The following is a 141,077-nucleotide window of genomic DNA, read 5'->3' on the forward strand; positions in this document are numbered from 1 at the left end:
ATAACGCAACAAACCAGCCGACTGAATCAGCAGGAAACCAGCAACACCCATGTTGAGCGAGTTCTGTTTTTGCCAATGGAGTCCGGTGATGTGATATTTGTCTTTGTCTAGAATGGGGGTCTCCAGTCATAAAAGGCTGTCTGATGGCAAAATAAATCAGTGAAAATATTCTAAATATAGCATACATTTAAACTAAATGTGTTTTGCTGCTGACCCTGTCCACAGCAGTACAGCAGTTTCCATGTTTGTGCTGTGCTTCTCCAAACTGGACCCCTGTCAAACGCCATTTGTAGGTAATAGTGAGAGTGGATAAATACTTCATACAACCCCAAATCAAATAATCCAAACTATTCCTTTCACCTAAGGAGAGTGCACAACACAGAATGTTCAAACCAAGACAAAACCACACAAACAAATCCTTATTAGTTATAGTCAGTTTGCAAAAAATCTGTAAAAAAAAAAAAAAAAAGACAAAACATTTAGTTTGTTAAAAGATTTTGCAGCTTTTGGCTGCAGATTCACCCACTTGTATCAAAGCCAAGTCTGGTGCAATTCTATATTTTTTTGTAATGTCAACAAATCCTGTGAAATGCCAAAATCCATAAATTTTTCAATAGTCCCCGACTTCCCATCCAGCCTGTTACACTCAGCCCTGAGTACACTGAAGAAAACTAGTGCTAAAACTTCTACAACAGGGCAGTTTTATTTTGAAAAGTAATTTACTAAAACAGCTGCGCTCTGTGGGTTTTAGCAGAAGTCACTCAAACAGGAGTAAATTTGTAGTAGTGAATGTGTTAGGGACTATTTTCAACTGCGGATGAATACACATCTGGTGCTCTATTGAATATTTACAGCAAGACATGCATGTAGGGTTAATTCAAAATAAATAGTGTGTGTTTACGGTAATAAAGGAACTTGACAATCACTGCAACAGTGTGACTCGCTAATGTGTTTTCAGTAGCTTTGGACCACAGTGGAGCTCTATGGCACAGAGGAAGAAGACCCACACAATACTATTTAGTACAATCAATTACATGTTGGTTTTGTTGTTTTAATGGGATTTGTTGACAATAAGAAATAGACAGAATATCACCAGCCTTATCCTTTAACTAGAGCGCTCTCTTGCTATCTTAAAATAGTTTGAAGATATCCTGCTCTGTGGCTCCAGTGAGATCAGTAACATTTTCAGGTAAGCAAAACGATTACAACATTTTACAGGTTTATGATGCAAACAAGGCAATCTTACAGCTAAAAGAGTGTATGTACCTCAAGGTGGAAAAGTCGGTAATGTTAGCATTTTCAACAAAGCATACTCAAGCTATGTTTTGCATTTCTTGCCATATTTCCAAATGTCAAAATCCCTACATGCCTGAAGAAATGGGTGGCACTTAATGACCTCACATAATCCCAGTATAGCTCTGTCCAAACATCAACTTGAGATCTTTTCAGCCAGAGTGAAAACATGTGTGCAGGTGTGCAGGGCCTTTATAGCATTGATCAAACAGATGCAAAAGAGTCTCAGGTAGATTTGGCGGATGTCTGTGCTGCAGCATCCACATGCTGTGATCAGAGAGCAGTTTTTTGCAGAAATGCAAATGAGAAACTTTGGCTGTCCAAGATGAGTATCCACATTTCTTTCAGTTGACCTCCTGAGCTTCTGTGAGATGCACCAGTTTGAAATATTCATGAGTGGTCGTCTAGTGTCTAGTGGTCCTTAATACGGATCGCCGCATACTCTGACGTCTCCTCCACTGGCCTCCGCGGCCGAGCAGCAGGCCCCGCTGGAAGGTGATGGTTGAGGGCAGCATACACGATAGAACTCCCCTCTTCCTCCGCCGCGTTCCTCTGTGTCTCTCTGCCCTCTTTGATCTCGCCATAAAGGTGCTCATTGTCTCTCGGCAGCGGCAGCTCGTTGGGTTGTGGGGGCGGTGTCTTTTTACGAGTAGATCTCCGAGATGGCGGCGCAGAGGGGCTTCCTCTTGGCGCAGCCTGGGGCCTGGAGGGTTGCTCAGCCATGGGGATCGCCATGTACTGAAAACATCCAAAATATTGTATTAAAATGTTTGAACAATTTAAAATGGATTGAAGTGGCTGTAAGTCTGAAATGTATCCTTGTCGTACCTGGTTATCAGTTTGAGTCTCTTTCTTTGATTTCCCTGCATGACATTTGAGTGAAATTAGTTTTTGTTTTCAGAGCCATAATCATGTTCAGCATGTTACATTTATTCAAATATTTGGGGGCATCTCAGAAAGGAGGATTCCCCTTTAAGCAAAAAAAGTAAAAATCAAAAGATCATCTTACCTTTGCACCCGTGCATTGATGCAACAGAAATAATTATCACTATGATGACGAATGCCATGATCCCAGCAGCAGTGTACACGTACATCCACAGAGGTTCTACGGGTTGAAGATCCGAATCTGTGTTGTCTGTGAGAAAAGGACATTTGAGTCAGCATGAATGTGTTTGTGTATTTCAAGCTAAAGTTACGTTTCCACTGCAGGAACTTTCCCAAGGGACCAAGAAGTCAGAGGTTTCCTATGCAGGGACCAGTGTGTAGTTTCAGGGACATTATTTACTCCAAAAAAGGTCCCCCCTCTGGGGTAGTACTTCCCAAAAGTACAGCAATGTTAGGGGTGAGGCTAGCAATACTTAACATTTTTAAATGGTAGGGAAATCTGCAGCTGTAGACCTTTTTTTTTTTTTTGTTCATTGTGCTCTGACACTATGGAGTTACAGAGGAAGGACTCAACAGATGAACCCATGGTGAAGTCCTGGCCATTATTCCTGTATAGTCACACACACAAATTTTTTGCCAAATCTTTGCAGGTCTTTAAACTGAGCTGGAAGCATAGAAAAAACATTTAGTTCCTTGAAATGTAGTTCCAGAGACAAAAACGTGCTTAAGTAATAATGACTTCAGTATTTGAAAGGATTCAGATTCAAATTAAGACATGAAAGGTATGTGGACTAGCAGTATTGCTGCAAAACACTGTATTTAAAAGTTTCTTACTTCTTACGTCATTCCTCTGTGTAACATTGGTAGGCTCATGAGCATCTACAAAACAATACAGAACCTTTAGTTTTTATGATACAAAGCTTTTATACTTTCAAATGAAACCAAAAATGTGGCCATTTGTGAATTTATTCTTCAGATGCAGTTAGAAATGTGAGCTGTACAATGTGAACACAGGTTTGTTGTGTCAGTTCAGTGTAAAATTACTGAAAAAGTTACACTCACCATAAACAGAGACGTTGATGGTGTGGCTCACAGTGAGACCATCGTCGAGATGACACTGATATCCACCTGAGTCACTTCTGAGTATGTTTTTGAAGATCAAAAACGATATTCCTTCTAAATCTTTTAATTGTGTCCACTCTGTCCTGATGTGACTGCTGCCGCTGACATTGACGGGAACAGTAGTTTTCTCATTTTTAAGCCAGATGACTGCTGGTGTTGAGTTTTTGCAGTATTCAACTGTGCAGTTAATCCTGAGTTCTTCCCCAGCAGAAGCATTATAAGCTGTGTTTCGGCGCACTTTAATTTCTGCTTCACAACCTGAATCTTCACCTGCAAAAGGAAAAAGACAACAAACACATACAGAATAAGTTAAATTAAATCTTACTTAAAATAGCAATTTATCTGATACCAGCTAACAATATGACATTAGATCTTAAAAACAGAAAATAGAGTGTGATTTAATACTTATTGCAGAAGTTCCCAAATTAATTCCTATGAAGGGCCAAAAACTAATCTGCATAGAGGGCTGTAGGCCATAAATTAATGCTGATGTTGTGCAATTTACATTAAATTAAAATGTATTTTATTTTATGGACAAATTACATGATACATCTTAAACTAAAACACTACTCTTTAATTTGCTCAACAGTAATTTTATTAATTTGCAGAGATGATTTTCCAGAAAAAGCGGCAATATACTTTTGGACGTATACATTTCAAAAGAAAGCCAGAAAGTGGCAGAAAGTGCATGCAACATAAGGTGCTTTAAATTAAGGCAAACAGTTGTGTTGTCCACCTTTATTAACAAAAGTGGACATTTGACTTCAGCTTGAAAAATTCACATTGACAAAAATATAATTTTAAACATCATAGTGACAACTCTAAGTAACAACTCACAATTGAATACTAAGTTCACACTGAGCGACGTTAAAGTCACACATCATCACAAAATGCCTCCATATGACACTATGACTATCTCACTGGAATAACATGTAAAAATGTCGACATCAAAATACTGATTTAAGTTTACAAAGAATGAGGAACCCAGACGTCGGTCATTATCAGTCATCCCGACTCATCTCTGCTGCTTTGTCTCAGCCACGGTTCCCCGTAGATCCTGTAGGTCCTGATACGGACTGAAATAAGCGAATCATATTGAACTTGTTCAGTACTTTGAAGACGCAAACAACAATTCCAAATGATATTGGGCCTCGATGTAAGAGGACTCTCTGTAGATAGAAATGCCTTGTTCAAAGGTCACAACAACTCTTATTTTTAGGTGATTATACTCTAATGAAAACATACTTATGAATATTATTTTTAATTTCTGCCATATTCTGCCAATAAACGCCCCTAACTGAACCTGTGTGTGTCCGTGAAAGGACACAAAATTAGCAGCCTAATACTTTGTAAGACTGTGAAAGCTACATAGGAAGAAAATAATACAGTCACAAAAAAAAGATCAAAAGATCAGTGAAAGTGATGCTTGACTTAATTCAGTAAAATCGAAAATATAAAAACTAAACACACTGAGAAAAAAAATGACTGACATTTGATTTTGTGATGAGTGGAAACATAATTTGCATGAGAAGGAACTGAGAGTGAACTCCACCAAATGTACTGTGTCTCAAGGGGAACTTCACACCCACATATCTGAATTTCACCTGTTACAGACGGTGTTACAGACATTCAGAGCATTTTGCATAAATCATAGAAATCCACAACGTTTGTGTCGATTTAACATCGAGCAAGTGGTCTATTGTTCATGAATGTTGAGCTTCAAATTGCATCCCTGCAGTTAGAAGCAGCAGATTCTAACCCTCAAGAAATTATTATTATTATTATTTATTATTTTGAAGCTCCAGATCAGCTACAGAGTTGGGAGGCTGTTTTCTGAAGTTATGAATATTGATTTTTCTCAGTTTAAAAGTGTTAGTTTCAATGTTAGTTCACTTTTAGAGCTGATTGGGGTTTTACAGCATCAAGTTAATGCTACTGGTGTTGCGCAGTTACACATGTACCAGTGGTAATATGAACATGAACGATTCGGTTTGAGGTTTTATTTTTACATGTTGGTGTCTCTCTGCCACCAGTGTGAGTCATCAATAATAAAACCTGCTGTCAGACCACAAAGAAACATTTAAGGCACAGGGAAATCAGCCTAGATGTATAAATAGCTACGTAAGTGACACTGTGGTTGGGGTCATTTCACTTTCTTAGAATAAGAAATAACCCCGGTAGTCTTTTTAAAAGAGGGGTAATACGAAACGGAAGTAATTGAAACTATTATCTTCCTTGTTTAAATCAAAAACTTTAAACGCAAAAGGAAAATCGGGTGGGTGGACGATTGATAATCGATAAGGCTAATGAGTAAGTCCTTTTTTTATATATATATATTTCTGCCTCTTTTATGTTTGTATAAAATCTGTAATTGTTTCCATCAAGCTCCCACACATGCAAAAAACACCCTCCTGTTGTGGAAGAAATTAACCGAAAGGAGCATTTTAGCAGAAATTATGCAGGTTTCAGTGCCAGGGAAGTTTACCAAACCAAAAACAGCCACCTCACAGTGAAAAATAGTTATGGTGCTTCCCGGAACTAATTTCAAAAAAGTAGTTAATCTGAATTCAAACTGCATCACAGCAAATGATCACAATCTGAGTCTTGGATGTCACATCGTTACGCAACGGTGCAGTCGACTGAGTGCAGTCGAGGTTGTTTGATTTATGAACTGGGGCAGGCCAGTCCTCACTGCAGCAGCCTGAGGGTGTGTTTTTAGGAGAGAATAGTGAGCAAATGGTTGAGGTGGAAAAGCTAAACTTCTAGTGAGATTCATAGTATTTGATCGCAGATGTCTCAGTCCAAAACCATAAGTTATTTCAATATAATTAATAGTAAACATGCAGGTGATTGTCCTGAAAGTGTTGCTTCTGCATTTTTCAACTTAGATCCTATTTTCTCAAGCTTTTGTATCTAAGTGACTTTTGACATTGTGGCCGGGAGAAGTTAAAATGACCTGCAATAAGCAAATAAGCAAAGAAGAATAACAGGGAAAAAAAAGTGCACCGTCGATGTACATCCAGAACGTCCAAATAGTTATTTGTTATAGCGTCTTAAAACATTATGAAAAGGATCCCTACTGAGATATGGCATGTTTTAAAGAGTAAGATATGTTTTGTTTAATCAGAAAAAGTTGTTTTATAGGTCTCAGCAAACCCACCAAACTCCCTTTGAAAAAAAAAAAATTACAACATTGTCATTGTCACCTTCATTCACGCTCAGGAGAAACAAAAAAAAGCTCGCTAAAAACGCCCCGGCTCATCTTTCCACTGTTCCACCGATCACAAACCCTGGTTGTTCCGTCATAATAAACCCTTTATTGATCGAGGTAGATGATATCGGAGAGAAGAGCGAGAGGGAGGCCGGACATCAGAGAGGCGGCGGGGAGAAACGACGTGTACAGACAGAATATTTTTTTTTTTTTTTTTACATCTAACGCGGTTAAGAAAGGGTTCATTTCAAACAATCGATGATTGCTGAATTGATGGTTGCGTTCCAGCTCAGATTCACTTCTACAGGCTGCAGCGCTCTACCTCAAAACTAGAAAAACGTCATCATTGACACAAAAACACGGGAAAATAGGGTCCAGGCTGAAAAGTACTAATTGCACCCTCTAAATGACAGTGAGCTGTGGTATTGTGCAATATTCTATGAGATTTGAGTATAGTGAACCACACCCCAACACTGGGAGTATTTACGTCTGATAGTGACGGTTGAATTCATGAGATAAGCACGACAGTCAACATAATCACGTTCAACATATGATTACCAATAACTGTTAGGACTTTTACACCAAACTGAGACACTTGTTGGGTTTGGGAGATGACTGAACGCCAACTTCTTCCTTTTTAAATACATTACATTACATTTTAAATCCAAATCCTGTGTGGAAGTGTACACAACATTTTTAAGTTCATGGCCGTCAACGCTTACTAGAGAATTTGGGTCGTGTTTACTCATAAAATAAAAATAATAACCTGATTTAACACATTATAAACCTATAGAGGAAGGAAAGGCAACACGGCAAAAACACTCGCATAGCAAAATATGAAGAAAAAACATAACTTACTGTCAGCATTTAAAGTTAGAAGCAGCACTGCCACGACAGACACTTGCAGGATGGTCCAGCAGTGGCGAGGCCTCATGATGTGAACAGTCAGAGAACCAGCTGTCATCTTCCAGTCACAGCCAATCCAAGTGGGAAATGTTCCTCCGAGAACATTGTTATTTGGTTAAAAAAAAAAACAAAAAAAAAAACAGAAGTTATGTAAGTCTGAGGTCGTAGATATTCAGCTACATGCTGCTTCCTCTTTCTCTGTTTGCTACCTTCCTACCTCTGCCTCTTCCCCCTGTAAAATAGGGGTGGTGAGTGCAGTGGAGGGGAGCGAAGGTCGGTGGGTGGTCTTGCTTCTGCAAATGTTGCAGGTCCAATGCAGTGAAACATCTCAGATTGGGGGGTTCCCACGGTTTCAGGTGCCCCTGCTATAGCAAACACCTCCTGCTCTGCTGCTTTCACAAAACCTCTCTTTTCATTTCCGAGTCTTGTGTCAGTCTGTGCACCTTGACACCGGCTTCATCACTTCTTGGCAGCATCTGTGGTTCACCCTCCTCAGGCTGACTTCCTTTTTCGCCTCTCCTTGCCTTTCATCTTCACCCTCCACGTCTCCTGCAAACTTGTGCGGCCTTGTGCACAGCAGTGTGATGATGTGCGTGTGTGGTTGCGATCAGGCAACACCATCAGCCCGTGGACTGATTATCTATCAATGAGTCAGTCTCATTCAGGTTTGTGAGCACTGCTCCACCAACTGTGCACATCACGTTAGGTTTGTCTGTCACAGTTGTATAACACAGTTGTCACCTGTGCCTCTAGAGGATTATTTGTAAAGTCTGAAAATAACTCTGATGATGTCAGTGTTGAAGAAATATGATTAAGCCTTAATATTAGAAATGTAGGACCCACTTTTTCAGGGGCTTAACCTGGCCTTGCAACACCAGACTAATTTGAACATGTAAATAGTCTAGACCCTTTTACAGTTTGTCAACAATGAGCAAAAAAATATGATGCTCTTTGTCATGTTGACCACTAAAAGGGCACTTTGGCATGTTGTCTTGGACACTGGGCCAGTCTAGAGTGCATTTTATTATATGTTGTCCACACAAACGGCACTTTTTATGATTTTTTTACTGGAAGCGCACCCTAAAGGGCACTTTATCATGATTTCTCAATGGAAGAGCAAACTAGTTGGCATTTTACTCCATAGTCTTGGACATTGGGACATTTAGGAGGCATTTGTTCGTCTTCGTAGGTTGACAATTTGATTTGAATTTTGTCAATCTGAGGTGTTGTGCTGGACAAACCAGCTGCCTAGACGCAACAGCAGACCTACAACCAGTCAGAGCAGCAAAACATGTGACATGGGACTTATCAGATTTGGACTGGTGATTCTCTATCAGTCACTGTATAGAGAAATAGAAGAATGTTCTTTATCAAATAAAAAAACCCTGATGTGTTCAGCATTTTTTATTAAAGAAAAATAATAAAATGAAATAACCATGCAGTATCGCAGTAGATATTGTCAGTCTGGTAATTATACTTTTTTTTTTATTGCAATACTCGTTATTGTTACGTCCTTATCAGTAATATGTACTCTAAGTATCAAAGTAACAGGGTAATAATAATAATAATAATAATAATAATAATAATAATAATAATAATAATAATAAAAGAATAATTGTAGTTCTTCTTGTTGTTCTTGTCTGTGAGAAGAAAATCAGAAATAAATGTAATATTTCTGGAACAACAGCGCAGATATGTGGCGTTTATGGTCATTGCGAATTGTCGGGTGTCTTGTCAAGAAGGGAACCTTAGATTTGAGAGACTGTCGCGAGATTTCTGAGCGTTGTACCTTAATTTTGCACCTTGTACAGACCAATTATGTTTTGTAATGTGAAAAACCTGTAGTTTTGATCTTGGTAGATTTAGGGACAAAACGCTTGGTTCACGTGGTTAGAGTTAGAGAAAGCTCATTGTTAAGACAATACTCTCGCGAGATCTTTCGCAGCTCTGGGGTTCGCTGTCGGGTGGTAGCGACTGCGCAAGCGCCCACCCCTTACGTAATGACGTAATCATTACGTCAACGACGAGCCGAAAATGGCGGAGTATCTGGCATCCATTTTCGGCACAGAGAAAGACAAGTAAGTTTTATTTAATATATACTGTATTTTACGGCTAGATTATGTGTTTTATACAAAGTAAAGTAATCTTGCAGCGGTTCGTCTTCGTCGCCAGCGGGGCTGAGTTTGTAGCCGCAGCTGTGCTGAATGTCTCAGTCAAGCTTGCATTAGCATCAGCAAGCTAACGCTAAGTTAACGCTTTGAATGAAACTCAGGAAAGCACCTTAGCTAACCTGCAGATACTCTGTGCTCCTGCTTTGCGCCAAAATGTGTCTTCTTACCAAATGTTTGCCACTTTGTTGGTATGCACGTTAACACTGGAAGCATACTTTGCAGGTGTTTCAATAGCCAGCTAACGTGTAGCTTGGTTAATTACTGAGGTTGTTAGCAGAATAAATGCCCTGTTCAGGCGGGTTGTTTTGTCCCCTTTCGCCGGTGGAGTGCAGCAAAAGTCATCCTAGCAAATAAAGTGTTTGTAATTCACAAAAAATCAATATCGCGATATTTAGTTGTACATTTATTGCAATATTACAACGATTATTTGTACTGAGAAAATTAGTATCGTTGGCACATGGAGTCGTCTCTGAAATAGCAAAACAAATCGATGCATAACCAAACAGAGGCATCAACCTTAATGTCATTCATTTAAATAAGTGGAGAGAAAACGAAATATTTAATTTACCTGATACTTAAAACCAAGCAATTATATGATATAAGATTTGGTTACCTGAACTGACAAGCTTTTTTGAAATTGGTTCCCGGGAACAATAAGTATTCTGTGTCTGACACAAACATACTATTATGTAATGATAACAGCATATTAATAAATTGCCCTGTTCTTGAACTTAAACTTGTTTAACTTTTTATTTTGTTATATACAACAATGTGCAATATGCAATACTTCTGTCAGGTGTATTATTATCCATTGTGCAATATTAGTATTTCAATAAGGCCATTTTTAATTTCAGTGTGCAATAATCAGGTGTATTACCATCATTCTGTGTGAAATATGAATATTCCCTCTGTGCAATGGAGTAAATTCAATGGCTGAGTCTCCTTGTGTTGTATATACTGTTCCTGTTTTCATAGATCTTATCTTATCTCTTAAATCCAATGAAAAGACCAGAGCCAACAGTGAGTTGATCTGACAAACAAGTGTTGCCTGTGTATTAGCACAATAAATATTGTGGGCAAGAAATTACCAGCCAATAATGATGAGATAAAATAATCCTTTATTAGTGCCACAACTCAGAAATTTGAGTGTTACAGCAGCAAAGGGGATGAAAAGCAGTATATAACTTTTTAAAAAGGCAAGATATAAACAAATGGGAATAAAACAATTAGAACAATATGAACAATAAACAAGAAAATTGATGGGAAATTTGATCTATTCTCATAATGAATTACAGATGATAAATTTAGGCTTTTGACAGATTATATGTTTGATTAAATGTTAAATTTGATTGGTGAGGCAAAATGCTTGATAAAATCCAAAACGTGTGTGAATTTTTTTATTTTTCTTATTAACTGTACTAAAAATCGTTGATCATTATATATTATGAATATTTATTCATTCATATTTAGTCACATCTTAAGTGTTCATACCCTCAGGTGTACGATAAACTATGGGCTATAAGCACTTTTAAAATATGAACATGCAAACTTATGGGTTATCTTATCAGCCATGAGAAGAATCCATATTGTGTATGTCTATAAACAGTGAGTTGATCTGATGAACAAGTGTTGCCTTCATTATCTTGTGCTTCTGTGCCATAGAGCTCCACTGTTGTCAAAAAAACTATTAAATACACACCAGTGAGCCAAACTGTGACCCTGGGCGACATATCCCTTCATTGTGATGGACATGGGAACTTAATTCTTCTTTTATTTTTTGACTCAGTCCCACTTACATTGTCCTGGTGCCCTAAATACTCAGTAGTGCACAAAATCCATTACTGAAAATAGTCTGCAACAAATACACACAAACATGAACTAAAATTTCAAATATCTTCAGGCTCATCTTGAACCAAATCAATTGAAACAACACTCTTTCTTTCTTTTCCAGGGTCAATTGTTCTTTCTATTTCAAAATTGGAGCTTGCAGACATGGAGACCGCTGCTCGAGATTGCACAACAAACCAACCTTCAGCCAGGTGAGGATCCCACCAAAGTCTTTCTCTCTTAATGATAGTCTCATTGTGCAAGATTGACATGTCTGCGATCGATAAATCGATTTCATCAATTATGTAATTACGTCAATTTGCATGATGTGCATTGACAAGTCGCTCTGAACTGCTACGCCTGACAAATTTTGATATATGTTACTATTATCATTATTCTAACGTGCTTTATCTGTTTGATCTTCAGGATTATGATTGAATAAAATATTGAAATGTTAATGACGCAAGTTTTTAATTGTTATATTAATTAAATAATAAGAATAAATGTTCAATTAATTGATGAATTATTCAATATATTAATAAAAAAATAACTGTTAGATTATTTGTTAAAAAATAATTCATAGGTACAGCCCTAATCTGCACTTGAATAGTGCTTTTCTACTTAAATGGACAAAACACTCTACAGTTTGCCCCAAAATCACCCATTCACACGCATACTTGCACACTGATGGTGGCAGAGATGCCATGCAAGGCGCTGACGTGCTCTGCCGATCTTGGGCTTTGGTGTTTTGCTCAAGGACACACTGACATATTTACAGAAGCACGGGACTGAATCATCAAACCTGCGTTGAATGACTGAGCCTGCAACCTTGTCATTAAATCATGCCTTATCATCAAATATGAATGAACCAGCGATTTTTGTAGGAACACCTACATTACAGCAGATTAAGATGATCCACTCTCTGTTGGTTGCATCTGTCAGTAGGTGCATCACCATCTGTTTCCTAGCAGGGAATGAGCTTATGTGGAAAAGAGTAAAAAGTGTGGCACATAAATGAAGCCTTGCCAATTTAACTTTGGCTGCTGGAATTTGTGAAGGTGTGATGATTGGTCGTAACCCAACAATGAACTATTCCAGACATGTCCTACTCATCGTTATCTTTTTACTTTTAGGATCTTGTGCCTGCATGTCTGTGAAAAAAATGCAAACAAGCTAAAATAGAAACAGCACAAAGCTATAATCCTGTCTGACCTCACACTTTCCTTCTTTCCCCTGCAGACCATCTTGATCCAAAACATCTACCGTAATCCACAGAACAGTGCACAGACGGCAGACGCTTCACGCTGTAAGTTGAACATTTGTCTGTTTCCTAAAAGTGGTGCTCACATTTAACATCAGCTGTGAGGTGCTGCTTCAGCCCTGCTAGCCGTGGACACCCAGTTGCTATCCAGTTATCTCCTAAGTATCCCAAACCAAATATTGCGTCTCTCATCAGTTATCACCTAATCCCAACAGAAAGCACAAACACCTGCTTCTGATGTGGCCACTATCTGTTGTGCAACCTTGTATAGCCATTAGGTGACTCTTGGTGTAATCTGTAACAGTACAGCCAAAACAAGCTGTACTTTGCTGATTATGGCAGAACACTTTGACCTGTTTGTTGTGCGTGTGCAGTACATATGTTGTTCCTAGTCTAATAGAGCTGAAGCAGCACCTCTCATACAGGTAAGTGAGTTAACGAGCAGGGGGTCTTTGAATTGACTTGTCTGTTTTTGCTTTGGGCCCCATATCTGAATCATACATGGAGTGAAATCCAGTGCATCAACTCTGCAAGTGAAAAACAAGACAGTTCGAAAAGTAGCATCACATGTGACTGTTGATCGAGTCAGAAGTCCTTCATGAGAACCCTTATTTGGGCGAGAGAACCTTGCACCAAAATGGCCTCTTTGTTAGACTTGATTATGACATAAACAGCACCTGTGTACTGTTTAAACAGGTAGTTGATAGAGACAGTTTGTATATTTTGGAGTGATGTGGCACTTCTCCATAATCAGTTCACTACCTACAGTAGATAACGGCTGACACGTCCCCAGGTTGGAGTCCTGCTGTTGAAAGCTAGGCAATATACAGATATTGACAGGTTCAGCAGCAAAATGTATTTAGCTAAAAAAGCTCTCTTAAAAAAAAAAATAAACATAAGTTATACTTCACACTAGGGGTGTCAGAATTTCAATCAATCAAAAATCGATCAAAATGAGTTTCAGTCATTTCAGTTAATAACAATAATTGAAATCAAAGGCAGAATCTGTCATTCTCCGTTGTTTTTTACTCTTCACCCCTCCCTGCTTGTGGCGCCTGGTGTGTGTCTGAAGGGGAAAAAAACAACACTTCACAGATGATGCAGTGTAGCTTACTGGCCGTTATATCACACAAACTTTCTAAAGAAGAATTTAAAAATGTAAATGACAGTTGTCACGGCATAATGATAATGATATGACAAAGCCATCAGTGCCAAAAAAAAAAAGTATCAGCCTTTTTTAGGTATCTAAAAACCTTTTGTTGCTGACTGTTCACACCAGTATATTGCTTAGTTTCCTGCCTTCTCGGCTCCTACTGCCATCTGCTGTAGTTTAAACACAGTCTGTTGATGAGTACCTCATATAACCCCACAACTATCCATTTAATGTGTATGTTGTGTTTTTGTTTTGGTTGTTTTTTACACTCAATCTCCAGTGTTTTGTACAGATGCAGTTGCATGCGTGTACCATAATTCAGAACAGTTTAAAGTCTTTAAAGTTTTGGGAGACCACTTGAGGTCATTCAGGTCCGTTCAGTTCCAAATTACAGACAAAAACAACTCTGGAGACAGTTTTTTCATTGTGACTGAATAGCTTCCAGTTGTTTTTTTGCAAGGTTGCGTAAGAGCAGTAAAGTCAGCGTGCAAACAATTAGAGACGAGATTCAGCTTGTATGAAAACACAGGCTGTCTGGATCATTGTGTGTTTGAATTTTCTTGTTTTTCACTTTTAATAAATTCTGATCTACTATCTGTAGATCACAATCAAAACTAAATCAATATGTTCATGCCACACTCTCCAATATCAAATGGGAATTATGATAAAAACTTAGAAGTAGAGGAAAGGGAGCAAAGATCTCAAAACATACAACCTTTTGAAATGATCCACAAACATCTGAAGCGGCCATTTCTGAGCTCTTGAATGCAGCTTTATCCATCACATAATCAGCTGGAAGTCATAAGATGTAATAACTAAAGATTTACTGACAGAAAACATTTCTAATCACATTTTTTTCTTCTTCCCCAGCTCTTTATTTTGGTTGATTTATGTCACAGAAGTTTACGTTTTGTATTTCAGACCATTTCCCTCTTGAACATTTACCTTCATAACCTTCAAAACTGCCCAGTCTGCTGATGGTTTACACTGTAAGTTCTCCCTTCATCCGCAGGACCCTCCAGCACTGACTGCACTTAATTTACTGTTATCACACCTCCCCACATGAAATAAATTTGGCTGTAGTGTAGAAACATTTGTCCTCTAGAGAAAATGTCATTTCCTGGTGACAGAATAACAGGCCACATGCGGTTTTGCATTTTCATCCGGCCTAACTCAAGCTACCGGAGTCTTTGGTATCACATCCTTCATTTTGCTGATGTAAAACAGATGTGATAGACGTGAAGATATAATCAACATACTATTTCTCTGTTTTAGCAGTTTCACATTGAATACCTATTTTTTGCCTCTGGTTCATTGAAGCAGGTTTCTACTAGTGCTGTCCCCAACTTAGGAAAGGACAATTTAACCTTAAAATGTGTTCGTCATGGCTACCTGCACATCATGTACATGGAGTGACACAAACAGTTTTGCAAATCACTTTTAAGGAAAACGCCAATAACCAGGAGATGGCTAAGTGGGCTCAGCTCTAGTCTTGACCCCACTTCTGTGTATAATCTGAAAAGGCATGGGAGAGAAGACTGTTTCTAGAAACAAATAACATACAGAACCTTTTGATCCGCATTTACAGGGTGTAACTATTATAGCAAGAAGCATAATGTTGTATCGCTACAGTTAGATTTGTTTGCTAAAAGCTTGAGGTGTCACACAGTCCATTTTACTTTTACAGCTAGTTTCTGTCTGGCTCTGACTGTCTCCGTGTTGACATTTTGTAGGCGCCGTCAGCGATGTGGAAATGCAGGAGCACTATGACGAGTTCTTTGAGGTGAGTGACCTTCTGTGCCAGTGTCTCATCTTTATTCCACATATTGCAGGAGTGTGTGCAGTTTCTGCTGAACCAAGAATAATTTAGGAGCTAATATTTACTCAGCAGAAGTATGCAACAGTTCTAACGTAACTCCTTTAACGCCTCCAGTTTTGGGAACCAGGAGGAATACTGGTGTAGGAAGTTAAGCAATGTGCTACCGTAACAGGGTCAGCAGCAAAATGTATTTTAGCCAAAAAAAATCAATATCAGTTTAAATGTACACTATATTTAGAATATTTTCACTACTTTACTTTGCTGTCAGATGCCCTTTTACAACAGGAAATTGCTATTATATAAGCCAAATATTGCTTTCTCCAAATCAGCCCAAGTCCATAGGTGAAATCAGTATTTTTACCATGCAGAACATGGGGGTGGCTGTCTCAGTTTGTTAGTGTATTTGTGTTATTGTGTGACTTTGGTGTTTTTGAAGGGTTAGTTCAAATTCCTCAAAGTCACACAATGACACAAACTGAGTTAAAAAGTTAAAACACACAAACTTAGTTAAAAAACTCAGTTAAAAAGGCTGTGGGCCATTTAATTGGCAGCTAAGTTTCAGCACATTTTGAATCAAATACAACAACAAAAACAAAATCATACCCCTGAATGTAACATGTGCTGTCATGTTTACATTCTGAACTATGGCGGAGTGTGAGCAATTCCTGATGGACACAGTTTAACCAGCGCTCCCAGGGCTAAAAACTTAATAGTGTGATGCATCAGTAAATCATCAGTAAAAGTAAACTCTGTTCTAGATAATAATCTTTGGATAAAATGGAGCTGACAGTTGTTTGCTTTATAAAAGTATAAAAAAGAAGTTGATGAAACACCAGGCAGACTGTGAACACCCAACTCATGCCTTAACTTATCCACTAATATAAAGCAGCATATAATAAAACTCAATTCAATATAAAAGAATGTTTTAGCTAGGGGAGGTGGCTAAACTGTTAAAATTAACTACACATGCGGGAATACCACAAAATAATCATACACAACGTGTGTCTGAACATGACCTGCCTTCAGGAAACTGGTTTACCGAGGTGTTAGATTCTGCAAACCACTTTCCATTTAACAGCTGCCCATTTTAACCTCAAATGAACCCGTCGGACAGGTTGATTGTTGTTTTTGTCTCTTGTTTCCCACTCAGGAGGTGTTCACAGAGATGGAGGAGAAGTACGGGGAGGTGGAGGAGATGAATGTGTGTGACAACTTGGGCGACCACCTTGTTGGCAATGTCTACGTTAAGGTTGGTGATGCATCTAAATGCATGAGGTGGAGCTAATTTAAACGAGATCAACCAAGGACTTTTTTTCTTTTTGCTGTGGTATCGAAAAACACATAAGAGTATTGCTTCAAAGTTTAAAGTCTGGGTATTGTGGTGACTCTAATGTGTATTTTCTGTGTGCAGTTTCGTCGTGAGGAGGACGCAGAAAAAGCAGTCATGGACCTGAATAATCGTTGGTTCAACGGCCAACCAATCCACGCAGAGCTCTCACCCGTCACTGACTTCAGGGAAGCCTGCTGCCGCCAGTATGAAATGGGGTGAGTAACATCTGCAGAACTGAGGAATACCTATTAATATTTTCCGAATTTGATACAGGTTATTTAAACATGATATTCTGATTGGATATTCTGAAGCAACAAACAAACAAAAGCAAATACCATGATTAATATAGTAATGCTGAACGGTTGACTATTGGTGCTTTCAGAAAATATTAGCACACAATATTTTGTGAAATAATCATCAGTGATGTGGGTATAATGACTGAGACGATACGTCTCATGTCACAGTATCAATATAATATTGATATACTGCCCGGCCCTATTAAACATTGAGTAGTAATACAATTCTTAGTAGTGACATCCATACTATTTGTAGCTGTAAATATTAACAGCTGTGTCCATAAATTGTCTGCTATCATATATAAACTCAAAACATTCCTGCTGCTCCATTTTTTAAAAATTGTATTATATCTACAGCCTGTGTGTGTGTACGTGTGTGTTAGAGGATCAGGTAGAAGCTGAAAAAGGAATGTGATGTTGGCAGCAGGCTGGTGAGGTGAGAAGAAAGTCAGTCCTGCAGCTACACGATCCAACAGAAAGCTTCAGTGTTCACACTGCAGCTCAGGCTGGATTACCAGCTGGGTAAAGAGGGCAGCTGCCTTGAGGCTCCAGCACCCGAGAGGCCTTGAAAGCTCCAGGCTTACTGTGTGTAGTCTGGTCTGTGCTAATTTAACTGAGAAGTTGTTTGGGAATTTGCACTACTGATGCACAACATGAGCTCAGACTTTCCGGTATAAAAGCACCCAAAAAATGAACCTAAACGTGCGGGGTCCCTAACCTGCAGTTCATCTTTAAGCTTCTTTTGTTCAACCAATAATCAAAAGCCTAAAGACTCTGAATTTATTTTCATAAATGATGTAGAAAAGCAGCAACTCCTCACATTCAAGAAACTGGCATCACCAAATATTTAACTTTTAAAAATTACTCAAACGATTAATTGATTATCAAGATATTTGGCAACTCATTATTGCGGCTATATACATATTTCACACAAAGTTGGATGAACATGTGGAAAGTGTTTCCTGAAAGCACCCCAAGCAGGTAAATAATGCCATGTCAGCTTGATAAAGCTTCACTGTGTCCTTGAGAAAAGCCCTGACATTTTACCAGCTGCATGGGTACTGTGAGAATTATCACATTTCCTAAACTTTGTCCTTGCAGTGTGGGAGGAAGCGTCTGATCCTCTCTTTTATGGGTCCTTCAGTGTTTTTCCATTGGATCTGGGCTTGTTTGTCTTCCAGTGATAGGATGAACTTGGCGTGGGGAGGAGGGGGGAGATCAGATGTTCTGCTTGGTGGGCTGGCATGCTCCTCAGCATGTGTACTAAGAGCCAACTTTTCCTCGTGGCACTGCTCCATTAAACGCAGGCAGGTTTTAACCCTTCATCTGCTGTGTTTTTTGTTTTTTTTTGTCCTAGAGAGTGCACCAGAGGCGGCTTCTGCAACTTCATGCACCTGAAACCCATATCGCGGGAACTTCGTAGGGAGTTGTACGGCCGCCGCAGGAAAAGGTAAACAAGTCTTCAAAGTGAGGGATTTATATTTGAGGATCAGTTAGAATTTGTGGATTAATCTTCTTTTCGCCCCCTCCACCAGGCACCGCTCTCGCTCACGCTCCCGGGAACGACGGTCCCGCTCCAGGGACCGACGGCGGGACCGCGAGAGGCGAAGGTCGAGGGACCGAGAGCGCTCGGGAAGATTCTGAAGGAAGCCAAGACTGCCCCAATGTCCCACCACATCCCTCCCACCTTAATCCCAGCAGTGATGACAAAGTTATTTTTTTCTTTTTTGGTGAATTGTTGGAAGTGTTTTTCTTTTATTCCCTTTTTTTAAGACGAGCTTGTGTCGCTTTCTCAATAAAACAGATTTGTAATTCTGCACTGGCACCACTTGATTATATGAACATCCACTTTTTTCTTACATAGGGACCTTTTTATATAATCGGTGTGGCCTCATGGCAAGTCAGTCGCACATTTATTATTGAAAGGTAATGGATTGGAAAGCATCTTTAAACATATGTGAAGCAGGTTCATATCTAATGTTGTCTGCTAACTTTGAGTAACTAATTGTCCAGTCCTGTTCTGGAAGGATTTCATTGTTGAACTTTATGACTTACCAGCTACTCTAAGCAGCTGACGTTCTGTTGATAAAATCGGGGTAAATTATTGTTCAGAGGGTCAATAATCAGTCCTGAAAGATGTCATCACTCATACGTTTAAGATCATCTTTTAACTTTTAGTAAAATGCAAATGAATCATAATTCATGCTTAAACACTGCTTACTCATTGTTTCCTTTCTGTTACACGCTGAATAATGCAACGTTAACTAAAGGCAGATCAGGGCATTGCCAGGCCTTTTCCCTACTCTCACTTCTGTTTTCCTTGGTAGCACTGATGAAATTTTATGCCAGTTAGTTTTGTTTTTTCATCTTAGTTTTTATTGTTTAAAAATGTTTAGTATTTTTTTGTTAATTATAATGTGGACAGTATTTGTCAGGAGCAAGATTTAAGAAGTTCAGAACAGCTGAAGGTAACTGACTCTCAGTCATACGGACGTCCCAGTCTGAAACATATGGACCAACGCCTCCTCATGTTGACACATTTTTTTCACCAAGTTTGAGTTCATTTTAAGTTAATTAGGGAACGTTCCCTTAAGATTATATTTTACAAAAAATCTAGAAAACCTTTCGGAAATGTTACAGAAAGGAAATGATATTAAAACCTACCTGGTTGCTTAAATTATACGCTGGACATATTTTATTTATTTGATCACTTGATCACATTTTGTAAATTAATTTTAGTGTAATCATTTGGCAAGCCTTCTGCCCCTGGGGCTCACCAGATGGCGCTCTGAGGCCCAGCAGTGAGCCCCAGCCCAGTGGTTGAGAATGGCTGGTTTAAAGAACCTATAGGGAAGGTTCCCTGCTGATTATTTTTCTGAACCCTTTAAAGAAGGAATGTTCCCTTGCAGTTCTCTTAAGAAACTTTAGGGAGGGTTTTCTGAGGGTTATATTTGTTAAACTTTTAAAGAACCATGAAGGTTCTCCTTTAATGAACATTTAAGGAAGGTTTTTGATGGTTATGTATTTGGTGAAACCTTTAAAGAACCTTTAGGGAAGGTTTTCTCACAGTTATATTTGAGAAACCTTTAAAGAACCTTTCAGGAAGGTTCTCTGGTGGTCATTCTTATGAAACCTTTAAAGATTCTTAAGGGAAGCTTCTCTGGTGGTTATTTACTTTGCAAAACCTTTAAAGAACCTTTAGGGAAGGTTTTCCAGAAGGTTGTGTTGACAGACATTTACAGAGCATTACAAAAAAATGTCCCTTAAAGGTGACAAATGCTGTTAGAACTGCCCAGAGCCCAAAGTCACGTCTTCACAATGTTTGTTTTATCCAACCAACAGCCCAGCCTTAAACATTATTATTAGTACATTAAAATGAATAAAACAATTCACATGAAAGGAATGAAATCTTCACATTTGTGAAGCAGCAACCATGAAATCTTTTTATATGTCTGTCAATAAATAATCGGATAAACTTGGTAATATTACAAAAACAAACAAAGTAAGCAGTAGCAATCATCACAACCAGGTAAGTTTAGTATATATATCCTGTTTTATTTGTTACCCCCCACATTTAATACTTTCATTTATTCCTCTTTCAGATGTATATGTTTCTCTCGACCCTGCCTGGTAATATGAATATTTTAGGGGTAACAAACTTCTCGTGGAAGGATCTCAAGACGTCACATGTCGCCGCAGGCCGAGCTGTGGGTGTTTGGTCAATAAAAGGTAAACAGATGGTGCGGACAACTTGTGCGCAGCCTTTTCCCAAAACCTTATTGAGAAATCTCCGCTCTGATTGGTGCAGCGCACTAAATAAACGCCCTCGCCGCAGCCAATCGGAAGATCTTGAAACTTAGCCTACGTCCTCCCACCGTTCCGTCCACGTGCGTCGTCACGAATACCGTTGTCTTTGTGGGGAAGTTGTTCACTCCGAGGTGCTGGTCCTGGTGCGGCTGAACAGCGGGGTCCTCCGTGATTTTTAAACACGTTTTTTGGGGCGCATTTATCTAAAAGGTGAGTGAGAATTGACGAGTAGGGAGGACATAAACAGGAATAGATGTAAAATGAAAACATTAAGACACGTGGGGCTGACATTTAATATCGGGAAGCTGCTCAGAGGATGCTGTTTCTGATGCAATGTTGCGACTGCGTAGTTAACATTTTCTCTATTCACTATTTTCTATCTAATTTGGTTAATGTGTTCAATAATGTAACGCTTATGTGTCATTGTTATGTAATAATTCCCTTAATTCTTACATCTACGGTTATATTTTTTATTTTTTATCACGCTGTACCTCGTACAGTGCTGAATCATCTTTATTTTGGCTTTTACCACCTGCCAGTTATTATCTTCATAAATGTAGCTGTCTTATGATCATCCTAATACATTTCTGTTGGGTTTTATGTGAACTATTCAGCCTTAAGGCTGCAACTCACGATTAGTCCATCCCTTGCTTTATCGAAAAAGCGAATTGATCGCATGGGTTAATGACAAAATGAAAGTGAATTCAAACGCAGTATTTTTTGTCACCACTAGCCCAAATTTCCGATCTATATATTTAGTTTATTATTGTAGAAAAAGATTAAAAAATAAATATTTACATTTCATAAGCAGAGAACCATCAGAAGCGGATTAAACAAAGTAATCGCTTTGTTTAATGTTGGTCAACATTGCTTAATTCAAATTCATTGTTTTGTCAGACCAACAACCCAAAATCCCTAAACATATATATGTATCTATTTTATCATATAGACATTAAACACAAAAAACAAATACTTATATTTGAGAAGCTGGGAGCAGTGCATTTTTGGCATTTTGGATTTAAAAACATTGCTTATTTTGTTTATGTAGTTATTTTCTGTCGATAAAGGGATATCACAAGCAATTATTTTCACTGGAGATGAATCTGCCAACTATTTCCTCCATTGACCATTTAGTGTGTGAAGCTGTTTGGCTCTAGAACAGCTGTTTGAAGTTAAAACCCTAAGTATCAAGAAAGGCAGCAAACTTTTACATTTGAGAACGTGGAACCATCAAATATTTGGCTTTTTTTGCCAGCTGAATTAAAACAGTTCAAAATCCAAATATATATTTCACTTATAAACAAAGAAAAGCAGCAAGTATTACATTTGAGAAGCTGGGATAGGTGATTTCTTTTTCTTTTTTTTCTTTTTTTTTTTTTAGCATTTTGCCTTAAAAACGCAATTATTTTCTGTCAATTAGGGCAACTATTTTCTCAAATCATCTTTTAGTCTATAAAACTTTTTTTGAACAGCTGTTTGGAGTTCCAAAAATAGACCAATAAAAGCAGCAAAAGGAAACCCAGAACCATCCATTTTTTTTCTGCAGTTTTGCTTGAAAAATGATGCATCAATTGCAAAAATAGCTGACAGTTTTCTTTTGATCAGCTAATTGAGTATCTCTTACCTGTATCATTATTCTCTCTTTTCCAGCCATACAACATTTAATCACAGCGTACTTCTATATAAGGATAAAGGGGGTCATCATAATTTGACCTCTGTGACCATGTGGTCGTGGGTTTTCAGGTACACAAGCCTGCAGTTTTTATATTGTGTTTCCACTCGCAGCATTCCTGCTTTTCACATTTGGCCCACCATTTGTTATGGCTGAGTGATTAACTATGGTCTGCTCTTCTTGCGCTGTTGACCAGCCGATACTTTGCTTGTTTTAGTTGCTGGCAGAACAATGAACTAACCAACACTTAAGCAACTAAATTACAAAGCTCTGCTGCGCTGGAGTTGCTACACTGTGAGCCCACTGGACATACCAAAGGAGATTAGAAACGCCACAAGTTAAGTAGATAATCGAGTCTGATAAGGTAAGAATATTACAGGGATTTTTCATGAGATTGGGTTTGATGTTGCCAGGCTCAGATCAGGTGATTTTTTTGTAGTGTTTTCTCAGCCTGGTAGGCATTTGCGGATTTGATTCTTGGCAATAGTGTTGGCGTATTAAACAAAAATTGAAGTTTCTTCTTGTTAAATCCTCTTGCAAGTCTTTTCTGCCGTGCACCCTGGGCTCGGTGCCAAATGTGCTCTCACGGAGGGTCATATATCCCTGTTGAACCCTGCAAGGCCACCACATACCACCCACTGTTTCCCACTTTTACCACAGCCAGTGTGAACCGTAATTAGCAGGGTGACTAGCAGTGAGTGCACAGATCTCATATCAGGAATTAAAGCTGTGCGCAGCCAGGAAAGGAGAGTTAACACCTAAGTATAATTTTCATTTTGAGAATAGATATCAAGTAGGTGAGTTCCCACTAAAGGTTAAGCGTGGAAAAGAGACAAAAAAGTAAATGTATTCTCGTTTTCTCTTTGCATAGATCACTGTTTCCTCAGGTGCAGTCATATTTTCCCAGAACTTTTTTATTTACCAAAGCGCCACTAACTTTGAAGCAGCACATCTCGGGGCAGATTTCTCTCCCAGGCAGGGCTGTTTGCTTAAGAGGATGTAGTTGGTTCAGTTTGTGGACATCATCTGAACTCTTGGTGGAGTCAAAGAGGGGCCCCGGTTTTAACAGCTGGCCTCGTTGTGTGCACTGTGTATTAGTGACGGTTCATCTGCTGCTGTTTCCAGCGCACAGTGGACAAACCTAATGGATGTATTAATAAGTATAGGGGCTGATGGATTGGGTTTAGTACTTACTTGGTGCAAATGCAAGTGATAAATGCAGATCACAGTTTACTAAAGCTCAAGGCATCATCACACTGCTTGTTTTGTCAGACCAACAGTCCAATTTACAATCACATAAATTAAGAAAAACAGCGAGAGATCATGCGAGAAGCTTGAACTGGGACTTTATGTCCTTATATTTGCTTGATAATTTTTTAAAACTGTTAATAAATTACTGAAATAGTTGCTGATTAATTTTCTGTCCACCTACTAGCTCAGTTTTTTTTTCCACCATTGTTGTCTGACAGCTTTTTTATTTTTTTCTGTATTAGTATTCAGGTATCAGAATCAGTGTCAGGAAGAGAAAAATGATATCGCAACGTCTTTAGTCAGAACCTGAATTAACAGCTCCTCCTTGGCCCACTCATACTGGTCATATATATATCACCCTGTAGTAAAGAACTTTAGGATAATGTTTAACATTTAGTTAAACATTTGTTACTTTTACAACTTTTTATAGCTGGTAATGACCAATCAGTGAGTCAATTTAGATTCACAAAAACAAAGATAACCTGAAGCAGACAAATTTATCTGAAGCAGATGGATATATCTTGTGCATAGAGCTTGAATCATGACTCAGCATATTTCTATCTTTTCTGTTATTCCACTTAAATGTTAGTGACACCGATTTCCTCGTACGTGTCACTGTTATTTTTGCAACAGTGAGTGACTGATGCAATACTCGCAAAAGCTTGATCAGCCAGTCGTCTGGCCCTTTGTCACACTTCAATTTCTGAGTTGCAGGTAGTGCCGCTGAGAGCAGAGTGTATTTACTCATAATGACTATGTTAAAATGTTGAATAATGAGTGTGTGCAGGACTGAAACTTGGAGGAGTGTACTAAAGGAGGAGCTGCAGCAGCAGCAACAACAGCAGCTGTGTGCTGCCGAACCTCTTCGCTAAGCATGATGAAGCTTGATTTGGCGGTGATAACATGACTCAGCATTAATGGGGTGAAAGGAGTGGTGCAGTGTTTCTTTTGCACTGCTTATATGTGGTAATACCAGTGTAGCTACAAATAAAGTTACTGTAAGCTTTGATTGTTTGTGTCTTTCAGATCATACAGTGGCACATTTTTCATTAATTTATCAGTTAAACAGATCATTTTCTTTGATTTGAGTGCTCTCCTATGGTGGCTATCATTGCCGCAAACTTTTCAGTTCCTCATCAGTTCATCAAAAACAGAAACGGGTATTTTCTAGGGCTGGGTATCAAACCTTAATACTTCTAGGGTCCTGACAGAAATATCACAAGTAGTGAAAGCTGTTGGACAAATTACCGTGAAGTTTTGTGCAGACATTCTATTGGACGGCTTCTGGATAACTCAGGGTTCAATGTTAATGCGATTTTTTTTTTCCCACTTCCAAAAGATACTCAGTTGAATATGATACCAACTGGAGAAAAACTGGAAATCTCCATATTTGAGAGACAGAAAACAGCATTTTCTGCCTTTTTTGTATGAGAAATTACTTTACTCAGTAATCACAGTAGTTTAATTCTTTTTCACAAGTTGCTGGCTTTACTAGTCTAACATGGCATGTCACTTGCCCCTGACATGCAGGCATACTTGTTATCATCTGTGCCTAAGTATAGCTTTTTAGAGCAGCTAGCACGACTATTACATCACATACTATGCAAGACATACCCAAAGCATACACTATCATTCAGCTTACGTCTGTGTAAATAAACAGTTGAATACTTCTCACAAAGTGAAACTTTACTTATATTTGAATTGAAGCATTATTGATATTGCACGCCTTGGCTTTGCCTTGGCCTTGCAGCTGCCTTGGTTGCTACATTGATGTTTTTGTCATCATTACTGCATTGCATTATGGGATATTTATGTCAGCATAGTGCCCAGTGCTTGCAAACTGTAATATTTACCAGGAAATTAAAAATGATGCACCTGCTGTTGGTTTCATATTAATGTTTTAGACCTACCAGAACATCTTAGTATGGATGCAGCTTTAGTCTTGATATATTCCTACATGAGGTGTTGACAAACATGTCGGTACAGGAACTTGGTTATTGCATTGGCGCTTGTGCAAACGTTCCAATCAAAGCACCCACAAGATACCAACTGTTACAAACAACAAATGTAAAAGCAGCTAAAGATGTCATCAGAATATTTGTTGACAAAGTGGCAAAACAGAATATGATATTCTTATTGTATTGTTTTTCAAGGTAAGCCATGCCGTCAGTTCCCTCAACCAAAGAGCCCGCCGTCAAGGGCCCCGTGTGTCCTCACGCTGCCAAGCTGTTGAGCCACTCCAACGGAGAAAGCAAACTCCCACTGAACGGTGTTGACAAGCTGCCGGCGATGGAGAACACTGAGGAGGGAAACAGAACTATCCAGATCAACACAAAGAACACCAGTCCTGAGAGGAAATGGATCCGACCTGACCTTCCCAGCCGCTGCAAATGGAGCCTGGGAGCCTCGAAAGCCGACTCCCCTCACACACAAATTCCAAGGTTAGTCTGATAATCAAATTTCACTCGAACAAAGAACACTTAACCGAAATTTATTATGCTACGGATGGCTTACTTAGTTTGTCAGTGAAAACCAGTTTCAGCAAACTCTCAGGGAGTGGCTGAGAGGTAGCTGGAAAAACAAGTAGGATGTTTGTGATGCATTTATTTTATATGTATCCTAGACACAATGTCTCTGAATGTAATCATCTTTGCTGTAACATGTTTTGTCACACCTTCTCCTCCCAGAACCATTTCCCCCACCATTCTCCCAAACATCCTGCACAGGATCGGTGACACGCCCTTGGTGCGCATCAACAAGATCCCCAAAGTGTATGGACTCAAATGTGAAATACGTGAGTCACCACGCGGTCAAGTTGAGACGCGTTTGCATATCAGACAGAAGGTGTGACTGTTGATTATGTGTGAGTCATTGACTCCATGTAAACACGCAAGTTATGGTATGTGGTGTTGTTTTATGTTGCAAGATCTACATTATGAACGGAACAAAGAAAGGTCGTTCAGGGACGATTGCATCATTTTACCTTCCTGAATCAACTATGAAACCCTAAAACAAACCTTCCTGTTGTGTTTTCGTAGTGGCCAAGTGTGAGTTCTTCAACGCTGGCGGCAGCGTGAAGGACAGGATCAGCCTGCGGATGGTGGAGGACGCCGAAAGAGCCGGGATCCTCAAGCCAGGAGACACCATCATAGAGCCCACCTCTGGAAACACTGGTAATTAACTGCATGTGTTTGCTCTCAGGGATGTGTGTGTTGCTATGGGGGGAAAGGTAGTTAAAGGTTTGAGTGGTATGCGTATTAACTGAAAGCAGTTGTGTTGTAAAACCTGTGTGTTTTCTCCTGTTTTTAGGTATTGGATTGGCCCTGGCTGCAGCTGTGAAAGGCTACCGCTGCATCATAGTCATGCCTGAAAAAATGAGCATGGAGAAGGTGAGAGTTTGGATCGATCCTATTCAATATCAGTATCTGAGCCCAGTACTGACGTGATTCACTGATCCACGCTTATTGAACACAAGTAAAGTTTTTTCACTCAACAGAAACGCTCTCATTTTAATCCATGCAGCTGTCTGCCACAGCTCCGAATGTCTCTCATCCCAGCTGCATCCAACTTGAGAAAATGCAAACTTAAATGTTTATTTAGGTTTTGAGTCAAATTTTGGACAGTCATGATCCCACAGACTCTCCCTTTATTTTACCCAGCAGCTGGGAAGCATGGTGCAAGAACTTCTTTAACTTTCATTTCATTTACTGCCTCTAGAAAACGTCACTGCTCAATCTTAGTCCCTCTCCTCTCATCGCCAACACTCTGTGCTCTGAGTGCAGCAACCGCCACTCTTTTTTCTTTCCTGTCTGCATCCAAAATGTTTAATTACGGCCTACTATTGGAGTGAAAAAGACCAACCTAAATTACATTTGAAAGCAAAAGAAAACCCCACCCCTCATAAAATTCTCCGCTAAACTACTTTTACTTAATCTAGGCTCTGAGAAGGCCTGTTCTGATCTCCCTTATGTCTTGAATCTTTTCTTCAGATTTCCTACCACTGATGCACTGCCCTTGTCCCAAACTTGTTGTGGGCAAATAAACAAATTACTATTTCAGTTTGGTTTGTGGAGGAAGAACACGCAGCTGAAATTCAATGCAGGAGAAGCACACCTGTTTCCTCTTGTTTTCCCCCTGTAATCTGATACTTGGCTTCTTTTATTTCAGATATGCCAATGGGCAAAAACAACCCATTGCTCTCGATTAAAACAAACGTCAAGCCTCCTGTTAATTTGAATCTTCATTTGAATATGAGCCTGTTGTTCTTGATGGAAATGGAGAGTCCTTTCCAAATCCTATGCAAATATACACACTTACACTTCTCTATACAGAGATATTTTACAAAGCATGATAGCAAACCGTTGAAAAAGCTGTGATGCAGGTGATATTTTTTTAATGCAAAACCTAGCCAGGAAATTAGCTTTACTTTTTTAAAATATAGAGCTACTGTACATGTGCATCAAGCTACTATAGTTTTAATAAAAATGTTACAACAGAACAGGTAGGAATGAAAGGTTTGAAGCAAGATGTACAAATAAGGTTATGTATTTTTTTAGGATTGCTTAATAATAATAATAATAATAATAATAATAATAATAATAATAATAATAATAATAATAATATAATGTGTTCATTCATTAATTTGCTCCATTTATCTGTTTTTTTTCACAGGTGGATGTGTTGAGAGCTCTCGGAGCCGAGATCGTCCGTACACCCACCAGCGCTCGCTTTGATTCGCCAGAGTCTCACGTGGGCGTGGCTTGGCGCCTTAAAAACGAGATCCCCAACTCTCACATCCTGGACCAGTACCGCAACCCGAGCAATCCTCTGGCTCACTACGACACCACAGCCGAGGAGATCCTGGAGCAGTGCGACGGTACGAAGACCTCTGACATTTTGATTTGCATAAAACTGAAATGTAAACTCAGAAATATAAAGTTAGTGGTTGGATTTCCAAGTTTATAATGCTATATACCATATAATACCATCCTAACAGGTAAAGTGGACATGCTGGTGGCAGGAGCAGGCACAGGGGGCACAATCACAGGCATCGCCCGCAAACTGAAGGAAAGATGCCCCAACATCAAAGTAAGTTGTCACGTGGAACAAATTGCTGTTTTCTAAGATCGTATTTCTCATTTATATGTTTCCAGCTTGTGACTTTCCCACTTATTCCAGCCCTGGATAAAAGGATGTGGACGAACAGTCTGCTGAATGTCTCCGTTGTTTATGAATGGTGTGTGTTGTGTGCAGATTGTTGGCGTTGACCCAGAGGGCTCCATCCTGGCTGAGCCCGAGGAGCTTAACAAGACCGATAAGACCCAGTATGAGGTGGAGGGCATCGGGTACGACTTCATCCCCACCGTGCTCGACAGATCAGTGAGTTCCAGGAGCCTTTTTCCCCTTACTTCCTTTTGTCTTAAGTTTACCTGACTCACAGTCACTTCATACGGTATGTCTTTATTTTTTCAGGTAATTGACACCTGGTACAAGTCAGACGATGAGGAGTCCTTCAACATGTCTCGCATGCTGATCAGAGACGAGGGTCTGCTGTGCGGTAAGTTCCCACTGATATAAGAGGACGTCAGAGTGAAGTCATAAAGTCAGAAGTGGGTTTGATTGAGGTACTTAACGGTGATCAGTGTTTTACCTCCACTAGATGTTAGTCGACATCCCCCCACTTTGGAGAAGCAGCGGATGTTTTAGCCACCTAAAAAAATATCGGTTTCAGTGTACACTATATTTAGAACAGTTTTGCCTTGCCATCAGACAGCCTCAGCACTGCATTGCTTAGCTTCTTTGCTAGTACTCCTCCCTGCTTCTCCAAACTGGGTGTGTGCTGACACCCATCCTCTGTATGTAATACACTAACTATGGATAAGTACGTCATACAACCCCACTTCATATAATCTGAACTATCCCTTTAATCCGCATCTTGAAGCCAATTCACCTCTTGCTCTTTCCTTTTACAGGAGGCAGCTCTGGAACGGCCATGGCAGCTGCGGTAAATGTTGCCAAAGAGCTCAAGGAGGGCCAGCGCTGTGTGGTCATCCTGCCAGACTCCATCCGCAACTACATGTAAGAATCCCCACATGTCCAACAAACAGACAGTCTATTTCTGTAATGTCAGAAATGTTCAGGAAGGAACTTCAAGTTCAAGTTAGCTTCTACAGGAATATTATACAATTTTTCATGGTTAAACCAGCAACAACTAGTTCAGAGTCCAAACCAAACTGAAGATTCGTCTATTAGATTTTCTGGCTAACGTATTAGAAGCTTTTTGTAGAGAACAGATGGTTCTATATGGGGGCAAAGTGTGTTTAGAGTCTGTTTTAGCTGCTTCTAGTTCCCCCGTGTGGCCGATAAAAGAAATTTCATCAACAAATCTTCATTAATTTTATTTTATTTTTATTTTTATTATTAACGGCAACATGATAACACAGAAACTAAGCTAATGGTACTGGAAGTGATTAAAAAAAAATGTAAAAGAAGAAATTATAAATATAGACATATAGAGGGAAAAGCATTCATAATATTCCACAAACTCATTGCTCTTTTTGTTCTGTACTAATACTTTAATAGGTAATTTAGTTCTCGGTGAAAAGGTGTGATCTTAGGAAGTGATTTGGAAAAGTTCTGCTTATGAATGTTTGTCAAATAATCAAGAGCCCAGTCATCTGGATTAATATCGAAACAAATAATATGTTTATAAAAATCAGAGTAGTCAAAGTTAACAGATTAAAAAAAGTGAGAATCAAGATCTCTCCAAAATTTATGACATCTTTCACAATCAAAAAATACATGAGAGATTGTTTCTGCATTGAGTGTACAAAAGACAAAGTAATCCATTTGGAATTTTCTGAGTTAAAGAATTTAAAAAGGATTGTTTTATTTTTTCTCCTCGAGGTCCAAGTTCCTGAGTGACAAGTGGATGGTCCAGAAGGGCTTCCTGAGTGAGGAGGACCTCATGGTGAAGAAACCATGGTATGTGCAACTATATTCTCCTCCAGTTCTCCTCTTGTGCAAATCTACCTGCATGTGTGGTCGTGTGAGACCCTCTCATTCATCTCTGTCCATCAGGTGGTGGAACCTGAAGCTGCAGGGTCTGAACCTGTCGGCCCCCCTCACCGTCCTGCCCACCGTCACCTGCCAGAAGACCATCAAGATCCTGAAAGAGAAGGGCTTCGACCAGGCGCCCGTGGTGGACGAAGCTGGGTAAGTGTCCTGAGAGAGAGGGAAAAGACTGTCTGTTTTACCTTGTAGTGCTCTGAAAAGGCTTTAACTCAACCCTGTGTGTGTTCTACAGGTTAATCCTCGGCATGGTGACATTAGGAAACATGTTGGCCTCTATTCTGGCGGGGAAGATCAGGCTGTCTGACCCTGTCAGCAAAGTGCTCTACAAACAGTTCAAACAGGTCAGAGACAAACTCAGACATCTGTGTTTGTGGCTCTTGTAATCAAGGGAATGTGAAAATGTGTGAAAGTGGGATGAATATGAAGACTAAATACTTAATCCTGATTGGCTGTCGGGAGTAGCCAGTGAGGCAAAGCAGTCCAGGGGAGGATCTTCTGTTGTGATGTTTTGACTGGAGTTGGTCCAAAATCGATAGTAAAAGCAGAAAGCCATAATTTCCTTCAGCCAAGCAACCCTAAAACTAAATTCAGTCCTTAAAGGACTTTGGACAATGCAGATGAATTTCTGTCTTTTTCTTTTTTTTAGTGAAGTGTGGAGGTAGTGTCAAGGCAGAGCAAACATTTCTGTAGTTAGTCTACCTCTCTCTGGATGGACAAACAGAGTATTGGCTCACTTAAAAGGATGGTTCTGATTATTTGAACCGGGGTTGTATGAGGTACTCATCGATAGCGTAGCGCCTACAGTCGATGGAGATCAGCACACCCCCAGTTTGGAGGAGCAGAGAGGAGTATCAGCAGAAAGCTAATCAATGCACTGCTGTGGACAGGGTTAGCAGTAAAACATCTATCAAACTACCATTATGTAAGGCAGATATTGTTCTCTCTAAACCAACTAAACTCCTTAAGGAGGAGCAGTAATTTTTAAGTTAGAAAACACAGGTATTGCTTGTCCACCTCTGCCTCAGTGGGTTAGTTTGTTTGTGTTGTGTGACTTTAGGGAATCTGATCTAACCCTTTAAAAACACTGAAGTCACACAATAACTAAGTAATGAACCGTTCATTTATTAATTGATTGGCGATTGTTTTCTTTATTGAGCTCTTTGTCTCGCTGTCATTTTTAGATCCGTCTGACTGATAATTTGGGAAAGCTGTCCCGCATCCTTGAGACTGACCACTTTGCCCTGGTGGTACATGAACAGATCCAATGTAAGTACAACATTCTTACAAACGTGCACAAAATTCACAGTCGTCAGTGGTGGAAAGAGTGATGAAACTATGTACTCAAGTGGAAGTTACTGAAATCGGACAGCCTTACTACTACTATACTTCAGTAAGAGTAAAATTATTCATGAAAATACTCATAAAAGTGCCAAAAAAAGACTTAATTACAGTAATGTGGCTAGGTGTACATCGTAAATGTCAGATTAAAATGAATTTGATTTCTTTTATTTATGGCACATTCATATAATCAGTTGGTGTCTTTATCCAAACACAAGGATTTGCACATGCAGGGTCGACGTCTTTGTCAAGGACACACTTGTTGACGGCCACAGTTCAGATGTGAACCTGAGACCCTGACACACATGCATTATTATGATAACAGCGGTCTTGTTCGATGGGTCGATCATTGCCACTGATAATTCTTCTCTTATACATTAGAGTCAAAGTTCAGCTGTAGGGTGAGCATCCCAGAAATGAAAACTACAATGCACTGTTGACTCCACCGCCGTCATTTAAGTTTTTACTGATTTTCTTTTAGTAATTTTACATACAATCATAAGACTCAGAAATGTCTTATCAGTATTATATGCTAGCTTTTCCTGTCATAAAGCAAAAACAGAACCAAGCAACACAAAAACATGAGATCAAGCCAAACCACACAAAAACAGACACACAGTTACAACACCCAAAATATTTTACAAATGCACCCACCTGTACTTTCATATATTGAGCCCTTACTGAACAAGAAGAATTAAGGCAGGCTTTGTTGACTTTACCTGTGTTTTTCCAGAGTCTTGATGCAGTCATGAAACCAGTCAACATTAAACCAGATGGTGCATTAGTGACATCTAGTGGTTAAAAAAAGTTTATCCCCTGGAAAACATAACTGAGGGGCCTGTTTTATACTGCTGCATATTTGTGTTTTATCTGGGCGATCCAATATCGTGTGGGAAAAAATGAAAATCATAGTTTAAATGATTTCATGACAGTTACATAATAAAGATATAGATCATAAAAACAGCATCCAAGCAGACTTTGATAATAAGGTGCTTGCTCTTTGTTGTTTGTTTTTCATTAATAGAAAATAAGCAAATATATACCCAGGATCTGAACAAGACTTTGCAGGATTGTATCAGATATATTTGCTCCTCTCTTCAGAAGCTGTATTACAGTAACCCTTGTTAAGTGCCAGAGGAGGAGTGCAAAATCAATGTTGGACACACACTGACCTTTAAATATTATGTAATTGTTTTTATTAAGCCACCGACCAAGTTTGATTTGTCCACGCTGCACAAAGAGTCAACATCAACCACAAGACAGATGTAGGCAGGAGAAGACAACCTCGATATGTCGACAGTTAAAAGTATTTGTTACTGATGCATATTGGCCCTGACTGAAGTGACTGATTTCTAATTTCACTGTCTTTGCCTGGGCTGTTACAGCGACAGAATATCCCCTGCAGTTATTTAAGTTGGCTTGCACTGTATGCAGTATTGGTGCCAATTATTTTTGCAAATACCATAATTTATGATGAATAAATTCATGACGAATGGCTCCTTAGGGGCTGCGTGTCACCAAAATAGAGCGAAAGTAGTGAATAATGATGAATGTGTAAAGAAGAAACTGTGTGCTGAACAATTCCTTACAACAAATATATATTTTATTAAAGGATTTTTTAAGATAAGTACCTCAACCACTTTTCTCATACTTCATCTTCTTCCTCATGTCAATCATCAATCAATCATTTTTCTACCAGACTTGACGGACGGCTCTCCGAGTCTGAAGCAGATGGTGTTCGGGGTGGTGACGGCCGTCGACCTGCTCAACTTTGTCACGGGCCGGGAAAGGAGAGAGCGATCCCTGTCAGAGTCCACCGACGAGCTGAACTGAAACACACTTGTACATTTCATTACGCTACCACAACAAACACAGTGACAAGTTAACTAGACGTGTCTTAAAAATGGCAAAAAATCATCTTACGAAGTTTTTGATTGAGTTTAGCTCCTTTTTTTTTCCAAATATTGATTCATTTTTTATGTTTGAACTTAAGTCTTAAGGTACAATAAGCAAAATATGTTGGTGCAACTATGTCAACTTGTGAGAGGGTTACTTATTATTTGACTTATTACAACTTGTGAGAGGGTTACTTATTATTTTAAACAGTTGATTAGCCACTATATTTGCTTGTAGTGCTTAAGGCAAAACCTTTGTAAGTTTATAAGTTGTAGAAAGCTTTTTGTTTTGTATCAAAGTCTTAAAAAAAAAAGTCCATGATTACTTCACTGTGGCCTTGTGTATGAATCAAACATCATAAATAAGACTATAAGAATGATATAAAAGCCACGCTCATCTCATTTATCATGATAAGATGTGTAGAGTTACTGTATATAAGCATATTGTTCTTTCCAGTGCTGCTCATTCTGTCCTGCTTTTTCATTTGTGCGTTTACACAAAAAAGAGAAACATGCAGAGTGTAATCATATTTCTTTGAAAAATTATGTGCTGTTCTTTTCTTCTCTTTCAACACAGTGCCTGTGATGTAACTGTAAAGTCTTGACTATTTAATCTTAGCTGTGTTTGAGAGAAACATTTTGTATTGCATCATTTTTTCTTTAATGAATGTGTATGATTTAAATAAAGTTTAAAGGAAACCTCTGATTGTCTGATTTGTTCGATATCACAGGTCCAATTAGATTCAGATTGCTTTTATATCTGTAAGTTTTTGCACTTAAATTGTCTGGATTACTTTTTTATTAGGCAGTTTATTGCTGCGACCCTGGAAAAAGAATAAAAAGATCAGTATCATGTCATAACATGAAATGATTTTCGTTATTATGAACAATTAATCACTGTATAATGGCACTTTAATTTTATAATGTGCTAACTTTACTTGTAAGTTGTAATAACATGAAAATATCTTGTTATAACAAACTGTTCAGCTTCTAAAATGACAGCTTACTGATCCATTTATCTATATATATAGAAATTTAAAATACAGAAAAATAGAAATGGACATATTTAGCTTTAAAGAGAATTTACATGTTACAGTTACATTTAAAAACATCTCAACATAACATTTATTGAATTTTAGCTTTGTTTATAATGTTTTAAATCAGGTCCCTTAAAGTTAAGGGGTCACAGGATTAATAAATTTGAAAACAAAAACATATTTCTTGTAGGGTAGGGAAGCCGATATGTTATTAAGTATTATTTCAATAATTTAATTATATATTTTATCAAATCAGCTATAAAAAGCAGGTAAATGCTGGTTACTTATTGGCTGAAAAAAAATCCCTATTGTGCATCATGATTTTCTGCTACAACTACTACTAATCAAAAAATCTGTTTATTTTTTTCAGTTTCCCAATACTTCCCAATAATCCATTTCTCTTCTCTTCATGCCTCTAATTATCCTTCTAATTAAATTACCTGGGAAGGAAATTACTGTTTGGTTGAACTGATCATAACTGACATCCACACAAGAAGACATTACTTTATTTATTCACAAGCCAAGAAAAGTTGGTTCTGAATCACTGCCTTAATCCATTTAACCCTCATCAACATATTTAACATACAAGGATGAGGGTTAAATGGATTAAGGCAGCAACAAGAATAAACAACTGTAAGAAACAAGCATCATGACACAGTAATTAACTTCTGTCTTTCTTATAACATTATTTGATGTCTGAAGAAAAAACAGATTTGTATTATCATAGGAAAGTTACAGTTAATTTGCATGTTGTGTAAAATGAAATAGACAGAGAACATGAGGAAATCTGTCTGCGGCATCTTGTGTTTGTCCCATAGAATGACCCCCACCCCTGAGTTATTTTTTCCACACGTGTCCTTAGTTATGTGAAAGAACAGCAAAAAACAGAAATGTATTAAAAGGACATTAGACATGTATTGAAAAATACTTGCACCATGACATCACAGAGTACCAATAGCATACATACATATCAAGAGATGTATGTGTCACTCTTGGTGCATATATAAAATAAGTAAATCCTGATTAACAGAGTAAAAGATTGTTAGAACTATTTAAAAAATATTATTCATTGAACTGTGAGGCTTTTTGTAATAACTTATTAATAATAATCAATTAAGTATATAAATAAAACATAAAATACCATTTTATAATATAATTGTATGATAAAACGTGAATAAAAGTGGTGGCAGTCGTGATAATTAATTCATATATATGTTGCGCACCGTTTTTAACAGCAGGTTGACTCTGTAGTGGCTTCATTTATTGTATTGCCAAGTTCATGAAACGGGACGTGAACGCAGATATTAACAGTCATTAACGCGCTGTGTTTGTGTCTGCCATGTGGTTTATTGCGTATGTAATCATCTCCTCTTAACGCCGTCTCGGCGGGGCTTCATTAGGGCCAATCTTCTTTAATTGCGGAGTTTAGACTCCGCCCCCTCCGGCGTACGCTGGAAGAGAAAAGGAGCGAGCCCCTTTACGTTGGCAGTATCCAATCAGCGCTGTCAATGTAGTCGTTGACCGTGGCGATGTATGTGTTGTGTGGTAGATGCTACGAGGAAGGCTAGACAGGCAGTATGGCGGAGGAGGGCAGTGTGTACGAGTTGGAGGGGCTTGAACAACAATTGCAGAGTTTGTTGAGCCGATACACAAGTGATGAACTGCAGGTCGATAGTAAACCGTTCTGCACGGACTTTCGTAAGGTAAGGAGCCGGAGCTAAACTTGGTGACAGGCTTGTTTTCGAAGATAAGAGCATATATGTTAGCCGACTCCCCTCCCCCAGAACTGGCCGTTACACTGCTAGCATTAGCCGTTAGCCTGTTTAGCAGCTAGCTAACGAGTCGCAGTCGCCTTAAAAACAAACCCTTTACCGTAACATCTGTTAAATATTACGTCTGATAACCGAGGCTCAGATTCAAGAGACGTTACCGAACCACCGGAGCCTGTAAATCAGCCATATTTAGATAATGATTGTTCACTGTACAGCTAGTAAGCTAACTCGGCTAATCGCTTCAGCCAGCTGCCCAGCTAGCCAACGTTCTGCCTGCAAGTTAGCTTAGTTAGGACGCTGAATGTTTACCTACCGGACTGGACAACTTTTTGCACGTTTGCAACACGTTTGGAAATCATTTAACTTGAAATTAATTTAGCAGATGTTAGTTTATCTCTAATGTGAGGTTGCCATGCTATTAGCAGCCTGCATAATAAAACATTTGCCTTAAAGTTCAACTTCTAAATGTGGCTTAATGACCTGTCTCAACCCCCAAGCAACAGGACATGCTAGATGTACTGATACAGTAATAGATAAGGTGCTACATGTCCTCACACCCTGAATACCTTAATGTATACATTAGTAATAGCAATATTTATTTTACTTTCCAAATCCATGTTATAAAGTGCCTCACACAAGGCAGTAGGGCTGCAGTTAATGCTCATTTCGTTGTTGATTAATCCGTTGATTATTGTCCCAACTAATCAATTAATTGTTTGAGCTATAAAATGAAAGAAAATGGTGATAAATGTCAGTCAGTATCTCCCAAAGCCCAAGGTGATGTCCTCATATAATTTGCTTGGCCCAAAACCCAAAGTTGTTCATTTTCCTGAAATGGAGGAGGAAAGAAACCATAAAATATTCATATTTAAGAATCTTGAATCAGAGAATTTGGACATTTATTCTTAAGATATTGTTCAGACCCACTAATCATTACCAAACAGTCTTAATTTAATAATTGATTCATCATCAATTACACAAGGGAACCACCTCATAACAAGCAAATCATGAAAACAGTTTCTAAGCAAATGAATTAAACTTGAAAAAGAACAGTCAATAAAATCCAAGCAGATAAAACCAGCAAAAAGGGACTGTCATTAAAAATCAAAACAATTACAACAAATGAAACCTATGTTAGATGAATAACACCAGCAAGTATATTTAATGAAAATTACATTTATTGTCTTTATTGATACGATTTTGTTTGACAATAAGCCCGTCAGTAGCAGCAACTTGTTTTCAGGGGGGTTACTGTTAACAAAAAACATAAATACGTAACTAATGGTAATAATAGTGAATTAAACACTCTAACAACACCACACAATCAATGTAATAACACTAACAAGGACATACACATAAGTACTCTGTGTACATCACAAATCGCACCTGTTTCGTCTGTTACAAATACATGTGTGCCAAAAATACTGAGTCTATGTATAAGCTAAAAATAAAGGTACATGCAACCAGAAACAAGAGCAGGTGGATTTAAGATAAAGAAGCAAAGAGGTCTTGAAATCGTGAAAGGAAAAAATAAATCAGATTGAAAAATTATTTAAGTTTTAGTTTTCAGGGATTGCTAGTAAATTTTAGAATGTAACATAAGGGAGTAATAAACAAGGTACTAACTTCAGTACTGACAGTGGAAAATAGTCTAGTCTGCTGTTTCCTGGTGACAAATCCAAGATATTAATTCTTATTTTGCCATTGGTCTACTGGCATGCTGTTCAAACTATAAATTCAAGCTTTAGCTCAGTATGAAAACAGTTTGGTCACTCATGAAGGTTAATTGATAAAGCACATGAAGGTTTTGAATCAAATAGACCCCCAGACTGAATTTGCAATGCTTCATAACTTGATCCAGTTTAATTTTGTTGAGAACCTGTTCTACTGATTGGACAAAGACCTGACAACATGATTGCTGATAGCTGACATTCACAGGATTCCAGTGGTGCACAAGAGTGATGTCTTGGATCGCCACCATTAGAGGGCACTACTGTATAACAACATTTTATTTCAGGGATCTGACAGGACAACTAAGTATTGTGTAAAGCTGCACCAAGTGTCACATTTTGGTTGCCGGCAGGCCCCTGACTTACATCATTTATTATAGTGCACTGCAGGAAAAGGGGAAAGCTGCAGACAACTATTCCAGTCACAGTGCTGGCTGTGCCAGGGCTCGCTTCATTGTAAAATGAAGTATGGTTTGAGCAATAAAATAAAAGGTGTGGCTCAGCTATGCTGATTATTCACATGTATGAGTTGTTGTAGGTGTCATCATTTAACTCGTTAGCAATCTGTTTTGTCTTGGTTTTAAAGTCATATAAGATTTTAAAGGATTTGCATCTTTTCTTTATCATTTATGATAGTAAGTCTTTGTGTTTTGGACTGTTGGTTGGACATAAGAGGACTCATTTTATAGACTGAAGAGTAAATTGATGGATCCTGAAAATGATCTGCGGATTAATCAGTAAAGAAAGTAATTGTTAGTTACAGCCCTATTTTCATTACCAGTTAATCTCCTTATTATTTTCTCAATTAATAGTTTAGTCTATAATATACCAGAAAAATGTGAAAAGGTTTCAGAATGTCAGCAATCAAAACGCCAAAGATAATACATTTACAATATTGTAAGGCAGAGAAAGGCAGAGAAAGGATGATGGTTTTTGATGTAGTTGTTATTTTTTACTTAAATAATTAATCAGTTATCAAAATAGTTCATTTTTCATTGACTATTTTATTCTGGCAATTGACTAACTGCTGCAGCTCTGATTGTTTGATATTATTGTGACCAGGCTGAGCCTCTTACCCAGGGCACACAATTCACACCAGCCACATGTAGGACAAGTTGCTGTTTTTCAAGATAATGATGATAATCCATAATTTAAACATTCACTAACCATTTGGCTGGTGGACATAAAAGTTAATTTTGCACCCTACTTGCACCTGTTGCATCATCTCTTTTAATTGCAGCTGAAACATCCAGCATTGCCACAGATTTAAACATGATACAAACGGTTATTTGTCCTTGTAATTTTGTCTCTGACTCAACTTTGTTTTGTCTTTTCTCCATGCAGCTGGTGGAAGAGTATGCCTCTCGCTGGCAGGTGCCGCTGCCTCAGCTCAGGATCCTTGAGAAAGCTCTGTGCTACTTTGCTCAAGCCTCCACCTTCTTCACATCAAACTGTGATCATGTGCTCCACACACTCAGCAGTCTGGCCTTGTAAGTACACAGAACTCCCTTAAGAGGTTGCTTTCAGTCTTTGAAGACTTCACAGATTTTACTTGCAGCTTGAAGGTGACAAACAAATCAACTGACAAGTGCTATGATTTAGAATTGTTTCCAAAGAAGTTATCACTACTTGTGTTTGCTTAAAAGATATCCCAAAATCTATGGTAGCATATGTAAATGCTGTTGTAGTCACTCTCACTCAGGGTTGAAGTCAGGTGAAAGCAACATGTGGTTTTCAGTCACATAAGACATCACATAGGCTTGCAGCACCTGACATGGTCATGTAACACAGTTAGCTGAATTTGCCATAGGTGATAGCAGCACAATGTGCTCCTGACAGAGCCACAAACACACTTTGATATCTCAATTCCTCCTTTTACCATCTCCAAATCTCTTCACTTTTAATGTCCGGGGCGAAGCCAGCAGCACCAGTTTTTGAAGCGTTTGTGCAACTGTGACCGGCAGAGGCGTCATCTTAATGCTAGTCGTGTGGTGTTTTGTAAAGCATATATTGTCCCCATAAATGTGATACACACCTGCATATTTTACTGGAACCTGTTGTCTTATCTGTTTTACTTATAACAATTACTTGCCAAAATTAGTTAATAAGAACATCAGTTATAACCACAAGCTCGCAGTTGATCCGTGGAGATGTTGTTAATAATTTTTTGTTGAATTGTTCCAAGAATGACAAAACATCCCAATTTGAATAATCATTAACTGTTTTTGTTTCATTTGGCTCCTGGTTTGTTCAGTTTTGCGTCACTGTCTACGTTAAACGTTGGTTTAATTGTGAATGAATGCCTTTATTTCCCCTCAGGTATCTGGCCTTGCACAATGGTCACTGAAAAAGCACACATAAAAAATCAGCTCTCTTTTTCTTGTATATTTGGAGAGAAGTGGTGGCAATGTTTATGAAATCAGAAGTTTATTGTGTCCGTTGGCTCCTACAACTAAATTTGTGAGCCAGGAAAAACCCTGGCGTGCTGCCAGCTGTGAACTTGACCCTGCTCCATCACTTCCCCAGGGCCTCCCCCCTCCTGCCTACCACTTAAGTGCTTGCCTGCTTCTTTATCACAGTATCTTTACATCCAGACAAATAATTGCATTTTGTACATATTGAGATAACAGTTGGTGTATACTGTTTAAAATGTGGATTTGTAGGAGAAAGCCAAACAATTTTGATCTGTTCACAGGAGTGTTTTTGAGTTGCTGCTGTTCTTTGACCAGAAGGACTTAAATCAGGAGCCACTGAAACACTTCACTGTTACATTCCAGGTGAGAGTGAAGTGCTGATCATCTTCCCAGTGCAACAGAACAGAAGTCTTAAAACTTCAGTACAGTGTTATGGTGCTCTTATTACATTCATTGTTATATTAGCACTTAAAGAAATCATTTTTGTCCTCATTCTCTTTCAGGAATGTTATTTGGCCCTTGCGAGGCATCAGAATGTTCATTTACTTCAGGTTGAGCGGATGGTTCGGGGCGGTGGGCCTTGGGCCTGCCCAGCCTTACAGGCAATCCTCAGTGAGTCCAATTTACCTCAGAATGAAGGTAGGTAAAGTGGTTAACATTTGTAGCTTGCCCAACACTGCTGCCATCATTGACCACACTATAGCCCAGAGTTGGCTCTCGTTGTGTAGATTGATATCTCATCTGAGCTCATTTGTTTCAAACCTTTCCTGAAAGCTGCCTGCAAAAGCGAGCCAATTGTGTCAGTTTGGTGTGTTGCTTTGCATTTTATCGTGCTTTTAGTACTGCATATTATTTAGGTAATTGTTCAAAATTGTGCCCAGTACTTATCCAGAAAAGATCATTTTCTTGTGATTTGTTATAATCACTGAAACTAAAACCACTTCTCTCTCTCCCTCTCTCCTCTGGCTCGACTTTTCCTCAGTGGATGGGTGCATCAGCTCTGAGCTGCCGGTGTTCTTTGAGCTTCGGGTGCGCTACCTCTTATCCTGTGAGCGGGTCAGTGAGGCTATGGCCCTGGCTAAGTGTTGTGCTTGGCATCCCACAGCAGGACAACACTTATTCTTCCTCCAGGTCTACCTCACGTGGCTTTTAAAAACTTCACAGCATGACAGCCTACACAGAGAGGTGGGTGGACTGTTCTATGCCTCAGACTAGCCTGTCTTTCAGTCAAATGGCAAGAATATTCGCTTTAGTCTGTTGTACCTGTTGCTTAGCTACCACACAGTTATGCCAAAATTATATGTATGAGAATCTGTGAGGGTAAAGAACTGATGCTTCCGTTGTCCTGTTTCTCAGGTGGCTGACTTCAATGGTAAAGATGCAATACACATCATCTGTAGTTTGGAGTGTGAAGAAAAGGATGAGCTGCTACTCGCCCTCAGCAGAGCCTTCCTCTCACAGCAGCTCCGCAGGGGGGACATGTACTTTTTGTGGTAAGTAAATTTAAATTTGATGCAAGTGTAATAGGAGGTCTGTTTATCACACCTAGAGGCCTAGTGAAGGCTACCTAATTTCTACCCAAGCTATACATTGATTTACTCACTGTTAAATTAATCATTTTTAAATGTGTTCTTTCCAGTGATCTTGTCTTCGTGTGGAGTAAACTTCATAGCCGGTTGAAAACACCCAAGGAAACTGTACTTGAGGAGAGTCATCAGCTGATGCTGTCTGCCACAAATGTCAGCTCAATCTTCCCATTCATCAGAGCCATACTGCAAGAAGTAAGACATACATTTTAACTGCAGTGTATTTTTATAACACTACTTATTTGTATTTGACTACATTTGTTTTGGGGTTTATGTATTGAATTGATACTTAAAAAGTCCTTTGTGTCTCACTAGCTGGGTGAAGATGGTATCCAGTTCTGTGTGGAGCTTTGCGCTAATGCCCTGGAGTCTTGCCCTCCCTGTGATGTCATCACCAAGTCCCTAATCTACAAAACCATTGCTGGCCTGTTACCCAATGACCTGGAGGTTTGCCGGGCATGTGCTCTTCTTGTCTTCTTCCTGGAACGCACTGTTGAAGCCTACAAGATGGTGTACCTTCTTTACATGCATCCTGATCAGGAGTACCATGTGGAGTACAGCCCCATCAGAAATCATGTTCGATTTGAAACCCTGCAGGTAGAGCGCCTTTCTAACAAATCATGACAGAGAAAAAAACATAGTTTGGCAGTACAGAATTGGTACATGACATTGTTGCCTGCTGTTTTCCATATTGTAGTACCAAAACATTTTCTTTTCTGTCTCTTCTCAGGTCTTAAAGAAGGACCTGTATTTTGACCCAGAGTTTTGGAACCTCATTGCTTTGCGGACCAACTGTTTGAAACTGATGAGTGAGAAGGTGGTTAGTGCCGCTCTTGAGGAAATCATGGAGGACAAATGGATCCTTAACTATTGCACCAAAGAATCTGCTTTCCGGTCAAGCACATCAGTATGTCAAAAAGGAAGCAAAGGGGCACCTCAGGCCACAGCTAAAAAGCGCCACCTTAAAGAGGATACTGACGCTGCATCCAAGAGATTAAAGGTGGGCCCAGGCAAAACTCGTCTAAATGTTGACCACACTGTAAGGAAGAAGGGCAACCAAGGGACATCATCTGAGCCTTTGAGGCGTTCGTTTTGGCAGCTAGACAGACTACAGGACAATGGAGAACTAAGACGCACTACACGACTCTCTGAGAAGAACCCACAAAAGCGGAGGATTCGAACACCCAAGTGGCTTCTGGAAGACTCAGGAACTCTTGAAGAGAATAATGTTCCTCCGAGGATGAGAAAGCATGGGTTGAAACATCAAAAGCACCATCGATCATCTGTTGAAAAGAGGTCTGAAACTGGTCAGATCAAGAACAATGCAAAACACAAACCTTCTGTCAACTCTCATTTAATGGCAAGGGAAAACAACAGTAAATACCAGAAAGAATTGTCTTTGGACTGTCTTAAATCAGCCGCCCCTCCACAAGTAATTCTTGAGCTCTCTCTACCAGATAATGAACTGTTGGGTACATTTAATGAGGAAACTTGCAACAGACAGAGAGGGTTCCCTCAAGTGCTTCTTTACAAACCAACAGTGAAGCTTCCTGCCACAGCACCACCTGTGAAGACTCTACATCGCAAAGAGGTCATTCTTAGGGCGCGAGATGCAACTATGCTTGTACAACAGCTGCACTGTTATGCTCGACGACAGAGAGGAAAGGGCAATGGGTTGAATATTCAAGGCTCAGTATCAACAATCACACGCTCCTCAGTGCAGGGAAGCCCTCCAAAAGATGCTCAGAAAGAGATCTGTGAAAAGCCTGCCGCCGAGATTAAAGGTGCTCCTGCCTTTCAGACACCAGCAGCAGCTGAAGTCACAGAATGCAGAGTTTTAGAAAAAGTCCTTTCACTCCAAACTACAAAAGGAATAACACGAAAGACATCTTCAGCCAGAGAGCTTTCTGATAAGTCCTCTGTTGAGATGAAAGTTACTGTTGGTTCACAGACACGAGCAGCAGCAAAAGTGATAGAATCACCAGTTTTAGATAAGCTCCCTCAAGCTCAAATCACAGGAAAGGTCTCTCAAACCAAGACAAGAGAGGTCCATGAAAAGTCTGCTGCTGAGATTAAAGTTGCCAGTGGATCACAGACCTCAGCTGAAACTGAAGTGACAGAAGCCCCAGTGTTAGATAAAGTCCTGCAAGCTCAAACAAGAGAGCTCTCTGAAGAGTCTGCTGTAGAAATGAAAGTCACTATTGCCTCACAAACCCCAACAGCAGGTAAAGTGACTCCATCCCCAGGTTTAGATAACGTCTGTAAAGCTCAAACTGTGAAAGATGCTTTGAAAACTACAACTTCATCTGAGATTTCAGAGACCCCAACTGTGGACAACAGTCAGATGGCAGTTACTGAAGAAGTCTCCAATATGGCCAGCATTTCAGACATTGGAACTGCTGATCTTGTGCCCTCACAGTCTCAAGATATTCTCAGAGACAGGAAGCAACTTGAAACGGACTCTAAAGAGGTGCTCACCACTGTCAGCAACAGCATTTCCAAGGTGGATATTTCAACCAAACTCTCAGAAGGACATGCACCTCGTGAAAATGACACAAGTCCTGGAGGAACAATGGTCACTACTAGAACACCGGCAGATCAGGACAGTATAAATGACATATCTGCTCTGACTTTAGTGACTGAAATGGTTACTGAGCTTGCACCTGAGACACTTGCTCACAAACGGGCAATTTCAGAGGACAGTGTCTCCAAAAAGTCAGGAGCTGGAAGAAAACCTAAAGGTCCTCACAAATTACAAACTACCTCCAGCTGCTCTGTACCAGGACTCGGAGCCTCTGCAGTTGTTGATGTACAAGGGATGAAAGAGGAAACTCAGGATATTGATCCAGAAGCATCTGAGGACAGTGAACCTGAAACAGAGGAATCCAAGTTGGAGTACTGTTGTACCTTCTGCAGCAAGGTCTTTAAGGGAACTCGTGTTGTAGCTCATGCTATGTTCCATTATCGGAGAGATGAGTGCATGTTCTGTGGGACGAGGTTCAAAGATGACCTCCTGGCCATGATGCACCTGTCTGACCATATTGAGAAGCTCAAGAGGCAAAGCAAAGCAGAGCAGAACAAAGCCCACGAAAGCAGGGTCTCTGAGACCAAAGACATCTCCACACCCAAGAACTCTGCCAAAGCTAATACCACAAACATGTCCTCTGGTCACCGTGGTCGTGGGAGACCAAGAAAATCTGATGTCTGCCCTAAATCAGTAAGCCTTCCAGATTTAACCCCACCTGGATCCAGAAAGTTGAGATCCAATGACAAACCAGTGGACGGGCCACCTGTACAAGAAAAGAAACAACCTGCATCCAAGCACCTTAATAGTAAAACTCCCATAAACAAAGTAAATGGGCATATTGATAAAAAGAAAAAGCTTGGCAGACCGAAAAAGTTGAAAGCTAAGCAGACACATACCCGGCAGATGGTCTCTAAAGGAAGAACCAGTGATCCCAGGTTACAAGAAAACCAAGATAAAAAGATGGATTCTGCAACATCAGTTCAGGCAGAGAAAGAGCTGAGCTGTTCCACTAAAATGAAGGTGACAAAACAAGATGGGAAAGTTGTTGAGAAAGGTGTGGAGCCACAAGAGAAAATTTGCTGTCCTGTGGATGGTTGTGCTTGGTTCACAGATGTGTCAAAAAACCGTGTTGCACTCCTATACCATGCTCTCGAAGATCACTATGGTGAGGTCACACCTTTAAGGCTGGCGTTCCGTATTGGAAATGGCAAATGTAGTATTTGCATGAGGGTTTTGTGGAGTTTCAAGCATTTTCAACACCACGTTGAAAGACACAGAGTCACTCCTCGGCATCCTTGCCTTCATCAGGGTTGTCCTGCCAGGTTCAAAACCGGAATGGAAATGAGACGCCACGCCAGGAAGCACAGTCCACTGCAGGCAGTGTGCTGCCTCCCTGGTTGTTCTCAACTATTTATTTGTCTCTGGGCACTGAACCTTCATGAAAGAGAGCACTATGCTTCCAAACCAACTAACCCAGACAAGAAAACAAATGAGCAAACAGGTGTCAAACACAATAACTCTCCGGCTGGGAAGATGCATCCTGATCGTAAGCCAAAAGATGAAACTGCAGCCACTACTGTGAATAAGACTGTGAGCATAAAGGCTACTCATCGGTCGAGAGGACAAACTTCACATAACATATCAACAACAAAACACGTGAAGGCTTCTTCGACCACTGTCAGAGCATCTCTGTTGAAAGAGAGCGGTGAGGAGGATTCTCATGTCTTGAAGAATCTTGCTAACAAGGACACCTCGACACAGTCCTCTGGCCCTACTCTGAGATTAAGGCAAACTTTAAGAAAAGTAACAAAGACAAACCTGTTACCTGTCAAGAGTCACAAAGTCGTTTCATCATCATTATTAAAACACAATATCAAATTGAAGTATAAGTTCAAGAAAAAACAGGTCAAAGTAAACATTGAAGGTGCTAAAAGAAGAGGGAGACCTCCGAAAAGAAGAGGGCGTCCTCCTAAAGAAAAGAAAGCTGTGCATGATGAAAACACTACTGGTCAAAACAGTGAAACTGTTAAAGAAAAAATGCATCAGAGGAGCCCCACTCAGCTTGCAAGCCCCTCTAAAGCAGCAGCGATATCAACTGTGAGTAAGGAATTAAAAGGAGAGAAGAGTCAGCAGGTCAATGATGTCAAAACAAGAGAAACATCAGCTGATGAATCAAAGTCGATGAAGTCAATGAACAAGCATGTGAAACAAAAGAGGGTCTTGTCTAAGAACTCAACACCTATTGCAACAGCTAATGGTTTAAATCAGTCAACCACTTCCACCAGAGCAGACAAAACACAGAAATCAACTGCTGTCAAAATTAAACAGCATAAAATGAGAAAACACTCCTCTGCTAAAGAAAATGGCAGTCAAATTGCTTTTTCAGACTCCAGAGAGTCAAAGAGGCACAAGGTTACAAATGACAAAGCCAACACAGAGATTAAGAAAAAATGTCCTGTCAAAGAACCAGAGTCTGCCTCAAAAAAGCCTGCCAAGTCAAATTCTGTTGTCCCGCAGGTTGAGACCAAAACACCAGCAGCAACAGTTGAAAATTCTGCTGATGAGGAGGGAAAAGCGCAAGCAGGAAACACAGACTCAACACAAAACTGCCCTGGTAAATCTGTTTCTGCTGTCCCAACTGACTGTTTAAATGAGACAACTGCACTGCCCACCACCTCAGGAGAGAAAACACAGAAGGTAGCAACAGAAACAAAGTCAGAGAAATCACACATAAAGAAAAAAGAGGTAAAGAAAGAAAAGAAAACTCACAGTGCTTCTTCAGACTCAGGCAAGACAAATAAGAAGCCTAAAGATGTTAATAAAAAAGAGAAGAAAATGATCAAGGAAAGACGACCATGCAAAGATGGGAGCAAAACATCTGCATTAAAAAAGACAGTCAAAGTCAAGTCAAAATCTGAAGACCAACAGGACGAGGCTAAAACGGCAGCAGCAACAACAGCAGTAGTAGAGAGTGCTCCTAATGTGGAAGGACAAGCAAAAGAAGAAACCTCAAATACAACACCTGACAGCTCTGCTTCCTCCATCCCTGCTGCCACAGGTAGTGCCTCAAATGATTTGACCTCTCCATCCACTGCCACTGAGGAGAACATGCAGAAGGCAACGAAAAAGGAAAAATCAAAGAAATCTAATGTCACGAAAAACTCAGACCCCAATAAAGCAAATAAGAACCGCAAGGTCCATAAAGAAGGTGACTCAAAGACTGTCAAGAAGCGCAAGGTTGTTTCTAAAGAAGGAGACACAAAGATTGTCAAGAAAAAACGTAAAGATCAGGGTGTTCCATCAGCATCGAAGAAGCTTGCAAAGCCAAAAACTGAGGTCCAGCACCCTGCTGTAGGCAAAGAAGAGGTACTGCAGAGCTCTGTAGACGAGGGAAAAACCTTAGTGGAAATGCCACAATTTACAGTCAATGGCCCTCGTTACTCTGTGAAAATGAATGGACAAGCAGTTGAGGAAGGCAAATCTACAGTGAGCATAGACGCTCTCGCGGAGTATGGTAAGAAGCCATACCTGCGTCCACCACCTACAGCGTACCTGGATGAGAAGTACATCACCATGCCAAAACGAAGGAAGGAGATGACGTTTTTCCAGGCGTCTCAGAGAAGTTCCCCTCCTGAGCAGACAAAGGTTACAACGGCTCTGCAGAGACAACGATGTGCCAACTGTTTCACCACTTTCAACAGTCCTGAAGAGCTGCAGAGTCATCTCCAGCTGCAGAAGTGTTCAAACCTCTTTGGATTTGACTCTGATGACGAGGGTGAGTCTGCTGTCTTTATTATTGAAATCTAAAACAAATTTACGTGTTAATGCAGCATGCTTGGACATTAATACTGTATTGGCCCGAATACTAGATGGATCCATACCAATCCTTATAATAGTGATGTAGCTTGTAACTATCAGTATTATAGTTGGCTACATCATACTATAAACATTGGAAATGGGTTAATTATATTTAAATAGGTTTTAGAGCATCTATTCACTGTGTAGACACTTTTGTCTGCTGGTTTCCAAGAGATACCATAGTCCTCATCCTTAAAGCCTTTTCTCTTGTAAAGCGAAACATGAAACACTACCATTGAAGCATAGTGTAAATCCCACATTTTGTGTAGCTTGTCTTTTTTGTGTTGCTGTCAGGCGTGTGAAGCAATCAGTATCATTTTCATTTCATTTTTTCAGATTATGCTGTTCCTCATGACATTCAGCGGCAGTGGTAATTCTTTGGCTGCTTCTGATTTGGTCTGTGGTCCATTTTTGGAGTGAAAACAAGGACTGACTAAGAGCTGTGTTATGCTCGAGAAGCTTGTACAATGCGTTGTCTGAACTTGTCAGAAGATAAAGTGTTTGTAGTTGTTTTGAATGGCCACACTCAAAATTTGCTGTCGTAGGTAGGGGTGGTGTGTGTGATATAATTTAAAAATGCGGATAAATGCATATATTTTCAGACTGTCTGTCTTGGAAGACATTCATGTACTTGGTTTTACACGTCCAGTCACTGCATGAAATAGGTGTTTATTATCAGATTGTTCTTTTCAGAAAGGGTTAGAAATGATCAGCGAAGGCTTTGCAAGCTATAATCAGTTGTGAATATGTAATTGTGTAGTCCTCAAATATAATACAACCCCCACTATATGTTTGCATTGAAAATAAAATCCAAAAATGACCATTTCCACTAAAATAGCGACTGTTTCATATTTTTTTCTGTTTCAGGCAACAGTTGAACATGTTGGAGTCAAAACTAACTGACTTTTTGGATGCATAACAGACTGACCTGTGGAGCTGTATGGCGCCCCTGGATGGATCATACCTCAACGGATCAGTGCTCTCTGGATGACCTTGCTGTGGGCGACGAGTACTTGTGCATCTGGATGCTGGGAAGTGGAAGGAATACCTGACTTTTGCTGCAGCATGTGCCTGTGACACAGGGCCAGGGAGCGGCCAGAACACATGAACTAGCCAATCAAATAAAAAAGACAACTGAACTGGATCCCAGTCAGGCTGTTAGTGGAACAGCTAGTACTGAAGTGCCTGCTCTGGAACCGCCATGCTGTTTCCAGCTGCTTCACCTGGTATGGAGATTAAGCAGTGTGGTTTATAGACTGGACTGTTGAAAGCTGTGAAAAAAAAAACTGACGCAAGATGATGACAAGGCTGCTCCTGCTTTCATTAGGATACATATTTTTCACATCAGTAAGCCATAAAATGCCATTGTTTGCTTTTTGCACTCTTCTCATAAGATTTCAGTGAATTTCTTTCGCTTAAACTCTCAAAGTGATGAGATTGTACAGTGAATGACATCTAAAGTCACGCTATTTTAACATCCTTTGGTTACGTTAAATTTAGACTGAGTCTAAACTTTGAAAAGCTGTAAGATTGCTGTATCATCTTTGGGAATTTTTTATGTACGATTCTTGTTTAAATACTAATTGTATTTGTTATACAAAGTTCCCTTTTGGGTTGATTAGATCTGTGCTTGTCCTCACCACGAGTAACCAGTAGGGGTCAGTGTGCATCAGTCTTTTCTGTTAACAGATTTCTTTTTTCCTCTTGCAGAACATAAGATGGTGATGTTTGCTCTTTTTTGCAACAGAAGGATTTCTACATTCAAAGCTGCTCCACTGTATTTGTCACTGTACGGACTCGAGACATGGCTTCACTTCCAGTCACATCCATCAAGCTGTATTTCTTTTAGCAATAACAATTACAAAATGTGCCAGTATCCCACTAATACGGTGCTGGATTCTGTCACTAATCATTACTGATCACTGGTCTATTATTCGCTCAGTGGAGCAGCTGACATTCTGGCTTATATTATATTTTCTCACTTAAACATAGATTTTTCAATTTTATCTTTATTGAACTGTCCAAGACTGTAGAGAAATTGTGATTTCTCTTTTAGGGCGAATGTTCTCTTATAGGATTCCTTCAAAGAGAAACAGTCATTAACTTACTACAGTTTTAAGTGTTATTGGGGAGGCCGCTGCCACAGCAGGTTGTATTTATTTGTTTTATTTTCTATCTTTTGTAAATATTTGAAGAGTTTCAATGGCTTATTATATAAGGGGATGTCGGAGCCGGGTTTATATTTTGTTCTTGAAGAAAAAAATAAAACATTTCAAATCCAGTACACCAGAGAAGTTCACATTTTCATCAGAGGAATGAGAAGTTTATTCCAGAAGTATAAAATGATTCAGTGCGCTGGCAAGAGATAAGACAAAGCAGTGTTGGACAGTGAGCTGCAAGGAAAATGTTGAATTATGTCCCAAGTAGATCGATCTCACACACACACACACACCAGATAAATCCTGTGTCATTTTACTAGTACTTAAGTTTGCAATCCAACATGTGAAACTACTTAAAAGCCAAAACCAAAGCGAGTAACCCAATTGCCAAGTGTGCATAAAACAGTGATGAAAGGTTTTCAGCCAGTGTGCAAATTATCATATTGAGGGCGCTCTGTTTTTAAGGGTGGATTTTGGAAATACTGTTTGTACTCATGTGTAGAACAACCTTAGTAATGTGAGAGCTGAACGGCACAGGGGACTTTCACATCAGGGACCTGGGCCTGCATCCGAGTACACTTGACCCCAAAATCCAGCACGTCGGATTAGTGCGAACACCGCGTACCGTTCCTAGGCACGACTCGTTCATCCGTGCCTGCATCCACTTGAAAGGATGGTCTGAAGTGCAGTTCATGTTTACTCAAATATAGTTTGCATTATGCCTGAAAACTAAAGTGTACCAAAACAAGGAAGTGGGCTACTATTTGAATCTTGTAATTGGAAGGCTCTTCTACACCAGGTCTGCATTGACCATTTACAATCAGATCTCATTTCCCAGCTGTTTAGGGGCTGTGTTGAATGTCCATGTCTGCCCATTTGGCTGTTCAGTACAAAGCTTCAACTGTGTTTTTTGTTTATTTTCAGCATCATACTAAACCCTGAGCCTCATGTTTTACCTTCACTGACCGGTGAAAACATCTACATCACAATATTAAAGTGTGTGTCCTGTTATAAAATCCCTGCACACCACAGATCATCCCTCCTGCCTGCTCCTCACAGCAATGCAGTGTTTTTCACAAGGAAAGAAACAACTTCATGTTTTGCATTTGATGCTGAATTTACAAGGAGGCACAGTTTATTAAGAAATTTGCTGTATTCGTTTCGAAAAGTGAAATCAGTTGAAACACACAAACATCTGTTGCTTATCTTGGCAGATAACAGAGCCCGAACATAATTCGCGTCAGACAGCGTTTTTCGTGCAAACTTAAAAAGACGTCAGTTGAGTACGTGGGCCTTCAGTGTGGCCCAGGACATATTGTGGACACACTGCTGAAAGAATTTGGCTAAATGTGGCCCAGATCACCACAAAATATAGTCTGAACAATTGGATCTCAGTATGTCTTGGGTGCATTCACACTTAGAGCTCTACACTCTTAATAACAGTGTGAACAGGCCCAGGAAGACACAGGAATGGTCCAAAAATGTGGTATGTTTTTTCTTAACTCACTCACTTTCAGTGTGCAGGTTGAGAATTAGAAGAAACATCTGACATAGACTATAAACTTACATTATGCATTTGACAGTCTTCATTAAATGACACTGGCTAATGTAGAGTAATTATTCTTATAATATCCGCATTGAAATGTTTGATTTTTAATTACATTTTCCAGATTTGACAAAGATCTGAACCCACCGCTGCCCTTTGAGGACCTGGATGAGTTCCACCAGCTGAAGCCTCGGGCTCAGACACTCACTGTCTGACACTTCATGGACATTTCTCGGTAACCTTCTGCCAACACGAGCACAAATTTTGGAGAACGGCATGTAGCCTTTCTCTGGAATCAATCACATTTCTGCCAGTCTTTCGTCGGTAGAGCAGCCAAAGTGGATATTAACCCTGCTGAGTCTCAGTTGTATCATTTTTGATGCCACAGTTGTTCATGTTCATGCACAATGAAATAGTCAGATAAATATGTTTTAGGTAGCCGAGGCTGTCGGCAGCAATTACTGTTCAGCCATTAATCAGTGTAATCATGCACTGTAATCAGCTAATGATGCAGACGGACCAGACACAGATCAGACAGACAAGTGTTGATGCAGTTCGACAGGCAGACGGTCACAAGGGCCAGACAGAAAGGCGATCTCTTTGTTTTCCATCAGACTCAATATTGTTTATTGTGGTAGACACAGACGGAGGGAGAGGGAGGCTGCTGAAGACGAGGGAGAAGAAGAAACAGGAGACCACAGGAAGAGTCAAGTTCCCACCCACAGGTGTGTGTGTGTGTGCTGGAGGTACTTTTCACTGGATTGTCATTTGAAACATGAACAAAGTAACATGCATCTCTCATTCTCGAGTTGCCAGTGAGTTGACATGCAACTGGCTTTTTAAAGGAGCAGTGACGAACTTCAAACTAATCAGCTGGGGTTAGGACGGCACTATATACATGCGCATGCACATCCATCCATGAATGCATCCACCTATGTGCAGAAATACATTTGTTTATACAGAGAATATTTAGTCTAGTACAACAAAGAAATTATTCACCATTGCAGTGTTTTCTTTTAATCACACTCCACCAAGAACCTATAAAAATGCTAATGCAGAGTGGGGTGGAGTGTTGTTAGCCAGAAGACACTTACTGAAAAGACAATACATTGGTGCATAATGTGCGTTTGTTAGACACAAATTATTAGAAACAGTGTCTTTCATGCAGCACAACTTTTTAAGAGTGTTCTGTGAACAATATTTTGACTACAACATACAGTAAATGCTGCCAATAAACCCTAAAAAAAAACAGGGACACAAATATATCAGTCTGACAAGGCTTTAATCAATACTTCAAATCTACTTTAAATATTTAATAGTAGCAAGATGAAAGAATTTCATTTTTTCTCTACATCCATATAGCACAAACACTACAATCATGTCCACACTGCAATAAATCTTCATCCAACATTAATGTATTTTAAAGCCCTAAATTATAACCATCTTTTAAAGCCATATAGGTGTATAAATGAGCTGTTAAAATAAATCTTTTGCAGTGCAGGCAAAATGGACCATTAAGAACATAATTCAAATTCTCCATAATAATTAAAACTGCTGGAGTACAAAGACGTGAATAGTTTCATTCAAAACAATATTTAGTTATGATAGTGTCTTAAATACAGTATTTTACATCTACACACGATTCCATCTTCAAAATATCAGTTTTAAATATGAAAAAAATTTAAATATTTACAAATAATATTACTTAGATTGTGTAAAGTTAAATTACTAGAAGATCAAGAACCGTACCCAAGGGTTACCATCAATCAATTGTGATTGGATTCAGCCATGTATGAGAAAAAAAAAAAAAACTTCAAAGAGCAGCACTGCAGTAGAGGCAAGTTGAAACGGGAGGATATAATAGCTGTTTGGGAGTGTTTAAATTAGTGTTTAATTGAACAGGTCTGGCATTAAGCCTCTATTCTCATAGCTGACGGGAGCTGCACCAGCTAAGAGTTTCATGTGAAAAGACATTTTTATCATCAGACCTTCACTCCATTCCTTTCAGCATAGAAACAACATACACAATCTGTTCACTAGCATTAAAATATATGGACCACCAAAAGATACCGTCACCATTCCCACCTCTGCTGAAAGAGGGGATATGTGGCCAACATCACATTACACGATTTCTACAACGCCGATTCCAAAGAAGTTAAAACATAAATAAAAACAGAATGCAGTGATTTGCAAATCATTTTCGACTTCGACACCTGTTTGGAACATTGACAGGTAAAACAGGTTAACCGGTAAAAGGTGACAGAATCAGTATCAGGTATTAAAGGGGCATCTTCAGAAGGCTCAGTCGTTCACAAGCATGGATGGGGTAAGGTTCACCACAATGTGAAAAACCGCGAGGGCAAATAGTCCAGCAGTTTAAGAATGTTTCTCAACACAAAACTGCCGCAAGTTAGACATAGAGAATTTGGAGATGTCACCATCGACAGTCTATAATTTCCTTAAAAGATTCAGAGAATTCAGAGAGATCTTTGCATGTAAGGGGCAAGGCCACATACCAACACTGAATGTCTCTAACCTTGGAGCCCTCAGGCAGCACAGCGTTAAAATGCCACATGATTGTATAAAGGACACTACATGGGCTCTGCAGCTCTTGGGAAAACTGCAGTCAGTAAACACAGTTTGTTGCTGCATCTACAAATGCAAGTTAAGACTATAACGTGCAAAATAAAAGCCATGTATCAAGGTCCAAACAATGTCTTTTTCAGAGACGTCCCCGCTTATTTTCAGCAGGACAATGCCAAGACACATTCTGCACGTGTTACAACAGTGTGGCTTCATCGTAAAAGAGTTCAGGTACTAGACTGACCTGCCTGCAGTCCAGACCTGCAAAATATGACAACAGAGACCCCGGACTGTTGAGCACCTGAAGTCACATATCAGGCAAGAATGAGAAATAATTTCACCTTTAAAACTTCAACAATCAGTGTCCTCAGTTACAATTATTGAGTCTTGCTAAAAGAAAAGGTGATGTATCACATCGCTGTCTCAGCTTTTTTGGAACATGTTGCAGACACTGAATTCAGAGTGAGTGTATATTTACAAAAACAAAGTTTGAACATGAAATATCTTGTATTCAATTGAATATAGGTCGAAAGGTTTTTGCAAATCTTTGCATTCTGTTTTATTTACCTTTTCCATAACATCCCAACTCTTTTGGAATTGCAGTTGTACAAAATAAATCCTTCAACCTCTCAAATATCTCAAGACTCAAGGCTGCCAACGTGTGAAGTTCACCTTTAAATCTTTAGAAAAAAAAAAGCATGGAGTCTGGTCTGTTATTATTTTATTCCACTTTCCATTTCGCACAGTCATGAGCGTGTCTCTGCAGCAGGTCATGCTCAAACACGTTGCAGCAGGGATGAACACTTCCTCAGTCCGATTGCTCCATCCCACCCTTGCTGTCATGCTTTCCGGCAGTCTCCAGGTGTGATTGGTCGCTTCCAGTCAGGAGCGTGTTATTAGTGTCGGGAAAAAGGCCAACACATGTAAGACGGAGTCTCAGAGAGTCAAATATATCTCCTCATTTTCTCTCTTTGGCTGAGATTCCTCCACTTTTATGAGTTTTACTGCATATGGGCGGCTGCTTTGGCCTTTTTGTTTCACTGGGAAGCACTCCCATCCTCATTTGTGTCAGAGCAAAGACAGCACAAATAAAACTTCTCAAGTGCTGCTTGTAATCTGCTGTAATCCAGTACAAGTAAATGTGTAGTTCCACTTTCCTGTCCTCTCTTATCCCAGGCCAAAAGGTTTCCAGCCTCATGTTGAAGGGCAATAAATGGTAGCATCTGTAGTTTTCCTCTGTCTGCCTGTGATTGGTTAATTCCACTCAGGCCTCATGTAGTTGGGGATGCACTGGCAGACGTGGTGGCTGTAGTAAAAACCAGCCTGGCACACAGGTCTGGGCTTTCTGCAAGGTAACCTGTAACAGCTAGACAGGAGATGGAGGAAGATGGGAGAGAAAGAGGGAGGCGAAGCAGAAAAAAACACAACGTATTGAGAGAAGGGTGGAGGGAAAGACGGGGAGGACACAGGGGAGACTATATTATAATCTCTTGGCATGAATACTATTGATTATTCAGATCTTCACATCCCTTTTGGATAAACCATGGTCCAAGTTTTGTTTGTGCGTGCATCAAACGGGTCAGAGTGTGAGAAAAAGAGGGAGTATTTCTCCAGAGAGGGGAGGAATAGGGCCAAACTCGGGGAACTCTCCTCTTCAAAATCACAGTAGGTGTTTAGTCTTCTGTTGTACCACCTCCCGTGACCAGATGTTGAATCAAGCATTAAAAAAATAGACAAAATGATGAAAAGAATGAAGCGAGCGAGTGTGCATGCTTGAATAATAATGTCCCATAATGTCTCATCTGCATTAAAGAGCTGGCATAGACATTTTCACAGCAGCCCTTAGTAGGTTAAACGCAGATGTGACCTATGATACTAAGTAAACCTCCATTCAGGTCAAACAGAGTCAGGTTGCTGCTATTCTGCATGTTGGCTCACTGGAAGGTCTCTGTTACACTAAATGGACAGGGACCTCAATTAGTATCATTGGTAACACCTGTGTTTACCCTCCTATTTCTGTGAAAAAGGTCTTATTTGGTCGCCCCAAGCAAGTTTCAGGACTTCCTGGAAGAAGAGATCTTTCATCTCAATGGGATCATCCTGGCTAAATTAAAGGTTTGAACTGTGATTTACTAAATTAGTTTGAACCATTTAAACTCAATAAATGTCTTGGCTAGTAAAGAGGTGTAAATTAGTGGCAAGCAAACAAACAAACAAACAGAAAAACTAGCTGAAGTCGCTGTAGCATAACTCCCAAACAATATTTTCAGGGGGGCAAATTATATATTTAATTTAACTACTAAGCCGTTGTATATTGTCATTACACCATATGTTAGGGCAAGTTAAAGTTAGCTTTGTCAATTAATAACTACACCTGGCAGTTAGCTAACAGGTGTACTCTAGTTTTTATGGTGGAACCTGTTTTTTAACTCAGCTAAGTTTGAGGAATACAAAAGTGAAGTGAAGTGTTTGAATCTTACTACTTTTTTTTCTAGGTAAAACACAAAAAGTACTCATACAGGGTCTCAGTTTGAGTACATTTTTCATTTATTTCAGCCCTCTGAAGCTGAGAAAGTTGAAGAAACTCCGCCATTAAAGGTCACTTGTGTGTATGTTCGTGACCTTTCCCACATAAAGCCACGATTGGAAATCACTCATATCAAAGCTTATGTCTGCTTATGTGTTTTTCCTTGTGCCTGTCACTCCATCTGTCTCTGAGCCCACCCGCCCGCCCGTCTGATGACTGCTCTGCTCACTGTCATCAAGTTCACCCTGCCTCCCTGTCTGTCTCTCTCCGCAGGCCTCTTGGGTCAGAGGAAGGTTGATCTCTTGCATGCTAGCTGTGGGAACCACGACACGCATGCAAAACACGCACACACAGCTGAGACCACGGTCGACACCCTGTGTCCATAAAAGGTCATATGGAAACGTTAACGAAAGAAAATGGAGAAAGAAGGTTTTTTTCCTTTTCAAGTTTGGAATGCATGACATGTCCATTGAGAGTTTGCTTGCTTTCTCCCCCTCTAACTGCCTCTCTTGCTCTTTCCTCACCCTTTTCTCTTGCAGAGCTTTTAGTGAAGAGCTGTGATGGTACCCTAAGGGCTGAGCTAGCGCCTAAAGCACAGCAGACAGGACGAGTTATTCCAGTATAAGCCAGGTAACTTCAAGATGAACTGATGAAATGCTGTATTTGAGTCTTTGAAGCTTTAGTGGAGATCATTTAGTGCAAGTTTTTATGTAACAATTTTTAAATGTACATCCCTCAAACACAGTTGATTAAGTTTATACAGTGCTTCAATAAAGTAAAAGTTTCCAGACTGAAGTTATTATAAAGCAGGAACTGTCTTGTCCTTAGCCACAGATCTAAATCACTTAGAGTTTTAAGGAATGACTCAGGAAACCAGATCAAATAGTGACACACTGACCACAGACTGTGATTCGTCAAGTGGGCGTTATCAAACACGCGAATCCCCAAATTGCCGCTGAAAACCTGCTCTGAAATCCATCAGGTCACTACAACTACATCATTACTGCCAATTTATTTCTAAGACACTGAGCGCAGTCATCACTGTCCAAGAGATCAGGCTCTCTCTTGGCCCTAGAGCCCATGTTACATCACGTCCATTTCCGCTAATATGTTTTACGCTCTCTTAAAACTCTTTATAAGGACTTTGAGTGGGTTTTGGACCACATATGGCAGTCAGTGCTTTTCTGCAGTGTTCGCATTAAGTGCAGTCCAGCTGTAAAGTTGAACCGGACCTTCGGGTTTACATCAGGTCATGGGTTTTTATTTTACGCAACTGTGGAAGTAGGAAAAGAGGAACAAATAACTCAAATGAATTGACGCATCCTGGAAACAAAACGTAAATAAATGGAATTGAAGAGAGCATATAAACACTGTTTTGAGCCAGCTTGTGTGTGATGTATTGTCCAGCCTTGATTGAAAAAAGGGAAGATGGGGTTTCTTTGTCCCTCAGAAGTGACTGATTAAATATATCTTGATGCTGACAGAGGGGAAATGTCTTCGACATCAATGATTGTGGTGTTGTCACAAGTACAAACCATGCACCAATGAGCTGCTGTTAGCAGTTAGCTTCTTTAGCTGCAAATAAATATATCTGCCTATCAGGAGGTTGAAGCTGTGCAGCTTGGACACTGGAGAGAAAAACACATTTTCTCCATAAAATATGCTCCAGTTTCATCAAAATTTGTGATTAAAGTTACAAAGTTGTGTTTTTGTTTAGTGATGTGTGAGGTCCAGTCCCACAGCCAGAGACACTGTGCCAACAGCGTCAAAAAGGAAGTGAGAAAAACCTTTTTAATTAGAGAGAAGATTAGTTTACATCCCTGAGTGCAGAAGTTTCATGAGGTCCAGAGAGGTGGAGCTGGACTAAGTCAACCTCCACCCATTTGGCTCTGCAGTGAGCACCACTTGGGTAGTTCTACAAGTTAAGGATCTGGTTGGCAGAGTCCCAGAGTGTGGATACTTGGGATAATTCCATCCCCCAAAGGAGAGATTCTCTCTTTGCTTGCCCCTTTTCACAGGGAGCTTGGAGCGCAGAGCTGAAAAAAATCGCTTTTGCTCGCAAGGACTCTTGAAACCAGGCTGAGGACAGACTCCTGGGCCTCTTGTACGCCTACCTGCAGGTGTTGGGGTTGAACCTCTTTCCCTGCCGCAGACACGACTGCGGACTCTCCCTGCATTGACACAGGCAGGTGTCGGGGTTGAGGGGCTGGTTCCCGGGACACTCTGCGGCGCAGACGCAGCCACACAGCTCCTCGTCCCACCGCTGGCCAGTGGGACACAGCTTCCCCTCACCTTGACCTTCACACTGGCATTCACCTGAGAGAGGAAAGAATTTAACATTAACAGAAAACGCAGTCTTAATCAGATATTGCATTGTGCACATCTGTCAGTGTTGTTGGGCTAAATATTTGGTGGTCGGGTTCTGACTTGTTACTGCAGATATTTGCTTAAAGCCCTACTTCCCAAAACTTCCCCCTATCTGTGTTTATCCTTTCTTGCCTGGTTGCTTTCAGAATGACAACCCTTTTCCTATCAGTTTGGTGTATTACAGTAAATGTGAAAGGAAGGCTAGAGGTAGCTACCACTTTTTCACACAAAAATGAGCACTTTTGTTTTTGACAGTGGTCCAGACTCCTAGGTTTGATGGATCTTTCAAACAATGTAAAATATTTTTAATAACTGAAACCCTCCTTACAGTTGTTGTGGTCCAGTTTCCACCCTGGATCGCAGCTGTTCTCAGTGAGTCCATTTCGACAGACACACTCGCAAGTGGATTCATCCAGAACCCTGTTGGGCCCACAGAGGGCCAGCAGACCTGAGTCCAGAACCTCTGGAAGCCACATAGAAAATAAGGTAAAAAAGAAAAAACAGGTATTTAGTGTTTTTTTTTTTTTATAGCTTTGCTTTGTCTTTCTGTTGGTGATAGAAATGCATGTATGTTTGTCACTTTGGTCCAGACTGAAGTTGACTAACGTCCCCATCTTGTTCAACTTGTGATTTTTGCAAAGAGCAAAAAGAGTGTGAATTAGGAAGATGATGAAGCTGGTAAACATTATATCAGCATGTTAGCATGCTGATGTTAGCATTAAGCTCAAAGCGACAGTGCGCCTCAGTGCAGCCTCTAGTGATTAAAGTTAAAGATAAAAGAAGCTAGCATTTTCTTTTTTTTTAGGTTCTTGCTTGAACTTTGCAGGTGTCACATACCTAAAAGAAAATACTTATATATTTATATTTATTAGATTAAATTTTCATGTGGAAAAAATTAGTTTTAAACACAATTCCCAGGAAAGGCCAATTGGTTTGCCATACTATGTCCAAAATGTTAATATATATTCAAAATGAGTTTGTAATTGTTTGGAAGCTTTCCCAGTTTATTATTAGAAAAAGAAGAAGTATTTGGAGATGGAAGGCACTGCAGTTCACTGCATGATTGTACAAGTAAAATGCCACAGAGACACTTTAATATCTCACGTTACAGTTGAATAAACATTCCCTCAGGGATGAGTCATTTCAGATCATTTCATTTTCCGCCAAGGCATCATCATCACCATCATCTGACTGTGGTAGTGGATGTTTAAGAAAAAAAGAATTCTTTGAAACTGAACCGAAATGTGGCTCGCATCCCAAAACATGCTTAGCTCAGGTGAAGACACATTTTTGATGACACTGCAGTAAACTAGTTTGCAATGTAACCTTGGAACAATATCCACTGTTTAAAGACACACTTAAAGAAATAAAAGCCTTTTTTTCTGATTATAGCATGTTTGGGGAGTGTTTGTGCACTCCATACTGCAGGGGGGATTACTGTAGGAACGAGCTTGTGCAGGTTTTCATTCCTACTGAAGTCTGCAGCAGGTGGTTTCCACTTCCATCAGTGGAATCACCTGGTGTCTGTCTTCGTTTCTAGGTTTAAATCTCTGCAGCCTTGTGTCAGATCCCTGCTGCTCATCACACCATCCAAACACCGGTCCGCCTGTCACATTTCACCCTTGAGGTAAATCAAGTTTTTGTAATGCAACACACTGCACACTGAGAACATGATGCTACATTTTCTGCTCTGCTTTTGTTTTGCTGCTTATTTTTAAGCAGTTAGAGGCTGTATTACAGAAACCTCCTAACTTGCAGATCCTATCCTAACTGTTTGGTAACCGTGGTAATTAGGTTGAGAACCTGATTTCAACTGTGTGGCTGTTTTTTTATTGCTTTTACACAATGGATGCTGGATAGGGTTGGGCAAGTTATAGTGTTGTTGGATGTTTCCCAAAAAGAAAATCGTTGGAATTCTTAACTCATCTGTCTCTATGTTAAGTGTCTGTAGTTGTTTTTGCTCAGTGTTTAACGTGTGTTTCAGTATGATTGGAAAAAGGACTACAAAGTTGCCCACAAAGCTCAGCGAGATAAGAAAACTAGTGTTGGTTGTAAGGTAACAGACATGAAAGTTGATGCTGGATTCAGCACGTAGGATTTCCTAACCTGAGATAAGATCGGATGAAGGTTAGGTTGCTTCTGTAGTACCAAACTGGGAAAAATCCTATCTTCCTTTCTTAATTTAAGACCCCAAACCAGCCAGCCTGAAAGATTTGCTGCTCTTTCTGGCTCCTTAACACGAAGCTCATGATTCATTTCATGGATTTTAGAATCTGAAACAATCCAGTATTACACAAGGAAACCAGAAAAAATTAGCAAAAGGTCAGAAACACTTAACAAACCCTGGTATAACACAAATGTCTTGTCTTAAAACCCCTTAAGGGTGACTTAATCTGCTGCAGCCACAGCAGAAAACGGAATAATTTGACCAACGTGACTCATAAATAGTTACCAGCCTCAGAGTAGTTTATGGCATCTGTAGAGACACACACACAGTTCACTGGATCCCACAATGAGCCCGAGGCACAGGGAACTTCGGGCGGGGAACACCTACACACACAAACACACACAAACACACACTCGCACACGTTAGAAATGCATTGATACAAGAAAAATGACTCATGAATGTTTATAAAAGCTCGTCACTCCCCACTCACAGGTGATCTGTTGCAGCTCGTCTTATGATGGAGTGGAGCGGCCGCTTGGAGAGGCATTCACACGAAGTGTGGTTAACAAAGGTTACCATGACGACGGAGCGGTCCATCCTGGGAGGGGACAGCTCCATCAGCTGGCAGGAAGAAAGATGAAGGTCAAAGGTGTGTGTGCGTCTGTAGAAAACCCTAAATTGTGTAACAAAACAGAATTTCTTGGTTGTTTTTCTCTTTTTTTCCCCTTTTTATTTTCCTTCTTCTTCTTCCATAATGTTGCTGCATAGGATGTGTGTCTCAGCTAATGTGTAAAAATTGATGTAAGGGTTGCAAGATTGTGCAACTGTGCGTGACTGTATTGTATTGACTTGATGTCCAGTTGTAGCCAAAGGGTGTCTCATTGCAGTGGGGCGGGTTGTGATCCAGATGAGTGTGTTATGTAACTGGGTAGATTGGTTTCTGTCCTCCTTTCTGAGGCAGTTTGAGGTGTAAGAGGAGAAAACACCAACAGGGTCGATGAAAGACAGAAAGAAGTCCAGCTGCACCACTTACTGTCTTGTTGACAAGCGTGTGACTTGTGTTGGTGCAGTAAAGGGCCTCATTGGTGCAGCATCCACCGCACCGATGCAGCGCCACGCAGCGAGGGAGGTAGAACTGACTGGTGGATTCTGGGTATTCTTTGGCGACCTCCACACACACCTCTCTGGGCTGGCATGAGGTCCGCTGGATCTCTTCTAAGATGACTGAAAACACATGTGATTAGGTAACTGGAGTTTGTTTGCTGGTGGAACAGAGGTTTTGAGTCTTAATTCATCTGTTGTTACTGGTTTCTGCTGATGGCAGGAAATTATTAACCTCCCCAGTATTTAATCAGATTGTTTTCCCGTCTTCTTTCTAACTGTTCTTATTTTCACCATTTTTTACATTTAGCACCTACTATTGTCTGTCTCCAGTGCAATAAAATTTGTCTCGCAGTTGACGTTGCTGTTTTAAAGTACTGCAGACTGGAATGATGAAAAGGCTCACATTTAAATCTTTTTTTTCTAATCGTAAAGTTAAGATTATTTGAAGTTAGGCTGTATTAGGTACTTATTAATAATTTAAGTTTTATTTAAGCATTTATTTAAGAGTTGAACAGCACCGTTTTACATCGCATTTGCATGTTACACAAGGAGAAAACACTCCAAATTCTTATATTATGTACTAACCACCTAACTTATGGTGTCCATAAAGCACTATATTAATAACAAAATGACAATTACCAACACAAACCAACATCATGCATGACAAACACATCACAAACAAGCAGTAACATTTGCATTTTGGAACATAAAATAGCCAATTGAAACTCAGCGATGCATCACGAGGGCCGTCTCTCAGCCTATCAGCTTCACATGCGAATGTCACAATATCCAATATCCAAATTCAGATGTAGGATCGGATTTACTTTTCTACCACTACCTTGATTGATTAGTTTGGTCGTGTATTCGTGTGACTTCTGCGTTTTAAAGGTTAGTTTGTATTCACTTAAGTCACACAATGACACAAACAAATCCTGTGTTCTGCAGGACAAAATTACCGATTTTGCCAGTGGAGTCTGGTTGAGTGAGAGAGAGTGATATTTGGCTTTCCCGTCAGTTTCCCGTCAGAAAAGACTGTATAACAGCACGGAAAAGCAGTGAAAATATAGCTTAGCTTCTGTGCTGCTGGTACTCCTCTCGGCTTCTTCAATCTGAGGGCGTGCCGACCGCCATCTATTGTAGGTATTATTGAGAATTATCATGTTGCACGTCAAATAATCCAAACTATACCTTTAATATTAGCACTTAGACACCACTGGACCAAATCTTAGTATATATGAAACATTTTTGACATGATCTGATTCTCTATAGACTTGTACCGTTTGGGATATATCTCAGTATTTACCTCCCAGTGTCCCGTCCACTTTGTGAAGAGCCTCCTCCCTCGGCTGACCCCACAAATCCTCATCGTCAGTGTGGACTAAAGGGCTCGCTGAGGAGGTGGTAAAAGAGGGGGAAGAGGAGGAAGAGGAGACGCGCCACGATTTTCTCCTCAGGCAGTGCTGAAGTAAATTGTATTCAGGGTACAGAAGCTGTAGCAGCTGATCCACGCTCGTCACTGTCTCCAAACTGGGCTGGTCATCTGACAACACTGGAGCCTGGAAGACAGCAAAGAATCATATAGACACATGTGACTTAGATCACATCATTCCTTAGAAATTATATCCTTCAAAATACAAAAAAGTGGCAAGTAATCACTGAGTAAGAAAAGTATCATGCATAAAAATGAAAACTAGACTTCTGCCCCTCCTCTTGGCTCTGTTTTCAGGCCTTGACGCATGACTTTGGCCAATCATAGGTGGGTAAGATGGTTGATATGTCGTTGAGTTTATGGTTGAAGCAAGTTGTCTCCCCCCACCCTCCTCTCCAGACTCAAGAAAAAGCTAAGTCAGTAAGTTAACCATTCCAAACATCAACTCCTTCGAAAAGATCCTTAATCGACTCATAAACAGACACGAGCATTCTGCATTAATTCTAATCCTAATAAACGTGAAGCAGGAAAACAATAACAGATGCTACAGACTGGAAAATCAGGATAACATGCAGCCTGTAGCGGCTTTGGCATAGAAACCAAATTTCAACTTAGCATTTCCTTAATCTCAGATGACGTATTAGTGCAGTAAATAGTTTACGTGTTTCTCCTTTAAATAAAAAAAGAAATGCATGAATGTGCAAGTACTCTTTGTATTTTGAAGTGTAAGAATCGAAGATGATTTGCTGTGTCACGCTTTTTGGAGGAAAATGTACATCCTGTAGAATTTGAGCTTTGTTGGTTAGAGCTGGATAAACATTGAATACCTCAGCAACCAATGTGTTGTAACATGTTGCTGTTGGCTACTGTTAGTTATTATGGGTACGTGTGTGTCCTCTCCTCACCTGCACACACACATTGTTCCGTTCAAGTACACGAGGAAGCCATAAAATCAACCTTCATGCCTTGCAGTCGTTGCTCTGTTCTGTCTTTTTTGCGGTTCCCTTTTTGCAACAGTTAAACCTTTAACAGTTTCCCCTGAGGCACAGTGATATTTCCCCACATCCGCAAATTCTGTAATTCTGAAGTTCTATCAGTCGCTTTGTCAATTAATGTTTTGAAAAAACCTTTCATGGTTCTCTTCCTTAATAAACCCGGCATCACAAGCTAAACCACCGACCTCCAGTCTCCTGCGTAAGCTTCCGCGGAGACCTTAAATGCAGCATTAAGCCAAACAGACTGGAGATTGTCAGCTTAGACAACACCCGCATTTATTATTATTATTATTATTATTATTATTGCGCAGAGAGGGGTTTATGTGGTGGACCAGGTCCATGCAGGAAATCTCAGTTGACAGTAGATATTGCTCTATAAACCTCTCCCGCAGTGAGTCATGCGTGTAATGATTTTTCTGCCGTCATGATAAATGACTCTGCTGCTCTACTCTGCGGATGTACAGTAGATGAAAGATAAAAGGTTAAGCGTGTGACAGGACGGGTAATAGAGGCCTCTGTATCATCTGTGGGGACTAAATGTCAGCTGGGAGCTGCTCGTTTGAGGGCCACACATTAATTCCTCTTGCAGGGAGCGAGGGTGGTTGTTTAGGTTCCCAGGCTGAGAAGGAGCAGACTGGTACAGCTGGCACAACCTAAACAGAAACCAGATCTCTGTTGTTATCAGTCTCTCCATTTATCTCCTTCACTCTCTTTCTGCCCCCCTTCCTTTTCCATTTTTTTTCCATCCAGCTCGTTTGTCTCAATGTATTCTGTCATTTTTGACCTCATCTTTCTGTTTGTGTCTTTCTTTTGCCTCCTGAGATCAAGCATGACATTCTTTATTCACCGTAACATCTACAATTCTTCCAAAACAAGAACTGTATTTAAAACAAGATTGATAGAAAATCTAACCGCTTGTCAAGACCACAAACATCACATCAGCGTCAAGCTTGTGTGACGGCCTCGTTCCAGCCACACTAAAACATTTGTCTGTCCTGTCCGCCCATTTCAAAGCGTTCAGCAGAAAATGAGCAGGGATCTTCCTGATCCATTTTTCACTCAACGTGATGCATAAGCACTGTAATGTTTTTGGATGAGCAAAAGAGAAAAAGGAAAAAAAAAGTGCCGCGGGTGCTCTCAGAGCAGACTGGTGTTGGCGACCATTGCAGAGGGATTAAAGTTTATAAGTGAAGTACCAGCGATGTTCTGGGCAATTTTAATCACCTGCTGTACATCCGACGCCATTGTCTGATGATTTCAGTCACAATGGTTTCTACTTTTCCTCTGTAGAATTTCCTCTTGAAGTTAACAAAAACTTGGCACAGGAATTTTGCCTTCTTAAGTTTCCTTAAGAACAGCCTTTGAAAGCAGACGATAGGTAACACAGTACCAGAATCTTGACTCATATTTGATCAGCGCTGCCTAGTTTGACAGTTTTATTTGAGTTTCGTGGAACGGCGAGCCTTTATCAGTCACCATATCAAACCTGCCCCACATTAAATAAATGGCTGTGACAAGATTGGCCAGACGAGAGCCGGGACTGTTGGAGATCCGTCTGGATGGGATGGTGTCCAGATGCGTCGGCCAGAGCAACATGAGCTCGTAGATTCATCTGGTTACCAGGCTACCAAGTGATGGACGAGCCAACCGACTGACCGACTGCCGTCTCTAGAGCCAAGCTGCTAGCAGGGAAATTCTGTCACATTTGTTGTTGATCTTTCAGGTGATGCAATCCTGTCTAGTAGCCATATCTATTTGGATGGCTAAATTCTTTGCTTTTTCTTCAAAGGAACTGAAACATTTTCTTCCTGACGAAAGCGAAAGTTTTGTATGGGGTCAGCTAAAACTATCAGGGTTTTAATGTTAATGCTGAAGCTAATAATAAAAGTTGTTCTACACACAAAATTTCCATATTTGAGCTCAGCCACTTTTCCACTGAAGCCTCCATAACACTGTCAGACATGACTGTTCGTTAGGCGACACAGCTATACAGACTTTTTGGACACATGTAATACAACTTTAGTAAGCGAAATGTCGCAGCAAATGTCATTATTGGTTGAATGAGCCTTAAAATTAAACAATTAATGGTATTTCTTTTTCAAGCAGATAATAACCAACAGTATGCAGCTATAGTGGAGAATTTCTACCTAATATTGTTGTAATTGTACAGTGGAGGATTCTTCTCTCTCTCTTTCTTTCAAAGTCTTCTTACATTTCCTCTTCCTTTGGTGTCTTCCCCTCCTTTGTGTTGTTAAGTGATCACATGGCATGAGGTCATCGCTGTGGGACTATGAGGTCATGACGGACGAATGACCATCATTAGATACTTCTGGCACACAGACACACGCACATGCACACACCCATGCATTTGTCACTCACTCTGTCTTCCAGTATAAACATCTCATGTACGAAGCTGTTGTTGCGTACAAACAGTTTCCTTTTCATTTGTCTTTTTGAGCAGCTGATGACCATCCAGTTCCACAAAAATATGGGACTTGAATTTCACTATGTCACTACCCAACGCCAATATTGTAGCATCAATAAATGACGTATATAATGACTCACTGCTGGTAAAAGTTTTTTTGAAGAGAAACCACAGAGACACTTCCACAGAAGAAGCAGTCTGTCAGAATTCAGCGGAGCTTGTAACTGAACACCAGATGGTTTCTTGGCTGGATCATAAGCAACATTTACAGTAAAGACATTTGAAATGAAAGCAAAAGATGATTTCTTTAACGCAGGACTGTGCTCATCGTATTATCTGACGTGACACCATAGGAACAAGTTGTAACTTTATAAAAAGAAACGTGTTTGGCACCACTTTTATAGCCTGGGGCTGAAATCCACCTCATTTTAATTTGCTTTAATAGTCAATCACATTAATTGCATTAAAGCCTTTGGATGATTCCAACTACTACGAGTGTTTTTGCAAGTTTATTTAGTCAATATTAATAATGATATTAGAGATGATGGGAGTAACACATTACATCAAGGTGGTTAAACCTGTGACCATAACAACTATCGGCCTCAATCTAAGCCCTCTAATACCTGCCTGTGTGGTCTCCTGGGATCACTGGTCACTTTAGGAAGTCAGGAAAATAATATCCTTCTGTCACAGCAAAGTACAATAACTGTTGCAACTGGTGTTGTGGACAACTCACGTGGTAAAAAGCCATTCTTGCTGCTCTCGTTGTAGATCTGTCAAAAGGCTTTTGATACCCCTATCTGTTATCTTTAGCCAGTTATCTTTTGCAGGGTTGTGGGGACGTGGGCGCCATTCCCACCTGACATTGGGCAAGGGTTGAGCAACACCTCAGGCAAGTCGGCAATTCATCACGAGGCTGGCATTGTGACACTGTTAAAGGGCTTTTTGTACTGTTGCTCATAATATTTTGCTAAGTGAATTGCTTCGCTTTGGCTTTTGCAGATTGCTTTCAGTCAAGTTGAAGGCGATGCACGAGGATCAGTTTTAGCCCCCCTGCTATTTACCCGACAAACACACATACATTTTATATACACAGTTATTTTTAACGTAACTTTGCAATGTCCATGTTTATGCTGACGATGCATCCGTATCTTTGCATGTCACAAGAGGACAGGACTTTGATGTTCTCTCTCTGACTCTTACTCTTAATGTAAATCTAATACACTTGGGCTCTGCCCTTTTTGTAACAGGCAGGTTGCTTGGGCCCAGGAAATGTTGCTTGCAGCGTTTTTGAGAACCGTTCATCCGGTCAACTTCGCACTTGGACACTCGCGTCCTCAGTAATACACCCGCAAAGTGTGACGTTGCTAAGATGATTGGTTCTCTAGATATGTGAAGGACTTTCATGTCCTTTCATTTCTTGTGTCCCATGTCTAAATGGTGCCATATTCGACACTGCACATCCTTAGGTCCCCAGCAATACAACTGCCAAGTGTAAAGTAGATTGGGTGAACAGCTTTAGAGATATGTGAAGGACATACAGACAGACAGACAGACAGACAGCGATTCCTTCCTTTATAGTGAAATACATTAGGTTGGATAAAAGATTGCCTTCCTAAACCTTTGTTAAATACTGCACTCAAAAACTGAAAAACTTGTATTCTTACACCGGAACGATGCTTGTTTCTCCTCACAGAACCATCATACAACCCACAACCCTCTCTACACTGGATTACAGAGATATCCTGTGTGCTCATGCAGCTGCCAGTACCCTTTAAACTACTGGATGGATCATTGTGTGACTGAATTGCCTTATTAAGAGCCTGTATAGGCATACTTTGTTTATCAGGTCTCTCTTGTAAAAGAGATCTTTATCTCAACAAGACTTCCTGAATAAACAAAGTTTTACTAGCGTAACTAACACCAGTTTTTCCAAAAAAAGATATTCTGTAATTTGGTGTTTTGATGATGGTAGGGGGAAAAAAAACCCCATAGGCGATCAACTGGGCTCTGATCTGGCTATTTTTCTTCTTTCATGCTTTGTATGCCAGCATCTGCATTTGTTATCTTTCTACACTCATTTATTCCAGTTTTTCCTTAAACGTGTCGCCTGCATGTAATCAACTGCAGACACTAAGGATGTAACATATCAAATATCGCGATAAAAGAACTTGATATTTACCATGATAGTACATGCTTAATCATTTTATCTTATTATTTACATTTTATTTTATTAAAGGGCTTCTGCTGACTGCTGCATTATTCATATTTTGCAGTTGTGCGAACACAATTCAAACATTCATTGCCAAAGACAACATTTTTTGCACGTGCTTAGGTAATGGCTAACTACTTTTATTTTATTTTATTAAAAAAGGGAAAGCAGAGGCGCTTAGTGTCAAAAGGAAAAAAAATACAAAGAAAAATGGTGTAGACATCTGATTATGTACTCAATGAAGGCCATCCTTTTCTTTCTTTTATAAAATCATGATAAATATAGTAATCGTGCACTTTTTGTCGTGCTGTTATTATACCGTGCGCTTTTGGTATTGATACATTCCAAGTGGATATGAATTTAAAAACTGTAAAAGTTAGTGAAGCCAAGCAGTTTTAATAGATGATGGAGGAATTAAATGTCTCACCTCGGTGCCCATGTCTCCAGTTGGGTAATAGTCTGTAAAGTCTTGTCCTGAGCACAAATTGCTGATATTAAGAATCCATAGGAGCAAAGCTGGTATCCACATAGTGAGGAGATGAAGAGGAGAGGAGAGGAGATATCAGGGCGGAGGAGGAGGAAGTTAGTGGATTTAAAGCTGAATGTAAAGTGAAAGAAAGGGAGGAGGAAGAGGAGGAGGAGGAGGAGAGGGAGGTGGGTAGTCTGAGGTGGAGGATAAGAGGAGGAAAAGGAGGAGCAGGAAGGGTATCACAGACTCGGCAGGTATCTCTTTGCTCCTCTCTTCATTCTATCCTGGGACGAAGTTGCTCTTCCGGCGCAGGTTGTTTGAATTTGGGAAACCAGCTGAATAAAACATGATGAGGAAATCGTCTTCTCTTCTCCGCGTCAAACGCAGCTCCTGTTTTTCTTTCACCTCAGAGGAAGAAGTCTTTCCTCTTGTCTTGCTGCGTCTCCATTCTTGATGTCAGGTGTCTGTCTCCGTTTGCTTTTTTATCTTCTCTTTATGTCTTTTGTTGACCTTCAACTTGAATTATTCCTCTCCCTTCTGTGTCCCCTTTTCTCTCCCTTTCTTTCCAGTCTTGGTTGTCCTCGTCAGTCTCTTCTCCTCGCCCTTCACACTTGTGCACCTCCTCGCTTTCTTTATCTATATTTTCCCCTTCTCCTCACACAGCAGCTGTGCTCTTCTTCCCTCCCTCCTTGTCTGTCTGTCTCTCCCCCCTCAGATTATCGCTGCCTCTTTATCTGTCTCCTGTTTCTTCCTCAGAAACCTCCGGGGCAAAGCTCTGTCTGTCTCTCTCTGGACTTTTTTTTTTTTTTTTTTTGCAGCCTTCTAAATCTGTCACAACTTTTTTCTGTCTGATCCTCAGAAAAGCATCAAAGAGAGAGAGAAAAAAAAAGAGGAAGAGCTTATTCCAAATCCAAAGCAGGAGGTTTAAAAAAGTGTCCAGATTTTGGTATTAAGTTCTTGTCCAAACAGAGTGAGTGTGCGTCCTGCTCTTAGACATCCTGGTGGAGTGAATGAGAAAAAATACAAGAATGGAAGGATTGTATCTTGTGGGCGGAGTGAAGGGTTTGAAAGAGATGATCGTGCGTTATAGCTGATTATACTGGCATGCTCTTTTTTTTTTTTCTCCCCAGAAATTGCAGGCTATACAGTGTCTGCAGAGGCAGGCAGCGCCTTGGCACTGACACACTTTCTCTTAACACATGCCACCATCCTCTTTTTATGTGATTTAAACTCAGTGGAGAGGTTATTTCTGCTGTGTGTGTGTTTTTTTTTTATAACTTTCCAAAAAAGACATTCCCGCAGACAAGAAACAGGTTCAACCGTCAGTTAGAATATCAGATTGTCCTCCCACGTTCCTTATCGCTCTTCCCTCTCTCACACGTTCGTCCTTATCTTTGTAATTTAACGTTATGGGAGCAGCTTGCTGCTGAGACTTTAAAAATGTGTGTGTTCGGTAGCAGCCAGTGGTGATGAATGTGTGCGTAGCTTAACTGCTGCTCTAAATGCCTTTTTATGAGCTGCTAATACCTTCGCTGTCTCTCTCTCTCTTTCTGCTGTCTCTGCTTTATGTCAGCTGCCCCAAATTCACGCTGCTTTCTCTTCACCTCAGTAAGCACTATTTCAGTTTAAGGACGGGTCTTTGACTGGCCTGCACCGACTAAGACTAATTTAATCTAACATTAGCTCTAATCAGAGTTTCGCAAACCTGGGGTTAAAATCCAGATTTAAAATTAACCACAGCTCTGTTGCACAATTAGAAACAAATCTCACTTTAGTAAATCCAAATTAAGTGATGTAAACTGAAATCATCAAAATGGAGATGCTTGTTTACCCAAATTAAAATAAGTACATAAATAAATCTGAATGCTGTTCCACCTTGTCCTACCCTACTGTGCTGTGATTGGCTGGGTTGAGTCTGTCCCTTAACTTTGAGAAACTTAATTATTTAGCTCAATCCATCTCAAAAAGGCAGCCATTCAGTCTAAGTTTAAAGTTAATACTTTCTGGTGCAAAAGTAAAAGCTAAATTGAGGTTTAATCTTTCTTCATTTTAAACTAGTTTTAAGGTGCAACATAATTTAAAATTCAATCAGGTTTAAAAACAAACCCCTGTTGGTGCGATCCAGCTTTTATGTGTGTGTGTGAAAGACAGAAATAAAGCCGCAAAATTGGTCTCACACCTGCAGCTCTAAACACCTTTTCTGCCTTTACTCCTTCACACATCATCAAGCTCCCTTGCTGTCTTCTTCCCCCCACCTCTTTTCTCGCTTTCTCCCTCTCAAGGTCCTAAAAATGACAAACTTTACATACCTCCTTAACTATACTGCCTCAAGGCTGTGGGCATGTGTGTCTGTGTGTCATGAAGGATGAGGAGGAGGAGGAGGGGAGGGTAAGAAGAGGTGAACAGCAAAGAGAGAGCTTACATCTTTGTCTAAATTATGATTTTTTTTTTCCCTCTCTCAGGGCATTGGAGTTACCGACAACAGTAAAATAAATTATGGGGACAGACAGACGGCAAAAAGAAGGAGAGGAGGCCGACAGCGACGGAGAGGGAGAAAGAGGTGTGTCTGAGAAACGCTCGAATGAGAAAACATCCGATTTTTGGGCCAGTCACTGCCAGCCTTTTTCAAGGATTAAAGACGCACACACACCCCCCACACACGCACACATGCACGCACACGGTGGCAAGTGTCTGCTTGCAGTACGCTTTATGTGTTGAAATCCGTGCAACCAAATTCCACATTCCAGTCATTGCTTTCTCCATTTCATCATGTGAGCTCGGAGCATAGAATTAGAGATGATAGAGAGGGAAGGTTATCGGTTTGTAATGTCAGGCTTTATCCTGTTAAATAGAAGTCTGTGGCACCGACAAATGAAGAGGCCGACTGATGGTTTTGAGTGTGTAATTTTTATGTTTTAAAAGAGAAAACAAACCACCTGCTGCTTGAAAATTAACACGTATGAGATGACATTTCCTTTATCCATCTAAGAGGAAAGGCTTAGCAGTTTCCTGGGGAGGGAGGGGTAAAAGGGAGAATTTGAACCTCTATGATTAAATATTTATTGAGGCTAACAACAAGCCAAACACAACTAAAACATTTTACTCAGGAAAACTACAAAATAACAGAAAAGACTGACATAATTTTGCGTAGAAGAAATAAATCTTTCTATTCTGTTGTTGGTCTCGCATTCTCTTGGGTGGTCCTCACCCTCAGGCCTCACAGTGCATTTTTCTTTTACAATGATTCAGTCGCAGACTAATAACCAAGTAAAATAGCTTCTTAATACAGGTGCTTAGAAAATGCACGTTTTCGAAGCACTCTTAAATTCTGTTACTGCTGTGTATCGGGTACGCAGTGCCTTATACAGCAAAGTATAAAGAAAATTATTTGGAAAAACGTATTGAATATTCGTTTCACTCATTTTTCAAGCAAAAATGTCAAATACTTGGACAAAAGAAGCAATGTGAAGATGTCACTTCGAGCTTTGGGAACGTTTATCAGCATTTTGAACAATTTTGTGATATTTAGTAGACTAAATGGTTCATTGATTATGAAAATAATCATTATCTCTTTGAGATAAATGGCCTCAGTCAACATGATCAGATTCTACACAGCAGCAGAACTTCTCGAGAGGGAAACTGCAGTTTTGCTAATTAAAAACAAGATCAATAATGTTATGACAACTTTCTGACAAGTAAATATCAGATTATTTTGATTGTCAATTGATCTGTTGATCATTTTCTCAATTAATTGATTAGTTATTTAGTCCAGTAAATGATGAAAAATATCGATCACCACTTCCTTAAGTTCAAAGTGACATCCTAAAACGTCTTGTTTTGTCCACAACTCAAAGATATTTAGTTTACTGTCATAGAGTAGTAAAGAAACCAGGAAATATTCATATCTGAGAAGCTGAAATTGGAGAATTTGGATGTTTTCTCTTCAAAAACAAAATGACTGAAAATGACTATCAAATAGTTGACCATTCATTTTACAGTTGACATCTAATCGATTAATCGACTAATCACTGCAGACCTACCTAATTCTAGTTTATAAGTCTGAACTGGAGACTGAGAACTCCTCTGTGACTTTTGTTATGATGGACAGATGCAGTAATAATGGAGAAACCATACTGTTGCAAAGTTATGAACACAATTTGTTATTGTTCAGACATTTTTTTTATTTTTTCCATTTTTCTTAGTGTCCATATTTCCATTTTCTGGTCATTAACTCAACATCAACATCCAAATAAATTTATTTATTGCCAATAAATTATTTTATACTGTATCTTCCTAAAACTACAGGCTCTAACGGTGCTATTTTCTTAGCCAAGGGCTTTAAGATTTTGAACTAAACCTTAAAAAATAGTTACATGCAGTAAAGAAAATAAAAAAAAATAATAAAAACTGAAATTTTAAAATATAAATTACTTTACATTAAATCACAATAATGACCAACGAGACTGGGTGACAGTGGACTAAAATGTTCAATTCCATCTACATAATATCAGACAGACATTTCAAGGCAGTTTTTTTAGTTGCAGAGCAAATGTCTCTATCACAGATACGACTTAATCACAGTAGATTTAGTACCAAAGTACCATAATTTGTGGCTCAGTTTCCCTGCTCTCCCAGCCGTCCTTGCTCGACATCCACTCTGTTTATCAAGCGCCGTCTCTCGGCCTCGACATCCTGTCCTCTGCAGTAGATAGAGTGCCCTTTGCACCAGACAGTCCACACAGCAGAGCCATTGTGCTCCATCATTGTGGAAAAGCGCCTCTTCTTTTTTCAGTGTTTGCTGCAGTTTGGAGCAGTGATGACTTCCTCTGCTACTGAGCTGATGTTGGCTGGACTGGAGGATCCTCACTGGGTTCCTCTGTCTTTGTCGTCATGCTCGCAACTTTTGTCCTCGGTTCGGCGAGCGTGCTGTAAATGGTCATGGCCTGAGGGCAGAAAAACAGGATGAGAAGTTTTACCAACACATAGCAACAGTTAAGTCATTTTTCCAACCATTATGTGAATCATCATGCGTTTACTGTGACAGCTGACCAAAATAACAAAGCTACACCGAGTTATTTTTCCATGGTCATAAAATAACTACGGTTGCAACAGATGGCAAAACTCATCGTTTGATTTGTGAGTCACAGATTGCATAATTTTTCAGATCACAAAAAAAAAGAATAAAATAAACAGTTTAGGGTTAAATTTATTTTAAAATGCACTACTATGGCTGATGTGGAGGCTTGACTGTATTTAAACAACTGTAAAAAAAAGGAACAAAATAAATAAATGAATAAAATCTTTCTACAGTCTATGATAGTCACCACTCTGTAATCTTGCTCAATGTCCGCCCACAGCACTAAATGCTTCCTTAAACATCAGGAGTAATTAGGGCTGGCGATGATGTCTATCAGTTCCTTTAGCCAAAAACGTACCAAACAATGGCTTGTATTCTAAGATCTATGTTGTGTAGAAATTTTCCAAAAGCTATTAGAAGGCATAAAACAGTAAATACCTGTGTGACCATTCCAGTGACGTCGCCAGTGTTGGACGGCAGGAGCAAAGTGTTGGACTCTTTGGCGAGGTTCGAGAAAGCAGAGACGTACTGTTCTGCAACACTCAGGGAGGCCGCGGCACTTCCATTCTGTCAAGTACATGGCCAAAGTTCGGGTTACAATGAAGTTAAATACTGGGAATAACAGTTCCAAAGAAGACAGGATCATTTCTAATCCTTTAATGACAAATGAAGTCATAAAATCTACTTTATACCTGTTCAGCCAGAGCCTCTGACAGCAGACGAATGGCCTTGGATTTAGCCTCTGCTTTGGCTAACACAGCTTCGGCCTCACCTAGAGACAGCACAGCAAGTGAATTAATAACAAAAGTCAGATTTGTTTTGGATTTATTGGAGGCTTTAAACCTCCTTTTTCAGTGTTCCTTTTGATGCTGGAGTTGTCAGTAACCGTGTTTGATGTCGTGAGATCCTCGTGCAGTGTTGTAACAAAGTCTGCAGGCACGTAATTAAATGCTTTGTGGATTTTGTGTAATGACGGCCTAACTCCTACGTTAACAAGACCTTCAATTACATACATGATCACATGATTCATGCATGTAACTGAGTCAATGGAAAAACACAAGTTAAACTTTCTTTAGGTCGAAAGTAAAATGCACCGACCGGCTGCTTTGTTGATCTGCTCGGCCTTCTCTCCCTCTGACGCGAGGATCTGGGCCTGCTTGCGGCCCTCCGCGACGTTGATGGCCGCTTCCCGCGTGCCTTCAGACTCCAACACTGTGGCTCTCTTCCTGCGCTCAGCCTCCACCTACAAGGAAAACATATAACAAAGAATTTAGATATTTATTGTTCAAACTGTTTAACTAAATTGTTGCTTGTACATATACACTCATTCTGAATCTGATGCCTGCAGCATGTTCCAAAAAAGTTGTGACAGGAGCATGTTTACCACTGTGATACATCAACTTTTATTACAACAACACTAAGTCACTACTCGTTGAAGTTTTGAAAGCGAAATTCTTTCTCATTCTTGCTTGATATACAACTTGCTCAGCAGTTCAGGGCCTCATGTCGCATCATGCTCTTCATCATACACCGTGCGTTTTCAGTGGGAGACAGGTCTGAACTGCAGGCAGGTCAGTCTTGTACCTGAACTCTTTTATTACGAAGCCACGCTGATGTGTCTGTGAGACCTCTCTGGAAAAGATGTTGTCTGGATGGCAGCGTATGTTGTTCCGCAGTGGTGAACTTTGCCTCAGTCATGCTTGTGAATGACTGAGCCTTTCAAGGATACACCTTTAATACCCTGTCATGTCAATTTACCTGTCAGACAATCCAACCAGGTGTTTTTTGAGCATTCAACAACTTTCCCAATCTTTTGTTGCCCCGTCCCAACTTTTTAAAATGTGTTACAGGCATCAAATTCAGACATTTTATGACTTTTTAGGGACCTGTAGCCAGCCTGTAATGAAGTTACCATTGTGGTTATGTGTTTGTGTTACCTGCATCTGCATTGATTCTTTAACACGAGGTGGAAGTTGTATATCTTTGATTTCATAACGCAGGCAACGGATGCCCCACTCGTCTGCCGCCTGGTTGATGGAGTGGACGATGTTGGAATTAAGAGACTCCCTTTCCTTGAAAACCAGAGATTCAAGACAGTGAGTTTGAGGTACTTCCCCCTTTGTTGAAATGAAAATACATATCAGGCAGTGTGATTCTTACCCTGAATACATTATCCATGGTGAGTTTGCCCAGTTCTGAACGCATTGTGGTTTGTGCAAGCTGAGTAACAGCATATTCTGGATCCTCTACACCATAACTAGCCTGGAGACACACACAACTGATCAGCATCTCTATATGGATAACTGGCGCCGCCTGCTGGCACAAGTCGCTCATTGATTGCTACAAACCAGTTTTCAAATTTATAATAGATTTTTACAAACAGGGAAGATTATTAGCCATGCACAATTAGTATAAGTTAACTAACTGTGACGTTTAAATTATGTTTTGTTTTAAACATAGTATTTTTCTGATAGACATTCATCTGATAGGTGGGAAAAAGTGTGGTGAGTTAGGACAAGCAAAGATTATATGCCTCTCTCTCCATAATCAACCGTGTACTGATAACAGAATTACTTTTGAGTGTTATAATTTTTCCCAGCATACCTTAAAAGGATCTAAGATTCTCAAGTAAAGAACTCCATCAATTTGCAGTGTCACATTATCTGTATAAAGACCAAAAAAAAACATAAGTTCATTTAGCCATGAAGAAAACCAATAAATGTATTAATGCCATTACGTCATTTATGCCATTATGCCAGTGTTTATGAGTTTCCTTGACTTTTACCAAAAATGCACTGGGGGAAAAACTTACCTAGAGTTACAGCTGACTGTTCTGGGATGTCAATAACAATCTCTTTAAGGCTCTGCACATAACGAATTTGGTCAAGTATTGGAATAAGGAAGTTCAGTCCCTGTAAGAAAGGACAAAACTAGTGGGTTAAATGGGTAACATAACATAGAGATTGGCCTCCTCATACATAAACTCATTGAACTCTAAGTTGAAAGGAATTACTGGCTCTAAGATCCGGTGAAAGCGACCCATCCTCTGCACCACCCAGGCTTCCTGCTGTGGCACAAACAGGACCACAGTGTTCATGGGTAAACGGGAGGCCCATCGTCGCTGGGCTGGATTCATCCACAGCCTGGGAACCGTCTGCTGGGAGTTCTGCAGAGACAGGAGACACATGATGATGCACAAATCAGTGGATCTGTCCCAATTATACAGTTTGGTGACCCTAAGACAGGACACAACACACTAAAACATTCTGTCAACCTGCCATTCACATAAATGCATGGCTCTTAGTGCTGGAGCTAAAATGTATGTATTTTTAATAAATAATATTATAACATAATAATAATAATAATAGTTTTAATAAATTATAACTGTAAGAAACACTGTCACACCTGTTCACAGGTGTATTGCACTGATTACGAGGAACTTTAAATGGCATAGGTCGTATTTAGACAGGAACCCCAGACCCGCGAAAGAGCTCGCGATAGTGACAATTTATACTCAAAACAAGATCTTTCCTAAACCATAACCAAGTGCGATTTGTTGTTAAACCTGCGTGGATTTTTAGCCCTAGCGTTGTCATGTTATAGAACATAATTAGTTTGCACAACATGACTGTTGGGAAAAACGCAAATAAATCTCGCGAGAGTTTCGCAAATCGATGGTTCCCCTGTAGACACGACCATTAGTAGGGTCAAAAAACTTGATGAATGGCTAGTTTGACAGGAACGGCTAGTTAAGGTAAACTAGCTCCTGTTTTCGCAGATAACGGTGCCTGATCGCATTACAATGTATAGTGATATTAATGTACACATAGAACACTTAAATGTCAAGTAGTACCAGTTAAAATAACTGGCTAATATAAAAACTTTAGCGGCTAAAGTTAGGAAGCTGCTAGGTATTTAGCATTAGCTGACCCGTCCTTCAGCTAACGTTCACATAAAGTTGTTTATTAGTGCCTGATAAACAGGGTCTGTACCTTCAAAAGGGCGCCACCGGCTCGACACAATGTCCGCAGCATGTTTTATATTAAAATAGTTAAATGTTATAGAGGCATGTGGATGTATTGATTATAATCAACGGCTCAGAGTCACGTCATATTTCTGTCAGTGCCTTTCGCCATCAAATGTTAACATGCAACAGCGCCCCCTGCTGCTGTGGAGGGCGGAACTGCAGCGGCATATGACAGTAAAACAGCAACATACCAGAACTTCATATCTACTACATAAAAAACGACACTCAGTACCTTTCAGTGCCACAACACAAAAGTCCGAGGCACACACAATAAAATATATATTTTTTCTTTCTCATATGATCAATCTGCAGACAGTGCTGGTATAGAAAAGTCACTGAACACTGTCAGGTTTTGCTTTTTTGCAAGCTAAATACTGTTTACCATGCTGACAGTTATTCACCTTTGCAGATTTATACCCTGCAAAATTTTCAATGAATTGTCCTAAAAAATATAGTTTTCCGCTGCACGTTAAATGCTTTAATCAATAATATTTAGGCCTAAGTGAGGACAGAGTGTGTTTTATAACAATCTTCTTATTGATATTTTGCCATTTCAAATTCCATTTAATAACCACTTTCCCAACCATTATGATTTGCAGGCTTGCTTCATACAGACACGTGACAACGCCTGCTTAGCAGGTAAGTCTGTGCATGAAAATGCAAAATTCAGAGTAACAGACAAAATTATAGTGCTATAGTGTGTGCTAATGATTCCCTTCTTATTTGATTTGACTATTGCAGTCAGTCAGTCAGTAATTGAGATGATAAACAGATTTGCAGCATGACTGAAAGAGAAAATTACCAGCTTTTATGTTTCCATTTGATGGCATCATTAATGCCACAGGACATCAATCATGTCAGAATTAAAACAGCACGGTTTGAGAGTAGTTCTTAAAAGCTATGTCACAGCGTTAAAAACAAACAGTAAACCAATCTGACTTCAAATCTTTTAATGGGGATTATTATGCTGAATATAAATCCAACAAAGGCAGTGAGGAAGTAGAGAAACTAACAAAGTCATTAGGCCCTTTGTGGAGCAAAGAATTCATTATTTATAAAACAGTGAAAAAATATGCATATGTTTTTCTCGGTATGTGTTATCTATAGACAGTAAACCCTTACAGTATTAATAATTATTACTTGCAGCCCTGTGTCATACAGTCAGTATATTTGGGCTAAATGGTGGCTGTCAGCATTACATTTTACACTGCAGAAGACTTAAATAATAGAATTTGTGTTAAATCATCACAAACTGTACAATGTTAGTAGTGCATTTATGACAGCTATGAACTTGGGGAACTGTAAACATGAATTTGAATGATGCTCAGGCACCATTACTTACTGTATACTCAGTAAGTCTGGCCTGACAGCACACACACATATTATAGCTATAGGTGATGATACAAGACAGTATGTTTCATTAAAACTGAAAATTGACCAGATGATTGCAGCTCTGTCTACAAGATCTTGACCTCCTGGGAGTGAGGCTGCAGGATTCTGAGTGTGAAAATGAGTTTGATAGCTTTTCTAAACCAGGGGTAGAACAGAGCATAAATCAGAGGGTTCACACAGGAGTTTGTCAGCATGATCCAAGACAACACTGCAAAGTATGACATGCTGTTTGTGGTGTCCTGACCTGTAAGAGCTGGATAGTAATATGGACAGAAGCACATGAGAAACACAGCGATAACAATCCCAAGCGTCCTTGCTGCCTTCCTCTCTGATTTTTTAGCAGTTGGAGCAGCAGTGACAGTGGTGACAGCAGTCTGCAACCGAATAACACGCACCTGAGAAACAGCAACCGCAAACACCCTCATATAGAGAACAAGCATGACAGTACAGGGCCCGACAAAGGTGACAAAGAGGTCTACAGTTCCTGAAATGTGGCTGATGACCACCACACACTCCCCATGGCAGGAGCTGAACCTGTCTGGCTGCTCTAAGTGGGTTATTAGAATCAACCCATTATAGACAACTGAACAGGCCCAACATAAACAGATTAAAATTTTAACTCTGTCCAGGGTGATCTTAGAGGAATAGAGCAGTGGGTCACAGATAGCCAGATAACGGTCAATGGATATGAGCACCATGTTGCCCACAGAGGCAGAGAGCAGACAGTAAGAAACATAAGGAGTCAGAGCACACATCAGCCTCCCCAGCAGCCAGCATGTTTCTATGTAGCGCAGGCCCTCGACGGGCATCACCAGCAGCCCCACCACCAGGTCGGACACAGCCAGGGACAAGAGCAGGGCGTTGGTCGGTGTGTGGAGCTGCCGGAAATGGGAGATGGAGATGATGACAAAGAGGTTGAGTGTCACAGTGAGCAGAGAGATGAAGGCCAGCAGGGTGTAGAGTACTGCGGTCTCAGAGTGGGGTCTCAGCAGCCGCCTGCAGGAGGAGTTGAGGCTGGGGAAGCAGAGCTGAGGGCCCCCAGTGCCGTCCATCAGGGAGGAGGACAAAATGATGCAACTCCACATCAGACACTTGATTTATCCTCCTAAAGTCCCGCCCTCTGTTCCCCGAAATACCTGATGAATGATGAAACTTCTCCCCCTCGTTATCATCACTTCTCCCTATTTACAATTTGATTTTGATTCTTTATTGACTTTTTAATCATGAATTGTTCCCACATTAATTTGTGTTTAGCTTTAGGTGCGTTTTGAGTCTATATCTGTATGTAGAATTGAGTATGAGTAGTTTCATGAGTGAGACTCTACTAATAGTTAATAATTAAAACACCAGAGCGCTCAAATTGTCATTTGAAAGCAGCTCAAATTCAAAACTTTCCAAATGTATTAAACAGTTGATTACAACAAAGTTATTTGCAAATTTTCTCAGCATGATTAAAGAGTGATGTGCTGCTTTTACTGTTTCAAACAGACAGTAGTTTGAGCTCAGCTTTTATGTGTTGACCTTATAGTGTAGACAACAGATCATGCAGAACTGTATCTCTCTTATTTAATTTGAAGGAATCTTAATATGAATCCAGTTTTTTGGGGGGACGAGCTATTTAAACTGTTGTGTTTTTGTCAGGTAGGCATCGTAGACATTTCAGCTGAGTCCACTGCAACACAACCAACTATTTCATCTGCGAAATAGAACTGGTGGGAATTTGATTAGAATGAATTGGCTTAAAGGAAAAGGGTGGTTAAATGCTTTAAAACATGGCTTGATGTGACTGTCAGAGTCTGTAGTTTTCATTGTTAAGAGTCCTGCATTGCCCCCATGTGGCCACAGCCCAGAATCTGCATGCCATTTTACTCTGGTCAGAAGCATCAGGTTTGCTGAGATCTTTATCAAAATAGTGTGTATTTGTTTAGCAAATTTGTCTTTCACATTTTTAGATTTACTACAGATTTTTACCTAAACAACTGGTCTGTAAACTGCTGACCGTCTCCTGACGCTCTCCACTGGGAGGTTTGCCTTGTTTCAGATCACCGTAGCAAGTTGAACCTAATGGAGGGGCATGTGTTTTGCTTATTAGGATTTTTAACATTTAATTGACTTTTTTTTTTTTTTAACTATATTTGCCTTCATGTTCAAATGTTTTCTGACCATTTTTGGTTTTGTGTTTTACAGGCCCACACTCAAACACCTGGATGTTGCCGTCAAATTGGTAAGTATATGGAGACAAAGTGAAAATTCAAAATAAATATATGAATATCAGCAATTACACAGAACACACAGTTTTTTCATGTTTCTTTTAAGAACCAGTCAATGCAGCAAGACACTAAGTGCAAATGACCGCAGTGTTGTATTAGATTAAATTTAAAAAAAAAAGGGCAGAGATAAAGATGATACTGATTTGATTATTTTTAATAGCAGAGTTGGCAAGATAAGTGCATTACAGATACATTTCAGTGTTTAATAATCATGATGATGAGATTATGAAGAGAGAACGTGACATGGTCAGGGAGGACATGAAAGCAAAGAGGCCTACTGACTGAGTCTGTTTAATTACACTGTCTGTGTTCATTGTACTGTGTCACAATCAAGTAACATGAAAATATTTATATGATTTTTGTAGTACTTGTTTGCTTATGATAACGTGTCAAAGACAAACTTGGGAAAAAAAGGACATTTTTGTATTTATCTTCATATTTACATTTGTGATCATATTTTTCTGAAAGGCACAGACGCTGCATACAGTGTTTGACTCCAGGTCAGCAGACACACATTTGCAGTGGGAAGTCAGTGGTTCATGTGTTTCACCCAGTGATGAGGTGTGTATTCATGACAAAAACCTGTTTAAACAAACAAGTTTGTGACAAAATGATAAACTCTGAGGCCTCTGTAAAGCATCTCTGTTATGCCGCCACAGGTGGGATAAAACACTGAAAAATGACCAGACAGATGATTGCAGCTCTGTCTACAAGATCTTGACCTCCTGGGAGTGAGGCTGCAGGATTCTGAGTGTGAAAATGAGTTTGATAGCTTTTCTAAACCAGGGGTAGAACAGAGCATAAATCAGAGGGTTCACACAGGAGTTTGTCAGCATGATCCAAGACAACATGGCATAATAGGACAAGTTAGTGGAAGTGTCCTCACCTGCGAGAGCTGGATAGTAATATGGGCAGAAACACATGAGAAACACAGCGATAACAATCCCAAGCGTCCTTGCTGCCTTCCTCTCTGATTTTTTAGCAGTTGGAGCAGCAGTGACAGTGGTGGCAGCAGTCTGCAACCGAATAACACGCACCTGAGAAACAGCAACCACAAACACCCTCATATAGAGAACAAACATGACAGTACAGGGCCCGACAAATGAGAAGAAGAGATCTAGCGTGCCTGACATTTGGCTGATGACCACCACACACTCCCCATGGCAGGAGCTGAACCTGTCCGGCTGCTCTAAGTGTCCAATCAGAAGACATCCATTGTAGAGAAGAGAACAGGCCCAACATAAACAGATTAAAATTTTAACCCTGTCCAGGGTGATCTTAGAGGAATAGAGCAGTGGGTCACAGATAGCCAGATAACGGTCAATGGATATGAGCACCATGTTGCCCACAGAGGCAGAGAGCAGACAGTAAGAAACATAAGGAGTCAGAGCACACATCAGCCTCCCCAGCAGCCAGCATGTTTCTATGTAGCGCAGGCCCTCGACGGGCATCACCAGCAGCCCCACCACCAGGTCGGACACAGCCAGGGACAAGAGCAGGGCGTTGGTCGGTGTGTGGAGCTGCCGGAAATGGGAGATGGAGATGATGACAAAGAGGTTGAGTGTCACAGTGAGCAGAGAGATGAAGGCCAGCAGGGTGTAGAGTACTGCGGTCTCAGAGTGGGGTCTCAGCAGCCGCCTGCAGGAGGAGTTGAGGCTGGGGAAGCAGAGCTGAGGGCCCCCAGTGCCGTCCATCAGGGAGGAGGAGGAGGAGGAGGAGGAGGAGGGAGGAGGTTGGGGCAAAAGAAATGGTCAAACTCTCTACCACAGTTAATTTATCTTCCTCCAACATCGCCCTCCCATTTTTCAAGAATCCTAAAAGATGATGTCACCTCTGGCGCTTGTCTTCTCCTTCATCACTGCCTCTCCTTTTTATCTCTCTTCATAATCCTTTCATGTGTGTCTTTAGTCTTTATTGATATATTGTTTCCAAAGAATAATAAGTTTAACCATAAATAATGAATCAGAACAACTTTTGGGTTGCCAGCGTGTAAAAAAATCTCTTTAGCTGTTGTATATTTTTGTGAGCTCTCAACCCTAAAACCCAGTTTGACAACTGGCAAAAAGCATCCTGACCAAAAATGGCTATAAAGAATTTAACAGAGCCCTTTATTGCTGCCTTTTGTATCATTCATTAACTTTTTAAATACTAGTAAGTATTGCATAAAGGTGGGTGTCTTACTTAAGAGCTATCTAAATAGCGAGTTGAATGTTACAGTAACATGTAAAAACCAAACTTTGCAAACCAAATTTGGAAACACACAGTTGTTGTTAAAGGTACATTATGGAAGAGTTTTCGTTCAAAATTCAAAAATAAAGTAACATTATCAACAGAATATGACAGAATACCAGTTTTGACATCCAGTATTGTGTTGCAGAGATATCGACTGAGGTTATCGTGCTAACCAGTTAGCCACAGCCCATCCTGTCTTGTGGTTCTATTTTGTACCTTGCCTGATTGTGTAGCTCAAGTCTTCCTCTTTAGTTTTTGCTGAGTGATGTGTGACAATAGCGAGTTTGCTATTAGCTATTATTCAGTTCAATAAATAACCAAAAAGAAATATTTTTACACCTCTTTTCCTCATTTCATGAAGTACCACTGTGCACCTGCTGATTTCAAGTTTCCCTACTTTACTGAACTCAGACTGGTCAACTCATCACCAAAACCGTTTAATTTTATCTTTCCACTTTTCTAGCAGTCGCGAACTGGGTTTGGTTGAGATCGACCCTTAATTAGGTGTGAAAATATTCTGATGGTTCATACTGCACCAACATATGTTTAACTATTTGACTTATTTGCTTTCTTGCCAAGAGTTAGAGGAGAAATTTATGCCACTTTCATGTATGTTTAGTAAAGATGAACTACCGCCATTAGCTGGTTAGCTTCCAACCATGATTCCATATATATTCAACCGAATACAATACAAAGACAGGATATTGAATGTTCAGATGAACAGATAAATTTTATTGCTTTTTGTGCACCTGAAACACATTCTAAAAAAGTTATGCATCACACATGCATAAGGTGACAAAATGTGAAATGAATCTGTTTTGAACCTCGTGTAACTCTCTGTATGCCTTCCTTGAGTGTTTTTTTTTTTAATGTTTACTGACTCAAACTTTTAGACACCCTCAGACCTCCAGACTGGATGAGCAGCCGTCAGGAAACAGACCCCGCAGGCCTCCGAGACCACCCTTCATCATGGCAATGTTGCAGCCCAGCGACATGGCAAATGTAAATGCAGAATCAAATGTTTCCGCTGCATCATGGGAAGATTGTGTGACTTTGATAAAACTTCTCAGACCTTCAAAACTTCCTCAGTCTGGACACGCAGATTCACTATTTGTTTACCTGTTTTCATCATTAGTTTATTTGTCTAACACCTCAGATTGGCCCGGTGCCTCAGTGATTTAGAGTTGTTACTTTCTTGAACTGACTCTTCTGCTAATGAGACCCACCTCTCAGACACGAACCATAATCGGGGCTTGTTTTGCTGCGGGGTGAGAACCTGTAATTTGATCTCAGAGGTATTGCTCTATGTTTCTACGTGCATAGTTGCATGTTTGTCTGCAGGATCGATGTTACATCATGTGTTGTCCATATAGTGATGTTTATGTGAGCAATCATGTTCATGGAAACAACAGTTTACTCCATTCTTATGCAAAAAAAAAAAAATCTTATTACTTAACAATTAAAATTACATCAGGGTCAGTGTTTTCTGTGGTTTCACAAATTTCAGTCATTTTATAGTCACTGATTGTTTCATTTACACAGCTTAAAGGAAAAATGTGTAATTTATTTACTGCACTAAGTCATAAAAGAGATTAAGGAAACATACTAGTGTGGAACGTCTGTTTTTATTTATCCTGTGTGATTTCACACACGGCTCATTTCACATTTATTCACTTTACATGAAGCGTAAATGAATACATAATGTTTGCTGCATGAGTTGGTGTCTTAAAAATATGATTTGCTCAAAAAGGGAAAGGGATTATCTGCCTCTATGAATTTAACAACTTGTACATATTTTCAAAGTTTTCTCTTTAATAATGTAAACAATAAATACAATAACAAACCATTAGAAAGAGATTAGAAAGGCAAGCTGCTGAAATGTTTGTATAATACATGATGAAAATTACACTAAATGAAATGTGCCACTCATTAATAACTGTCAGGTCCAACAGACGAGGATAATAGAAGACTGCTCTGAAGTTTTGGGGTCAAGCTCAGTTTTGAAGGCCGCTGTCCAAAGCAAAGACTAAAAAATTAGTGTCAGGTTTAATGAAATGGCTCACACTGTTAGCGTAAATGTAAATGATCAGATCTGAAGGTTGTGGGTTCAAACCTGATATGAGCTTTTCTTTTTAAAAAGCTACATGTCATGATTTGAGGGAAAGTTTACAACCAGTCCAAGTCATTAATTCATCCAGCTACGTGTTTGATTCGAGACTTGACACTTTGAGTCTGATGTAGAAGTTTGGAAGCGGACGTCTCATTAACAAGTGTCAAACAATGAGAAACAAGCTGCTCTTTATACAGAGACATACACACTTGCATACATACACACATGCACGTGACAGCGCATGCATGTGCACACACACAGACACACGCAACCTCAGTGATACATCTACTGCTATTAATACTGCTTGCATTATGGTGGGGATACTAGTCAGCAGCGAGCATCAGGCACACTCAAAATTTTGTGCAAAATTTTCTAGTTAGAATTAATTTAAGATTAGATCTTTATTTGGTGCAGCCAAAAAAAAAAAAACTTTCCAGGAACAATGTCTCAGTTACTCAGACAATTTTGTGACTTTGGCTGATCTGACTCTTTAAAATGAACAAAATCTAGAATCAAACTGTCAATAATTTTGTGGGAATTTATCTCCGTTATAACTTTATTTTCATTACCAGGAAGACACTGAATTTAAAATATTAAGATTTCACTTCATCATAAAACACAGATGTTGGTTAATACTGAGAGTAAATATGTTACTTCAGAGAAGATGTTCTCTCAGTTGGTCGTCTTCCAAGATGTCCTCCACTGAGGCTTCATTTCTACAAGTGAGAGACAAATAAAAGTGTTAAAGGGACAGTTCAGATTCACCAAGGTCTCATAATAACACAAACTAACAGATCGAGTCAGTGGAAGACCAGTAACTCCTGTGTTCCATGAAGTAAAATGACTGTTTTTGCAATATTTGGCTTAAAAAAACAGCAGTTTATCTTTAATAATTCTTTAAATACTTAAGAATAAGTGGATTATAGAATTTTAAAAGGATCCCTACAGTATTCAAAATGCTTTTTCAACACAAGTATTTCATTCTATTTTTCTTTTTTAATTAAAATGTAATTTTTCTGTCATAATCACAATATAAAAATGTGTCATCCTTCAATTTAAAAAAAAAAAAAAATGCAAAACGTTATAAATATAAGAAATGGGTACAAACCCTCTATGGTACAGTGTTGCCACTTGGTAATATACCTACATCCCTAATTATGGTGAAATACTTTACTTTGATTGATAAATAAAGTGCATTTTTTTAATTTTTTGATATACTTTGATATACTGAAATCAACAGAATATTATATAAATAAATATTAGTACCTTATAGAAGGTTTGACAAAAGAAAATGTAATTGTTTGGATGACAGACTGTACACATGCCTTAGCAGTTAGCATAATTCTTATTCTTTAAAGATTTTTAACATAAAATAAGTTCCACATATTTTACAAGGAAACGTGCCTCTACTTTTTCTGACTGAAATAACTGAAGAAGAAGGATTTGAAAATCTGTAACTTAATGGAAGAACTTGCAGAGAACCTCCAGGACTCCTCTCAGTTATTTATTTATTTTATTCTATTCTATTTATTTTTCTTTTTTCATTTTCACTTGGTTTAGTTTATATATGTATATATATTTATTTTTTTCAAAAACAACATTTAGTTTCATTCACTTTTATTTTACATGTGAGTGCCATATAATACCTGTCTGTTGTCTGGAAAATAAGTGTTTGATACTGATCTGTGCCACATATGTATGTAATGTACAGTGTACATTTAAAAAAAAAAAGTGGTGATGAGGTGGTGGTGAGGTGGGTTGGGCGGGGGTCGGTTCTGGTGGCAGGTACTTTTGGTGGTGTGGGGAGTTTCGAGTCTACCATTGGCAGAAATCTCGGCAGAATTCTGCCGAGTCCCCACCACTGGTAGACTCGAAACTCCCCACACCACCAAAAGTACCTGCCACCAGAACCGACCCCCGCCCAACCCACCACCCACCACACCACCCACACCTTGTCTTGACCTTTTGTCTTGTTACTTTTTTTCTTGTTATGTCTTTTTTTTGTCTTGTTATGTATTTTACATTGATTTTTGTCCTGTTACTTTTTTTCTTGTTATGTCTTTATGGCTTTTGTTATGGCTTTTTGTCTTTGTCTGTTAAAAAAAGACAGTGAACCACTGACAGTGACACACCTTGTCTTGACTAATTTTACTAATGAAAGTTTTTGCATGTCAACAGCCTTTTCTAACCATTTTCAGCCATAAAACTATAAAATATTAAACTTTGCTTCTACTCAAGCCTTGAACAGCTGTGGACATTTCCTTCATTGAGGACACGTATCACGAACTTTATTTATAGTTATTTTTTCACACCCCCTGTGTACATTAACTGCCACATCTATCTGCAATGACCTCTCTGTACCACACGGGGGAGACACTGCTCATCCTGAAACCATATCACAGATTCATCAAAGCTCAACACATCAAATAATAATAGTAACAACAATAAAACTATACAATTAACACGTATGATATTTCGTTTGTATCATATTTGATATGTTAGGAATTTATTTCTTTTATGTTAGGAATTTGATTAATCATAAGAGCTTTTATTTTTATCATAGCCAAGATTTGTGTGTGTGTGTGTGTGTGCGTATGAAAATCTGTTTAAACAATTATTAGCAAGTGCTCAATGGATAATAATTGTTTGCATCACAAAGTGATTCCATTGAGAGCAGGTTGCATGTATAAAATTAAATAGAATAAAGAGTCACAGATCTTATATTTTATATTTTATCGACCTGCTGTATCAAGTAATGATCCTTTGTTCTACCTGTGATACCTGTCGACTTACAGAAGAAAAAAAGTGTAGAAATTATGATTTTGCTTCATTAAACCGTACTGTAAACCACGTGGTATAGTCCAGGTCCTCACACTCCTCTACAAATGTAGTTGGAAGGTTCCGCTTCTGGTTTGGCAGTCGGCCTAACAACAGGTGGTGCACATGGCACCAGGTCAGGTCAGTGTATCGTTTGTTCATTGGATTTTCCTTTCAGAAACGCTGTTAAAAACAAAAGACAGAGGTTATTTGATTATTCTTTTAAAATGCAAACATTAAAATGTTAATACGAGGCATTTGTCTTTGTCGTGGTCAAAAAGAGACGAGGTAATTTAATTCATTTTCTATGAATGGGAGCTGGCCATCCGGGTACTTTGCTGCTACATCATGCCCCCTTTTTGGTGGAAACCTGCACTGTGATTGGACTGGCGGCTAATGCAAAATGTATGCAGATTCAACGCATAGAATAAGAAAACTAAACTAACTAAGAGCCAAAGTCCTCAGGCCAGTCAGGCCAGTCAATATCTTCACTATTTTGCTGTTTTGGTACTGTCGCACCAAACCCCATTCTAAAAGCAGGTGTTTTATAGTAGAGCCGTACTTTTTGACAGTCAAAACTTTATTTACAACATCACTAAGACTCTTTTCTGATATACTTTGATCTACAGACACAATCGGCACACATGTCATTAACTCAGCAAACATCATTAATTATTTGTGATGAATTGTTTGACACAAACACAAACTCACTGGTCGCTTTCACAGTGTTTTCGCCCAAAGGGGGCGTGGTCGTGGCACGTGACGTATGGCTGCTCTCATTCATTTCGTATAGACCAAGAACAATAAAATAACTAGAACATAGAAAGGAAAAGTCTGACCAAGGTGCTTTTTAACTACTTGATTTGTGACTGAAATTAGTTTCAGAAATGAGAAAACATTTTCATGATGCTTGAAGGTTTTTAAGAGTAAGATTTTAAGGATTACTTACCAGAAGAAAATAAATATAGGAATTGAGGCTTTCTCTATATTAATTGAGATTCATTCATTCTAAAAAATAATAAATATAAAAAAATGAAAACTGTTTTTTAAATAATATGTGATGTTTATGTCGCAAAAATAGCATAAATATATACAATAAAATAATAAGAAATAGTTATTTTTCCATAGATGAACATTTTATGGCAAGAATTTAAAATTCTGACAAATCTCTCAATCTTTGAAGACTGGAAAAGATTGTATGATCATTGAGAGGAATTTTATTATGGTTAATGTCATAAATTATAAATATAATAATAATACAAATAACATGTTAAAATTAATAAATAAGACATAATATTTGCTTGTAAATGTTATTATAGAATAGAAACAGCAAATAATTAGAATAATTTTCAGTGTGAAATACAGCTCATCAGCTATTATTAAAGTTTTTTTTTTCTTCAATCAATCTAAATTAACCTTATTTGACAGCCTCAATTCCTCGACCTGTTTTCTTCTGGTAAATAATCTCATGAACCTAAAACCTAACGTTTAACATAATGAATTGATCGTGCAGTTTTTCTCATAAGATCAGTCATTTTGCTGACAAACGAAGTAGAGAACTTTTATTTTCAAGGCAGCACAGTGGAAAAATAATTGACAGAGCGCAACATTATTCATCATTATAATTAGATGATTTTTCCTTTCTGTTTTCTAGTCTTTTTATGTTTTGGTGCACCAAGTAAAAAATGAAAACCATTTCTTAAATTTAGTTAGTTCACAACTTTTTGACCATGACAAAGAAAAATGCCTTGTATTTGCATTGCATTTTGTACTTTAAAGGGACAGTTCACCCCAAAAGAAAAAATACATGCTTTCCCCTGGCCTGTAGTGCTATTTGTGCATCTAGATCTTTTTGGTGTGAGATGTAGAGTTTGTGTTTGTGCTGCTCAAAACACCCCAAAAAGTATGTTTAAAAATTCAAAACCTGGCTAATCCACAGACCTTGGTGTGAATAAAATACTTCCTTTATGAAACTCCTCACAACAAGGTCTGTAGATTTTTCTAAGGAGACACTGGTTTTAAATGTATGTTTTTATGGGTTGTTTTGAGCATCGCAAATGAGTGCCATCTAATTCTGTTATACTGGAGAGAAGCCGATATCTCCAAAACTCTACAATCACACCAAAAACATCTAGATGGATAAATAGCACTACAGGTTAGGGGGAAAGTATGTATTTTGATTTTTGGGTGAACTCTCCCTTTAAAAAGAAATACCCACTTGTTTTTTACTGCCTGTTTCTGAAAGGAAACATCCAATGAGCAAACAATACACTGACCTGACCTGGTGCCATGTGCTCCACCTGTTGTCAGGTCACTGCCATCACAACCCTGACTTGGCAGGCCCCCCTGCACTATTTGACATGCCGGGTGTATGAAGTAAAATTTAAAGGTTGTTTTTTTTGGCATTTTTGCCTTTATTGACAGTGACAGCTGAAGGTATGACAGGAAAGGGGGGTGAAGAGACAGGGGATGACATGCAGCAAATGAGCCACAGGTGGCATTCGAACCAGCGGCCGCTGCAGAGGACTAACAGCCTCAATACATGGTGCGCACGCCCTACCGACTGAGCTATAGGGGCGTCCCATGAAGTAAAATTTAAGCATAACCCTCTCCTTCTATCTCTCCGGAGCTTTGGGGGGGTGGGGGGGAGATACAGCCCCCTCACCTTCCACCGATCAGAGCCCCTACTGCCGCAGCGGGATTCGAACCAGACAGTACACCGCCTGCTGACCACCGTAAGGCCGTTATGGAATCCACTGCACCACCAGTGACCCCTCACACTGAGACTAGTTCTCCGGGCGCTTTTAAGTCTTCGCTTTGGGTGTTGGACCTCAAAAATTCACTGAGGATGATAAGGATCGAACACACGACCTCAAGCTCCCCAGCCATCCTCTTACAGCCTGAACTATTGGATCAGGTAGTTAGCTTTAGTTTCTCAGAGGTTTTCACTTTTTTCTTTGGACTCTGGTCTTCAAAAGTCACTGAGTCTCATAAGCATCGAATTCACAACCTCAAACTTTAAAGCCATTGTCTTACAACCTGAGCTATTGGATCAGGTAATTATTTGTCGGTTCTTAGAGGTTTTCATTTCATTCTTTGGACTCTGGCCTTAAAAAGTCATTGAGTCTCATAAGAATTGAACTCACAACCTCAAACTCTCAAGTCATTGTCTTACAACCTGAGCTATTGGATCAGACAGGTTTGGGCTGTTTTTTAAAAGATTTTCTTCACATATTAGACAAGAAAAAGTGGAAAACTGATTGGATTGGATTGGATTGGATTTTTCTGCTTTATCTCATCATTTATTATCCTTATAAGGACCTTTACATACTTATTCAAAGTTGTATTTATTAGTGACAATACTAATACTTTGAAAAGTTTAGGACTGGGGGAGCTTGGATTTGATCCACCCACCTCAGGTTCCAGACATTAGCTGCTTATCTTGTTGAGCTATTCCTGCATTTGGTTTTTTTTTGTTTTGTTTTTTATTGGTACCTGTGGTGTTCTTAACTGTGGTTGTATATTTGAATTATTTCCCTTGTAAAAGCAAAAGCGGGGGGGGGGTCGGATCTGGAAGTAGCTTATTTTGGTGTTGTGGGGTAAAGATGCAACAAAGTTAAAAAAACAAAACAAAAAAAAACAAGTGTTAAGAAGGAGCAACACAGATCACATTAAGATTTGTTGTTCTTCCGATGACATGGTGCCAACAGCATAAACATGTACAAATTCTATGTTGTGCCTCTGTTTATCGTATTACATCTGTAAAATATATATGAGGGTAATCCTAATGCATTGAGGGAAGGGGGGCTGAAGTCGCAGAAGGGGGGAATTGAACTGGAAACCTCATGGCAACAAACCCAGGAAGGAAACCACTACACTAATCCAACCGCGCCACCCACCCCCGCATTTTTTTTTTTTCTTAAATGTCAGAAACTCGGTGGACTCGGCAGACTCTTGCTGACGTGGGACCGACATGGCTGTGCTACACTTGGTAGACTTGGTGCACCTACTAGACCTGCACACTTATGAACACCAGCAATGTCACTACCACGTCAGCAGGGGGCAGCACAGTCTCCACCACTTGGACTGGCCTATTTTTCACACTTTATTTTGATCCTTTCAACTTTTTTTATTTAAGCTAAAATGATCTGTGGACTCCATAAACATGAAGACCATAACTAGATCACATAGGTAGACAATCTGAGTTATCTCAAGTGTAAAAAATAAACAAAAATGTCATAAAAGTGATCAATAAGAGTTCTCTGTGGTTGTGATTCTTGTATGATAATTAAAAATGAAGAAGAACTCTTGGGAACACAGACACAGTTGGATTGAATCATATCAAATAATAATACAATGGTGATAAATGTTCTCCTCCAATCTTCCAATCGTCAGACACTGAACTCTGGAGTCTAACCACCAGCCACAATTTCCTCGACTGTGATAGGCCAGTCCAAGTGGTGGAGACTGTGCTGCCCTCTGCTGACGTGGTAGTGACATTGCTGGTGTTCATAAGTGTGCAAGTGTAGTAGGTGCACCAAGTCTACCAAGTGTAGCACAACCATGTCGGTCCCACGTCAGCAAGAGTCTGCCGAGTCCACCGAGTTTCTGACATTTAAGAAAAAAAAAAAATGCGGGGGTGGGTGGCGCGGTTGGATTAGTGTAGTGGTTTCCTTCCTGGGTTTGTTGTCATGAGGTTTCCAGTTCAATTCCCCCCTTCTGCGACTTCAGCCCCCTTTCCTTAATGCATTAGGATCACTGTCATATATATTTTACAGATATAATACGATAAACAGAGGCACAACATAGAATTTGTACATGTTTATGCTGCTGGCACCATGTCATCGGAAGAACAACAAATCTTAATGTGATCTGTGTTGGTCCATCTTAACACTTGTTTTTTTTTTTTTTTAAACTTTGTTGCATCTTTACATTTGAGTACAGTCATGGTACAGTGTTTTTCAGCCCTGGTCCTCAGAGCTCACTCATGTTTTTCATGTTGCATGTTTTAGATGTTTCTCTGCTCCAACACACCTCATTCAAATGATCAGCTGATCATCAACCTGATCATTTGAATCAGGTGTGTTGGAGCAGAGAAACATCTAAAACATGCAGGGCAGTGAACTCTGAGGACCAGGGCTGAAAAACACTGTACCATGGCTGTACCCAAACATAAAGATGCAACAAAGTTTAAAAAAAAAAAGAAAAGAAGAAAAAAAGTGTCAAGAAGGAGCAACACAGATCACATTAAGATTTGTTGTTCTTCCGATGACATGGTGCCAGCAGCATAAACATGTACAAATTCTATGTTGTGCCTCTGTTTATCGTATTATATGTGTAAAATATATGACAGTGATCCTAATGCATTAAGGAAAGGGGGGCTTAAGTCGCAGAAGGGGGGAATTGAACTGGAAACCTCATGACAACAAACCCAGGAAGGAAACCACTACACTAATCCAACCGCGCCACCCACCCCCGCATTTTTTTTTTTTCTTAAATGTCAGAAACTCGGTGGACTCGGCAGACTCTTGCTGACGTGGGACCGACATGGTTGTGCTACACTTGGTAGACTTGGTGCACCTACTACACTTGCACACTTATGAACACCAGCAATGTCACTACCACGTCAGCAGAGGGCAGCACAGTCTCCACCACTTGGACTGGCCTATCACAGTCGAGGAAATTGTGGCTGGTGGTTAGACTCCAGAGTTCAGTGTCTGACGATTGGAAGATTGGAGGAGAACATTTATCACCATTGTATTATTATTTGATATGATTCAATCCAACTGTGTCTGTGTTCCCAAGAGTTCTTCTTCATTTTTAATTATCATACAAGAATCACAATCACAGAGAACTCTTATTGATCGCTTTTATGACATTTTTGTTTATTTTTTACACTTGAGATAACTCAGATTGTCTACCTATGTGATCTAGTTATGGTCTTCATGTTTATGGAGTCCACAGATCATTTTAGCTTAAATAAAAAAAGTTGAAAGGATCAAAATAAAGTGTGAAAAATAGGCCAGTCCAAGTGGTGGAGACTGTGCTGCCCCCTGCTGACGTGGTAGTGACATTGCTGGTGTTCATAAGTGTGCAGGTCTAGTAGGTGCACCAAGTCTACCAAGTGTAGCACAGCCATGTCGGTCCCACGTCAGCAAGAGTCTGCCGAGTCCACCGAGTTTCTGACATTTAAGAAAAAAAAAAAATGCGGGGGTGGGTGGCGCGGTTGGATTAGTGTAGTGGTTTCCTTCCTGGGTTTGTTGCCATGAGGTTTCCAGTTCAATTCCCCCCTTCTGCGACTTCAGCCCCCCTTCCCTCAATGCATTAGGATTACCCTCATATATATTTTACAGATGTAATACGATAAACAGAGGCACAACATAGAATTTGTACATGTTTATGCTGTTGGCACAATGTCATCGGAAGAACAACAAATCTTAATGTGATCTGTGTTGGTCCTTCTTAACACTTGTTTTTTTTTGTTTTGTTTTTTTAACTTTGTTGCATCTTTACCCCACAACACCAAAATAAGCTACTTCCAGATCCGACCCCCCCCCCCCCCCCGCTTTTGCTTTTACAAGGGAAATAATTCAAATATACAACCACACTTAAGAACACCACAGGTACCAATAAAAAACAAAACAAAAAAAACCAAATGCAGGAATAGCTCAACAAGATAAGCAGCTAATGTCTGGAACCTGAGGTGGGTGGATCAAATCCAAGCTCCCCCAGTCCTAAACTTTTCAAAGTATTAGTATTGTCACTAATAAATACAACTTTGAATAAGTATGTAAAGGTCCTTATAAGGATAATAAATGATGAGATAAAGCAGAAAAATCCAATCCAATCCAATCAGTTTTCCACTTTTTCTTGTCTAATATGTGAAGAAAATCTTTTAAAAAACAGCCCAAACCTGTCTGATCCAATAGCTCAGGTTGTAAGACAATGACTTGAGAGTTTGAGGTTGTGAGTTCAATTCTTATGAGACTCAATGACTTTTTAAGGCCAGAGTCCAAAGAATGAAATGAAAACCTCTAAGAACCGACAAATAATTACCTGATCCAATAGCTCAGGTTGTAAGACAATGGCTTTAAAGTTTGAGGTTGTGAATTCGATGCTTATGAGACTCAGTGACTTTTGAAGACCAGAGTCCAAAGAAAAAAGTGAAAACCTCTGAGAAACTAAAGCTAACTACCTGATCCAATAGCTCAGGCTGTAAGAGGATGGCTGGGGAGCTTGAGGTCGTGTGTTCGATCCTTATCATCCTCAGTGAATTTTTGAGGTCCAACACCCAAAGCGAAGACTTAAAAGCGCCCGGAGAACTAGTCTCAGTGTGAGGGGTCACTGGTGGTGCAGTGGATTCCATAACGGCCTTACGGTGGTCAGCAGGCGGTGTACTGTCTGGTTCGAATCCCGCTGCGGCAGTAGGGGCTCTGATCGGTGGAAGGTGAGGGGGCTGTATCTCCCCCCCACCCCCCCAAAGCTCCGGAGAGATAGAAGGAGAGGGTTATGCTTAAATTTTACTTCATGGGACGCCCCTATAGCTCAGTCGGTAGGGCGTGCGCACCATGTATTGAGGCTGTTAGTCCTCTGCAGCGGCCGCTGGTTCGAATGCCACCTGTGGCTCATTTGCTGCATGTCATCCCCTGTCTCTTCACCCCCCTTTCCTGTCATACCTTCAGCTGTCACTGTCAATAAAGGCAAAAATGCCAAAAAAAACAACCTTTAAATTTTACTTCATACACCCGGCATGTCAAATAGTGCAGGGGGGCCTGCCAAGTCAGGGTTGTGATGGCAGTGACCTGACAACAGGTGGAGCACATGGCACCAGGTCAGGTCAGTGTATTGTTTGCTCATTGGATGTTTCCTTTCAGAAACAGGCAGTAAAAAACAAGTGGGTATTTCTTTTTAAAGGGAGAGTTCACCCAAAAATCAAAATACATACTTTCCCCCTAACCTGTAGTGCTATTTATCCATCTAGATGTTTTTGGTGTGATTGTAGAGTTTTGGAGATATCGGCTTCTCTCCAGTATAACAGAATTAGATGGCACTCATTTGCGATGCTCAAAACAACCCATAAAAACATACATTTAAAACCAGTGTCTCCTTAGAAAAATCTACAGACCTTGTTGTGAGGAGTTTCATAAAGGAAGTATTTTATTCACACCAAGGTCTGTGGATTAGCCAGGTTTTGAATTTTTAAACATACTTTTTGGGGTGTTTTGAGCAGCACAAACACAAACTCTACATCTCACACCAAAAAGATCTAGATGCACAAATAGCACTACAGGCCAGGGGAAAGCATGTATTTTTTCTTTTGGGGTGAACTGTCCCTTTAAAGTACAAAATGCAATGCAAATACAAGGCATTTTTCTTTGTCATGGTCAAAAAGTTGTGAACTAACTAAATTTAAGAAATGGTTTTCATTTTTTACTTGGTGCACCAAAACATAAAAAGACTAGAAAACAGAAAGGAAAAATCATCTAATTATAATGATGAATAATGTTGCGCTCTGTCAATTATTTTTCCACTGTGCTGCCTTGAAAATAAAAGTTCTCTACTTCGTTTGTCAGCAAAATGACTGATCTTATGAGAAAAACTGCACGATCAATTCATTATGTTAAACGTTAGGTTTTAGGTTCATGAGATTATTTACCAGAAGAAAACAGGTCGAGGAATTGAGGCTGTCAAATAAGGTTAATTTAGATTGATTGAAGAAAAAAAAAACTTTAATAATAGCTGATGAGCTGTATTTCACACTGAAAATTATTCTAATTATTTGCTGTTTCTATTCTATAATAACATTTACAAGCAAATATTATGTCTTATTTATTAATTTTAACATGTTATTTGTATTATTATTATATTTATAATTTATGACATTAACCATAATAAAATTCCTCTCAATGATCATACAATCTTTTCCAGTCTTCAAAGATTGAGAGATTTGTCAGAATTTTAAATTCTTGCCATAAAATGTTCATCTATGGAAAAATAACTATTTCTTATTATTTTATTGTATATATTTATGCTATTTTTGCGACATAAACATCACATATTATTTAAAAAACAGTTTTCATTTTTTTATATTTATTATTTTTTAGAATGAATGAATCTCAATTAATATAGTCTGAAAGCCTCAATTCCTATATTTATTTTCTTCTGGTAAGTAATCCTTAAAATCTTACTCTTAAAAACCTTCAAGCATCATGAAAATGTTTTCTCATTTCTGAAACTAATTTCAGTCACAAATCAAGTAGTTAAAAAGCACCTTGGTCAGACTTTTCCTTTCTATGTTCTAGTTATTTTATTGTTCTTGGTCTATACGAAATGAATGAGAGCAGCCATACGTCACGTGCCACGACCACGCCCCCTTTGGGCGAAAACACTGTGAAAGCGACCAGTGAGTTTGTGTTTGTGTCAAACAATTCATCACAAATAATTAATGATGTTTGCTGAGTTAATGACATGTGTGCCGATTGTGTCTGTAGATCAAAGTATATCAGAAAAGAGTCTTAGTGATGTTGTAAATAAAGTTTTGACTGTCAAAAAGTACGGCTCTACTATAAAACACCTGCTTTTAGAATGGGGTTTGGTGCGACAGTACCAAAACAGCAAAATAGTGAAGATATTGACTGGCCTGACTGGCCAGAGGAGTTTGGCTCTTAGTTAGTTTAGTTTTCTTATTCTATGCTTTGAATCTGTATACATTTTGCATTAGCCGCCAGTCCAAACACAGTGCATGTTTCCACCAAAAAGGGGGCATGATGTAGCAGCAAAGTACCCGGATGGCCAGCTCCCATTCATAGAAAATGAATTAAATTACCTCGTCTCTTTTTGACCACGACAAAGACAAAAGCCTCGTATTAACATTTTAATGTTTGCATTTTAAAAGAAGAATCAAATAACCTCTGTTTTTTGTTTTTAAACAGCGTTTCTGAAAGGAAAATCCATTGAACAAACGATACACTGACCTGACCCGGTGCCACGTGCTCCACCTGTTGTTAGGCCGACTGCCAAACCGGAAGCGGAAGCTTCCAACTACATTTGTAGAGGAGGGGAGGGACTTGGACTATACCACGTGGTTTACAGTACGGTTTAATGAAGCAAAATCATAATTTCTACACTTTTTTTCTTCTGTAAGTCGACAGGTATCACAGGTAGAACAAGGGATCATTACTTGATACAGCAGGTCGATAAAATATAAAATATAAGATCTGTGACTCTTTATTCTATTTAATTTTATACATGCAACCTGCTCTCAATGGAATCACTTTGTGATGCAAACAATTATTATCCATTGAGCACTTGCTAATAATTGTTTAAACAGATTTTCATACGCACACACACACACACACACACAAATCTTGGCTATGATAAAAATAAAAGCTCTTATGATTAATCAAATTCCTAACATAAAAGAAATAAATTCCTAACATATCAAATATGATACAAACAAAATATCATACGTGTTAATTCTATAGTTTTATTGTTGTTACTATTATTATTTGATGTGTTGAGCTTTGATGAATCTGTGATATGGTTTCAGGATGAGCAGTGTCTCCCCCGTGTGGTACAGAGAGGTCATTGCAGATAGATGTGGCAGTTAATGTACACAGGGGGTGTGAAAAAAATAACTACAAATAAAGTTCGTGATACTTGTCCTCAATGAAGGAAATGTCCACAGCTGTTCCAGGCCTGAGTAGAAGCAAAGTTTAATATTTTATAGTTTTATGGCTGAAAATGGTTAGAAAAGGCTGTTGACATGCAAAAACTTTCATTAGTAAAATTAGTCAAGACAAGGTGTGTCACTGTCAGTGGTTCACTGTCTTTTTTTAACAGACAAAATGCCATAACAAAAGCCATAAAGACATAACAAGAAAAAAAGTAACAGGACAAAAATCAATGTAAAATACATAACAAGACAAAAAAGACATAAGAAGAAAAAAGGAACAAGACAAAAATCGATATAAAAGACATAGCAAGACAAAAATAAAATTTAATTTAGTCAACATTTATCTAAAACCATAATAATAACATAGTTTGTTTTACATAGGGTTTTTTTTCCAGTAAAATCATAAAATGTAAAAACTGGCTCATGTTACTCCATTCTCCTATACTCAGGCCTATAATTCTGCCAAGATTAGTGTGTTTGGATGGGATAAGGGGTATCTAAGGCTAATTAAGTTTTTTCTCTACACACATACTGTTGTAAAGTGTAACTTACTTTCACATAGTCATTTTCCTTTGTGCAAATCACACCACTATTTATTTATAATGTACTCTGCAATTTATTATAAGACAAATGATTTTTCTGTCTAACTAATAATTAGTGGACACAAATCTGATCATATATTTTTATTGAACCTCTAAAACACACAGAGCAACATGGAGCTGTTTAACACTCAGCTCATCAGACTGAACTACACGTGGAAACAACACTGATGAGACATGTTTCCTTCCAGCAAACCAGGACTGAGGGGGTGGTGCTGCTGGTGGTGAATCACCTGCAGAGTTGAACAGACAACCTCAAACCCACCAAGCAATACTCTGACAGCATGAGCCATTGCCTCAGATACCTGTGCTTCCTTTCTTAGAGCTTATGAGTTTTTGCTTTGGACAGAGGCCTTCAAAACTCAAGGAACGACTGATGGCTCGACTCTATGACCTCAAAACTTCATGATAGTGCTTCAGTGCACTAAGCTATTGAGTTTGAGACATGGGGAAAAATTTCTTGGAGCCTGTCACTCTTTCCGTTGGACACAAGTCTTAAAAGTGACACAAGTCTTTACCTTTCTTAGCTAACAGGTTGACTTAAACTTTCTTTTTTTTAGAGCTTTTCATATTAACCTTTGGAGATCAGCTTCCAAAATTTACTGACTTATCAGAGGATTTAACCTTAAAACCTCAAACCTCCCAAGCATCAGCACTGTAACAGGGTGAGCCATTTCCTCAGATGTTTGGATTGTCTTTCTCAGAGCTTATGAGTCTTAGCTTTGGACAGTGGCCTTCAAAACTCTGCCTGATGGATCGACCTCAAAACCTGATGGCAGTGCTTCAACGCACTTATCTATTGGGTCAGAGATATTAGAATGGTCTTTCTTGGAACTTTTTCATCAGACACTGCCTTTAAAAGTCAGATATCCTCAAAACTTTCAATCAGCGCTCTACCTTAGTGAGCTAACAGGTGGACCAGAGCTCTTTTTGATAGCTTTTCACTCTGTTAACTTTCAAAGCTGTGTGATTTTATACTTTATACTTCCAAATAGCAGCATTCTGACAGTGTGATCCTCAAGCAACAATTCATGGAGTTATGTTAGGATTTTGTTTCTGAGTGGCATGAAGGGAACTACAGCTAGCATCTCATTATATGACTCTGTGTTGCAAAATTATCAGTGAATTGACCTTGTACCTGGAAAAATATCCAGAGTCATCCGGACTCTGGTGCAGATTTTTCTTGCACAGATCATGATTCACCCTAAACACCTATTCTGCAGTGGAACTCTGAGCAAGTAATTGTCTATAAATTCATCAGATCAGCATTATTTTGTCATTTCAGAGGCTGATCCACCTTTTGTCTTTGTCTGTGCGTTACATTTCAAGCTGAATTTCCGAGTCATTAAAGTATGACTGTACAGATAGCTAAAATGAGGCACCACACACACGCATCACCTGAGAACGTCACTCACAATTTTCACACAGGTTTATTCAATGAGACGCAGCATTTCAGAATGTTGCTTACACTGGGAGAAAACAGATAATAACCTATAAGCGTTCAAAGACACTTGCGGCACTTGTTATGGCACTGCTGTATTCTCCACTTTAGACCAAAACTGATGGATGACAACTTTACACCAGCGTTTGTATCGTCTCTCCACTTTTAAGCTAGCTGCAGTGCATTTACTGTTGAGTAAAAACTAAAAACAAATAAGAAGCAACAGTGCATAGACAAACATTTATGGCTGAATCCTATTCAGATATCTGTACATCAGTTTATTTGTTTGTTTACTGTGTGCACAAACTTTACGGTATATCATTGAGAAACTTGTCCCATCACTGTTTTCAATAAGCACTACACATCCCTGTGTAGGGTTCGCACATTTGCTTGAAGTATTTGTTATTCTTTTGTGAAAGCATTCACATCACACATTATTATAGTTGAACTAGAAAATGCATGGTTTATAAAAAATACATATCCCTTTGTTATTGCTAAAAATACATATTGAAAATATCTTCCCATGTAAGACAGTCGCAAAATTAAAAAACAGGCTATTACTCAAGTGCTATGGGTTACAGGTAACATCAGTGTAAAGGAAAAGAAGTTAAAAAAAACCATACATTTCATATACAGTAACTCTTATCTGGCATTTTGGATGCTGAAATGTGTTGATGACTGCACCATTTTAAGAGATATTGACAGATAAACAAGGAAATGTCTTGACTTCTTGTAAAAATAACCAAAATAGCTGAAGAAGGATGCTTTGAAAGTCTGCAGCTTAATGGGAGAACTTGCAGAGAACCCCTAGGATTCCTTTTATTTCTTTATCTTTCATTTTATTCTACTTATTTTTCCTTTTTAAAAATTATTTTTGAAAAAACATAATTTAGTTTCATTCACTTTTGTTTTATATGTGAGTGGCATATGATGCCTGTCTGTTGTCTGGAAAATAAGTGTTTAATACTGATATGTGCCACAGATGTATGTAATGTACAGTGTACATTAAAAAAAAGTTTTAAAAACGTTAAGCTGTGTCTATGTAGATGGGAACCCCAAACCCGCGAAAGATCTCGCGAGAGTGATTATTATAACCCAAACCATGAGCTTTCCCCAACTCTAAAAAATTATTTCTGTCTTTAAACCTCACCGACGTTTGACCACTGCGATGTCATATTGTAAAACATAATCAATTCGAACCACCTGAAAAAGGAATACACAACCCATTAAAACGTCGCGAGAGTTCCAAGAATCAAGGCTACCCCTGTAGACACGGAGGGTTCCGAGCGTTGGGATCAGCCAATCAGGGATGTACACCATCGTGACGTAATTCATGTACACACGGAAGTGGCTTGTGAATGTGCTAGCAGCGTTAGCAAACCTGCCCAGCTTGTGTTTAATTTCCATCTTTTATGAGCGGTATTTTGAATAAACCTGACTGCAACGTTAAACAACAACATTGTATGTATGTCCGTCAACACCAGAACAATATTTACTCACTTAATGGTGACAAGTCTGGAGTTCGCGAAGGCGGTTAGCGGGCTAACGGAGTTCATTGAGAGTCTGTAAACCAACATGTCTGTCAGTTTTCCCACTCCTGTTTACTGTCATGCTGGACGAGGGGACTTCAGAGATGTTTACGAGCCGGCGGAGGACTCTTTTCTTCTGATAGACGCTCTGGAGAAAGACGCAGAGAGGCTGCAGCTCATGAGGTCAGACACAGACAGAGAGTGGTGCAAAGTAACGAAGTACATTTACTCAAGTACAAATTAAAGTTACTTGTACTTTACTCAAGTCTTGTGCTACTTTCCACTCTTATTGCACCACCGATATGTCTGTTAAAATATTTTGTTCCCTTGTTGTTCCAACTTCCAATATATGTGGTAAAACTTTATAGAATATCTTCCTTCTTTTCATTATTTAAGCCATTTTTAACTTGGTAATTGTGGGAGCATTTTGAGAATTTTTACAAAGCAAAGAATCAAAGAATTAATGAGTAAAATAATCATCAGATCAGGCTGCAGATATAATAAAAAATGATCTTGTGATTATTCTCACAGATATTGCAATGATTCATGATCTGTGGGAATTATTTTTGCATCAGTTTCTATTTGAACTGTAAAAAGTTCTTAAAATCATGATGATGTGATGTTCATACCCCAACATCTTAATCTTGATATTTGTTGGGCAGATCACGTCTGAAGCACTACAGAATTCTCATGTCACACATTTGACCTTTATCCCAAAATTCATCTTTTGTATTTGATGTTGGACTTGGCTGTACTGCGATTTTAATAATGAATGAATTTTGTTTTTCTAGCCCTGGTGTGTGTCTGGAGGTGGGCAGCGGCTCAGGAGTGGTGTCAGCATTTCTGGCATCAGTGGTTGGACCTTCAGCTTTATATCTGTGAGAAACTCACTTAAAAAAGCAACATTTTTCCTATTTCCAGCTTATAGAAATGGACTTACTTGTAAATGTATGTGAGAAAAGGCATTAAAATCATAATGAAAACATGCCTGTTTCTGTTTCAGCTGCACTGATGTGAATCCTGCAGCAGCACAGTGCACAGCACAGACAGCCTCCTGTAATAATGTGTCACTGCAGCCTGTCATCACATCCCTGGTGAGATTCTTCCATTCAGATTTCAGGTATTCACATGCTTTATGTGCTATGATTTGAATTCTAACTTTTTTTTCCCTTTCCTTCCTTTAGGTGGAGAGTTTTATACCCCGTTTAAGTGGCAAAGTGGACATCCTCCTCTTCAACCCTCCCTATGTGGTCACACCTTCAGAAGAGGTGCCTCAGTTCTGTGCAACAGGTTTATCTGCAGTCCAGAAATGAGGAGCATATTAACAGTGTTAGTTTCTCTTCCAGGTCGGCAGCACAGGTATCGAAGCTGCCTGGGCTGGAGGGAAGCGAGGACGAGAGGTGACAGACAGATTCCTGCCTGTGGTGACACAGCTGCTCTCCAGTAAAGGACTATTTTACCTCATTACCATTGCAGAGAATGATCCAGGTGAGTTTACTGACTCTGAAGTGATTTTAAGGGCAGGAAACATTCTGAATAACAAGTTTTCCTTTTTCCTCACCAGAGGAGATCATTCGGTTATTGGGCCAGTGTGGTTTGAGGGGAGAGTCTTTCTTGTCTACAAGGGCTGGAAATGAGAGGCTGTCCGTCCTGCGATTCCAACGGAGCTAACAAACATCACACTGCGACTAACAAAAGGATTACAGGAAATTTGAATTGATGATCAGTGACTGGAAGGATTTTCTGGATACCACAGGACAAAGCACTGTGAAGAACATTTTCTCTTTTAAGGACACATTTGTGCAGCGACGACAAGTGGGGCTGTCTGAAGTACAAATCCACAGTCAGTGTATTACCTACAGTAGGTGGTGGTCAACACACCCCCAACCCTGCAAGTACAGAGGAATATCAGTGTAGGAAGCTGAGCAATGTGCTACTGTGGAAAAGGTCAGCAGAGAAATGTATTTTAGCCACTTATTAAATCATTATCAATGTATGTGTATGCTATGTTCAGAATATTTTCAGCGCTTTACAGTACTTTGCTGTCACATTCTTTTCTTTATTTCAAATATTTTTGCAGATATTCTGCATCTGACAGAGGACAAATTACATAAAGTTAAATCTAAATTGGAGGAAAAGTTATCCAGTCAAAAGTGGTGCACAGTCCATGTTAGCAAAGCCAGATAAACAGAATAAATATCCTGAGTTATCTCAGGGGAGCCATGGTTGGTTTCGCCGAGTCATGGAGACCATTTATTGAATACCACAGCAGTACACACTGCTTAGCTTTCTACACAGGTACTTCAAATAAGCTGAACTATCCTTCAAAATCTCCTATCGTCTCCTCAAAGAAAGAGGATGAAGGAACTGAAGTCTCACCTTGAGTTTGGTGCCCACTCCATCTGTCCCAGACACCAGGATCGGGTCGACAAAACCTGCTGCCTTCAGGTCAAACAGCCCGGCAAAGCCTCCCAGTTCTGCATTACACCCTGGAGGAAAAAAATATACCAATTACATTTATGGTTCCTGTTTCATCCAGTCGTTCTAATTTGACTCTGTTTGTTGAGATAAAGTCACAGCATTTACAACTACAATTACTGAGTATACAGCAATTTATTTGTTAATGAGAAAAAGTTTCAGTCAGCTGCTTTAAAACAAGGAAACTGTCTGATAAGTCACAGAGCTGTTAAAATAGAATTAAAACAACTTTCTCACCGTGCTGTTTATGTGAGGACACATAAGATACAAGCATCTAATTACTATTTTCTTGCTGAGTTTTTTGGTTTTGTACGTGAGAAATGAAGTCACCTGGACGGGAAGTTGCCTTGGCCAGAGGTTTGATCATGTCCACCAGCTTGTTACCGGCAGCGATGTCCACTCCGCTGTCCTTATAGGTCAGACCTCTGTCAGAGACACAGTGAAACACCAGTTACAGCCAGACAATCGGTCAGCCAGTGAAAACTTCAAAGTATAGAACATAATGCAGACTGGTATCAAGTACCAATTAGGGTTGCAAATGTTGTGCATTTTATTTAAGCACCAGTTGAAAATGATCAGCAATGATTCATCAATAATAAGATTATTTTAAGTGTAAGTTTAAGTTTCCTTCTTCACCAAATAGCTCCACCAGACAAAATAATGTCAAATGAGGGACGATTCTATAACAATTAATTAATTAATGGCTATTAAGAATTTAACCAATTTAAAAAAATTAATCAATCATTGACATCCAAAATTTTATGTGTATTTGATCATTTTTCTTGACTCAAGTTTAAGATCTTTTTGTTTTTATTTCTTTTGTCCATTTAAAGTTATTTATAATTGTTAAAAGTTATTATTACAGTATTTTAAGTTTACTGTTTCAGTGCCCTGATGTCATCTTGGACAACGTTTATTGATTAATTGTAAAAAATCCTGCCTCTATTACATATCTTTTGAACAACTGTTTGATAAACTCATTTGAGGGACACTGTGGGATGTTAATGATAAATGATTAATCACCATAAGTATCTGACTGATCAAAAATATAATAATCGATAAATCATCAACAGTAGAAGGAAACGACCAAAATTTTCAAACAAAACATCAGCAGGGAATTTGGTTGTAGATAAAAGCAGACACATCAAAAGGATGTTAACTGAATGTGCAAATATGATGATTTGCTTGTTTAAATTAAATAATTTAATAATAAGTGTAGAAATTATGATTGTGCTTCATTAAACCGTACTGTAAACCACGTGGTATAGTCCAGGTCCTCACACTCCTCTACAAATGTAGTTGGAAGCTTCCGCTTCTGGTTTGGCAGTCGGCCTAACAACAGGTGGTGCACATGGCACCAGGTCAGGTCAGTGTATCGTTTGTTCATTGGATTTTCCTTTCAGAAACGCTGTTAAAAACAAAAAACAGAGGTTATTTGATTATTCTTTTAAAATGCAAACATTAAAATGTTAATACGAGGCATTTGTCTTTGTCGTGGTCAAAAAGAGACGAGGTAATTTAATTCATTTTCTATGAATGGGAGCTGGCCATCCGGGTACTTTGCTGCTACATCATGCCCCCTTTTTGGTGGAAACCTGCACTGTGATTGGACTGGCGGCTAATGCAAAATATATGCAGATTCAAAGCATAGAATAAGAAAACTAAACTAACTAAGAGCCAAACTCCTCAGGCCAGTCAGGCCAGTCAATATCTTCACTATTTTGCTGTTTTGGTACTGTCGCACCAAACCCCATTCTAAAAGCAGGTGTTTTATAGTAGAGCCGTACTTTTTGACAGTCAAAACTTTATTTACAACATCACTAAGACTCTTTTCTGATATACTTTGATCTACAGACACAATCGGCACACGTCATTAACTCAGCAAACATCATTAATTATTTGTGATGAATTGTTTGACACAAACACAAACTCACTGGTCGCTTTCACAGTGTTTTCGCCCAAAGGGGGCGTGGTCGTGGCACGTGACGTATGGCTGCTCTCATTCATTTCGTATAGACCAAGAACAATAAAATAACTAGAACATAGAAAGGAAAAGTCTGACCAAGGTGCTTTTTAACTACTTGATTTGTGACTGAAATTAGTTTCAGAAATGAGAAAACATTTTCATGATGCTTGAAGGTTTTTAAGAGTAAGATTTTAAGGATTACTTACCAGAAGAAAATAAATATAGGAATTGAGGCTTTCAGACTATATTAATTGAGATTCATTCATTCTAAAAAATAATAAATGTAAAAAAATGAAAACTGTTTTTTAAATAATATGTGATGTTTATGTCGCAAAAATAGCATAAATATATACAATAAAATAATAAGAAATAGTTATTTTTCCATAGATGAACATTTTATGGCAAGAATTTAAAATTCTGACAAATCTTTCAATCTTTGAAGACTGGAAACGATTGTATGATCATTGAGAGGAATTTTATTATGGTTAATGTCATAAATTATAAATATAATAATAATACAAATAACATGTAAAAATTAATAAATAAGACATAATATTTGCTTGTAAATGTTATTACAGAATAGAAACAGCAAATAATTAGAATAATTTTCAGTGTGAAATACAGCTCATCAGCTATTATTAAAGTTTTTTTTTTTTTCTTCAATCAATCTAAATTAACCTTATTTGACAGCCTCAATTCCTCGACCTGTTTTCTTCTGGTAAATAATCTCATGAACCTAAAACCTAACGTTTAACATAATGAATTGATCATGCAGTTTTTCTCATTAGATCAGTCATTTTGCTGACAAATGAAGTAGAGAACTTTTATTTTCAAGGCAGCACAGTGGAAAAATAAGTGACAGAGCGCAATATTATTCATCATTATAATTAGATGCAAGCCCACAGATACCATTTACATCATATTTGATAGATCAGTATGATCAGTACTTTTCTAAACAACCATGTCTTCTGCCCTCTGGTGGACTATCAGTGCACTGCACTGTCGTTCATATAATACATAGCATACAAACAAAATATCATATGGAAATATAAAGATTTTTTTTTTTGCCAAGAGGTCCAGTTCAATTTCAAATTAAGTAATTACTGTAATTATTTAATGTGTCAGATTTTTCAGGCTTAAGTTATATATTTCTTTTACATCCAAAAACAAAGTTTCTGCCACAATTTCTGTCAGAAATTAAACAGTTAAACTGTACCTTGGTTGGAAAAGGATGTGGTCATTTACAAGACGAAGTGCAAATGTAGGATTGCTAGTGACTCTTGCTATAATTACGTCAAATTTGATTTATTTTACTGTCTAAGAGCTCAAATGACTCTTATGGATATGTTTTAAAAAATCTAATTATTGTCTTGTTAATGACCGGTCTCAGAATATGAAAAAAATTGCCTTTTTTCCTTTCTGTTTTCTAGTCTTTTTATGTTTTGGTGCACCAAGTAAAAAATGAAAACCATTTCTTAAATTTAGTTAGTTCATACCTTTTTGACCATGACAAAGAAAAGATGCCTTGTATTTGCGTTGCATTTTGTACTTTAAAGGGACAGTTCACCTCAAAAGAAAAAATACATGCTTTCCCCTGGCCTGTAGTGCTATTTGTGCATCTAGATCTTTTTGGTGTGAGATGTAGAGTTTGTGTTTGTGCTGCTCAAAACACCAAAAAAAGTATGTTTGAAAAATTCAAAACCTGGCTAATCCACAGACCTTGGTGTGAATAAAATACTTCCTTTATGAAACTCCTCACAACAAGGTCTGTGGATTTTTCTAAGGAGACACTGGTTTTTAATGTATGTTTTTATGGGTTGTTTTGAGCATCACAAATGAGTGCCATCTAATTCTGTTATACTGGAGAGAAGCCGATATCTCCAAAACTCTACAATCACACCGAAAACATCTAGATGGATAAATAGCACTACAGGTTAGGGGGAAAGTATGTATTTGGATTTTTGGGTGAACTCTCCCTTTAAAAAGAAATACCCACTTGTTTTTTGTTTTTTACTGCCTGTTTCTGAAAGGAAACATCCAATGAGCAAACAATACACTGACCTGACCTGGTGCCATGTGCTCCACCTGTTGTCAGGTCACTGCCATCACAACCCTGACTTGGCAGGCCCCCCTGCACTATTTGACATGCCGGGTGTACGAAGTAAAATTTAAGCATAACCCTCTCCTTCTATCTCTCCGGAGCTTTGGGGGGGGGGGGGATACAGCCCCCTCCCGAGCCCCTCACCTCCCACCGATCAGAGCCCCTACTGCCGCAGCGGGATTCAAACCAGACGGTACAGCGCCTGCTGACCACCGTAAGGCCGTTATCGAATCCACTGCGCCAAAAGTGACCCCTCACACTGAGACTAGTTCTCCGGGCGCTTTTAAGTCTTCACTTTGGGTGTTGGACTTCAAAAATTCACTGAGGATGATAAGGATCGAACACACGACCTCAAGCTCCCCAACCATCCTCTTACAGCCTGAGCTATTAGAGCAGGTAATTATTTGTAGGTTCTTAGAGGTTTTCATTTCATTCTTTGGGCTCTGGTCTTCAAAAGTCACTGAGCCTTGTAAGAATCAAACTCACAACCTCAAGCTCTCAAGCCATTGTCTTACAACCTGAGCTATTGGACCAGGTAGCTAGCTTTAGTTTCTCAGAGGTTTTCACTTTTTTCTTTGGACTCTGGTCTTCAAAAGTCACTGAGGAGGATAAGAATCAAACTCACAACCTCAAACTCTCAAGCCATTGTCTTACAACCTGAGCTATTGGACCAGGTAGCTAGCTTTAGTTTCTCAGAGGTTTTCACTTTTTTCTTTGGACTCTGGTCTTCAAAAGTCACTGAGGAGGATAAGAATCAAACTCACAACCTCAAACTCTCAAGTCATTGTCTTACAACCTGAGCTATTGGATCAGACAGATTTCGGTTGTTTTTTAAAAGATTTTCTTCACATATTAGACAAGAAAAAATTGGAAAACTCATTGGATTGGATTGGATTGGATGGGATGTTTCTGCTTTATCTCATCATTTATTATCCTTATAAGGACCTTTACATACTTATTTAAAGTTGTATTTATTAGTGACAATACTAATACTTTGAAAAGTTTAGGACTGGGGAGCTTGGATTTGATCCACCCACCTCAGGTTCCAGACATTAGCTGCTTATCTTGTTGAGCTATTCCTGCATTTGGTTTTTTTTGTTTTGTTTTTTATTGGTACCTGTGGTGTTCTTAAGTGTGGTTGTATATTTGAATTATTTCCCTTGTAAAAGCAAAAGCGGGGGGGGGGGGGGGGGGGTCGGATCTGGAAGTAGCTTATTTTGGTGTTGTGGGGTAAAGATGCAACAAAGTTAAAAAAAACAAAACAAAAAAAAAACAAGTGTTAAGAAGGACCAACACAGATCACATTAAGATTTGTTGTTCTTCCGATGACATGGTGCCAGCAGCATAAACATGTACAAATTATATGTTGTGCCTCTGTTTATCGTATTATATGTGTAAAATATATATGACGGTAATCCTAATGCATTAAGGAAAGGGGGGCTTAAGTCGCAGAAGGGGGGAATTGAACTGGAAACCTCATGACAACAAACCCAGGAAGGAAACCACTACACTAATCCAACCGCGCCACCCACCCCCGCATTTTTTTTTTTTCTTAAATGTCAGAAACTCGGTGGACTCGGCAGACTCTTGCTGACGTGGGACCGACATGGCTGTGCTACACTTGGTAGACTTGGTGCACCTACTAGACCTGCACACTTATGAACACCAGCAATGTCACTACCACGTCAGCAGGGGGCAGCACAGTCTCCACCACTTGGACTGGCCTATCACAGTCGAGGAAATTGTGGCTGGTGGTTAGACTCCAGAGTTCAGTGTCTGACGATTGGAAGATTGGAGGAGAACATTTATCACCATTGTATTATTATTTGATATGATTCAATCCAACTGTGTCTGTGTTCCCAAGAATTCATCTTCATTTTTAATTATCATACAAGAATCACAATCACAGAGAACTCTTATTGATCGCTTTTATGACATTTTTGTTTATTTTTTACACTTGAGATAACTCAGATTGTCTACCTATGTGATCTAGTTATGGTCTTCATGTTTATGGAGTCCACAGATCATTTTAGCTTAAAAAAAAAAGTTGAAAGGATCAAAATAAAGTGTGAAAAATAGGCCAGTCCAAGTGGTGGAGACTGTGCTGCCCCCTGCTGACGTGGTAGTGACATTGCTGGTGTTCATAAGTGTGCAAGTGTAGTAGGTGCACCAAGTCTACCAAGTGTAGCACAGCCATGTCGGTCCCACGTTAGCAAGAGTCTGCCGAGTCCACCGAGTTTCTGACATTTAAGAAAAAAAAAAAATGCGGGGGTGGGTGGCGCGGTTGGATTAGTGTAGTGGTTTCCTTCCTGGGTTTGTTGTCATGAGGTTTCCAGTTCAATTCCCCCCTTCTGCGACTTAAGCCCCCCTTTCCTTAATGCATTAGGATTACTGTCATATATATTTTACAGATGTAATATGATAAACAGAGGCACAACATAGAATTTGTACATGTTTATGCTGCTGGCACCATGTCATTGGAAGAACAACAAATCTTAATGTGATCTGTGTTGCTCCTTCTTAACACTTTTTTTTTTTTTTTTTTTAAACTTTGTTGCATCTTTACATTTGAGTACAGTCATGGTACAGTGTTTTTCAGCCCTGGTCCTCAGAGCTCACTCATGTTTTTCATGTTGCATGTTTTAGATGTTTCTCTGCTCAAACACACCTCATTCAAATGATCAGCTCATCGTCAACCTGATCATTTGAATCAGGTGTGTTGGAGCAGAGAAACATCTAAAACATGCAACATGAAAAACATGAGTGAGCTCTGAGGACCAGGGCTGAAAAACACTGTACCATGACTGTACCCAAACATAAAGATCCTCCTGTGTTACCTGTCAGTGTATCAGGATCCATTCATATGTCAAATATAATTATTGGTACCTGTGGTGTTCTTAACTGTGGTTGTAAATTTGAATCATTTCCCTTGTAAAAGCAAAAGCGGGGGGGGTGGTGCTGCTGGTGATGGTGGGGGTGGTCGGGGGGGGGGGGGGGGGGGGGGGGTTGGTGGTGGTGGTGGTGATGAGGTGGTGGTGAGGTGGGTTGGGTGGGGGTCGGATCTGGAGGTAGCTTATTTTGGTGTTGTGGGGTGTTTCGAGTCTACAACTTGGCAAAAATCTCGGCAGACTTGAAACTCCCCACACCCCAACCACCAGAACCTACCCCCACCCCACCCAACCCACCTCATCACCACCACCACCACACCACCACCACCCACCCCCGCCCAACCCACCTCACCACCACACCACCACCACCACCCCCCCCCCCCACCACCACCACCACCACAACCCACCCCCACCCCAAATCAAACACATAGCTGGATGAATTAATGAGTTAGTGACAATACTAATACTTTGTGTCTTATCCTGATTACATTACAATTAATTAATGAACATGTGTTTTATCATTGAAACATGAAGATTAAAGACACAACATATATTTGACATATGAATGGATCCTGATACACTGACAGGTAACACAGGAGGATCTTTATGTTTGGGTACAGTCATGGTACAGTGTTTTTCAGCCCTGGTCCTCAGAGCTCACTGCCCTGCATGTTTTAGATGTTTCTCTGCTCCAACACACCTGATTCAAATGATCAGGTTGATGATGAGCTGATCATTTGAATGAAAGGATCAAAATAAAGTGTGAAAAATAGGTCCAAGTGGTGGAGACTGTGCTGCCCTCTGCTGACGTGGTAGTGACATTGCTGGTGTTCATAAGTGTGCAGGTCTAGTAGGTGCACCAAGTCTACCAAGTGTAGCACAGCCATGTCGGTCCCACGTCAGCAAGAGTCTGCCGAGTCCACCGAGTTTCTGACATTTAAGAAAAAAAAAAAATGCGGGGGTGGGTGGCGCGGTTGGATTAGTGTAGTGGTTTCCTTCCTGGGTTTGTTGTCATGAGGTTTCCAGTTCAATTCCCCCCTTCTGCGACTTAAGCCCCCCTTTCCTTAATGCATTAGGATTACCGTCATATATATTTTACACATATAATACGATAAACAGAGGCACAACATAGAATTTGTACATGTTTATGCTGCTGGCACGATGTCATCGGAAGAACAACAAATCTTAATGTGATCTGTGTTGGTCATTCTTGACACTTTTTTTCTTCTTTTCTTTTTTTTTTTTTTTAAACTTTGTTGGATCTTTACGTTTGAGTACAGTCATGGTACAGTGTTTTTCAGCCCTGGTCCTCAGAGCTCACTCATGTTTTTCATGTTGCATGTTTTAGATGTTTCTCTGCTCCAACACACCTCAACCAAATTTACAACCACAGTTAAGAACACCACAGGTACCAATAAAAAAAACAAAAAAAACAAAAAATAAATGCAGGAATAGCTCAACAAGATAAGCAGCTAACGTCTGGAACTTGAGGTGGGTGGATCAAATCCAAGCTCTCCAGTCCTAAACTTTTCAAAGTATTAGTATTGTCACTAATAAATACAACTTTGAATAAGTATGTAAAGGTCCTTATAAGGATAATAAATGATGAGATAAAGCGGAAAAATCCAATCCAATCCAATCCAATCAGTTTTCCACTTTTTCTTGTCTAATATGTGAAGAAAATCTTTTAAAAAACAACCCAAACCTATGTGATCCAATAGCTCAGGTTGTAAGACAATGGCTTGAGAGTTTGAGGTTGCGAGTTCGATTCTTATCCTCCTCAGTGACTTTTGAAGACCAGAGTCCAAAGAAAAACGTGAAAACCTCTGAGAAACTAAAGCTAGCTACCCACACATTTGACCTTTATCCCAAAATTCATCTTTTGTATTTGATGTTGGACTTGGCTGTACTGCGATTTTAATAATGAATGAATTTTGTTTTTCTAGCCCTGGTGTGTGTCTGGAGGTGGGCAGCGGCTCAGGAGTGGTGTCAGCATTTCTGGCATCAGTGGTTGGACCTTCAGCTTTATATCTGTGAGAAACTCACTTAAAAAAGCAACATTTTTCCTATTTCCAGCTTATAGAAATGGACTTACTTGTAAATGTATGTGAGAAAAGGCATTAAAATCATAATGAAAACATGCCTGTTTCTGTTTCAGCTGCACTGATGTGAATCCTGCAGCAGCACAGTGCACAGCAAAGACAGCCTCCTGTAATAATGTGTCACTGCAGCCTGTCATCACATCCCTGGTGAGATTCTTCCATTCAGATTTCAGGTATTCACATGCTTTATGTGCTATGATTTGAATTCTAACTTTTTTTTCCCTTTCCTTCCTTTAGGTGGAGAGTTTTCTACCCCGTTTAAGTGGCAAAGTGGACATCCTCCTCTTCAACCCTCCCTATGTGGTCACACCTTCAGAAGAGGTGCCTCAGTTCTGTGCAACAGGTTTATCTGCAGTCCAGAAATGAGGAGCATATTAACAGTGTTAGTTTCTCTTCCAGGTCGGCAGCACAGGTATCGAAGCTGCCTGGGCTGGAGGGAAGCGAGGACGAGAGGTGACAGACAGATTCCTGCCTGTGGTGACACAGCTGCTCTCCAGTAAAGGACTATTTTACCTCATTACCATTGCAAAGAATGATCCAGGTGAGTTTACTGACTCTGAAGTGATTTTAAGGGCAGGAAACATTCTGAATAACAAGTTTTCCTTGTTCCTCACCAGAGGAGATCATTCGGTTATTGGGCCAGTGTGGTTTGAGGGGAGAGTCTTTCTTGTCTACAAGGGCTGGAAATGAGAGCGATTCCAACGGAGCTAACAAACATCACACTGCGACTAACAAAAGGATTACAGGAAATTTGAATTGATGATCAGTGACTGGAAGGATTTTCTGGATACCACAGGACAAAGCACTGTGAAGAACATTTTCTGCAGAACAAACACTGCATAAGAAAGAGACTTCTGACTGCATGAAAGGACTGAAGAACCTCTAATATACTGGCAAATTTTAAGTGTGTCTCTAAGATAATAAAACAGAAATGCCACACAAAATGACTCCTTGCATTCACCCAGGCAGGTTTTAATAATGAAATTACAGTTTCAGCTATACAGTTCAAAAATTCATAATTATACTAACATACTTTGTCTGGACACGAGTAGGACCACAAACAATTTTTTTTCCAGTTAAGAGGTTAATTCCAGTGCAACTAACATTTCTCAAAAGGTACATTTGGAATGTCAATTCTGTTTCAAGTATAAAGCTTCTCTACACAAGAAGTTGAAATGCAACTATTTCATCTCTATGTTTACAAGCTGTAAGCATCTGAAGAAGATCTGTGAAATTCCGCTGGTCATGATAACATGAAAAAGGGACAGTCTGTGACAGTGGACCAGTAAAAAGTTGATATCTTGACCTCAGCTGATTATTTACCAGACAGTAAATGTGTTTTCTATTCATCAGTCTGCTTTGTTAGTGTCTATAAAACCAAATTTAAGTATTAAGTAAACTGTTGTTAATGCTGATTAAAGGGTAACTTAATATTTTTCAAAGTGGACTCTTATTTTCTCTCTTTTTTCGTGTTTGACTAATTGGGAGAAACAGAAAATTAGAGATGTACTCGGTACTGAGGGAGAGCTGCAGCCAACAGAAATGATACTAAACTGACATTATCCCTCTAGGCAGAAGTGCACCATTAATGTACATTTGTTTTTGCCAATGACATGCTCTGATTGTTACTCTAAGTGTCTGACAACATTATAGAAATGATCACTACAGAGATAGAGCTTTTTTTTAAAGTAAGATATGTTGTTTTATTACTCTCACCAAACTCCCTTTGCGAAACTCTTCATTTCACTTCACTCAAATTTGAGAAAAATAAAATAAAACTCACGAGAAACGTCTTTGCTCATCTTTCCACTGATCCAACAATATTAACTGTGGTTTGACTAAAACTGACACTTTAATCACAGCGTTTGATGTAGATGTGAAGATACTGCGAGAGGAGCCAGAGGGAGGCAGGAGATCAGAGCCTCAATATTTATATCATATCTAACTGTGAATTAGGGATTTGCTTTAGCCAAGCAACCAGTTTGTGATACTGGATCAGTGGAGAGAAGAGCCAAGATGTTTTTGGGGAGTTTTGTTTCTGTTGAGTTTAATAAAGATGACGACCATGGCGTTAAAATCACTGTTTTTTTAAATGGAGTCTGGTTAGTTTGACAAGAGCGATAAAACATATTTTTCTGGTTAAACAAAACATATCATACGCTTTTAAAAACAGCTCTGTCTTTGTAGAAATCCTTTCCATAAGACACTGAGAATAACAATCTGAGCCTGTCAGTCACTGCAGCTCAGTTGTCCCCATCACTCTTGTCACTTTGACACAAAAACATGTAAAACAGGCTCCAGACTGAAAAACATCTAAGTTAACCTAAAGTGGCTGAGCTGGATGCGTGCTCTTTAACTCTGTGAATTCGACTTCCAGATGATATGTCCGTCCTCTCCGAGCCTGACCGCACCGCTGGCCACCAGCTCCAGAGCAGCAGGGAAGGCTCGGTGCTCGGCCTCTCTGATTCTGTTGGACAGGCTGTCCTCTGTGTCGCCGCCCAGCACGGGCACCGCCTCCTGCACGATGATGGCGCCTGCATCCACCTCTTCCTGAACACAGAGGAACAGAACAATGGCTGTGTGACTTGTTCAGATAAGGTCTGAGGTCTGCTGTTTCCACAGTGCGTCATACTTACTGCTACAAAGTGGACTGTGCAGCCAGCGACGCGCACCCCAGCCTGTAAAGCCTGTTTCTGGGCGTTCACGCCCTTGAATGAGGGCAGCAGGGAGGGATGGATGTTCAGGAGCTTTCCTGTAACATTAAAAAAACAAACACTCAATATAAAACCCACCAGACCATCATATTTAATGATGTCAGAAATGTAGTCCAAACACACCATTCCATTTCTTGACAAAAGTCCCTGTGAGGATCCTCATGAATCCAGCCAGACACACCAGCTCCACCCCAAATTCCTCCAGCACGCGATCAATAGTGCCATCAAACTCTGCTCGACTTCCGTACAGTTTGTGGTCCACCACCTGGGTGGGATCAGACACAACCACAACTACTTTTGTAGATTTCCAGATTGTACCAACCAGGTTATTTTGTATTGTGAAAAGCACATTGTTTGTTTGTTTGTTTGGGGTTTCCTGTACTGCCCTCAGTCATCAAAACGTTTGACAACTCCTGTCTTAAACCATTAAACTTTATCATGTTTATTTTGTCACCCGTGTCTGGATGCCGGCCAGCGATGCTCTCTTCAGGCCCTGAACTCCAGGTCTGTTGGAGATGACCACCACGATCTCTGCAGCGCTGGACGGACGCTTGGCCTGCTCTATCAGAGCCTGCAGGTTGGTGCCTGAGATACACAAATGAGAGGATTTTTAAGACGGGTCATGAGGGAAACATCAGAAACCTGAGACTCTTGTGATGTAGTTTTAAAAAACATTCAACATTTTAGGAAGCATGTGTTTTGGCTTTCTTACCAAAAGTTGTATGTGAAGACTGATCTGTACTATACTTAAGTATTTATTTTTCTCACAATTTTTACTTTTTTTACTTTTACTTACATTTTTAAAATAGGCTTGTTATTCAAGTTTTAATGCATATGAGTGGAATTATTATTTTTATTTCACATCATCGTGTGCAGCCTTCCCATCATCAAAACTGATTTAAACCTAAGATGATTCCTTCCTTCCACTTGAGTAAAGGATGTGTGTACTTTTGTTACCTTTGTGTCGGTGGGACCATCAGCTGCTGAGCTTAACTTAGCATAAAGACTGGAAACAGGCGATTAGCTCGCCTCGCTCTGTCCAAAGGTAATAAAGTCTGTCTACAAGGACCACTTAAGCTCACAAACTGTTATGTCTTGTTTGTTTAATCTGTATGTAACCTAAAGTGTAAAAAAAAACATGTTGGGGTGTTTGTGTGTTTATGATCCAGACTGTTGCATCTTTCTTAAAATGTGGAATTATTTATTCCATCTGTCAAAGTCTTATTTCATGGTTAATAAACAACATACCTGTGCCAGAGATAAGAACAGCGACTCTGGTCCTCTTGTGTGGCGTGCTGCTGTCTCCATGGCAACCGCCATTCTGCTCGACAACCAACTCTCCGCTGGACGAGGGTCCTGCATGCAGCAGGCTGTGTTTCAGGTTGCGGACCGCCACAGGTTCTGCCCCTGCAGAAAAACACACGCAAAAATTATGACTGAGAATGAGATAAATGACACATGAGGCTTAATTTCTTTTTAGCTGAGGGATTTATTTAAGAGCATTTTATTGGATCCCTTTAAAAGTTTCCTTAGGTAAGGAAAAACTCACCAGGCTGCTTGTGGGCAAGTGAACCAACGATCCAGGCCTCTTCATGAGCTTGAAGCTGGCGTAGGACCCTCTGAGCGTCCAGGGGGGACACCACCAGCACTGCGCCCAGGCCGCAGTTGAAGGTGCGGGCCATCTCCTCCTCGCTCAGACCTCCCTCCTTGTGAAGCCAGGAGAACACAGGGGGGATGGTCCATCGAGACGCGTCTGAGTCGAGCATAAACACACAGAGGAAGAATGAATGAAAAAGAGCTGTGGCCTTAAATGACAAGTGACCTCTACAGTTTCAAGAGAGGAAGTGGAAAGGAACTGTGCCAAATATTTATTCATGTTTACGTTTGCATTTGAATTTCATCTGCACAAGGGTCACGCAACTGTAAGTAATTGTAACCATGAAAAAATGTGATTTCCAAAATGCAGATGTCGATGTCAACGTGTTTATATGCTAACGTTGCATTTGAAGATGAAGCCTTCGTGTGCTTTCATCTCACCTAGATCGACGGCTAGCTCCTGGGGCAGCACCCGCGGGATGTTCTCCAGGAGCCCACCCCCTGTGATGTGAGCGTAGGCTTTGACAGCACCGCTGCGAAGGACTGGCAGCAGCAGACGACTGTAGATCTTTGTTGGTGTCAGCAAAACCTCGCCTGGAAGGAGAGTTTCAATCAAACTGTGGGTTTATCAAGAGTTAAAGCTGCGATGAAATATCATATGTCTGCAGCTAACAATTATTTTCATTATCTGCTCATTATTTTTCTCAATTGTTTGGTCTGTAAAATGTCATAAAACTGTGAAAATGCCTGTCAAAAAGTCCCAAAGCCCAAGGTGACAAGCATAAATTGCTTGTTTTCAAGTGACAGTCTACAGCTCAAAAATATTCTGTTTGCAATGATTTAAAAAATAGAGAAAATCATCACAATTGAGACACTTGTTATTGTTGATGCTGAGGATTGTTTGGGAATGTTTTGGCAAAATAAGTGCCAAATATTCTGAGGCTGTGGCTCCAATCGTTCATTTACTACTCCGTACTCACCATCTAGGGATTTCTATGTACATATATAGCCATATAGTGAGCTCACTGTATAGTGACAGAGTCTGATGGGAATGTCAGTTTTGCAGGTAACTGGTTGAAAACCAAAGACCATCTATACCTGATGATGGCCCTCGCTGAAAGGTCAGGGGAACATAAATGTCTGTACGCACATTTTAAGGTGTTAGTGGAGCTAAAAACAGAAAATCAAAAAATTCTCCTTGTAAAATCTTACAGTGGACTGGTAGCTCTGTTGGTGGAGTGTCTGCTCCATGTACTGAGGCTCCTGCCCATCAGTCAATTCAGCTTGATTGTGACTTACCGACAGTCTGTCCCGACTGGCCAAAAGGAGCAGGGGAGCTGTAGCTGAGGCCGGCCCTCTCCAGGACTTTGCGGACAAGACTGAAGCCATTGCTGTGGACTCCAGAGGAGGACACTCCGATCAACATGTCGCCCTCGGCGATGTCCCCCAGCCTGGGCAGCAGGGCTCCACGCTCCACCGCTCCGACGCAGAACCCGGCCAGGTCGTACTCTCCTGGAGCGTAGACGCCCGGCATCTCTGCTGTTTCACCGCCTGGACACAGACGCAAAAAGACAGAGGCATAAAATATAACACTGCGAGGAGAAGTCGACCCCAGTTTTCATTTTATTCACCATCTCACCCAGCAGAGCACAGCCGGCCGTCTCACAGGCCTTAGCGATGCCGCCGACCACAGAGGCGGCCACGTCCACGTCCAGGCTGCCGCAGGAGAAGTAGTCTAGGAAGAAGAGCGGCTCAGCACCCTGAGCCAGCACATCATTCACACACATGGCCACCAGGTCCTGACCCAGGCCACCATGCTGGCCGCACGCCTGAGCAATCTGATGACAAAATGAGAAGAGACCGTCATGTAAGACACATGAAATAGTTTACAGTAACAAAATTAGGCTGCAACAGAGAAGAGTTTCATCTGATTGATATTCTGCTGTATTTATGGTCACTTCAGGGAAGTTGTGGCACCTTGACAAATTAAGTTTAAGTGCAAAATTTAATAAACTCACCCAACAATGAGCTGAACCTGCTTCCAAGTGTCCGTGAAATAATCCTGGATCCTTAACACTTTAAATTAATGAAATTTGTATTTCTGTTCAGCCGTTTTAAGTCTAATCCTTTGAATCCGTCAACAGATAAGCATATCCCCCCTGCTGCTCCATTACTCCAGAGCCAAATTCGGATTCCGTTTTGAACGGTTATTTCTTGGCTGATGTGGCGTCTTACAAAGCCAATTTGGAGTGAGTTGAGGTTTTAATACTTTCATTTGATTCTCATTTGTTCCAGCACTTTGCAGTCGCATGGGCAGCCATATTATTTTATTTGTGCAGCGACGACAAGTGGGGCTGTCTGAAGTACAAATCCACAGTCAGTGTATTACCTACAATAGGTGGTGGTCAACACACCCCCAACCCTGCAAGTACAGAGGAATACCAGTGTAGGAAGCTGAGCAATGTACTACTGTGGAAAGGGTCAGCAGAGAAATGTATTTTAGCCACTTATTAAATCATTATCAATGTATGTGTACGCCATGTTCAGAATATTTTCAGCGCTTTACAGTACTTTGCTGTCACATTCTTTTCTTTATTTCAAATATTTATGTAGATATCCTGCATCTGACAGAGGACAAATTACATAAAGTTAAATCTAAATTGGAGGAAAAGTTATCCAGTCAAAAGTGGTGCACAGTCCATGTTAGCAAAGCCAGATAAACAGAATAAATATCCTGAGTTATCTCAGGGGAGCCATGGTTGGTTTCGCCGAGTCATGGAGACCATTTATTTAATACCACAGCAGTACACACTGCTTAGCTTTCTACACAGGTACTTCAAATAAGCTGAACTATCCTTCAAAATCTCCTATCGTCTCCTCAAAGAAAGAGGATGAAGGAACTGAAGTCTCACCTTGAGTTTGGTGCCCACTCCATCTGTCCCAGACACCAGGATCGGGTCGACAAAACCTGCTGCCTTCAGGTCAAACAGCCCGGCAAAGCCTCCCAGTTCTGCATTACACCCTGGAGGAAAAAAATATACCAATTACATTTATGGTTCCTGTTTCATCCAGTCGTTCTAATTTGACTCTGTTTGTTGAGATAAAGTCACAGCATTTACAACTACAATTACTGAGTATACAGCAATTTATTTGTTAATGAGAAAAAGTTTCAGTCAGCTGCTTTAAAACAAGGAAACTGTCTGATAAGTCACAGAGCTGTTAAAATAGAATTAAAACAACTTTCTCACCGTGCTGTTTATGTGAGGACACATAAGATACAAGCATCTAATTACTATTTTCTTGCTGAGTTTTTTGGTTTTGTACGTGAGAAATGAAGTCACCTGGACGGGAAGTTGCCTTGGCCAGAGGTTTGATCATGTCCACCAGCTTGTTACCGGCAGCGATGTCCACTCCGCTGTCCTTATAGGTCAGACCTCTGTCAGAGACACAGTGAAACACCAGTTACAGCCAGACAATCGGTCAGCCAGTGAAAACTTCAAAGTATAGAACATAATGCAGACTGGTATCAAGTACCAATTAGGGTTGCAAATGTTGTGCATTTTATTTAAGCACCAGTTGAAAATGATCAGCAATGATTCATCAATAATAAGATTATTTTAAGTGTAAGTTTAAGTTTCCTTCTTCACCAAATAGCTCCACCAGACAAAATAATGTCAAATGAGGGACAATTCTTGCCATATCTATAACAATTAATTAATTAATGGCTATTAAGAATTTAACCAATTTAAAAAAAATAATCAATCATTGACATCCAAAATTTTATGTGTATTTGATCACTTTTCTTGACTCAAGTTTAAGATCTTTTTGTTTTTATTTCTTTTGTCCATTTAAAGTTATTTATAATTGTTAAAAGTTATTATTACAGTATTTTAAGTTTACTGTTTCAGTGCCCTGATGTCATCTTGGACAACGTTTATTGATTAATTGTAAAAAATCCTGCCTCTATTACATACCTTTTGCACAACTGTTTGATAACCTAATTTGAGGGACACTGTGGGATGTTAATGATAAATGATTAATCACCATAAGTATCTGACTGATCAAAAATATAATAATCAATGAATCATCAACAGTACAAGGAAACGATCAAAATTTTCAAACAAACATCAGCAGGGAATTTGGTTGTAGATAAAAGCAGACACATCAAAAGGATGTTAACTGAATGAACAAATATGATGATTTGCTTGTTTAAGTTAAATAATTATGAGGACACAAGTTTATCCAAAGTGAAGTTTATTATTCATAGTGTTCTTCATGGTGAACAGTATAAAGATGAACTTGAAAAACTACAAAAAAACAAAACAAACACAATACAAAAACAGAAGGGGAATGTTTCAGTGTGTTAGTTCTTGTGTTTTTACTTTCACACACACCTGTGTTGGTTCAGGTGGGCGATGGCCCGGTGGCCGATGTCACGGCGGTACACAGCGCCTGGGAAGCCGACGGCCGCCACGCCCTGATTGGCCGCCTGCAGTGCCTTCTCCAGGGATGGCCCGACCGCAGTGACCGTCAGGACCCGCCCGCCGCTGGAGACTACGGCTCCGTCCTTCAGGGCAGTGCCGGCATGGAAAACCTGCAGCCCCCTATCCTGAACCTGGGACAGGCCTGAGGGTCAACAGAAGGACAAAATGCAAATAAATGCACAAAGCTGGCTTCCTGCTTAAAGTGAATGTGACTGCATATGTTGCTTTCTTCTTCAGCTGTTAATGACTGCACTGAAAATGGGTATGTTGAATGGAAAATGTGATTTAATTGAGTCTACATTTACTTTTTTATTGGACTTTTTTTTTTTTTTCCAAATCTCACATTTGTGTACTGTCTCTTTCTAGCTGCAGAAAAAGAAACCACTTGCCACACAGGGATTTTGGCAAGACATTTAATTTGCAGTGGGGTAATTTGACCTGAAATTCAGCGTGGCAGATTGAAGAAAATCATGTGTAAACCCAGGGGGATTTTCATACAAGTGCAGCAGGACATTTTTCAGGGATTAATTAAAAAATTTGAAAAGAAAATCAGCGTTCACAATTAGAACGTCCTTATCAGACCCACATGAATGAGGCTTGTTTCATTAACTGTGTCAAAGGGCAGATACCGAACAGATTTTACTGCAGACAAGTATCACTTGTACTATAAAGTCAAGGACTAATGATTGACGCTTGAAAAGTCGCCCCCTCATGAACCTTTCAGAGGCGTGAAGCTGCTTGTTAGAGGTGTTTCAAACCTCATCCACACAAACACTAGTTACCCCCCTTCTTTTCTTCCTGTTTTTGTCCCCCTGCTGTGTCAAGTGTACCTGTAATCTCTACTCCCTTCTTGTAGGAGCCGGGGTAACCAGCGCTGGCCATGACCACAGTGACTGCTGAGCTGTCCTGGTGCCACACGGGGGCGCTGGAAGCCAGTTTGCCACTCATGGTGTTTAAGATCACCTCGTATAGGTCGCTCTTCAGGAGCGGCAGCAGCACCTGAATAATATTTAATGATATTTAATGTTTGTTTATGAGACAATCCAGTGAAAGATGGCAGTGAAAAAAAACCCACCTGACACTCGGGGTCTCCAAAACGACAGTTGAATTCGAGCACTTTCGGCCCCTGCTTGGTCAACATCAGGCCTGCATACAGCACACCTGCAACATCAGAGCAGAAAAAAACATGAGGCAGGACCGGGGTCATTAATCTAACACTGGAAACTCTTTAAAAAATGACAGAAAGGGACAGAAAAAGAGCACTTGCCCACATAAGGGGTTCCTTCCTCCTTCATCCCGTCCACAGTCCTCTGAAGAACTGTCTCTCTGATCTGCTGCAGCAGCTCCTGGCTCACCTGCACAGAGACAGCAGCAGAGTCACGAGCAGCAGTGACAGAATAACAATCCAACAAAAACCACATATATCCTGTGCTGGTCTGAACACAAGTGGACAGCTCTAAATACAGGATGCACTGAGATCTGATATGTCAGACCCCATTCGGAGTTTATCTGGGCCGTATACAATAAATTCTTAATCAATCATGCCTTTTTGTAAATACAGCACAAGTGACATCTAATCACAAGTGGTCACTCAGGACTCAGGAGATTCATTGTAATTCCAGGTGCGACCTTGCATCCTCAAAGCTGTCAATTTATGACTGGATCGCCCAAGAAGCAGGTTAACACCAGGTCTGAGCAGCTTCCAAGAGAACCAGGCTGTGAGGAAGAGGCAGTATGTACCTGAGGGGTGGGGCAGTAGGCGCCCATGCCGCCGGTGTTTGGGCCCAGGTCGCCGTCCTGCAGCCGCTTGTGATCCTGCGCTGGGGGCATCGGAGACACCGAGGCGCCGTCGCTGAAACACAGACACTGCAAGACAAGGAGGAGAAGGATTAACATCCTGACAGCTTCCCATTAATTCATACCTGAAGGTAAAGTTGTGGATTTGCACTGACAGACACTTCCTCTCCCTCAAGAAGCTCTTCAACCACAACAGTCTCCCCTGCAGATCCAAACGCTCTGTCCTGAAATGCACAGTTAAAGAAACAGGTTTACTTTTTTGTGGTATTTAAAAATGACTTGAAATGTTCTTTCAATCCTTAAAAAAATGAAAAAGAGGAGCACAATTACTAGTTTTATTGATTGAACCCCCCTTCAAGTTCATTTGAATTATACGTTTTTGTTCATATATTTAAATATTCATATGTTTCCTTAGTTTAAGTATGCTACATGGAAGTCTTTTTAGGTGTGTTAAACAATGATAATGCCCATTTGCTATTTGAAGATGGTTAATAAAGATTGGCCAAGGTCACAGCATTTTTATTGCAGAAGGCTACAGATAGGAGAAAGAGCTTCACACAATGTCTACATCTGCTTTTATGAAACGTAATTGCTGGATAGACATGAATTTTCACTGCATAATTTCATAATTGGTTGGTTTAAATCCACAGATTAGTTTGAGCCCAGAAGCATCCAGGCAACCGGCCTTTTTTTGTATGCAATCCCATTTCTGCAAATGCTACTACAAGTCATTACAATGAGAAACTTTCTCAGAATAATGAGTTAGTATCCAAGTCATACTTTTGATATATTAACTTATTATTTTTCAGAAAGATTCTCATTATTTTGAGGACATTTTTCATTATTTTGACATACAAAGTCATTATTTTGAGGAAGTTTGTCATTATTTTGAGATACAAAGGCATTATTCAGAGATATCAAGACATCATTTCCTTGAAGTTTCTCATTATAATGATTTCATCAGATTGTCAGAAATGGTCTTCCACAGTAAACAAAAAAATGTACCACAGTATGTGGCAAATTTTTGTTACTGAAGTTCAGTCACACACTGAGATCTGGCAGCTGACAAACAGTTAGTCCCACTAGAACAAAACTGGGTTAAATGAAGTGGACAGAGACAATTTGCCAGGATGTTTATAGACTCCAACTAATCTGTGGATTCAGACCAACAAATCATTAAATTCTGCAGTGAAAATTATTGTCTAGCCAGCAATTAAGTTTTCTAAAATCTGCTGTAGACATCGTTTGTGTCAAGCTCTTTCTCCTCTCTTTAGCCTCTTAAACTAAGTATCTATCATGCTGTGGCCTCAGGCATCAAGCTGTCTAATTGGTCAGTAGAATAATTTCTGCCCAAGGTCTATTAAGATCTTTTCTTTTCCATCACGTTGGCAGAAATGGCCGTTAATACTTTTCTTTTCACCCTATTCTAGTGGAGAAGAGACAGCCCAGGGACTACAGATGAAATTTCTTTTCTGGCTAACTCTGGCATATTTTCAGAAATGTTTTTTACATGCGCTGCTCCTGTCAAATATAGCGATAAGCTAAACTTAACACCGAGGAGAAGAGATGTCTGCTAGTCTCAAACCTTCATGATGTCCATCACAGCCTGACAGGCCTCATCCTGGTCTTTTGCCACAATGACTCCCTTCCCTGCTGCCAGCCCGCTGGCCTTCACCACCAGCGCCGGGAAGTCGGCCCTGGAGACCCCGAAACAATGCAATAAGCTCAGTAATATGCAGTAAGAATCAACGTCTCTTCACAGGAAAACACATCTGGAACAGATGCTGCACGGCTGATATGGAGCATAAAATGTTTTTTTTGTGGACCATTTAACATTTGCAGAGCACAATATTGTTTGTTTGGGATCCATATGGATGAAGGCTGTCAGAATATGGCAGCTGTTGTTCTGCCCAAGATGGTTTATATGACCAGAGAAATGACTTTCACTGAGTATAAAGGATTTTGTAAAAGTTACAACTTTGTTTATGGTGGATTGGTTTCTGTGACTTCGTGGAGGGTGCTCTCACATGAAAAGTAATCATCACATCTTAGATCATTAACTCATGAAACCATCTGAGAAACAAAACGCCAGTGACAATTTCATTTTCTATTATAGGGCAAGTTTTGTGTGTTTAATGGCTCTGAAAACAAAACTGCACCAACAACTTTCCTGCTGGAAATCAAAACGGATGCAAATGTTCTTATTGTCTTGCTATAAACAGTAAGAACCATACATTTATCACTGCTAATTACTTAATATCTTAAAGGGTAACTTCTATCATTTTCAACCTGGACTTTATTTTCCCATGTTTTTGTGACTGAGTGACTAATGGGGACAACATTTCTTTTTTGAAATTGGTCCATTATTTAAGCAGAGAGCAGTAGCCAGAAGAAGCAAAACTGAGCTGCAATGTTAAAGTACGTCCATGAAAACATAGCTCTTTTATTGCTTTTTGCCAAACTAACCAAACTTCCTTTACATTTTTATTGTGTGTTTTTTGGTGAGTTTTATTTTTGAATGATGTTAAAATTACAGTATAACAAATGAAATCGGGTGAGCTTTTTTTGCAGCTCAGGCACCTCGCATTTTGACAAAAGTTCATGTTTTGAGAGGAGAGCACTGAATGCCGGAAGTTCAAAAACAGTAAACTCACTGTCTAATTGAATTATTAATTGAGAGACAAACCTTCTGTAGTAATGACGACAAAGTTTACAGATGCTTGGAAATAACAATTATAGAGGACAAATTAGTGACGTGGTGTTGCTAGATACCTGAATCTGTAGTTGCCATGATTTGAACACAGAACAGTAAAAAGGAAGCAAATTAGTTTGTAATTCACTGTACTAATAACTGTTAACATACAGTTCTTTTGGAGGGTCTCATGTACCCACACTGATCTCTTTTCCTTTGTGCCTAGTGTAGTATTTGGAAACAGCCTCACTCTCAATCAGAGCCAGATGTTTAGGTAGCTAACTATCTGCTAACTAGAGTTTAACTACAGATAGCTAATCAAAATGTAAGGTTACAGATCTGAGTTTACTTTGCAGCAAAATCCAAATTATGATTGGGCTAAGGGCAGCTGATTTGGTGGCTGCCTAGCAACAATAAAACACATGAACCATGCTTTTTTTATTTAAAAAAAACAAAAGCCTCAACACTGCCACGCATTTTGCAACCTGACAGATGCACTCTCTGTAATCAGGACTCTTCAAAAAAGGTCTCTCTCTGTCTCTGTCCTACCCACACTGTTGTCAGACACTTAGATTAACAATCTGAGCCTGTCAGTCGCAAAACAAACACTTTTAGTGTTCGCACTTTGATGCAGCTCAGTTTTGCTTCCTCTGGCTCCCTCAATATCAGACCAATTCCAAAAATTGTTGCTCCCATGAATCAGTTACACACAGGGTCCAGTTTGAAAAAGTTACCCTTTAAATAAGTGTCCCTGTATGACCTTCTATGACCTTCTTCTGAACTGTGTGCGTCTACTGTACTGACGTTCGGATGAAGTTGCAGGCCTCCTGGGGGTCGGTGAAGGAGCCGTAACGGGCTGTGGGGATGCCGTGACGCTCCATGAAGGCCTTGGAAAAGCTTTTGCTCGCCTCCAACTGAGCTGCTTTGGCAGACGGGCCAAAACAGGGCACCCCTGCTGCTGTCAGGTCATCCACAATACCTGGAGGAGAGGGTAAATTTAGAGGAAGGAGGCTTTCGAGAAAAGGGCCCACACAGAGAAAATAAAGCTGACTCGCCTGCTGCCAGCGGCGCCTCAGGTCCGACCACAACGAGCGACACGTGATGATCCTTACAGAACTGCGCCAAAATGGTGTGGTTACTCACTGATACCTCTGCATGGAGAGAAATATGGTAAGTGAAACGATCATTCACTCATCACCTACAAGTGTAACATATAATTATGCAAATTAATTATCATATTTCTACCTCACACATGGGCGCTATACATTTAGGGCTACATCCATTAAAACACTATATATATTGGCGGAACCTGTGGTGTACAGGAAGAAGTTTCTTATTAATTGATTATTAAACCGATTCCCAACTATTTGGATAATCTAAGTCAAATTTCTCTGATTCGAGCTCCTTAAATGTGAACATTTTCTGGTTTCTTTACTCCTCAATGACAGTAAACTTAAAGTCCTTGGGTTGTTGACAACCTTGAGTTTGTGAAACACTGATCAACATTTCTCACAATTTTCTCACATTTTATAGAAATTCTCAGGAAAATAATCGACAGATTAATTGACAACAAAAATAATCGTTAGTTGTAGCCCTGATATATGTATATAAATAACTGTATATACTGTCTTATTTTATTTCCTACTATAAATTTAATTATCTGTATATATGTTCTATGAGTGTGTAGCATGAAGTACGACAACTTTCATTTTGTTATGCAGCCCTGTTTTCTAATAATGGTAAAAAAATGACATTGAGGCCTTAATTTTTATTTTTCTTGTACTATATACTTAATTTTATGAAAAGAAATCGAATGAATTTCATGATGTAATAAACTGTTTCTGGACAGTTTTCAGCCCAAATTTTTTTAAAGGAGTAACCTACACTTTTAAGAGCCTTGGTGTTTGTATTTACCAGAGTTGCTGATCTTCCCACAGTTGGCCGTGCCCGCGTTACCCGGAGCCACCAGGACCTGCTGAATCTGCGGCGACTGTGCCAGCTTCCACGCCAGCACGTGCTCCCGTCCCCCGCTGCCAACCACAAGCACCTTCTCTGCCATCGTACCTGAGTGACAAGATAATAACAGATCCCTGAATGTCACATTAAAGGCATTCACACGCTCAAGGTTATTGGACAGAAAAGCCAACGCTTCTCATTATTTAACTGTTCGTAAAGTACCTGTTTAATTGCATGCAAAGATTGACCTATAACGAAAGGAGTTCCCTAAGCTGTGAGGAAGCGCTGACCTTTTCCGAGGCTGGGGGTCTTATATTATCTTGTAATGCCACACTAACACGGATCCAATCAACTAGAACAAAAACACAAGTCAACAATTAAATGGCGTGGTCACCAGGCGAGGCCGAATCACCAGCAGCCGCACACAGGAGCTCACTTGCATGGAAAAACAAACCCATTATCAGGGTTATATACAGTAAATCCACTCGCCTTAGCCTCAGTTTGGCAGCGCTGTTATTCTGCGGCCTTTTACCTCTTTGGGTGTGTCATTTACCAAAAGCAAGGACTAGTTCACATTTTTGTTTCCTAACCAAAAAAATGTTCTATTCTTACAAGATGGTTTTTATAGTGTGTCCCTTTTTTCGTGTTGTTTTGTGCTGGAAAAATCAATGAAATTCAATGAACAGTAGCCTGAGACTCCCATGACATAAATTTTCATCGATATAATCTTTTCACTGGGATAAAAACCTGAAAGATTTGACTGGTTTGTTGTCCTGAACTTCCTCCACGACAGCAAAAATTTCCCAAGATGTCCACTTTTTAACTTTTAGCGTTACAAATGTGTAACATTTCCCTTAACAACAGCCAGAAAGACGCAGAAAGACTTCTGCTCACCCTTTAACCGCCATCAACTCAAACAAACAGGGGTCAGAGTTCAAACCTAAAACCTTTTATGATAGTAAAGGCCCGAGTGTGCAGATTGGCCTACATTGTCTAAAAAGCTGCACTGATAGGGAGCAGATATAGTACAAAGGGGTGAGTGTTGCACAGTGGGTGCACACGTTCCAAAATTAGCCAAATCACTGACTTTGATTAGAATCACTCCACTCATGTGACTCACATGTCAGACAGCAAATCAAATGTATGACTCTAAGATTGCAGGACTTTAAAAAAAAAAAGAAGTGCTTTAGGAGGTGCTGGAATTTTATTTTCTTATCATACAGTGTACTCCACTGCATTTGTGCAACAAGTAACTGAAATTATAGCACAAGTAAGCTGCTGAAATCACACTTAATTGCAGTTATGTTGTATCAAAGATGTCACACAAGTTAATTCAAGCACTTCACTTCCACTATGCATCATCAACATGGTTGCTAATGCATAAATACACTGTACATACACTTATTCTGCACACAAAGGACCACTATTTAATTCATTTACTCCAACTAATTTCAGTGTTTTGTCTGTACAAGCTAGTAAAGCACAACTAGGATGCATTTGTTGTGATTCTAGATGAAAATAATAACAGACTTTAACATGATAGTTAACTTTTTCTTTAGCAACATTAGCACACACACATAAACCACAGGTGATATAAACGTCTAGCATGCTGTTTTTGACACTCACCCGTGTATTAGTGAATGAGTGAAGCAGGAAATAGCCGGAGCCCAGTTGAGGACAGCAGTCTCAGAAGAGTCTCCTCCGCTCTCAGCCTGCAGACTGACCGTGGATGCAGAGTGTGTTATCACACACACTCACATTACACACACCACGTGTATCCAATATATCACCGTGATGGACTTAACGGCAAGTTAGCTGTTAGCAAAGTTAGCTAAAAGTGCTATACAACATTAAAACCGCCACATTCACCTTGACGTGGCACAACGTTTCGATAATAAAGGTGTTTGTTTCTTACCTTTTTGGCAAGTTTTGGAGGATTTTTCAACTTCCTCGGGGGTGGAACTGTCGAGTGCCTGATGGGAATTGTAGTAAACTTGCAATGCTGGGTGTCGTGCCAGTAGTTTCCTAACATCTTCACCTCCTCCAGAGAAGACAATAAACCATCTACAAAAAAACAGAGGAACCAATGTTTATATATTTCTGGGGCGTTATTATTTTTTTTTTTAATTAATAAAAAAAAAAAACATTTATTTACACAAATGTAAGGCCCAATGTTCATGTATTTCTGTGCCATCATTATAATAATTTATTTACAAAAAAAAAAAAATAAAATAAGAACCAGTGTTTGCATATTTCTGAGCATTAAATATTTTAAATACATTCAATTTATTTACACAAAAAATCAAGGCCAGTGTAGCCACTGCTTTTATGGCTGCCACTAGTTTCATTGTGAAAAAGCAATTACTGATGTGACACTGCAAAAATACGCTGTTGCAAGTAAAAGTCCTGCAATAAACATGTTACTTAGGCCCTAATATAATCAGGAAAATTCATTTTAAGTAGTAAAATTAAAAGTAGTCAATGGGGAAAAGTGTCCCCTGTGACTGTTTAATGAATTGCATCAAATACCTTTTTCACAGCAGCCATGCAGATATGAAATAGTAGGTAAACACAGGTGTTAGTGATGATACTAATTAAGATCCAGTGTGGCAGAGTCTTTCCACTGAGCCAACATGTACATCAGCAGCAGTCTGACTCTGTTTGACCTGAATGTAACAAAACCTTAATTAGTATCACTGGTAACACCTGTGTTTACACTCCTACTTCATGTCAAAATGACTGCTGTAAAAAATGTGTGTTATCTATCATTATATTATTATTATTGCTCATATATTGATGTGAAAGCATCATTTTGAACTATTTTGTGTAAAACTGCAAGATTATTACTATTATGGGTTAATGTGCGGATTATTTTCTCCTTTAATCAGATGTTTGGTTTGTAAAAAATCTGAAAATAGTGAGGTGTAAGAACACAATTACCCAGTCAGAAGTGATGCCTTCACTGCCTGTTTTGGTCAACCAGTAGACTGAACCTCAGAATTATTAAAAATACATTCAAATTGTACAAACAACTAAAAGGAAAAGCAACAGATCCTCTTATGTCTGTTAATCAATGAATTGTTTCAGCTGCACTTGGACTTTTTCACAGGTTATATGCAGATTACATACTGATGCATTGCTATATTTAAACTACATAAAGTAGTTAGAAAGTAGTTAGTAGTTAAAAAGCTGCTAACACCTTAATATATAATTACTCATCCAATGATAAAATATATGATTATATAACAGCAGTATTGATTTAGTATTACTGAATAATACTGCTGTTCTAAAATGCAGGACTATCATGTGCAATTGAGTATTTTGACTTTGTGGCATTGTTACTTTTACTTAAACTAAGCATCTGCTGTGTGGGAAAGTGAGCTGCCTCTTGGGGAAAAACAGATGGATATTTTTCTTTAATTGTGCCAACATCTAAGTGCCCCCCCGGCTGCAGTGACTCCGCCACCTTTAGTGCTTAATGTGGCCTGAGGCGCAATCAGAGGAGTTTAGACTGCTGATATAAGCCTCAGAGCATCAGGACATAACAGCTCTGAAATATAAGCTGGAGCGCCGCCATTTACTGCCCAGAAAGAAATCAATACGTTCTGAAAGTCAATCCGAAAGTTAACTGGAAGACGGTGTAAAGAGGCCGAGGAGGGGCTGATGGAATCTGCTTTTTTAAATTCTAGTAATGAGTCTGGAGACAGCGAGGAGCAGAAGAGACAACGTAGTTACATCAGTCAATGCACTGTCACTTCCTCTGACTATCTGAAACATACCATATTCACTTCCACAAAAGCTGGGATGGAATTCAGAATGAGAATGAGAATATATTTACAAAAAAAATGAAGTTTATTAGTTTAAATATTAAATATCTTGTCTTTGAGCTGTATTCAATTGAAAACAAGCACTGGGAGCTGCAAATGCATGGTTTAATACCCCCTTTACATCAGTTAAACAAATCTATAATATATTATGTTCTTGTTTATATGTCTTGGTGTTTCAACCTGCCATTTGTCAAGTGATATTTTGCTTGCATCTCTCCCAGTTAGGCGTTTTAGAGACGTATATCAGAACAGCTCATTCCTCTGACTCAGCGTGTCAGTCATGTTCATTTCAAGAAATCAAGAAATCTGTAAACTTTATACAACCTGCAGATATGTGTGTTTACTGACAGGATTGTGACAGTACTTCCACAAGTTATACCTGATGTTAATTTTGTATTTCAACTGTTTGAGCATGTCGTCATGCTGGAGCACAGCAGGCTAATTAGAGCTTTAGAGACATTATTTGTTCATTAGAACAAATGTGGGCATAAATCGTGGTCGTTTTTGAACACCAATTTGTTTGAGTAATCATTTTCTGTTGTCATGTTAATAAAATTAATGTAAGGTATTTAGAGAAGGAAAGATTCCCACTATCTCTGCAAAAAAAAGTGGTTGTCAAACAGAACTGAGGACTCTGCTATTTCACCTAAACAAGTTTGATCCTGTCTATATTTGTTAACTTTTATTGGTTGTATCTGAGATCTGTTTGAAGAGAATTTATCATTATATAATAGTCAGCTACTTTTTGGGAGTTGACAATTACTAAAATGCAGCAGTTGCCCTACTTCCAGGACAGCAGACAAGAATCACAATTTTATATGATCAAGTTTATTTTTCATATCACAATAAATTAATCTTAAAATCTTGAGTCCAGGAGATCATTCTGGTCACAACAAAGGGAGTTCAGGAGCACTGAGAAGTTCTTGCCCCAACTCTGACTGTCGTATAGCAAAGAGTGTGATGCCTGAGCTGTACGCTGCGGGGATCGTGATGTGTGTTAACTTGGCTCCATCTTGTTCCTCTTCCTCTTCTAAGCACATCTGCCTCACTTGACCTAACAGGAGGAAAACAGGGAGAACACTGAGAACATGTGTGCATGCCAGATAAAAAAAATAAATAAATAAACTGCATATTTAAAAGCTGCTTCACCCTCCACATCCAGGGCTGTCCACTGCGGCTCAGACAAGCTGGACAGACAGCAGTCTGGTGTCAGTCGCTGTAGGACGTCTTCTCGACGAATCAGCAGCACAGATTCACTGCAGAGTCTCTGGTGCAGCTCTCTCTCACTAACTGAAAGAGGAGTTTAAAGGGATTGTTCACTAAATAATGACAATTCAGTCATTTATCTTCTCATCATCATCGTGATTGAAGGTACGGTTTAGTTTTTAGTTGCTGGAGTTTCACAGGAAAACAGTTTTGCAGAATCTTAAAGTTTTCAAACATAAAAACATGTATTGCCTCCATACTGCTCATCAAAGTCTCCTAACGCCCCAACATGCAAAGTTAACTAAAAACAAATGTTAGTTACACCATGTTTTTAGCCTGAATCTTCACAGCAGATCCTTACCTTGTTTGGGAGATTCTGCAACACTGTTTTCCTGACTAACAAAATAAACCTGACCTTCAGTTGGTATCAGGGTGAACTATCCTTGTAAAAGAATAGTTCAGATTATTTGGTTTATGTAGCAGAGGATTCCTGTCAAAAAAAATCTGTCAGACAATGAAAGGCAGTGAAAATATTCCACATCTAGTGTACACTTAAATTGATATTGATTTTTTTCAGTGGCTAAAATACACTTGTTTGTCCACAGCAGTACACTGTTTAATAGGGGTGGTGAATTAATCCCATTTATGTTATTTGTTCTTTGTTTTTGAAGATTAATTCTACTGTCAATAGGATCAAAACCAAGACAGATTTATGTTTCAGTTTCTCTCTTTTACATTGTACTGCTTGCATAATGGAATATGCAGGTATAAAGCAGTTAAATTAATATTTTAGTCAAATCAGACCTTCAGCACTTTCAATAGCTTTAACTTTAGCAGACCAGTCGAATATATATTCAGACATTTAAATATTATAGTCAGCCCATTGAAACTTGTTATCTACATCAATTATTTTAATGGATCTGAAAAAAGCACTTAAAAATGGCAGAGTATAATAACCTATTAGTGTCCTATATTTAGCCTGATGATGATGTGGTCACCTCATAAAAAAGTGAAAACTGCTCTCCTCTACATGAAAATACATAAACCACTTTTAATAATAAAAAGTATCAGTGTCAGGATAATAGAAAACCTTTACTCACCTACATCTAAAGGATTGGTCATGAAAACAGCGTTCGGTGCAACGCCAAATATGAGCTGATGGTGCCAGGCGTCGGGCACCTCCTCTCCCTCGGGTACAGCCTGCTGCATGTTCATGGTCGCCACAGGTACGGCGCCTTTCCGGATCCAGCACGCCAGCCAGGGGACCAGTCTGACCAGCCGCCGCGGGTGAAGGTGGAAGAAGCGACCGATAACCTTCCCCTCACTGGCCTCCTCTGCTCCTCGGATGAGCTGAGCGTGAGTCGCACCTGAAAGAAGTTTGAATCTTTATTTCAACTGTAAAAATACAAAAACACAAGCTTATCAGATAATATCTAACATTAATTATTTCAGGTGTGTTTCTCCTCCACTCAGGACCTCCTGTGTGTGACGACAGCTTGAGCTAAACGCCTGAAATGTCAAGGTAAAAAATTGTGTAACACAGCTGAAAAAGTCAATTACAGTGGCTCCTCTGAGAGACATAAAACTCTTTGTCTAATTCAAGAGGGTACTTTTGAATCTGCCTGGTTGGCAGTGCAGCCAGCTGTCGCACTGGCAGGAGACCATGCTTATGGGTTCAAGACGTTACCGAGCCTCATTCAGCGGGGAAGTTATAGTCCCTGCTAGCATCTGTGACATCTGACGTATTACTGTCTGTGGGGGCTGCACCTATACATAGTCATCCTTAATGAATTCATATTTCTTTACCTGAAATGTCACAGAACAGTTTGGAGAGGGAAGCTTTGAGCTCATGCCAAGTGTTTATATTTAGTGAATGCTTCTGAAGTACCATAAATACACATTTTTAGCACAGATGGTCCCATCGCCCAAGTTGGAAAATTGTTCCTCCGACTTTGTTGTGTTCATGAGCTTTTAAGTCGTAATCTAGAAACAACACAGAAGCTACAAAAGGGTAGGGATGCTGTTGGTGCTGCTGTCAGTGCAGCATCTGGATGATGGGTTGGCTGAGACTAGCATTCGAGTGCAGATTCATGTTGCTATACAAGTCTGCTGAAACAGCTTGAAGCTTTATATTACAAAGTGATTTTATCCCAGACTTGCTGCTGTCAATTGACAGAAAGATAATTGTCATTATTTTAATAATCAAGTAATTGTAAAAGCAATTTTTCACGCAAAAATGGCAGAAAACTACGATTTCAGGCTCTCAATTATGGAGATTTCCTACTTTTCTCTGTATTATAGTATATTTAACTTTATATTTTTCTGTTTTGTACTGAGAAACCGAGATTTAACAACATCACCTTGAACTTTTTGGAGAACCGACGATTAACCAATTAATCTAGAAAATAATCGATAGTTGCAGTCCTGTAAGAGTCAAAAAACATCAAAAACAGCCCTTTTGAGACATTTATCTAGTAAAGTGAAGGACTGCATGCATATGAGATGATAATTAAGTGATACAACATGTTAATTAATTAATCTGTCTCTTCACTACACATGGACACACTTTGTTCTGCTGCAGTTTTTTATACAGTGGTTGAAGTATTCACATCCTTTACTAAAGTTTAAGTACTAATAATGGGTTTATTTAGCTTAAGAAGTTGAAAAATCTGATCTGATCTGAAAAGTAACTGGTCACTAAAGCTGTCAGACAAATGTAGTGTAGGAATAAGTACAATATTCATGTCACGGTCAGGTCTTGTGTCTGTATCTCAGGATATCTCACCAGCTTCACTCCGGGACAGCAGGTAGTCTGGCAGCGGTGACTCATTCCTCCTCAGGCGTGTCTGGACGCAGCGGTCTGCTTCCTCAGGGGCCACGTCCACACCGAGGGCCTTCAGCACATCCACCACAGCCGTGGCCCCGCAGGCTGATGCTCCTATCTGCAGAGTCTGCCTCTCCAGAGCCTCCTGGATGGACCACAGCATGGCTTCATCATCTGCTCCTCCTGTCTGCTCCTCATCATCATCACCTCTGTGGACCTGCTGCTCACACACTGCCTCCATCAGAGAGCCTCACCTGGACAGACAGGTATAGACCTTAATACACTTAATGTAACTGGACCTTAATTACCATCATTAGTAACACGTGTGTTTGATGAAATTAAAAACGTGTCTGTAGTTATTATCCTGTGTATGTTAAGTGCAGTGTGGACTGTGGTGTGTCATTTCATTTTAATGCAAAAAAAAAAGTTCAATATGTAAATTCACCCACTCCCACTGCCTCAAAACAACCCAGTCGCTGGATATATAGCTGTTCTGTAAAGCTAATTTCCATTAGCAATCACTAAATCCTCATTGTTGCAAATGCTAACGTTACTAAATGTCTCTAAATTGTTTTAGCATAACCACTCAATTTCCTCCTATGTTTGTCTTTACAGAGGTATAATACACTATTTCTCGGTGTTTACTCACCATATCCAAAACTGACAGACAGAAGCCGACAGCTGGCTGTGTCTAGAGGGGAAACCCTGATTTGCGAAACTCTCGCGAGGTTTTTACCCGTGTTCTTTACTGTGCATATTGTACGAACTAATAATGCTTTATAATGCGACAATACGTTGGCAAAAATCTGGTGTATATTTAAGGACACTTCGTTTAGGTTATGAAAAGATCATAGTTCGGGTTAAATCCAAGAGTCTCGCGAGAACTTTTGCGAGTGTGGGGTTCCTTCCTGTAAGACGTAGGCGCATGCGCAAACACATCGCTCTTGTTTCTGTGCTTTCTTTGTGGCTGGACAAAGAGTCAAAGTGACAACTAGCGCCCCTGCTGGCCGCATTCGCAGTACAGGGAAGAAGAAAACATTTAACAAAAACTAATGTATA

At 39.6% G+C, this 141,077-nt stretch overlaps 11 protein-coding genes, 2 long non-coding RNA genes and 1 pseudogene across 18 annotated transcripts; 7 read left to right on the top strand and 7 right to left on the bottom strand.

Annotated features, from left to right (window-relative positions):
* Positions 1–1,519: 1,519 nt before the first annotated feature.
* On the bottom strand, positions 1,520–8,056 carry LOC146304656 (B- and T-lymphocyte attenuator-like). The gene is made up of 6 exons (XM_084713993.1): positions 7,370–8,056; positions 3,241–3,570; positions 3,013–3,057; positions 2,303–2,419; positions 2,122–2,156; positions 1,520–2,031 (listed from the first exon to the last, which is right to left on the bottom strand). Exons 1-6 carry the CDS (start codon positions 7,473–7,475, stop codon positions 1,705–1,707), a joined length of 960 nt encoding a protein of 319 aa, XP_084570119.1. The 5' UTR covers positions 7,476–8,056; the 3' UTR covers positions 1,520–1,704.
* A 1,304-nt stretch (positions 8,057–9,360) lies between these two features.
* Positions 9,361–19,091, top strand: LOC146304657 (splicing factor U2AF 35 kDa subunit-like). The gene is made up of 8 exons (XM_084713385.1): positions 9,361–9,495; positions 11,540–11,627; positions 12,655–12,721; positions 15,563–15,612; positions 16,799–16,897; positions 17,060–17,193; positions 18,632–18,724; positions 18,810–19,091. The coding sequence occupies exons 1-8, from the start codon at positions 9,452–9,454 to the stop codon at positions 18,916–18,918; spliced, it is 684 nt and encodes a 227-aa protein (XP_084569511.1). The 5' UTR covers positions 9,361–9,451; the 3' UTR covers positions 18,919–19,091.
* Positions 19,092–21,149: 2,058 nt separating this feature from the next.
* LOC146304658 (cystathionine beta-synthase-like) lies at positions 21,150–35,014 on the top strand. Of its 2 annotated transcripts, XM_084713367.1 has the most exons (16): positions 21,179–21,291; positions 22,732–22,824; positions 26,158–26,445; positions 26,692–26,798; positions 27,043–27,177; positions 27,314–27,393; positions 28,676–28,880; positions 29,001–29,092; positions 29,258–29,383; positions 29,477–29,561; positions 29,977–30,082; positions 30,911–30,988; positions 31,085–31,219; positions 31,311–31,419; positions 32,260–32,344; positions 34,116–35,014. In XM_084713367.1, the coding sequence occupies exons 3-16, from the start codon at positions 26,165–26,167 to the stop codon at positions 34,247–34,249; spliced, it is 1,758 nt and encodes a 585-aa protein (XP_084569493.1). In that variant the 5' UTR covers positions 21,179–21,291; positions 22,732–22,824; positions 26,158–26,164; the 3' UTR covers positions 34,250–35,014. The 2 variants fall into 2 exon arrangements, with proteins under 2 accessions (XP_084569492.1, XP_084569493.1); XM_084713366.1 differs by lacking the exon at positions 22,732–22,824 and having other exon boundaries at positions 21,150–21,291.
* Positions 35,015–36,863: 1,849 nt separating this feature from the next.
* Positions 36,864–51,517, top strand: LOC146304659 (uncharacterized). Of its 2 annotated transcripts, none has more exons than XM_084713971.1 (10): positions 36,864–37,051; positions 40,195–40,340; positions 41,546–41,627; positions 41,768–41,903; positions 42,247–42,449; positions 42,621–42,757; positions 42,904–43,045; positions 43,166–43,447; positions 43,581–49,152; positions 50,103–51,517. In XM_084713971.1, exons 1-10 carry the CDS (start codon positions 36,926–36,928, stop codon positions 50,111–50,113), a joined length of 6,837 nt encoding a protein of 2,278 aa, XP_084570097.1. In that variant the 5' UTR covers positions 36,864–36,925; the 3' UTR covers positions 50,114–51,517. The 2 variants fall into 2 exon arrangements, with proteins under 2 accessions (XP_084570097.1, XP_084570096.1); XM_084713970.1 differs by having other exon boundaries at positions 36,893–37,051; positions 50,158–51,517.
* A 1,431-nt stretch (positions 51,518–52,948) lies between these two features.
* Positions 52,949–58,623, top strand: LOC146304660 (uncharacterized). The gene is made up of 3 exons (XR_014769317.1): positions 52,949–53,175; positions 53,579–53,665; positions 58,324–58,623. It is a non-coding gene; the product is annotated as an uncharacterized LOC146304660 (long non-coding RNA).
* On the bottom strand, positions 54,206–72,684 carry LOC146304661 (vascular endothelial growth factor C-like). The gene is made up of 8 exons (XM_084713972.1): positions 71,177–72,684; positions 64,992–65,244; positions 63,618–63,808; positions 63,075–63,205; positions 62,870–62,967; positions 60,746–60,880; positions 60,165–60,366; positions 54,206–56,889 (listed from the first exon to the last, which is right to left on the bottom strand). The coding sequence occupies exons 1-8, from the start codon at positions 71,276–71,278 to the stop codon at positions 56,778–56,780; spliced, it is 1,224 nt and encodes a 407-aa protein (XP_084570098.1). The 5' UTR covers positions 71,279–72,684; the 3' UTR covers positions 54,206–56,777.
* Positions 61,785–78,382, top strand: LOC146304662 (uncharacterized). The gene is made up of 4 exons (XR_014769316.1): positions 61,785–62,044; positions 63,077–63,233; positions 73,681–73,778; positions 78,296–78,382. It is a non-coding gene; the product is annotated as an uncharacterized LOC146304662 (long non-coding RNA).
* Positions 75,389–80,462, bottom strand: LOC146304663 (stomatin-like protein 2, mitochondrial). The gene is made up of 10 exons (XM_084713973.1): positions 80,288–80,462; positions 79,309–79,461; positions 79,108–79,207; positions 78,900–78,958; positions 78,456–78,557; positions 78,233–78,367; positions 77,394–77,538; positions 76,988–77,067; positions 76,734–76,862; positions 75,389–76,161 (listed from the first exon to the last, which is right to left on the bottom strand). Exons 1-10 carry the CDS (start codon positions 80,327–80,329, stop codon positions 76,048–76,050), a joined length of 1,059 nt encoding a protein of 352 aa, XP_084570099.1. The 5' UTR covers positions 80,330–80,462; the 3' UTR covers positions 75,389–76,047.
* An 832-nt stretch (positions 80,463–81,294) lies between these two features.
* On the bottom strand, positions 81,295–83,693 carry LOC146304664 (trace amine-associated receptor 13c-like). Its single transcript, XM_084713650.1, has one exon. It carries the CDS (start codon positions 82,797–82,799, stop codon positions 81,780–81,782), a length of 1,020 nt encoding a protein of 339 aa, XP_084569776.1. The 5' UTR covers positions 82,800–83,693; the 3' UTR covers positions 81,295–81,779.
* A 681-nt stretch (positions 83,694–84,374) lies between these two features.
* Positions 84,375–85,678, bottom strand: LOC146304665 (trace amine-associated receptor 13c-like). The gene has a single exon (XM_084713665.1). The coding sequence runs from the start codon at positions 85,676–85,678 to the stop codon at positions 84,692–84,694; it is 987 nt and encodes a 328-aa protein (XP_084569791.1). The 3' UTR covers positions 84,375–84,691.
* A 19,203-nt stretch (positions 85,679–104,881) lies between these two features.
* Positions 104,882–107,164, top strand: LOC146304666 (methyltransferase HEMK2-like). The gene is made up of 6 exons (XM_084713649.1): positions 104,882–105,570; positions 106,179–106,265; positions 106,391–106,481; positions 106,572–106,655; positions 106,734–106,875; positions 106,952–107,164. Exons 1-6 carry the CDS (start codon positions 105,434–105,436, stop codon positions 107,056–107,058), a joined length of 648 nt encoding a protein of 215 aa, XP_084569775.1. The 5' UTR covers positions 104,882–105,433; the 3' UTR covers positions 107,059–107,164.
* A 9,511-nt stretch (positions 107,165–116,675) lies between these two features.
* LOC146304667 (methyltransferase HEMK2-like) lies at positions 116,676–117,809 on the top strand (annotated as a pseudogene). The gene is made up of 5 exons (XR_014769258.1): positions 116,676–116,853; positions 116,979–117,069; positions 117,160–117,243; positions 117,322–117,463; positions 117,540–117,809. The product of XR_014769258.1 is annotated as a methyltransferase HEMK2-like (transcript).
* Positions 117,810–117,866: 57 nt separating this feature from the next.
* On the bottom strand, positions 117,867–134,209 carry gart (phosphoribosylglycinamide formyltransferase). Of its 3 annotated transcripts, XM_084713418.1 has the most exons (24): positions 134,077–134,209; positions 133,788–133,880; positions 132,452–132,513; positions 132,120–132,269; positions 131,261–131,356; positions 131,010–131,184; positions 129,099–129,210; positions 127,669–127,737; positions 127,457–127,582; positions 126,984–127,071; positions 126,792–126,877; positions 126,547–126,715; positions 125,627–125,858; positions 124,574–124,668; positions 124,145–124,254; positions 122,872–123,070; positions 122,532–122,783; positions 121,674–121,826; positions 121,186–121,389; positions 120,885–121,043; positions 120,091–120,221; positions 119,760–119,901; positions 119,559–119,674; positions 117,867–119,472 (listed from the first exon to the last, which is right to left on the bottom strand). In XM_084713418.1, exons 4-24 carry the CDS (start codon positions 132,262–132,264, stop codon positions 119,275–119,277), a joined length of 3,057 nt encoding a protein of 1,018 aa, XP_084569544.1. In that variant the 5' UTR covers positions 132,265–132,269; positions 132,452–132,513; positions 133,788–133,880; positions 134,077–134,209; the 3' UTR covers positions 117,867–119,274. The 3 variants fall into 3 exon arrangements, with proteins under 3 accessions (XP_084569544.1, XP_084569543.1, XP_084569545.1); XM_084713417.1 differs by lacking the exon at positions 132,452–132,513; XM_084713419.1 differs by lacking the exons at positions 132,452–132,513; positions 133,788–133,880; positions 134,077–134,209 and adding an exon at positions 132,909–133,042.
* Positions 134,210–136,794: 2,585 nt separating this feature from the next.
* On the bottom strand, positions 136,795–140,888 carry LOC146304669 (uncharacterized). Its single transcript, XM_084713658.1, has 5 exons — positions 140,668–140,888; positions 139,980–140,272; positions 138,295–138,561; positions 137,138–137,278; positions 136,795–137,042 (listed from the first exon to the last, which is right to left on the bottom strand). Exons 2-5 carry the CDS (start codon positions 140,257–140,259, stop codon positions 136,876–136,878), a joined length of 855 nt encoding a protein of 284 aa, XP_084569784.1. The 5' UTR covers positions 140,260–140,272; positions 140,668–140,888; the 3' UTR covers positions 136,795–136,875.
* Between the last annotated feature and the right edge of the window lie 189 nt (positions 140,889–141,077).

Source organism: Lutjanus erythropterus, chromosome 24 (assembly GCF_056507025.1).
Source record: "Lutjanus erythropterus isolate fLutEry1 chromosome 24, fLutEry1.hap2, whole genome shotgun sequence".
In the NCBI taxonomy this organism is placed as follows: domain Eukaryota; kingdom Metazoa; phylum Chordata; class Actinopteri; order Lutjaniformes; family Lutjanidae; genus Lutjanus; species Lutjanus erythropterus.

Excerpts from the sequence above, each read along its gene's own strand:
- LOC146304656 (XM_084713993.1), bottom strand. The coding sequence starts at position 7,475 with ATGACAGCTGGTTCTCTGACTGTTCACATCATGAGGCCTCGCCACTGC. Across the intron at positions 3,058-3,240 it reads CATCAACGTCTCTGTTTATG|ATGCTCATGAGCCTACCAAT; the intron begins GTGAGTGTAACT and ends ATTGTTTTGTAG. Across the intron at positions 2,157-2,302 it reads ATCAATGCACGGGTGCAAAG|GGAAATCAAAGAAAGAGACT; the intron begins GTAAGATGATCT and ends AATGTCATGCAG.
- LOC146304657 (XM_084713385.1), top strand. The coding sequence starts at position 9,452 with ATGGCGGAGTATCTGGCATCCATTTTCGGCACAGAGAAAGACAA. Across the intron at positions 12,722-15,562 it reads GACGGCAGACGCTTCACGCT|GCGCCGTCAGCGATGTGGAA; the intron begins GTAAGTTGAACA and ends GACATTTTGTAG. Across the intron at positions 15,613-16,798 it reads ACTATGACGAGTTCTTTGAG|GAGGTGTTCACAGAGATGGA; the intron begins GTGAGTGACCTT and ends TTTCCCACTCAG.
- LOC146304658 (XM_084713366.1), top strand. The coding sequence starts at position 26,165 with ATGCCGTCAGTTCCCTCAACCAAAGAGCCCGCCGTCAAGGGCCCCGTG. Across the intron at positions 27,394-28,675 it reads AAAAAATGAGCATGGAGAAG|GTGGATGTGTTGAGAGCTCT; the intron begins GTGAGAGTTTGG and ends TTTTTTTCACAG. Across the intron at positions 32,345-34,115 it reads GGTACATGAACAGATCCAAT|ACTTGACGGACGGCTCTCCG; the intron begins GTAAGTACAACA and ends TTTTTCTACCAG.
- LOC146304659 (XM_084713971.1), top strand. The coding sequence starts at position 36,926 with ATGGCGGAGGAGGGCAGTGTGTACGAGTTGGAGGGGCTTGAACAACAA. Across the intron at positions 41,904-42,246 it reads CAATTTACCTCAGAATGAAG|TGGATGGGTGCATCAGCTCT; the intron begins GTAGGTAAAGTG and ends ACTTTTCCTCAG. Across the intron at positions 43,046-43,165 it reads TCAGAGCCATACTGCAAGAA|CTGGGTGAAGATGGTATCCA; the intron begins GTAAGACATACA and ends GTGTCTCACTAG.
- LOC146304661 (XM_084713972.1), bottom strand. The coding sequence starts at position 71,278 with ATGTGGATACCAGCTTTGCTCCTATGGATTCTTAATATCAGCAATTTG. Across the intron at positions 63,206-63,617 it reads ACACGCTTGTCAACAAGACA|CTGATGGAGCTGTCCCCTCC; the intron begins GTAAGTGGTGCA and ends TCTTCCTGCCAG. Across the intron at positions 62,968-63,074 it reads CGAGCTGCAACAGATCACCT|GTGTTCCCCGCCCGAAGTTC; the intron begins GTGAGTGGGGAG and ends TTGTGTGTGTAG.
- LOC146304663 (XM_084713973.1), bottom strand. The coding sequence starts at position 80,329 with ATGCTGCGGACATTGTGTCGAGCCGGTGGCGCCCTTTTGAAG. Across the intron at positions 79,462-80,287 it reads CCGGTGGCGCCCTTTTGAAG|AACTCCCAGCAGACGGTTCC; the intron begins GTACAGACCCTG and ends CTGTCTCTGCAG. Across the intron at positions 76,863-76,987 it reads CAGAGGCTCTGGCTGAACAG|AATGGAAGTGCCGCGGCCTC; the intron begins GTATAAAGTAGA and ends TGTACTTGACAG.
- LOC146304664 (XM_084713650.1), bottom strand. The coding sequence starts at position 82,799 with ATGTGGAGTTGCATCATTTTGTCCTCCTCCCTGATGGACGGCACTGGG.
- LOC146304665 (XM_084713665.1), bottom strand. The coding sequence starts at position 85,678 with ATGGACGGCACTGGGGGCCCTCAGCTCTGCTTCCCCAGCCTCAACTCC.
- LOC146304666 (XM_084713649.1), top strand. The coding sequence starts at position 105,434 with ATGTCTGTCAGTTTTCCCACTCCTGTTTACTGTCATGCTGGACGAGGG. Across the intron at positions 106,482-106,571 it reads AGCCTGTCATCACATCCCTG|GTGGAGAGTTTTATACCCCG; the intron begins GTGAGATTCTTC and ends TCCTTCCTTTAG. Across the intron at positions 106,656-106,733 it reads TGGTCACACCTTCAGAAGAG|GTCGGCAGCACAGGTATCGA; the intron begins GTGCCTCAGTTC and ends TTTCTCTTCCAG.
- gart (XM_084713417.1), bottom strand. The coding sequence starts at position 132,264 with ATGGCAGAGAAGGTGCTTGTGGTTGGCAGCGGGGGACGGGAGCACGTG. Across the intron at positions 127,583-127,668 it reads TTGAGGGAGAGGAAGTGTCT|TGTCTGTGTTTCAGCGACGG; the intron begins GTCAGTGCAAAT and ends CTTGTCTTGCAG. Across the intron at positions 123,071-124,144 it reads GAGTGGGCACCAAACTCAAG|ATTGCTCAGGCGTGCGGCCA; the intron begins GTGAGACTTCAG and ends TTTTGTCATCAG.
- LOC146304669 (XM_084713658.1), bottom strand. The coding sequence starts at position 140,259 with ATGGAGGCAGTGTGTGAGCAGCAGGTCCACAGAGGTGATGATGATGAG. Across the intron at positions 137,279-138,294 it reads GACCAATCCTTTAGATGTAG|TTAGTGAGAGAGAGCTGCAC; the intron begins GTGAGTAAAGGT and ends CTCCTCTTTCAG. Across the intron at positions 137,043-137,137 it reads GACAGCCCTGGATGTGGAGG|GTCAAGTGAGGCAGATGTGC; the intron begins GTGAAGCAGCTT and ends TCCTCCTGTTAG.